Here is a 144,179-nt window from a genome sequence, read left to right as displayed (position 1 = left end):
TGGGAGGAGCGAGTTGAGATATTAGTTTTCCGCCCCCCTCTTTGTCCAAGAGTTGATAGAAACAACAATTCTCTGTCAATTGACAAAGGCAATGTTTCCCTGTCAATTATTCGAACAGAACCTAATGGATTTTAAGAAATCGGTCATTTTAATTACTTACTCTATTACAGTCGGCATTTTAAAATGCTTGTAAAGGAAGCCGTATTTTTTCCTTCTTGAAAGTTCTTCCCTGAATTTGGTTTGATTGCTCTTTGATGAAACAGATTATGAGAGGGTATTTTCTTTACTTGTGTGGGATTCGATTTTATCTTGCCGGCTCACTCAACATAAAAGTTCACGCTGGCCAATTTTTCAAATACTGAATAAACATTTTCTAATACCTTAAATCTTTCCAATAACTTATACTTACCTTAATCACATGCCTTAAACAATCACGAACCATTACAATCGTTCTATTGAGATAATTACGCATCCGTTATACCTATTATGTGTAGAAACATCCTATATCGGACCTCTGTTTCACAAACATGACCCAATAGTTATCAGAAAGTTATATCTTAATCACCTGAATATAAAAATATTTAAAGCGATATCAAACGCAGATGGAGAGTTTTTCTCTCTTTACTACCTTCCGCAATTATTTCATTATGAGTTCTTTTTTTCATTCGTTTGACCTACAAACTATGAGCTTGTTGGCGTGGGAATTGTGGAAAAATAATGGTCTATAAGAGATGACATCAACAAAATAGCCTGCATGCCAGGAAAATTCTCGAAGAATCTTTTAAGGAAAAGTGAATTTTTCCTAATCCTCTATTTGGTTAGTTCTTGCTGCATTGCTAAAATGCTTAGGTTTCATCGACTAATGTAACTTTTTAATGATGAATTTAACTCGTAATTTCAACGTCAATACTTAGAATGACTAAAAAATGAATGGCCGAGGGAATCCCTCTCGGACACTCCCGGATGCAAATAACCTCGAAGCGTATTTCGGCACAGAGAAAGCATAAGTGCAAGCCATCTATGGCTGAGGCGTACCCAAGAAGGTTTACACCTAGTGGTAGCTTGCTCCGATAGAAATCGTCATGGAAAGTTCCTCGCTGTCTCACCGAAGCCATACCTTAATTATCCTTCCGAAATTAAAAAGATGGGATTGAAAATATCTTCCTTTCTCAGCTGAAAATCCTCCCGTGGACGAACTTAATATCAATATTCACATGTTTTTAAGGCCAAAACTTTAGTATTAATTAAATTAAGTATAGGAAACAACTATAAACCTTGGCTCTCTAGCAAATATGCCGTAAATATCACAATCAAGTTGTGATGAATCGGAAAAGACGATAACCCGAGAGACTCGAAAAGAAAGGTAATTCCTCAGAGCGGAGAAGAGGGCGTGCGCACTAAAGCACAACTTGGGAGTCTGCCGACGCACTAATGGGCCACACACACAGGGAAAGTGTAATGCGTATGTCGCACAAAGGAGAGAATTTTTGGAGCAATCAGAAATTTTGGTTGGAATTTTAATAATGTTCATAGAAATTTTATATCTGTTTACAGTAATTTATATATGTATTGTAAAGTTATGATGATAAATGAATGTTAAAAGTTGAGAGTAATGCCATGAACGAGGTCGCTGGTTTTACACGCAATCCATCGCTTTCCCAGAGTAGGTTGTTTCATTAGCTCAATAAGACAGGGGTGTAGCTAAGAATTAAGGCTAGGGGAGGTTTAGGAGCCCCTAATACTTACGGGTGTGGGGGTATTGCATACCAGAGAGGGTAAGCAGGAGTTGCAGGGGCCCTTACGTATCCCAACCGCCTCCCCACTCCATTCCCCCATCCTTTACCCCCCAACCCCTCTCCCACTTCCACCAACTCATAACCATACCCCCTCCTTTCCGCGTGTACATATATAAGACTTCTTGACGTAAACCATGCATTTGTACCTGATGATAGCGATGAGTCGCTGAAACGCGTCGTACTTGAATAAATACTGTGGACATTCACAAAGTTTTTTCACTTTCATTTATAACTGCAATATGTTCCACAACATCTCGCCAAACACCGTTGAATACATCTTTCTGAGGGATATTTGATTAATCCTAACACTAGTCTATAAGTAATACTGTTCCAAATAAGTAAAATGGATTGAACTTAAAAATTCTTCTGAGCTCTTGGGGGCTTCCCCCCCCCCCCCCCCCCCCCCCATCGCTGCGTCACTGCAATAAGACATTGCAATATTTCCTCTGAATTTCAGTGTGAATTCAGAGAATGCATTACATTGCCATATTTAACTAATATTAATAAATTCCACCACATCGTGCCACATCCCATGCACTGTAATTGAATGCCTAGGGCAGCGTGAGAAGGATTGCATTTGAGATTGGTGCACACACAGCACGTCGATGCCGCACGGATGGACTACTGAGGAAGTAGCGAGAAGACACGGCGCGCAACAGCTTCGCGGAGTTCAGCTCCTTGTGGGGTGTTGGGGTGGGGGTCAGAAAGGGTAATGGGCCGTTAGGGAAGAGGCCTGCTGACGCCCACACACGATCACGGCTGCGGAAGGGATGTGGGGGGCCCGCTGCCATACACCGTGTTCTGTCCTCGCCCCCCTCCCTTACACTCGTTCCTCCGCCGAACAAGAACGTCTGGTTTTACGGAGGTAGGGGGGGGGGAGGTGGGGGAGACAAAAAGGGGTAATTTATCGCTTTTAGAGCGGCCGTTAAACATCCTACTGATTCACCGCGCGCACACATTTCGGGAGCCATAACCGCCGCGGGCGAGGGATAAACAGAGCACGGGAAGAATCCGGCATTTGTTTCCAAGGGCGACGGTGGAGGGGCGGTGAAGGAGTGAGGGAGAGCTGAAGACGATTCCCTCGTCCTGCAACCCTTCAGCCTTCACGAGTCGAACTTTCCCCCAACACGGTTCTCCCATGAACAGGCAACCATCTTACGACACAACCCGAGCTGTTAATGCTCTTCTCGACATGTATTTCCGCAACTGAAACCGCTACTCCGATCCAAAATTGTCACAACACCTTAGGGGCTCCTGCCTCTGTATCGTGTTTTCTTTTTTGAGGAATCATCAGCCACTCGAGTCGTAATTACATGATCCATTTGTTTTATTTTAAAATTATTGTAAATGAATGAATAATTTTAAAAATCTTGGGTTTATGAGGTCCCTGTGGTGAGTTTACGAAGATAGGATGGGAACAAGTGCCCTATTCGTATGGGTTTCGCTGTGCAGCCGCAACGGTGTTGGCCTTTAGCAATATAGTAACTTATTGTTAGTGCACGCAGTAGCTCAGATATCAGTTCCGTTACTGAATCCGGATCAGAAGAAATAAAGTGGCCGTTGAAGTCATTGGCGTAGCTCAGCACTCTTGCAGTGGGGAAATATTTATACCGAGCTTGGTAGCACCGAGCAGGGAAAGTCAGATAAAGAGACACAGCAACAACTCAGTTTATGAAATGGGTCTGATTACTAAAGAAAATATTGGCGGCAAACTTCTCCCCTGTACGCATTATTCATCAACAAATGCTCACCATCTTTTTCACTGATAAAAGTTGTTCAAAAATAAAATAATCTTTCCAAGTACATCTGTGGACCATAGGCGCGGTCTTCCCGAAAAGATTAATAGATAGGTATTAAGGTTGCATACGAAAATATATCTACGCCTTCTGGGAAAAGTAATATGCTCACTCTTCAGGTACTTCGTAATCGCATGATTGCAGAACACAAGGTTTCGTTAACATTAATTCGAGTTTCAATACTGTAAATCCCTGCATTTTGTGGCATCAAAAATTTGATGAAAAGGCAACATTTTAAAATTCTATCAGAATAATTTCAGAAATTACTAAAAACCAAGGGCTTTCGCGCGAAGTTCCAGAGGAAAAATGGGATGGGACACTAGGCTTTTTAAAAAATCATTTCCTCCGAACTAGAATTACGTTACAAATGATAGGAACTCAGTCTAAGAAAAGTAAACGAAGTGAAGGTAGATATCCTGAGGCTGGATGGATTAAGGGTGGCGGGTGCTAGCAGAGTTGCCTCGTGATGCCGCGCCGGCAATTGCCTGGCCCACGAGGGGGTCCTCTGCGGGAGACTCTTCGCTCCCAGCCCTCGCATCCAACGCCCACGCCGCCTAAATTCCTCCAGACCCAACCCACCCTCCCTCTCCCCACGACCCACCAGCGACCAATCGCTTTTGAGTGAGGGGGCGTGGTCGGGGTTGGTGGGCGCGGCTTCTGGTCTCGCCCCTCCTCGCTCCCCCACCGCCCCGCTCCGTGCAGCGGGGCCGCGCGCCGTGCGCCTCGTCTATTCCTCCCTGGCCTCCGATTTGTTTGGACAAGCGCCGCAGACGCCGCCGCCATCTCCCTCCCTCTCTTCCTCAAGCAGCGCCCTCTGTTTACCTCCTTTGCGGTCGCGTCCTGTCCCGGCCGCCCACCGGCAGAACAGATGAAGAGCGACGACGCGGAGTCGGCCTTCGCGCTGCACCACTACCACCCGCCCGCCACCTCGCAGCACCAGCAACACCAACAGCAGCAACTGCAGCACGTCTCCTCATCGCGGCTGGTGCCCTCGCCTTCCCTCAGGCACCAAGGGGTGCTGCATCACGCCTCGTCCTGCCCGCCGCCCCCGCCTCGCCTGCCGCCGCCCTCTCCGCCGCCGCGCCTCGCCACCGACGCCGCCGCGCTCTTCCACCTGCACGCCGCGCTCAACCACGCCGAGGGGACGCCCCCGACGCCTCCGCTGACCACCTCGGCCCTCCGCTTCGCCCCCCCGCAGCCCCATTCCTCCTCTTCCCCCGCGCTCCTGCCCCAACTGCGACGGCCGCCTCTGCCCTCGCCGCCGCCGCCGCAGACTCCAGCCCCCGCCGGAAGGGAACCTCCCGCGCCTCCTCAGGGCGATGAGCGCCGCGTGCCTCTGCCCGGGGACCAACATGCGGGGACGGCGACGCCGGGCCGGGATTCAGTGGTGGACGACGGCGGAGGGGGCGCCGGTCCAGAGTCGACGGCGGGAGGCGCGAGGGCGCCGCCGGGCGGGAAGAAAGTGGCGGGGCCTGGCGGCGGGGGTCGTCGGCAGGAGAAGCCGCCGTACTCGTACATCGCCCTCATCGTCATGGCCATCCAGAATTCTCCGCTGAAGAGGTTGACCCTCAGCGAGATCTACCAGTTCCTCCAACAGCGCTTCCCGTTCTTCAGGGGGGCTTACCAGGGCTGGAAGAACTCCGTGCGACACAACCTCAGCCTCAACGAGTGCTTCATCAAGCTGCCCAAGGGGCTCGGTAGGCCAGGCAAAGGCCACTACTGGACAATCGACCCAGCGTCCGAGTTCATGTTCGAGGAGGGATCGTTCCGGCGTCGACCCAGAGGCTTCCGGCGCAAGTGCCAGGCGCTCAAGCCGTACGCCTTCTTCGATAACGCGGCGGCCGCCATGATGGCCGGGCTGACCGCGGGCGGCGGAGGCAGCGGGGGCGGCCCCACGCCTTCCTCCGTGGCTGCCTCACAGGGCGCTCCGCCGGCCCCTCTGGACCTGCTGGGAGGGGCCTCGGGGCCAGGCGGGCCGCAGGGAAGCATCCACGACCAGATGCAAGAGTACGGCCGGCACCATATCGGGCACCAACAGCATCACGCCCAGCACCACCATCACCACCACCTCCCGCACCACCTGCAGCACCACAACCAGCACCACCAGGTCTCCCCGTACGGCCACCAGCAGGGTCACCATTCCTCCTCGATGGGCGGATCGCCGGAAGACCACATCCACCTGCACCACCAGTACATGCTGCACGGCGGAGCCCAGTTCAGCCTGGCAGCGGCGGCTGTCAGTGGAGGTGGTGGGGAGTACTCGTCTTCGACGCCGGGGCCTTCGATGCCGATGTCGCCCTCATCCTTCGGCGGATCACAGGCGATGGACCAGGGGCAGCGGGAAGAGGGAGCGTCGTCGGCGGGGATGCAGGGCTGGCCGCCAGCGTACCCGATGGACGAGGAGGGTGCGCAGCAGAGGGGCATGGTGGTGGTGAAGACTGCCCCACTGACCCCTCCGCCCCCAATGGAAGAAGACGACGAAGAGGACGTGGACAGGGGTGGGCATTCGCTCTCGCCGCCCCTGGCCGGGTACGCCCCCGCCTACGCTCCCTCCTACGGACACCAGATGACCACCGATCACCAGCAGCAGCACCAGCAGATTCACCACGGTGAGTGCCATCTTCCGGGTGCGTCATATGGAGGCTGCGGTGGTGCAGTAAAACTAGTAGTAGGTAGATGTAATGGTGTAAAGCATACTTAGGCCGGGTTTTACCCTAATTAACAAATCAAAGTTAACCACAATTATAACATCTCAAAAACGTTATCGTGCTACTGTTATCATCATGAGTTCCAAGTGGAAATAAGTGTTCGTGGTGACGAAAGTGGAGAAGCAGCATAAATGGTAATACGGAATTTTATAGAAAATGTTTTAATCACCTCTCGATTTGGAAGGTATATGCTTAAATTTTGGCTCATGAGCAATCTCATGTAGGGAATTAAAAATAGCAGGCTTTCACTACATTAATCGTTTGCGTAGATAAATCAACGTAGTCTCTTGCGATGAACTATTAACCATCGAGTCCTACTGCGTTCGAAGTTGAAAAGCTTCATAAGGTAAATATTAGAATGGTATAGCAATCATATTCGAAGCATGGACCCAATTATGCATGCAGTGAAATTGGAAGTTTTTCGACCAAGAGGAGCTACACTCCAAAGGCCAGGTCAACAAGCTATGGGATTTCATACCCTGAATCCTCTGAAGGGGATAGACTTTTATAAGAATTAAGAGAATCGGGGTGTCACCGTTATAGGCACGAGGATTAGGATATGTTTGGTAAGTCCTCACACCGTCATTGAAGTGTCACGAGCCACCACGATTGGGACCTCGAAGTAACTGTTTCGAAAGAGAAATGGAACCTATTCCTCTTTTAAAAAATTAGCATGGATTATTCTCTTTATCTACTGCGGAGCAGACGGAATGTAATGGGAAGGCTTCGAAAGGTGTTCACACACGTAGACCTTTCTTGATTTACTATGCTAACCCAATGTTTGACCTGCCTGCCCTTAGCAGAGTATCAGTCTGAAGGCATAAATGGATCCCAACTTCTCGGTTCTCATCCGTCCTAAGCCTGATATAGTTTAACTTCGGTCTTTCCACGGAAACCGATGGATCAAGTAGCGTACTTACATCATTTCGTGTTTCCAGCGAACTTGTAAGAGGAACAGATTGGCCTCCAATATCATCAGAGTATCAAAGTTATAGGATTTTGTGCCACCGAATATAATTTCTATGCTAAGCGGGAAGTTTCTTTCAATTCCTATTTTGTGACGGTTATTCCGCAGCTTATCCACCATAAGAATAGGTACGTATTTTGTTTTACGTATAATTTTTTTATAACTTGTGGACATCAATTCTCTGCGTATCGAAATCTTGCAGCAACAATAATAAATATAGCAGCAGGTAATTCAACTTGAGATAAGGTAACATGGGTTGAAATTCCTTTGGATAATCAGAGAGTGATTAGTCCATTTACCATTAAGACAATACTAGGTATTTCTGCGTCGAGAGAGGAATCACTATCAAAATATAAAAAATTTAAAATTCTCCACCGAAAAAAGACGATATTCATCAGTTTCGTATTTGCTGTTTATAGATCTATGCTTCTATCATTCGTTTGTCTGATTTCTTCAACTCCAATATTAATTCCCTGATACCATTCTCTCGGAGTATTTGATAATTTGCATTGATTACAAACGCGACGCTCTATCCGAATAAGGGGAGGGAGGAAACCGCAAATGGAGGTATTGCTTTACCAATGTACCATTAAAGGGCTTCCTTTGCTATGGAATATCGAGAAGAGCAAACGCAAAGGGCCTCAAAACAAAAAAAAACAATCGCTTTCATGAAAGAAAAGATTCAATAAATTGTAGCATTACGTAACACGGGGTCCAGGTAACTTAAAGAGTTATAGAAACAATAAGGCCGTCACTAAACAATGACCCTTCGAGGATATCGGTGAATGCATGGCGGCAGGCGTATCTCTCCCAAATCTCTCTGCTCCATTCTATCGGATTTTGAGCATATGCTTTGGACTATCGGCGATGAAGAGTGATAATAATCTAATTTCACTGTAAAAAGTAATTAATCTCGGAAATGAAATTTTTAAGATCAGTAAAAAGCTGCACAAGGTTGGATAAAATAAGGAACACTCAAATAAGAGATGAACTGGATGTCCAGGCAGTCGCTGACATACTACAAGACTACAAACATAGATGGAAGAAACATTTACTTCGAATGCCAAATGAAAGAATTATAAAACTAGCAATGGAATATCAACCATTTGGCAGGAGAAGTATAGGAAGACCAAGGAAAAGATGGTGATGTGGAGCCGGAACAGGCTTAGTAGCCTAACCCTGGAAGGAAGAAGAAGAAGTAATTAATTGTTCAACTCCCAACAGTTCTTTGACGCTCTAATTTTGAGCCAAAAATATAAATGGATATTTTGATATGTAAACCTTACCTGTCTTTACATTGAACGAGATAGTTCAAGGTATAATGTGTAATCTCGAGGTCGCTCCTCATCATTTATTTTCATTCTTCATTTTTGCGCACGCAAATACTTTTTAAACTAATTTTATTAATCCGCAAAACTTCGGCAAGCTTTGGGCATCTTTCTTCTTAATTCCGGTAAACAAACAAGCATTAATTTTGAAAATCATGGCCCATTGTAACGACGAAGTACTTGTGAGTAAGCTAATTTTTTCTCAACCGCATTAGCAGCCGCAACTTACTCCAGAAGCCTAAACATTATTTAGGATCAAGTATTACTTTTATTCCACATTCACAAAGTTGAATTGGCTTACAAGCAATAAATCAAAAGCGGAATATAGGCACTGCTGAGGAATTAAAAAAATACCTTCGGTGGGGTTGCCAACTAACAAATTTTATGTTACTGCTGACTGTTACAACAGCAGTGTCATATTATGAAAGTCATAAAATTTGCCTAGAATGGTGTGCTCAGTGCAAAAGTACCTCGTGAAACACACACGGATCTATCAGTTAAAAATACGAGGGCTGTTTCATTTCAACCTCCGATGGGTCGTGAACACAAGACGAAGTGAGTGATTAAAAATTATTTCATTACCTACTGAATACTTAGCACACTTGTGGTGTTCTTTAGACAAAATCGCCTCGGCGATTGAGGAATTGGTCGTGCCTGTGAACAAGCTTCACTATACATTCGATGTTTCTGCCAATGACTTCGAATGATTTTTGCCTTTGGCCTGAACCTCACTGCCCGTTTGAAAACACTTCCCTCCTAGCCACATCTTCATTTCAGCGTAAAGATGGAAATCACTCGGCACTAGGTCGGTATTGCACGGTGGGTGATCGAAAATGTCCCATTGACATTGCTCAAGAAGCAGCTGTGCTGCATCAGCGCTGATCCTTGTAATGGATCAGAGCTTTCAATATCAGAGCTATTAAAGATTAGAGTTTTCAACGTTTAACCAAATGCCCGGACATCTCTAAATTAAGTGCGAGAATAATTTCTCTCCGCTAAAAATTATGAGTGCTTACTGCAGCGATTTCCAGCTTAAGAAGAATTCGTGTGGAATTTATAATTTAAAGCTTTTTACTGATCAGACAAGTCCAACTCTAGATCTAAAATATGCGAATGTTTTCCGATGATTACGATTCCAACGTAAACCTCTTCATAAAAAGAGGTGTACCAAATATATTATCTTAATTACTCAAAAGATTCTTCTTTCCCCTAAAATTTATCAAAGAAATCCTTGACAGTTAAAAAATGATTTTTCCTTTCATAAATAATTTCCGATCTATTAGTAATTTTTAGTATGAGACAAAAAATTAAGTATTAAATATTTATTATTTCATGCAAACCTTTTCTTCGAATAATTCTTAATTTTACAAAGAAAAAGATGAGTCATCATTACTAAAACATGCACCAGGTCAACGCAGTTAATTTCCCTTTATCTTCCATGTTTACATTTCTTTATGGGCTTAATTGTGCCAAATTTCGTGGATGCGTCACTGAACACGCGAGTCAATCATGAAATCATTGTGCTCACTTCATTTTTACTACTTGAGCATAAGGGTATTTCTTAACAAAAATATAATTAAATATGCTGAAATCATGGAAATAAAAACCGCCCAATAATAATCTTTACTATTTAATCTGAAAACTCATAGTAGTGAATATATTAATAGATATACGCATACTTTACATCAGTGCGTAACGCACTGAACCGTGGAATAGTTACAAAAGACAAAAGGAACATTTTTCAAAATTGACGATATTTGTGAACCATTCAGTACAGGGTCGACATAAAACACGAAATTATTTACTTGTAAGGCACTGCATGAAACAAGTATCAATATCAAAGCCACGCAAATGGGCGCAAAGTCATGTATAAGTACCTAACGTGGACGGAATTCGCCATGAAAGCTGAGATTCACCTAGAAAAATTGCGTAAATAATAGAATACCTGTACGGCAATCGAGAGATATGGTTTCGAATCCCTAATGAACCAAATTATATTTTTCGTGGTGAATGTCATCTTTGATTATCTATATATATGAAGCTGGTAATTCCATTACAATTCCTATGCCAAAGAAATAGTATGCTTTTTGACTCTTGATTCAGTTATTCATCCGTAATTGAAGAATATTTAATGAGGAATTGAATTCTGAAATTAGTATTAATATATGTAGCTTGATGAAAGTAAAATGCTCTTCCGCATATGTAAATTGGTTTGCCGTTAATGATGCTAACACAACGCGCGACCTGGTTCAAAATAATATCAACTTCAGAACGGAAATTAAATGAGCGTGATCACAGCGAGGTAGCTCTATGGAATAAAATGAAAAGTAAAGACAACTTTGTAATTCCGCATGAATATTTATTGTACGACGTAGATTTCGACGTGGTACGTCACCGTCTGGTGATCATCAGGTCGTACATTAAAGACTTACGTGGAATTACAAAGTTTTATTTACTTTTCATTATGTTTAGTAGATACCATAAAGTCACGCCTGAAATAACTTACTATAACAAAATATGAGTTACTAAGTACGTCTCTTATTTTTTCCTTTCTGTCGGACATGGAAATATAGTGAGATTTTAATGTGATGTTTCGTATGTCACTCTGAATGATTCACTGTCCTTAATCTCTTAAGCTGCGTAGGAATTCCTAGCGCCTAGCCTCCGAGTCCCTTGCAGCTGCCATCCTAATTCTTGTGAAAGCGTTGTTCCGCCCTCTGGTGCCTGATGGCAGTTTTTTGACAAATCGCTCGATAGAATTGGAGACCATTATTGAGAATAAATCAAAGATTAAGTCAATTCGAGCATTGACGATCTCTCTGATCTTTATTCAAGGAGATCAGATGTGGAGGTTAGCGAAAAAGGAACTACAAGTGTGTCTCACTCTCTCGCACCAGCAAGCTTAAACTTTTTCGAGTTATTTAATCATTATTTACATTCAAGGAAGTACACACATACATAATTTTAATCGTCCTCTTTTATATCTGCGTCTAAATCTCGATACAAATCAATGACGTCATTCGGGTAGACTCTCGGCAAAAGAAAGTTCTCAACCTCATGGACGTATTATCATATTTTAAAAAATTATATGACGCTTTTTGCGGTTAAAAGCTACAGAAGAGTCATATTACAATACTAAAATAAAATGTTATCTGTCGCTGGTTTGGAACAATACTTTAAAATTATTTAATAGAGTGATATAACGTCAAAGGCAAATGGAATTAGGGACTAGATCACCCCGCAAGAGTATTACATCTCGTTAACATCCGTCTTAATCTCAATTGATCTTTACCGATTCCGCCGAGGATGGTATTGGATGGAGGAAGATGAATCCTCCAATATAGGAAAGGTATGGCCGCACTCTTATCAAAGGGTGACGCGGCTGCTTAAGGGAAACCGAATCCATCGCTTCTTGGGAAAAAGGACTCCATCTACGGCTTGACAATGGATATTTCTCCGAGATATAACAGCGGTCCGCTCCCCATACAATCCTTGGTGATATCACCGGTAGAGATTCTTCCGATGAGCGAGAGAGAGTTGAGGATGAAAGAAACTGCAAACGGGAAAACTCTCTCATAATTGAATTAATGGATGGCTCTCGATAATTCCGCGTGTTAATCATGGTAAATGGAACACTCTTTGTATTTCTTCATTCAAACTTTCGCGGGTAATCGTCAATGTTTGGGTGGCCCCAACGTTTCCACACCGATGCTGATCGCCGCCCCAATTTTCCAAGATTTCATCGAAAAATCGACCACGATTGGTCTGGAAACGTTGGGTACACTCTCCCTCACTCACTAGCATTGACGCGGCGAAATAGCCCTCATCACTAAAAGTTTTTAATTTCCACACAGCCTTACATATACTCCGACCAATTTCCACGACATTTACAACGAAAGTGGAGTCAACAAATCAAGGAAATCGGCTCCACCTTGAAAATGACGCTAATTCACTGCAATCCATCGGGGCTTAAACATGGTGGAGAAAAATCGTGTCTCGAAATTTTAACCCTGGATAGTTGATGCCAACGGGAACGTGTACCCAGGGTAGGGCTCGCGGGGCTACTACCTGAGGGTCGAGTCTGTAAGTCCGAGACTTTTCACCCGCACACCTCCGGGAAAGGACAGGGGAAGGAAAAAAGGATGGGAAGCGACGCCGAGATGAAAGACCGGCGATGCCTTCAGGGAAAGCATAGGAATGGAAGAGAAATGATAGGGAAATCCCAACGCCGTCATTGAAGCAACGTGAACCACTATTAGCGAGACCATGATTTAATGTTTCTACAGAAGGGAAGGAAATCCTACGATTTTCCGTAGATGACAGTTGATGCCAGTAGGGCCCAAAATTTCTGATGATATTTAGGTCGAAAAAGCACAATTTTTAAACTGCAGAAATTTTGAGCCAAGAGCTCCGATTGGCCGTGAATTTGCCTTGGATATATGGGCGGATCCAGGATTTCTTTTTGAGGGGGGGGGGGGGCACAAGTAAGGCCGTATCAAGGATTTAGTTCTGGGAGGGCCACAAGGATACCTCGTAATACCAAACGAACGCAATGATAATGGGACCGTAATAAAAATCTTGCATATTTTTAAGGGTCTGGGAGGAGGCACGTGAACCCGTGTCCCCCCCCCCCCCTTAGATCCGCCCATGCTTGGATACATCGCGATATCCGACAGGCAAAGCATTCGAAGACATGAGTTGCCCAGAGCATCCGGCACACAGGGCAAACTCGCGACGAATCGGAGTATTTGGCTGAAAGTTTCTGTAGTTTAAAAATGTTGCGTTTTCGACATAAACAACATCAGTAATTTTGATTCCTGCTAGCATCAGCTAGCCTGAGTCTAAATTTTGTGGGAAAATCGTTCTCCACTTCGTATAAAGCTGTGTGGAGAGTAGGAAGTTCGCTTCATTTACCATGTGAGTGGATTGGAAGCCTAGGGGTACAAGTGATTTCTCTCTTCTATACAGAGTTAAGTAAAGAAAATTAGGTACAGAAAACAAACGAGATCGACTAGGTATTTAGTAGTGCATTTGATTTTCCTCTGGATGACAGCACTGAACAGATATTCACTCGTTTCCCTTGGCAACCAGGTTTTTATGAATTCATTCTAACAATTAACTTTACCTGACTCTGTTGAGAAAAAAATCACTTGTACCCCTTGGCTTCCAACCCACTCATGTTTAATCTCTGATTATTGTTGCTATAATCGAATCCTCCCCCCTCTACAATGCACAAGCAATCCAGGAAATTCGCGAGAACTTCCTCACCCAACCTCTTTGCCACCCCCTCCCCTCTTCCCACTCCCCCTCCTCCCTTGCCATCCGCCTTCACCAGTTTGCTCTGTTTCAATCGACAGACCCGCGAGAGCGGAGCAAACATGGCGGACGGCGATTTACGACGCGCCAAACCCACCCCCAATATTCCGAATCAGCGGCCGGGAACCCCGCCCCCCCCCCCTCCAGTTTACCCATCCTCCCAAAACTCCCAACTTCGCGCCAAGGAAGGGAGGGAACGGCGAGAAGGAAGGGTATCTCCGCGCTGCTGGCGATCTCGCATGTAGGGATCGAGGGGTGAGGGAGATCGGTGAAGAGCAGCTCCATTTCTGCGCCGTTGAAAAAAGAACGCCGAGGAAGAATGCGGGAAGAGATGCGTGAGAGAGAGAGGGAGAGAGCGGTGCACGCCGGGATACGTTGGTGGCGTGCGGTTTTGCTCCGCCGCCGCCAGTCTTCGACCGCCCACGCCGAGAAAAAAAATCCGCTCTTCAAAAGGAGTCTCCGAAGTCAGCCGAAGCATGATCGACTCAGCAGGATAAAACTCACCCCAACGGATAAAATATATCTTCAAAATAAATTGAGGCCCTTGATTTTCGATGCTGAAATGTCTGACGTTAAAAACAGTGCGTTTTAAATTTCATCGCACAAAATTTCACCCCGTAAAAAAGGTTTGCCTCTTTGTCTACGCGTTAGGGAATTTTTAGACGAGGAGCAAGTATACATCTATAGCACTATTACATTTGGCTTACAACTTGTGAAAGAGCTTCAAATGGTTGCCGAGGAAACTATTGTCATGAAGAAGAAAACACCATCCGGAAAGGCAGTGCCACTAATTCATGTTTTAGTCCGAAATAAACTTTTACAGAAAAGGATTGAGAGAGTCGAGTATTATTACATGGACGTTTTCCAAAGCACTGCATCAAACGAGTAATTTTGTTCGCAGTCACGCTCACGGGTGCAAACAAATATACACCAAGGGTGAAATTGGCCGGGATCCCGGCTAACTGTGAGTCAAATGATTTTTCATGGCAAATTTCATGAAAATAATTCATCGCCTAGGCGTATATATAACATGGAGTTTTTAAATGATAGAAAGCGGTCCTAGCCAACTAGAAGATTTGAAACACACATACAAATCCACTAATTTTTATCTTCAATTAAGATGTTTTACTGGCGCGGGGCTAAAAACACAATTGTTCAATGAATACATACAACCTTTTTAAAAAATTTCACAGATTTTTATTAGGTACGACGCGTTTCGACGCTAAGACACTAGAAAATGACGCCTTGGCGTAGAAACGCGTCATACCAACTTCAAATCTGCGAAACTTTTACAATGATTGTACATCTTCATTCAGCATGAATTTTCACTACGTGAAAGCCGAATCGATCGATTCCTGGGTTGAGAATCAAATCAGGGGCGTTTCGAAACCTCGATTGAAGCGCATTTCTTAGCGAAGATCTGAATTTAGGCTTCTGAAAATTATCCTTTTATTACAAACCTGTTCAATTTGATCTATTCAAATCACCGACAAGTGTTTAATAACTTATTTTCAGTTTCATATCAGTTCACAGCTCCATACTCTAATGAGAGATTCATTTGCGCTTAAAATATCTTAGCGCACTCGTTTTGGAACAAAGCTCCCATGGCTTTATTTCCCTTGTTTCCAAATCCACTTAGCTTAAATAATCTGATCGACGATGAAATTGAGATAAGCAATTTGACTTTATTCATTCCCGCCGTGTAATAATTAGCTCGAGTGAGTTTCACTGACAAGTAATTTATATCGACTATAGAGCATAGAAATTTATCATCAAAGGTTTTTATACTTTTCCATCGCTTTCGTAATTTTAATTTTCTAAATAACTCAGTCATACAAATCTACGGATAGAGTGACGGATATGGGGAAAGAGGTGTATAGGATACAATTTCCTTCGGCCTCTCCTTCCCACTCCTGTCTCGAGACAAAATATACCATAGAATATTATCTAACTTGAGAACATATTTTTTTCCACAACTCTCCATGGTCTTACTTTGTCGAGCCTCCACTACCTCATCTGAATCGTTTCCTCCCTTTTCCACTGAAATGAACTTTTATGGACTTAAATGCAACACAATCAATTACGCTCTCTCATTTGTGTCGACTTCTCCAACATCCACAGTTGGCCTCACGGCGATATAACATTTTTATGTGCTCCGAGCCAATTCTCAAATTCATTGAACCCAAATGTCAACTCATTTAACTCTTTTAGGGTAATTCTCACTCACGGCTTCATGCCTATTTGAACAGAAGAGGATGAAGAACCCACTAGCTTTTTCCCGGCTGGGAGAACTTGAGCCGCTTCCGGAGCGTCCAAAGGCATTACAAGATAAAAAGCGACATTACTCATTAATTATCCCACTTTTCATCCATAATCGCCAGGAAATGGGCCATAGATCGATGCGCGTGAGGGTGAATTATATTTATTTATTGTTAGATTTACCCTTCATCCCTCGGAAACATTATCAAAAGATTGTTCGTTCACGATCTAAATTTCCGATCTCCGTCAACAAAACCCTCATCAAAAGCCATTCAAGTGTTTTCAATTATTAATAGAATGAAATGCATTAAAGTTAACCGTAACGAACAGGAAAATCAATGAAAATATATCCCGGAATCGTAAAATCTCTTGTATCAACCGTAATTCAATTTGTGGCATGCACGAATGATATTTCCTTAAAAATTGGATTTCGAAGAAAAGAAATGATAGAGACAGGAGAGTATGTGTACCATACAGCGACTCCCGATCTCTATCTATAGCAGTAGCATATGACTTCTTCCCAAATAACTGTTTAGGCTATCACGAAGTTGTAAGCGAAGAATATTCTGAAAGAGTAGCTCTTGAGAGGCATGTAAGTGTTTCGGATGTAATCTTAGTTAATCACGAACGCGCTGCCACGGTTCAATAAACGCATAGAGCTTTTTCTCAAAGCTGTGTTTCGATCAGTTTACCTTCAGTAGCAATACGTTTTCAACTTCAAGAACCGCATCTTCAGAGCACGAGCTCCCCCACAAACGCTGGTCCGTTGATTGAATCGCGACTTCCTTCTTAGAGCGTAACCAACGCACAAGAGGAAATCGACCAACCGATTCACACGCTCTCAGCCCAGACGAAAACACGGCAAATTAATTGTTTTGAGAAGAAAGGTGAGTGCGGTTCAACCGATCAGAAGTGATAAACTCGGCAACATTAGTGTTTGTTTGTCGGCGGCGATAGAAGAGTGGGAGGGTTGTTTGGGGATTAGATGGGGCGGGGGGAGGGGAGAGCGACAGGTGGTGCGGGGGTGGGGGAAATGCATCGGGGGAGAGTTACGTCATCACGCTCATGAACGGCATTTTCTGTTCGCTCGGGTCGCAGCTGAACATGTGGGCTTTTAAGGCGTCTTTGAGATGGCGTGAATGACGAGGCCGCCCTATGAGACGGGCGGGCCGCTCCGGAGGGTTGTGTCCTCACTCGCCGATGACTCGACCCCGCCGGTTGAGGGCGCGATCACTACCACTCCACCGATCCTATTTTGTCTTTTTACGTTGCGCACTCACGAGCATAACACGGGGCACGGAATTGCGCAGGTTAGAACTGTATTGATTTCTAAAATGGCGTGGAATTGCGCGAATGCATGAATGAAATTAGAAAAGGGGCCATTTTGCCATCTCACGTCCACGCGTTCTAGCATGTGTTCTAGCATTTCACCGCTTTACACGACGCAATTTTGACTGCGCCTTCGCACACACGTCAGATTGTGCGAGTATGTGCCCCGTGTGAAACGGCTTTAACAAAAGAGGATTCTCCACTGGGTCACTGAATCCGTTTTCACCCACCGCGCATTTAAATGGGTTCAATGAAGACGACATTCGCGTATCAGACGGGAGAAGATCCATTTCATCCAAGATATTTCACGGGACATAATCTATAATGAGGGCCGTTGATCGAAATTTATATTCGTGATGAAATAATCTATCTCAACCATAACTTTCCAGTCAAAATGCAAATACTCGAGAGTGCAAATACTTTACTGCATATACTGAGAATAAATTGATCGCTGTGCCATTATCGCAGCGCTGTAGATGTTTCTTTTTACAGATAACCAGGCGCCGGGACTGGCAGCATTCATGAAGCTGCTATGGGATGATTTGTGGTTCTGTGCGCAGCCTCTTGCGCTTACCGCTCGTTTTTAAATCACGCCATCATCTGTAAATTTTCAGGTCGAGTGGATTCTTGTTTCCCAAAACCTCAAGCATAGAAAATTTCATATTAGGAAATATTGGGGCCAATTTTAAATTTGAGAGGCTTACGAATGTTATCCAGAGTCTTCATATCCTGAAATCCCATGAACATATCAAGAGGATAGCGACAGTTTTAGAGAAATAACGCATGACTTAAAAAGACGCTGGAGTGATGATGAATTCTTCTCGGGTTCTCAGCCTGGTTAATTCTTTCATATAATTATAATTTATAATTACAGTCACATTCTACTTAAGTTCGATGACGCCATATCTGTCATCAGTGAGGGAAATTGATATCCTGTGGTAGTCATTAACTTAATAAGATGGCGAAATCGTCACAGACCGATTGGCATAATAAATAAAACTAGAGAAAAAGAGGCTTTCATTTTTCGCGAGATGGGCAGTGGTAATCTAAAATTTCAACTAAAATTTTGGATTTAGTATCTTAATTTTGGTTGAGTCCCAGATATCGGCCTCTTTTCTCCATGCTCCATCCACATTTCAGTTCGCTAGTCCTCCACGGCATTTAAGCTCAATATCGAGCTTTGGAAATTAATTTGAGTGAGGTCAATCAAGTTTCCAAGTTTCTTCCCACAATTTCGCTGACACTATTATATTATATGTCATTCCACTTCGCAAAGTCCAATGTGTATGTGAATTATGTTGATTCCCTGTTTAACTTTCAAAGCACCATTTATAAACAACGAATGCCCATAGAATTACGCCCTAAAATGTTGAGTTTACTTAGTCTATTGATAAGGATGTTAACACAAGTAGTGGTTTTTAAATTCAGATCATAAAAGATGAACCATTTTTCTAGGAACATAAAATTTGAGCGAGAGGATAAAATATTAGCTATAAGCGCCAGTTGATATTCCGACGGTCTCCCAGCTATTAAGGGTCATTCTCCCCAGACTACTTCATGATCTCCCCTCCTCGGGAGAAACGAGGAAAAATACAAATTCACGAGAAGTTATACTGGAAGTTGAATTTTACACTGGTGGGTGATATATTGATGGCGAAACCGGTTTCCTTGCTAAGTAAATTGAAATAATATATTCTCCTAAATAATCGCATGAATTCGCAAATCATTCGCCATACCATGTTAACTCGAGATCCATCCAAAACCTGCCAAGCGAATGAAAGATATGTCAGCACAACAGAGCCGCAGCGAGCGAGGAAGCGCATAATTGCACACTCTCCTCAATGATTTGGAGATAGAACCTCCATTCCTCCAGATAACCCCCACCCCCATACTTACTCCCTATCTAAATGACACCTCCCCTTCCTAATTCTCTTCTGACTGCGCCACCGAAAGTGTCGGTGGTGACGTATCAGTCACGGGTCAATCCGAGTGGGGCCAGAAAGTGGGTTTATTTCCTCTAAGAATGATTTTCGTCTAAATGTCATTAACAAGAAAGAATAGCTCTCGTCGGAAACCAAACAGGCACAAGTGAATAACTGATAAATGGCCCTCTGCTTGTACACAACGGTAGTTTTTCAGGCCGCAGAACCGCGGAAATTTTGGCTGACGGAAATTTTCTAAACAAATGCAAACAGCAGGAGCGATATTCATAGTTCTCCATTTCACACTTATCTCGTCTTTTTTTCGATGGGATGATTTTTTCCATAATGATAATATGTACTCAAAATTAATCGAGTGTCACACACAGTGGATGTAAAGACAACGTAAGACATCATTTCTAAAGTGTTCTTCATGTTTTATTGGGTCTGCTTTACTCATCTCCGCTTATGGAACATATTTGAACACTTAAACCCATTTCCCATTTTATATCTAGGTCAGGCTCACATCCCCATAGCTTCTAGATAGAATTTCCGCTACCTCAGTCGGCCTCTGTCTCCAGTTCAGAACCGTCCGTGATTATCTGACCGAAATCTATGTCCCCAACCTCCGGCCTCACTGCAGCCTGAGCTATCTCCCACTAAGTATCTTCTATTCGGCTGCATTTTTCGTCCTCGTATCAGAGCATCATCCTCGGAGATAATATCCTTAGCCTCTCGGACCTTGCCTCCCAAGCAACAACAGCAGAACACTCTCCGTATTAGACTAGGTCAGGATTCTTTATTGAAGATGCCACGACTCTTAACGCCCTAAGCAAACTCAATTGCAATATTTAAGACCTGGGTACGATGAGAATATATTTGAAGCTATCTCGACATAAATATTCTGTCATTCTGCAACCTTTTGCTAGATTTTTCCATTCACTTGTGCATTTTTTCATTGAAGAAATTTTGATTTTTTTCTTTGTAGATTGACGAACCATTAGGATTCCTGATATGTTTCTGTTGATAACACTGCTCTTACTAATTTCGCATCCTCTTCTGACGAGCATTCTCATGTTTCACATTCCTTGCATTCCATGAAAAAGTCACGATTAATCCTTTTGCTTCCAATTCTCTCAATTTTCTCAGGCAGTTGGCACACATACCGAGAGTGTAAGTTACAAAACAACTGCGCGTGTTAATGCATGCTTTATGGATTGCTTATTATTATTTTACCAGGCATCTCCTGCTCGTGCTTAGTCGAAATATGCATTGATGGAGATACCCAGGCACGTAGGCAGAAATTAGTTTCGGGGAAGGGGTTAGTTCACAATAGTTCATTCTGCCAGATGCTTTTAAGGAGATCCTTCCTGAGGAAGTAAAAGCCTTGCCCTTACGGCAACAAAATTTAACGGATCCAATTTCCACATGCTTAGATCACTTTATTGCACGGATGTGGTCCAATACGAAACAAAACGTTTTTTTTCGGAATGCCTCGGTGTATATAGTCGTTTGCGTTAATAATGGCTGTATTGAGCCATGCATTTAATTTTTACGTTGTTCCAAAATAACGAGAAATATCAAGAACAGGATTCAGATTCAGGGGCATTTTCTGAACCATACGTAAGTTACCAATCTGAAAAAGATGTGTATAACTCTTTTTGGCATAATAACCTGATCCCAAAGTAATGTGTGCTTTTTCTTTCGGCAGCGTTAAATGCTAAAACGAGCATGTCTACGAGTGGAGTGAGCAAAATTTATTCGATATCTCACAGCGGTCCCCATTTTCGTTCTGCGACAACGCTCTTATCTATGCAATGGGATTAGCTGCCATCGTATTTTTTGCATAAAAGTAAGAGCAAGAGAATTTTTTTTAAACATTATTCACTCCAAATTTCATCATTAGCCTATATTTTTTTAATTTTACCACGTTAGGCGACGCAACCCAAATTTTGTAGCCGAATCTCACGAGAAATAACGTAGTTATTTCTTGTTTACGATGAAATAGTGAATGGAAATTCTCCGAGAGTTTTATGAGACGAATCCCTCAATGTGAGGCAAACTTCTTTCGGCATACGCTGACGAAGGCGAGGTCTTTGCGGAGGAGCGCGACGGGTGTTTGCTAATGCCGCGATCCACAGATAGTTCTCCGATGATTGAATAGTTGAACGCCATCGCAACGCTTTCTCCAGAGGCTTCCGGTACTTCCGACGGAGGTCGGGCGTATTTTAGGCATGGGAACGGAGGTAATCGGAGGATACGAAAATTTACGAAGCGGTGGGACAAACATGACAGCCTAGGCCGAGTCCAAAGATCGCGCTATTATGTTGATGCGTCGTGTTTCCAGCGAACTGTAAATGGACATGAAATACTTTTGTGCGCTTACCTTTGTATGTATTCAGAAAATATAAAAATATACATTTACATGCTAGAATAATTCTTCAAAAATACGGCTCCTGAAACCTCAGCTCCGTTCCCAGCATAGGGGTGCCGACGCGCAAAAAATATTGGGGGGCGGGCCCAACCCGGGATCTTGCCCCGGGAAATTTTGTAAATAGTGAGTTTTAAGCTTTTTAAGTATTTTATAACAGTCATATGATCAACATTAGAATCCTGATAACTCGAATCTCGATATCTGGACACTCCGGGGAAAATCTAAAAGCCTGACACATTTTTTTTCATGCCTATAACGAATTTTTGAGGGGGCTCGGGCCCCCTCAGGCTCCATGGAGTCGGCGCCACTGGCCCAGCAGTAGTGTCTGCTCGGCGGCTTCTTCGGCGGCGACCGGGCGCGTAGTGTTGCGACCATCTTAACTTCCCGAGTCCCGGTATCAGTGAGCAGAGGAGAGGATGGTGACAGCCAGACAGATAGTTCAGAGTGAGAGCGCCGTGGAAGAAACGGGAGCCAGTCATGCGCAAATGTTGAAAGGCACTTTCCAAAAATAAGTGACAATAGCCAAAGAGCGTGGAATAAAATGATGTGATTTTATCAGGGGAATTCCATAAGAAAAGCAAGCCCTATCGTCTCTATGCGTTTCTATCATCGCTGAATTATGACTCTTGATGATCCCAGGGGCAGTCACGTAGGGGTTAAGGAGAGTGCGGCCCCTACAGAAAGATTTCACATCATTACGACTGCCGAGGAAATCGTTAGCCAAGGCGCACCCCTTTCTCTGACTCTCCGATCGGTTTTTCGATACAGTTACATTTCATACTGTCCGCCTTCGAATCATATTTTAGGAACAAAACCATAGTTCAATGTCCCATGCAACAGGACAATATTTAGTGATAAATACAGAGAAATATTCAGAGCATTCTAAAAGAACACACATACACTTTTCTTGCAGACGAAGATTTGCTCCACTCATCAACAAACAACTAATACCAAGCGCAATCTCTCATAAATTCCTCGGCGTATATTTAGACAATACATTAACGTTCCTGAACCATTTATATGTTGCAACTCCAAATAAGTTACAGTAAAGCAAGTGATTTCTTCACTCTCCTCCCCGACCTCTACACTTTACCACAGTCCCCGAGTTAACTTATACCCCTGCCTAGTCAGACCAACACTCCTCTATGGCTACGAGATTTTTTCCCACAGTAAACTTATTCGAAAAAAGCTATAAATATTCCTAAACAAATCCCACCGTATGATACTGAACCTCTCAAAGTTACTCCGAATTTCCGATGACCTTTCCGCCAATTAACTCCCCACAGTTTATCAATTCTTTACCCAACTAGTCCATAAATTTAATTCCAGGCCCGGGGCAATCAATAATTCACTAATTACACTCATTTGGAATTATTATCCCACAGTTCCGACAACATTAGATCCTCATCAAGTTACTCTTCTATAAGTCTTTCCTATGCCTTTCCTTCTTCTAGTTTCAATATTTTCATTTTTATTGCATATTTGTTTGAAATATTAAAAATAGAATTAATTATGAAATGTTAAAATGTGAAATGAAAAAATATGAAATGATAAAATCAGTTACTTGAGACAATTATAAAGAGAACAAATAGCAAGAAATAATAAGGAAGATAAAATTATTGCAATTAAAAATGTATTTACCTTTAAATTAACAGCTGTATGAAATTGTATGAAAAATGTTTCGATTCGTGTTCTTAATGCTTCGTTATTAAACTTCTGCAAAAACAACACAATACTCACACAACACCGACAAGCATCAAAATTAATGCGTTGTCAACTGCCTGGTTGGTGTGTACATGGTTTACCGGGACAGGTTATGAATGCGCCTGCAACGCGACAAATCATGATAAAGGGAGCATGACACTGAGGGCAGGTAGAGTGATTGCAGGCTGTCCCTTCTGTAAAAACTAAATATGTCTATAAATAAAATATCAGCAAATTGCAAACGAAATTTACATCTTATTGAACGAAACTAATGTTTTTCCGGTGCGATTCGATTCGATTCTGATCCTTCGATTTAGGATAAAACATACAACATTTACTCAATAAACATCACAACGACCTGTTGCAACCTAATTTGATTGCAACGTATTGCTCAACAGAACCTCCCACAGCGACCGAAATTCAGTGACAGCAAGAACTGGAGGAAAGAAAGGGATAATGATGTTCATTGACTGAAATAGTACAATGCAATGTTTTCCGATTATTAATTGCTATTTATATGCCTCTTGACCTGAGCTTCTGATTAAACATCCACCATCCAATAAATACTTACGAATACCCGTGACCATGCCGACGGAAAAAAGGTATGATATGTTATGAATGTGATCGAACTCACAAGAATCAAAGCACAATATTGGAGGATGCGGGTGTTGGAGTTAATAAAAAAAGTTGGAATGAAGTACTTAATCTCAGTAATTTACTTTTTGATTCCATTGAGTGGTTATCTCACGGTACCAGTCTAATGTAAAGCCCCGCAGAGATGATATTCCCCAGAGGTTGCGAAGACGGATCAGAAAAAGATCATTCATTCAAAGAAGTAGCACGCCGCCATCAATATAATGACATGGTTTTCATGGTAGGACCATTTTCTACACCATAAAAGAAGTGAACATTAAATTTCGTAATTATTTAATCTCTTATTGAGTGGGTTGGAAGCCAATGGGTACAAGTTATTTCTTTTTTCTATACAGAGTTGGGCACAGAAATTAGGTGCATAAAACAAACGAGATCGACTAGATATTTAGTAGTGCATTTGATTTTCCACTCGATGTCAGCACAGAACAGAGACTCACTCGTATCCCTTGGCAACCAATTTTTTGTATTTCTTCTAACAATTTACTTTACCTAACTCTGTCGAGAAAAAAAATAACTTGTATGCCTTGACTTCTCACGCCTTCAATTTTGATGGAGGACTTTTGCAGGGTCAAATCAGCGAGGAATATTAACCCTTAGAGTGCCGGGGAGCACTATCCCGCTCCTCCTATCTCTCGCGAAAAGTGCCAGGTGCACTATCGCGCTCCTCATGCAATGTCACTCTAAGATGCTGATAATTAACTCATCCTACAATTGTCAATATTCATTTTATTTTAACATTAACTATTTTCTTCAAATTATAAAAATCAACTCAAATTACCAAAAATTCGTCAAATAATATAATAAAAAGGTGAAACCACATGTAATAAAGGTTTCCTAAAGTTTTTGAACATATACCTTTACTTTTTTAGACCTAATTTTTTTCCCTAACCTACTGCAAAATCAGCTAAAATAACTCGGCACTTTAGTACCTAGAAAATCGGTTGGCACTCGAAGGGCTAATGTTCTGATAATTGTGTGTTGCTATAAAGGAAAGAAAAGGTATCGGCAAAGTAAATTTGCTCTTGTCAACTCAAGCCATTCTCCAGCCTTCACGCTTCAGCTCGGACGAATGACTTCTAGGGGAGCATTTTTTTATAAATATGCACCTGTTATCCAGACAAGTTTTGGGTTTTCTCTCAATGGCCAGGGAAGCATGCGGATATCGGCGGATAAAGGTATTGTAGTTTCAATTTTGCTTTGAATAACAGTCAATTACTGTGGCTTGGTCATCTCACGATAACATCCAAACGCAAAGCTCCGCTGCGAAGTTCTCCAGAGGCTGTTGACACGGATCAGGAGAAGTCTTCCGAAGAATTAGCACAGCATTTCCATCTGCCTATTTATATTTAAAATAGCTGCAAGAAAATCTGTCTGGCTCAATCTTAACCATCTTGCATCTTTCCAATCGAAAACGAGTGTTCTTGGAATGTTTGTTGTCACTCTCTTTCATTGGAATAAAGGGTATATTATCGGAAATATCTGTAGCCTCTAATAATTAAAATCAAATGAAATCATATTGCAGCGCTGAAAGTGAGTTGACGGCTACCCAGCAATGAATAAGAAGAGACAACGCAATCATCTACAAGTTCGACAAGGAACGTGAAATAAAACGTCAGAATATTAACCAATATTATTTATTTTTTGCAAAGGTGAGAAATTATGTGAAAAACTTTTTTGAACATCGTCAAATGAGATACCTTTGTAAAAAGTACTAGTTTTATCTCTAGATGTCATCCGAGTTGTCTGAATGAAAACTGATCTCTTTTCCAACAATATAAATCCCGATTTTGTTAATTGTGATTGAAAACAATCCATCTTCCATGAAAAGTATAAAATTTCAGGTATCAATGCGCATTTGTCATGATTTCATTAGTTTTCACGCACAAAATAGCTTACAACGAGAGTTTAGATGTTAGGAAGGTGTAAATTTTTGTACTTCGTTTTATTAATTTTTATTGCTCATGGATATTTAAATGCAATGATGATACCAAACGAATTCCAGTTTCTCCATATCATTAAATGTTTTTTGACACCGCGATTATGTTGTATTGTTAAAAGAGTAGCAGCAAGTTTAGGGCTGAATTTTTCAGACTAAGCTTACTTCATGTTAGCCTGAAGCTGAGTGAAATTGTTACTTTGTTAATAATAAAATAATAATTGCAGAGATCACGGATAATTCCATATTTTATATCCCCTCTATTATAAAAACTATAAGTATTTACAGCTGAGCCGTAGACTCATGAATGCTGTTGCTTTATACATGGGCTTACCCAGCGGGGGACAGGGGGGGCTGCTGCCCCACCCTAGAAGCGAAAATAAATTTAGTTCAAAACAAAAGTTATGAACAAAATTTCCTTTTGAAGAATAATGGAAGTATTAGTATAAGACATGGAACTTAAATAAAAATCATTATTTTCAAGCAAATAATTATAAAAACTAATAAATTTCTTTCATAATTTCCTTAAAATTTTTGTTTTTATTAATCTTTTCTGTGCAAATAAGTTACAACTTGAACGACTACGGCTAGTTTTGTCCCCTCCCCTCCCCCCCCCGTCCTAGTTTTGATTCTGAGTACGTCCGTGGCTTTATTAGTATGAGTATGTTACTTTGAATTGTTCTCAGTTTCTATATTACCTTAATCACGTATGATACTTCGATCAATTTCGGAGTGTTATAATTTAGTAAAGCCCATGGAGCTGAGGATATACATGTTCATAAAGCTAACCCCTAATTCTGGAAAGGAAATAAATCTCAAACTTGACTATAACCAATTTAATTTAATTCTCAATACCTTGAGGCCGATGCAGAAATTCAAGGATGTCAAGTTTTATTATACAGAAAAGGAGTATCTGATATCCTTACGTGGAGGTAAATCTGACTTCATGGCTGATGAAAAGTCTGCTACAAAATATTTTTTTTTAATAGATCTCATCCTTTCATATCCTTTTGGATCTTAAGTATGAGGGTTACGGTATACATTATTGGAGCATCAAATGTTTACAAGGACTGCATTTTTAGGCATTATGATTTCATACTTATCAGAAAAAACGTTATTTTTGGTCACCCCTTTACGAAAGTAGAATAACTTCCTTAAGTCCGATGACATTTTATATGACTTCGAATATATGATCGTGAAATAAATTAAAATGGATCATGTCAATCCAATGGATAAAGTTGAAATGAAATTTTCACTAAGTCAATACGCTAATAACTGGAAACCCTTGTCGAAAAATAACGTGCCCTTAATGTATTTGCTTTGTATTATTAAGGGCATTGGGATAAGGAGATTGAATACTACATTTGGTTTTACGATAGTGAACATTCAAAAATTTGCCTAAATCGCCTCACACACACCTAGATATAATCCATCCGAATCCTATCGTTTTGTTTCGCTCATATAACAAAACAGCTCCTAATAAACCTCTGAGGCGCAACGCTCGTATACTACTCGGCCTAAGATCTTGTGTATAGTTACGAAACGGAATTATCACGATAATTCTATTGAAATATCTTCATTATATTAATTAGATTGCTCTGTAAATTATGCCCTGGGTGTAATTTTCGACCCCAAACCCTCTTTTGTTCCGCGCCTCAATAAAATAAAGACCGTGTCAGTCGTGAGAGTTCTTCACAGATTCATTAGTGTCACTGACCCTATTGCCATGGAAGCAATATACTCTGGCTGCGTTCTCCCAGTCCTCTAAAACTGCCCCATTATCTACTCCACTGCCTGTCCATCCAACTTGAAATTTTTTAAATGCCCTATTAATTTCTCCACTTCAGTTGTGCGACACCAAGTTCCTAGCCTCCGTAATTCTTCTCACTCTGAAATATTATGCTTGCCCTTTCATTGACCCCCCACTATCCACACGTTGGAATATTTATGATATGTTACTTATAATATTTCCTGGAGTTTAGGTCAAACCTAAACTTCAGGAAATATTTTAACATATATTAAACAAGATTAAGATAAGAAGAGAAAAAAATAGTTATCTAATCAATCAATAAATATTTATGATCTTTTTTTCAATGGCTCTTTCTTAAATGAAAAGTACCGATCCTAAGAAATACTCCAATTCCTTTAACTTCACATTCCCATCCGCGCCTTTCGTAGCAACCACCTACTAAATCAACCGAAATTCCGTCTTTCTCTCTCCCAGAAATCACTTTTTATTCACAGACTCCCTACCGTTTTCAACACCACTTCGCCCACCTACCTTTCCTAGGATCTCTCAACGTCCTTCAGTGTATTCAAGAGGCATGTTCTAAAAGCCTTTTGCCCCTGAATCATATTTTTTTCGTTGGTTTTTTAAATGATACTTGCTAAAGCTGCAGGTTTAAATTTTAATGTCCAATAGGGTAGTTTCCTTCATCAAAGAAAACGAAAGGCATTGATTGCGATTCGTTACCCACCATTAGTGTATTCATAATACACAAATTATTTGGTTTTTGAAATACCGGTTTAGACGAATGGCAAGGGTCAAATTTTATCCTCATTTGAAAAAGGCCAGATTGGCGCCCATGCGATTCCACTCCGCATGACGTCACAGGGACCTAGTTTCTACACGAGAGGATAGGAGTTATGCATCGTCTGAGGTTACCAATGCAAGCATGAGGCACAGAGCTCAGGGAAACATGTCTTAATAATCACCTATTAAAACTGGCTAATGTCGGAAAGTTTTCTTCGTTTGATAAGGTATTAATAAACCTTTTTTAAGCCAAGCGCTACCGTTCAGCAAGGTACTCAGCTATCCGCTAGCATCCTGCGACGTATCAGAGCTAAGCCTCGCCTCAAGGTCATCTCACCGGGCGGGAGGGGGAACCAGAAATACGACGTACGGAGATATTTCCCGACATTCATACTTAAGCGTCGCGTTTTCGCGCGCTTGAAAATTTTCACTTTTCATTTAATCGCGAAAAATAGATGTTGTCATTTAAAAATCTAAAAGCGCGAAATACGTAGTCCAGGAGTAATAATCTTTCGATTAAGGCAATAAAAAAATAATAGGAAACCACCCTATTAAAGGCCAAATCAGCTTTTCGGAACAATCTAATAAATGTCGTTGTCGGAATTCCGCGATCATTGTTCATCATCATTAGTCAACAATCCTAAGATTGGGTTGACGCAGATCTCCATTCCACTCTCTTATCCTCTACACTTTTTATAGTTCTGTATTTCTTCTCTTTTATACTAATCCTTTATGACGTGTCCTATGTGACTCATTCGAGGCCGTCCCTTGCCCTTCTTGCTTTCCACCTGTCCTTCTACGGTTGCTTTCATCGGGCCATCATGCCTCATAATGTGACCAACTTAGTTGCCATGTCTTCCCCCGTCTATGCTTTTAGGAGAATCCTCTTTTCTCCCACTCTTCTAAGCACTACCTCATTACTAACTCGGTGGATCCATTCAATCTTCATCATTCTGCCGGAGGTAAACTAGTCCCCCACTCGGATCTCCAGGAGGCGGGGACTACCCGAAAGGGAACATCGGTCAACTGTGATGAAAGCGATCTTTGTTATCATCGCAATAACGTGATTGCAATGTGTGCGCCACATTGCCACGATATAGTTGTATTAAAATCATTATTCCACTACGTCCAATTTGAGAAATCGCCCAGGTCCGGGAAGAATCGCCGGCCGGAATGCGTTGAGGAGAGAGCGTGGCTTTGGAGGCAGCGGCTTGAGGGGGAGGAGGCCCCCGCGCCGAGGGAGACGCGCTCCCTCCCGACCGTCCGTCGGCCCCTCCGCCGCTCTTCCGACCACCCAGAATAGCCGATCGCGATTGCGATGCCCCCCGCCCCCCCGAGGAAGTACAAGCCGTCATCCAGAATCCCCGCAAAGATACATCGCATCAAGTTTTTCGCAGCTTCGCGTATTTTACATAATATTATTAGCCATTTTGTATCTCCCAACCAACAGTACTCATATAACATTGTTCCGAATTAACCCTTTATAACCCATTGTTGCTTCTAAGCAACATCAAAAATGTTTAAACTTTCAGCTCTATTTAGGAGATATCTAAACTAAATATTATTTTGTGGTGTAAAATTTAATGACGAAATATTTAGCTGCCAGGATAATTATCATTGAGTGTAAAATTTTCAAGTTTTCAAAATGAAAAATCTTGGAATTTGATATCTCCCAGAAACAGCTCTGGGTTAAGGGTTAGAGGGGTTAAAGGGTTAAAGGCGTTCGTATATTTTCCCAAACCCTTAAATAATTGCGTGTGCATTGCCTTCAAATTAAAGATGACCACGTCATAAAGGGAAGCTGTATATTCTTCACAACATTTGTTAATTGTGCGACTCATCATGTGTGTAAAGTGTCGGAAAAAATTACGCAAGGCTCATTGGTATCTTAATGTGGCGAGCTCTGGAACTGTCATAAGAAGTCCGTCTTCCAATTATTTTCCCACTCATACATCCGGTAATGTTCGCACAATATACCCATTGTACCGGTGAAATTCGATCAATTAATAGTAATATTGCAACGCGTACTTGACCCAACTACAGTTTCTCCCTCCATTTTTGTTTGCAAAAGTATGCTTCCGCCCACGTTTCAACTGTGATGGGGTTTAACTGCTGTTGGTGTACCTGTGAACGTGGCTTACTTGCTAATCGCTGAAACAGCCAGAACTACATGTCGTTTCAGGAGTGTCTTATTTGTTTTGAAAAACTGCTATTGTGAGTCAGTAGTGTCAAGCGAAACATGATGGAACTTCTACATTACAGTTCATAAAGTAAAGGCAATGGCAGGTTTCACGTATATTTATTGAAGCGACCGTTTCGATATGAAGTACATATCATCAGGCACGCGTTATTAGATATCATTTACATATATTTAGTATGAGTCGGACGAAGTGTTAGGACCCTCCTTAACTCTTAACCTTTTGACTCTCGCTATGTAACCTTTTATCATAGATATCATCCCATGTATAGCTCATACTTTGTATCGAAACCGGTCGCATTAATAAATAATTGTAGAATCTGCCATTGCAGTTTCCTATCTACGCCATAAGGATTTTTCTCGAGGAAAGCCTTCAGCTCCGCACTCTTGCTTAACAGTTATTCAGAGAGATTCTGCATACGAAAGCGCCCGATATTTTATCTCACAAAGCAGGGGAAGAAATAGGAAGCTAATAATATTTAGCGTCCAGATAAGAGTGAGTGTGCGGTTTTTCCATCACTCGAGGCGATTTCAGCTCCAAGAGGCCGGTGGAAGGCAAAGAGGAGGAGTTGAAAGAAGGCGAGTGGGACGCGAAAGATTGGATGAGGGAAGATTTCTCCCCACCAATTGTTTGAACCTCGCCGTCGCCAAAAACACCCCAATTTTGAAAGGAAAGGAAAAACTTATCAAAAATATCACATTTCATCCCGAGCAATTTTATTTTCTTTGGTCCCGTAATAAAAAAATAATGAGATAATAACTTTTTAGAACTGTAATTTTCACCTTCTAACTTAATCCTCATTTTGACCAACTTTTGAGCAAGTTCAAATGACCAATTTTTGCTTTTTAATATTGAAATGAGCAACCAATGGGCCTTCATTCCTTACTTTCGAAGTTTTAGTGTGTTTCCAATTCCAAGCCCAAGACAAAGCTGATTGAGTTATTTTATTGTATTAATTAAATATGAGGCCCCTCAACGATTCAAGTAATGATAGGTATAGGAATTATACTCGCATTCTTCACTTCCATTCATATGTGGTGTCACTGTAACTATTCCCGATTTTCTAATTTTCAATTGTTTTAGCAAGTATAGATGACACACATTTTCACCACAATAATTGTCTCAAGTTTTCTCCTGCCGATGCTCATGATGCTTTCCCATTCAGGAATTGAACGTGCTACGTGTATATAGATGTATATAGAGAGAGTTATGTAGATAGATGTAGATGTGACTTGGTACTACTCGATAAACCCCTAAGGAAGATCCTCATCCTCGAAGTTTAGTAAGAGGTTTAAAAAATACATTGTAATTCATTTCCATCCACAATCCTAAGATTGGTTTGACGCATCTCTCCAATCAATTCTCCTTACAGCTAATCTTTCAATGCCTACACACGTTCTGCTTCATTTATTGCTCTATATATTGTATTTCATCCGAGGCCTACCTCTGCCGTTCTCCCCTTCCACCTGCCTTTCAACTACAATTTTCATTAATCTATTGTTCCTGATGATGTAGCCTATTAAATGTTCCCGTCATCTCCAGAAGACTTCTCTTTCCCCCTACTCTTCTTAGAACTTCCGCACCATTCTCATGATCCATCTATTTGATCTTCATTCTTTTACAGCATCACATTTCGAAGGTGCCAGCTTTGATTTCTCCGCTGCTGCCACCGTCCATGACTCGCTAAGATAAAGGAGCATGCTACAGACGTGAGTCCTAATAAATTGCTTCCCAAATTAAACGCTTATATTTTCAGCTGTAATAAGACTCATCTTATGAAGACTCATCTTTTTGAGGGATGCCCTCTTCGCTTGTGCAATTCTACTGTTTCCTTTTCGCTTCGTCTGTTGTTGGTCTCTCGGCTACTCAAGTAGTAGCATAACTCTTTCACCTTCTCCAGTTTATGGTTTCCTAGTCACAGTTTTGTCTCTTCCCGTTATCTTCCGCTGTAGATCAACAACTTTGTTTTCTTTGCGGTGATAATCAGATTGTATAAAGTCATTTACAGTCACTAATCATAATAATCACTCTTGAATCAAGGTCATTTGCTCATCCTGCAGCTTCAAAAAGTCATTATTTATTCTGCTGCAGTTCGGCTACATATTAAGTTAACAGAAACTTTCCAATGGGCGACTGATTCATAACTCATTGATAGTGAAACTTATGTTTGTTTTCGTCGCGGAAGAAGGAGACCACAACACTCACAGAGGTTTACGCTTTCGCCGTACTTCTTTTCCCGCCTTTGTTTATTTCTTCCAGGGTCAGTTTAGCTCGTTCCAAATAGATTCATTCAAGCAATGGTGACGTCTCAATAGAGCATCTCATCCTGCTCCGTATCCACAGGTTTCATTAATGAAAAAAAATCTTGCTCTATTCCGGACAAAAGCACACAATAACTTCAAGCTAACTTGAATGATTCAAATTTGCGCCGTCTCATTCTAAAGCAGTTTCGAAATTGAATAGGTAAAACTCGTGGCATTAATCCCGTTGTAGCTCAACAATACATGTTCCCGTTGTGCTACTATTTCCAATGCCGGGATAGGTGCAGCGGAGTCACGCTAATCTGAACACTATTCATACGAAATTATGCTTAACCCGAACACCTCCGAGACGAAATATTTTGCGCGCTGTGACAACTAATGATACCTATACTAATCGGGAGTGACAACTACCGAACGAGCCAGGCGAGCGTGTGAGTCAGCAGTGTGGTGCGTCCAAGAAGGGTACAATCTTGTCCAGTTACGCGATCCTATGCACTGCGCATGGGCGTACCCAGCGGGGGGCAACTACACCCCCCCTAGAAGCGAAAATAAATTTAGCTCAAAACAAAAGTAATGAACAAATTTTCCTTTTGAAGAAAAATGATATTAGTATAAGACATGGAACTAAAATAAAAATCATTATTTTTTCAAGCAAATAATTATAAAAAGTAAAAGATTGCTGTCATAATTTCCTTAAAATTTTGATTTCATTAGCCTATTCTGTGCAAAAAAGTTACAACTGGAACGACCACGGCTAATTACCCCTCCCCCCCTAGTTTTGATTTTTTTATGGGTCAGGGAAAATGTGCAATTTAATTGACATAAGTCATATATAACAAAAAAATTCTATTACGTGGGTGAATTAAAAATTTATCTCTTGACGTGTTTTGTTATGAACCTTTCCCGTGGAATTGGGGAAAAATTGGAAAGATTTTAGACTAGAATGACAAGTTTTAGATCTTTTTGTGAAATCAAGTTAAAACTATTGAGATCTAAAATAGATACATACATATGTTGTGATCATCATCATCATCACTGGTCAACAATCCTAGGATTGGTTTGACGCAGCTCTCCACTCAGTTCTCCTATCAGCTAATTTCTTTTTCAAAACCACGGCACATAGTGTAATCTGTAATAAATATTTTAAAATAATAATAATCAATTCAAAATGACAATTTTTTACGCGCGTTTCATATGCTCAAAATGATGAACAACCTTAACCTAGCCATTTCATTAAAAAAATTCGCCAATATCGAAAATTCATTCCCTTCGTCACTAAATATTTTTCTTCGAATAAATTTCGTATGCAATAAGATAAAATTTTGTCAATAACAATGATGATACATTAAAAGCATGCTCAGAGTTTCTCACTGATGCAACGTAGCTAAACTTTCTTCGCCGAAAGCTCAAGCGCTTCCATTCAGTGGGCCTTGACGCAAGGGTCATAGGCATTCAATGTACCCAATCTTGCGAGTTACTCGAATCCAAAAGGCTCAATGAGTATTTTTACGGCTCCTGCCTGTTTCCCGAAATTTTGGCATTCAAGGCTATTTGGACTTGTATTAGTCTCATTTTTCTGGACACATCTTATTTACAGCATCTCATCCACTAGGATTGAAAATAGAACCTATACTGAAAGCAGTTGGTCTTGCTATACCTACTCCTAGAAGTTTTCCTTAATTCCCATCTTATAACATCGTATAAATAATATTGCCATCAGCTTATTTATTGCAAGATAAATCAGTAATTGTTGACAGTAATTGCAAATATAACAGTCATTGTCACATGAAATTCAAAACGAGTAGAAGGAAAGGAAAATAATTTTCTCACACGGCCATATATGGTTCATTAATGATCGATCGATTCACTTGTCAAATCTCCAAATTACAATTTCGGCTAAAATATTTCTCGCATGATCGATACGATATTTTCAATTTTGAAAGCAGAGAGTGAGAGTTCGATGTCTAAGTGATGGCAACCATTGAATAGGGCGGTTTCTTTTTATTTTTTTATTGCCTTAATCGAAAGATTATTACTCCTGGAGTACGTATTTCGCGCTTTTAGATTTTTAAATGACAACATCTATTTTTCGTGATTAAATGAAAAGTGAAAATTTTCAAGCGCGCGAAAACGCGACGCTTAAGTATGAATGTCGGGAAATATCTCCTTACGTCGTATTTCTGGTTCCTCCTCCTGCCCGGTGAGGTGACCTTGAGGCGAGGCTTAGCTCTGATACGTCGCAGGATGCTAGCGGATAGCTGAGTACCTTGCTGAATGGTAGCGCTTGGCTTAAAAAAGGTTTATTAATCCCTTATCAAACGAAGAAAACTTTCCGACATTAGCCAGTTTTAATAGGTGATTATTAAGACATGTTTCCCTGAGCTCTGTGCCTCATGCATGCATTGGTAACCTCAGACGATGCATAACTCCTATCCCCTCGTGTAGAAACTAGGTCCCTGTGACGTCATGCGGAGTGGAATCGCATGGGCGCCAATCTGGCCTTTTTCAAATGAGGATAAAATTTGACCCTTGCCATTCGTCTAAACCGGTATTTCAAAAACCAAATAATTTGTGTATTATGAATACACTAATGGTGGGTAACGAATCGTAATCAATGCCTTTCGTTTTCTTTGATGAAGGAAACTACCCTATTGCAATATGAATCGTTTCACCATTCAAACTTTTTTTCATTTTTGTTCCCGACGTTATTCTGAGACAGACTGGAGAGCAATCGTATGTATTTTTTTTTAAAGATATTCACGTTAACTGCTCAAAGGCGATAGAATAAAAACCTTTCAAAAAAATTACAAAAACCAGGTATCGCACAAACTAATTAATCCAAACTCGAACTGTCTAAATTGATTTACTGCGAGATATATATCCTACTTATCCATTCCTATATTCGTTGAGTGTTTTCTCAATTTTCTGATTTTCACGCATACGATCGCTTAAGGGATTGTAACGTCTGATTTTTTGAAGTTGTTATTTTGGTTGTGAAGGGTTTGTTTGGGGAGGGGGGATTGTTGACAGAGATGTGAAAAGGAGAGGTTTTGTGGAGTATTGTGGAGAGAATTGAAGTAAATAAAAGAGGTTATGAAAATTAATCGTCTTACGTTACAGTATTTAAAAATCGCCTTGCCATAGAAAACCTCGACTTCGGCAGCAATTAACATAAAATCCAGACTTCAGATAATCAGGTTTCTCGATCCTTAGACTGAATATCAGCTCTTATTTGCGTCATTTCATCACTAAAATCAATATTCGGGCATACGACTTCTTATACAACATGATATCGGGCTAAAATTTCGAGGCTCGGCTCCCAGATAGAGAGGCATCTATCGAGATTTTTCCCTTCGCATCAGGACGGACGTCGACGGTCAACGTAATTAACCCTCCGAGTGCCCCGACCCTTGACCGCCGCGTCACTGGCAAGCCCTATTAGTGGGAGGCGCGCGACCAGAGAGGGGCTTTTTGACAAACTCGTGAACGGGTTGATTTAAAAGTGGGAAGAGCTGGACACAACGAGGGAGGCGACCACGCAGGCATCCGAGCAGTGCAGCGGCGTGGGAGGAGGGCGTCTGCTTATCGTCAGAGGGAGGGTCGGGGGACGGGGGCTCCCCCCTTCCCCTCCCCCGTCCCCTTCCTCCTCATCATCGCTCCTCTCGCCGCCAGAAGAGTAACGAAACGGCCGGCGGAGATGAGGAGGGGGTGGGGGAGGGGGGCCGGGGCAGAGGCGAGGATCGAAGGCGATGGACGAAAGAAGAAAACAGTGCGTTACGCTCTCTCGGAATCTGCTCCACGCATGCGCTATTTCGTCGTGGTGCGTGGAAGGTATTCATAATAGATTCCCTGAGAATAAATGAGAGAGCAGTAATGGGATTCAAAAGAATCCCATGAGCGTAGGCGATAAGAGCCAGGATAAACCAGTAGTTACGTTCCATGCAAATATTCATTGTCCTTTGTAACTGATTTCAAATTTTTCTCCACAAAATAACGTTTCGGGAAAACTTTAGTTATACCGTATGGTTCGCAGAAAGCGTTTCTAATCCATATTAGCTACCACTCATAAAAAACGCATTATTTTATGCATGAAATGATACATCTGAAAAGGGAAAATTTCCGTAAATGGCAAATATCCAAAAACCTTTTTTATATGAATATTATATTCCCCATTACAGGCAGGTTGTCCATTACAGTCCTTTTTCTTAGATAAAACTCGATTTTCCGCACTCTTTCTTCTGTTGGCGATCAATTAAGAAACACAATTATGATCGCATCTCCTTTTGGAAGACTTGCTTGTGCCCATCATTAAATGGCATTATTAATTAAAATCGTCAAACAAACTAATTTCTATGGAAATAAGTTCCAAATTTATAACTCCCTGATATCGAAATTTTGATTCGCATTCTGCGTAGAATGTTTTATTGCTCGAATCTCGAAAAACTAAATATTTATCTCAAAAATAATTTTCATTCGGCACTACATTTTAACAAGAAATCTCTATGTACACAAATCATTATTATTAAAGTATTCTACCGATTAAGGTAGATTTCCATGGAGTATTTGATAAGTATTCTGGCAGTCTATACTCTCTTCATGGACTTCCCTCTTCAATTCAATATGAGTCCAACTCCCTTTCACATCAAACCATTGTGCCACAATTTTATACCCTAAAATATATTCTTAATACTTTAAGATGAAGCTATCAATTAAAATTTACAACATGTATTTGCTTTCAAGCTGCCATAATTCCATTTAGTGGCATTATCGTTTCGCATTCCAAAGGAAGTATCAAATGTTATTCCGAGATATATCCATTGGCTTTAGTTCTTTTCTCCCCAAAATTGGTAATAAAGTATTTTTTGCGAGGCTATGCCAAAACGATAATTACTTCGAAACAGTCAGGGTCATTACAGACTAGATCTCATTAACTAAATTTCATCTTCAATACCTCCTTCCTTTCTAAGCTATTCTTACCTCCCGCGGCCATTTGAAGTTATCACTGTTGACAGTGGTGACGACTGAATATTTCTCAAAAGGTCGATACAGGCGATTTTGATTTGTTACCATGAATAAAGTTATCGCGACAGAAACTAAACTAGCTTGGGTATTATACTTACTTAGCAATCGATCGAGGTAGTGTATCACTATTTAAGGAATTGGTTGATTTATATCATCACCGCGGTAAAATTGTATTTTTAGTAGAAACTATGCTAGCACTAATTTTAAGAGAAAGATCCTGTGTTGAAAAAGATAATGAAGTACTCTTGCCATTAGTGACTGCAAAGCCATCTCAATCGCTTAATCTATTTCGCTCTTCTTTTTTTTCTTTATTACCGCTAGCCAAGTCGATGGAGTTTCGTTTCCTGGAAATCAAGAATACGCGATTCCGTGCATCTAATCCATATACATTTGAGATAACGAATATAGCATAGTTGATAACTTTTGTGAGTTGGCTCAGATCGAAATCCCCCGCAAAATTTGTTGTTGAGGAAACTCCCTTTGCCGCTGTCATGCCATGTGCAGTACTCAATGGTAGTCACATACAAAGAGTATACAGAGTTTCCAACGGTCAGCATGCAGCAATGTCATACCTACGTTTTGCTTTCTCGTGAGAACTCTTAATCAATTCTATTATTTTAGACTCGAATTTTAATAAAATTAATTAATGATTTGATTAAAATTAAACTATGAGAAAAATTGGATTATACGGAGAAAAAAATTTTTATGAAGCCAAAAACTGATTTTTTATCAAGATTTGCCAGCTTTATTTACGATCTCATTAAAATCATATATCCTGAGTTCTACCCTTCCATGAATCAAAAAAATCAGCGAGTAGGTATCGTCATTCTCCTCCGCAAATAATAAATGAAAAGACTTGTCACCGTCGCAATTCGTGCCCCCAGAATAGGGTCAAAAGACGGAACACTGCTGTTGGCAGAACTTCTTTGCCGAGAATGAGAGATCTGTTTTGTAGTTTATTTTATTTATTTTTATTGTATTCCCAAACCTCCGAATACAGCTCTCGTAGGCCATTTTAAATCGGGGTATTCAACAAATTCAACAATGAAACGTACACGAACAACCATAGTTGTTATAAAATTAAAATATCCGCAGATGATCCAAGAAAAGGAAGCGCCCCCGAATTCTGCTGCTTGCTGCGTAGGGTGCGGCTTTTGTTTAGAAAATTTTGAAAAGCAAATACGTACTTCCACCACCGAAATGATTCTTCTGATGAGAAAGCGCTGTTATTTTTTTGCGGCGCTATGACATCAACTTGCGCGGCATTGAATCAAAAATACCATAATTTGAAAATTGCATCGGAATAAATTGACTTGAAAAATGCACATGAGTATTGAACTAGATTATTTCTAGAACTAGAATTAACTAGAAGCTAGAATGAACTAGAATTTTTCTATGATCCGAAAATACACGATTTTTATGTAGTATAGATTGTATATGGGCATTTTAAAAAATACGACGGAGCGAACGAATGCTGCGTTGCCACGTCTTGCGCACGAAACTTTGCTACCTGATAACCGGCACTGGCCCGGCTAAGCCTCGTTTGGCAGCATGTCATTAATAGAAATTATTAAAATTCACAAATATCTATATTTTTATAGATTATGGATCATCAAAAAAATTGCAAATAAATTAAGAAGTGTTTCTATCAATTTTATTTTTTCTTTCTGGGTAAACTGTAGAACTGTATAGTATTTAAACATTTTCGTTATTTTACGACAAAATATGCGTTACAAAAATACGCAAAAGCAATTCTATTAATATACATTAATGCTTGCAACTTATTATGAAAGATGAATTTTGTAGACGTAGTAGTTTTCCCGAGGTTGAGTTACAAAGTTCATGAAGTTGACAAAACGGCTAATTTTATGGTGCGCGGAGTCATTTATTGCACTCATGTGTTTACATTTTTGAATTTTTGATAAAACAAAAAATAAATCAGAATTAAGAATAAAATTTCCATTAAAATTACGTATTACTTATTTTTATGGCATGCACTGAAGTCCAGATATAAATTTGCAAAGTACAGCGGCACATCATTTTGACGCCAACAGTAGAGCCAGCCTCGCCCCCCCCTCTCTCCCTCTCATCGGCGACCAACGGAATGCTTCACACCCCACCTTTGGAATTGCCTCCTTATCATGTTATCCAACTAACTCCGCAGAAATGATTTAACGGTTCATGATTAATAAAGTGATTTTTAATCTTCCTTTGCTTAATCTCAATCGGTCATGAAGATTTTAAAAACATGTCACAGTTGAAATCCAATTATCCGAATTCTAACTAACCGAATCGGTTATAAAATAAATTTCGTAAACCGATAAATAATAAGATTCGTTAAAGGGAATGGAGCGTCAGCCTGAGTGTGGCCACTTGCAGCATCTCACGGTGCGCGACCTGGCGGCACGAAAACGGATCAAGACAGTAAAACAGCTTACCTTGACCGCGATGTCCAGCAAAGTAACGGCTTTTACTTTTATGCAACATACTTGGGCACTTGGGACACATCTGAGCTGATAATAGTCGCGAGATGTTGTTCTTTAGCGACTGCTTAGGCAGTTTACTTAAACGCGTTAACCTGGCTTATTGTTAGTGGTGGGTAGGAAAGCGTTTACATTTCTCTCGTCACAGTAAATTCATTTCCGCCGGAACGATCGCGCTGCTCACGTGTCCTCCCCACCAACCTATCCGTTTCGAACTCGTTATCGCATTATTCGAGATTCGCATTGCTGACTCACTCCATTGCTTTTATGAGGTTCTAACTTCGACCACTTTATGGATTCGAGAAAAACGATTTTGACCTATACCGCGCTTTTATTGATACTGTAGTCAAGCCAAATTCACTGTTAGGTACTGCTCTTTTCCTCAAAAGTGGAGCAAACGTCAGTTTTTCATTCAGGTAATGATGCCTAAAGGAGTGTTGCTCGGTGATGTCGTTATCGGCCAAAATGTCAATTAGAGCCCTGCTAAGCCAATTCAAGGATATCCCTTGGCGAGAACTCCTTCAAGACGGTCGCGGCGTGCACAAGAACTCGTTAGCTGGTAAAACGCCAGCCACGGACGTGAACCCATGCAGACCTCGCTTTCTTCCACTCTTCCACTTACGGCTTTTAAGACTACGTTTTAAGCCTACGTTTAATGCTTACTTACCTACAGAAGGGCTCGATTCATGCATTTACAAATGAATGATACATTTATCTACTAAATGCAAAGTAAAATTACATTTACTGTGCTCATAAACCACAGCCTACAAGTTACGAGTGTTTTAAAAGTTAAATCCTGGTTTTTTTTTATCCTGATATATTTTTGTATCACACAGCTCTATATATTTCATACCCACTTTATTTATTTTGTTCAGTATCAAGTGACAACTTTTTTTCTGTTTTTTGTATATACTGAGGTTTTCGGAGGCCAAAATTCTTCTTTATTGTAATTTATGTTTTGCCACAAGGACGATGACCTGATTATGATAAATATAAATTCTACCATATTCTCCCGATCGTATTCTACTCCCGATCGTTTTTTTTACTCCCGAATCGTCTAAAAACGCGCAGGGTGCCGGGTGATAGTGAGGAGAGAGAAAGGAGCAGGAATAATGGCCCAGCTCAGCACATATTATTATCCAGAGGAGAAGGGGCGGGTGGGTAGAGGGGAGGGGAGTGGTTGGGATGAGGGGGGGGGGGGGGAGAGGGAGCGAGTATCGCACCCCTCGATGGGTGGTCCCCGTGCATCTGCACGCCCCCGCCCCCGCTGCCACTTCACCTCACACCCGAGGAAAAAGGAGGAAACAAAAAAAAAACTCCCCCTCTTGCCGCCACAACCCTTTAAAACCCAGAAGGATGGATAGAGCGCCCTAAAGACCTTTCGACGCCTCCAGTGCCTCTCTCACTCTCGGAGACCCCGGAGGGGGGAGGGGAAGTGTGAAGCGGGAGGGTTGGACGCATGCAGCGAGTAGCCTTCGAGATGTACGGGCCTGAAATCTCTACTTTCATTTACGCGGTCTACGTGAAGCGCGGAAAGTGCGCTTCTTACGGCATAGTTCAAGAAAGTTTAACTTTCACATCGTCTCGCAAACCTCATTATATGGGCTACTTCAGTTTCATTTAAATACTTACCCACAAGGGAAAGCATTAGAAATATTTAACACAGAATTTTAGGCATTTATTATCAGGAAACAATAAATAATTTCTTCGCTACCTTCTGAATTCTTATGGCAGAATCCGAGGAACATGAACAATTATATACGGAAACCCAGGGCGGAACGGGTAGGCGGGGTGGAACGGGGTAAGCGATTTTTTAAAGTGCGAAAGTAGGTGCTTCGCAACCGGCAACAGCTATATATAATGTCCAGATTGGTGTTGTTAATGAGTTAAGCATTTTAGAATCGCTTATCCCTTTCCACCCCGCCACCCCGTTCCGCCCCGGATTCACCTATACTGGCGCGGCTTATTTTAAGGGCCGCCTTTCTTTCATTTAAAACACCAATGCATTATTATATCCCAGGAAAAAATCAGACAAATGGTAAATAAAAAGCATTCCGATCGAAGTGTTTCTTTGGAGAAACCTGCTATTATATATTGGACAAAAAGACATAAAACCCCTCATGAATCATCAGTAACAAATGCTTTATAACTATGATTATTTAATTGAAATTTAATTTGAAATCTAACCAAATATAAACTGTTCAAATAATGTTAGATGATAAATTTTCCATACTATTCACAAGGACAATAACAAAAAAGGCTACTAATTTTAAACATATGACAATCGAAATTCGGGTGTTCCGGCCTGAACATCTCGCACAATGCAGAGAATGGACCGGATGGGAGGGGAGATATTTTGAGTGTGTGTGCTTCGACCACATTGCGCTCCCGTAATTCACAGCGCTCTTTTCCCCATCGCCTCTCGTCGCTCACTTGTTCCCCCGAGCGTGCTTTCGAGTTTTCTATGGGAACGCCTAAGAAATCGATCCCCAATTGGAGGGGAGGGGGTTGCCCCAGCGACCGAAAACAAGGAAAATGGACTGACAGTGGCTAACTGACTGACGCCACTATAGTAATCACGAAAATGCGATCGCACATTATGTAAGCTTAAATTATTATCTTTCATAGCATAGAATAATCGCCGAATTAACATCTACGGAGTTCACATTGTCATATAATTACATCCTGTTGAGAATAATGGAAATTATATCGTGATAAAAAAAATAAGGAAATTTCTTCCTCAGTACAAAATGATTCAGGTTTCCCATTGAATTTTCACTGTGTATTTTTCTAAAACTTTCCACGAGAATTATAAATATCTCCTCAAAGCTCATCCTTGAACGGAGCTCAAGACTTGAAATCGTTCTAGAATATAAAAATTGAGTAAATATATAATATACTCCCACACAAAAAAATTGATTGCCAATTTTTATCGTAGCATGAAAAATGAAAAGACTCGTATTTTCCTTACTTTTTATCCATTGCCTTGCTTTCAAGTTGTTGGCTATAAATATTGAACTTTTTCACCTTTTTCGCTGAGAGGCAAAGTTTGTGGCGTCACTCGCAATCAAAATGAGCGCTACGCATCACCCCCCCCCCTCTCTCTCTCTTTCTGACTACGTCACAAGCGTTTCGAGGTGGTGTGAGTCAAGTAGTTGCACCGCGTGGCTTATGTTTTTTGCTTACGATTCATAGGCCAATGTAGGAAAATTCTCAGTTATCCAGGAATCTTTCTCTTCACATTGCCATGGATGCGGTGAATTAAATTCCTAATGGGTCAAAGTTAATCGAACAGGGATCCAATAAAGGGCGTACCAAGGATCATAACTAGGGGGGGGGGGGCAAGCCATGGTCTAGGGGGGGCAAGACAAGTAGTGACATTTGAAAAAAATAGCTTTATTTTAGTTACATATCTTATACTAATACATATAATTTTTCGTGGGTTTAAAGAAAACTTGTTGAATACTTTCATTTCAATTCAGTACCTACTGATTTTGCTTAAAGACTTTTGCGATTTTTGCTTCTAGAGGAGGGGGCAGCTGCCCCTCACTGGGTACGCCCATGGGTCCAATCACAATATTCCGTGTTCATCATCAACGTTCAGTGTTTCCTTTGAATTGCAGCTATATTTTTGTTTTATAAAAAATAATTAGCATCCAAATATGGATGGGTGAATTTACCTACATTTGTGATAATAGACCAACCAGCAAGGGCCACACGAGCATGAATATGCCATCTCTCACTTTAATTAAATAATTAGCTTCTATGTTTGAAAATTATGGTTTTCAAATATGTTCACCACCTTTGTGCCATTATTATATTTGACAATGCGGCCCATCGTAAAACATAGGAATCGATTACTGCAGAGTTATTTCGTCTCCAATTCAATCGGCTTTTCCGCCGCATCCATCGCGCTAGTACCCTGCCTGCGCCCCTGAGTGTGTCATCGGCGGTGGTGCCTTTTCACTCGAACCAGGGGCAGAGAGGGGGCAGGGAGGAGGCAGGGGGGGTTCGATAAGGAGCCCTACTTTGGGCTGGAGTGGTTTCTGAGAAGGAGGCAAGGTGCGTCGATCGTCAGGCCAAGTGAAAAAAATATCCCGAGTTATTCTGGATACACTTGAAAAAAACATGCGAGCAGCGGCAAAGGCGTCAGAAAATGCGGTGCGTGATTTTTCAAGACGGGGAGAGAATTTTTCGAGAGAGAATCGGCTTCCGCATTTTTTTATAAATAATGCTGCCTCCTCTTGCAAGTGCGTCAACATGCGTCACATAGCAACAGCAATAATCAAATGGAAAATATTCTCCTGGATAAAATAGATTTGATTGGACGAAACTAGAAACAGGACACCGTATACCTACTATCGTAAACAATCCACTGAAGTACAAACGAGAGTTACAAATTGGATCTGGAGATCAAATTCCAATCGTTACAATACGTTTCGGCGTTCGACGAAAATTTTCAAATCAGATCAAATATCAAAAGAAACATTAATGTCAATTTACTAAATTCCTCAAACGGTAATTCTCAAAACCTTCTACGAATATTTTTCTTAATTTCCTGACCTCAACATTTAATATTTAATCAGTCATTATTATCAAAACCTACTCGACAAAATACTTATTTAATAATACCTCCTCCCCATCAGAAACGAAATTACGGCAGTGAGAAACTATCACAAGTGATAATTAACTTTGCTAAAATTATAAAACGAATTTTTGGTGTTTCAACCTATCACCGAAACCATCTAACATACCAGAATATTTCTCATAATAATCATCACTGTAACAGGAACAGCCTAAATTCCGTATGTTTTTATAAGGCATTTTTCGTCATAGCTTCCTACCTCTCGGCTTGGCCACTTGGGTCGTGGTCACGCGAAACTGCTGCCGGTCGAACCGAAATTTAAGAAATATTTTTATAAACCTAGAGGATCCCTTACCAGAAAATCCCGAGAAATAACATATCTACGCCTTTTAGGTTGTTAAGTTGCAAAATCACCCGATTGGCAAGCTTAAAATTCACGATCACATTTACGCATGATGCACTGCAAGTGGCTGATTGCTGACCACTTGCCCCATCCTGGAGTTATCCCTTTGGTGACCATCGGAACCAATTCGTTACGTAATCATTTGATTTATTCTCGTCCTTCACCGAAAATGGATCTCAATTTCACTTTTGCTGGTGATTTAGGAGGAAGATCGAAAACAGATCTCATTTCCCTAGATGAAGAAAGGCCAAATTCCAATCCACTTACGGGAATAATAGGGGTACTTCAATTTTCCCCAGTTTCCGAAAGTGACGTCACTTTTTTCCACTTTAAGGAAACTTCTGTACCAAAACAATAAACTATACTTTTAGGTTGAAAAAGGTTTTTAAACGCAATTCACTTATTTTTAAAAGCCTCATATAGGAAACCTTACTTTTGCCCCGTATGTTACCTGGGTTGTGAGTTAGCTTCCAACATTTTTTGCTAGATGTATGATCCCCAGTAGCCACCCAATATTGGCTATTAATTGGCACCCCAGATTGGCTATATGTTGACAATGAGATGAGAACCTATGAATAGGCCGTAGGTAGCCAACGTGGGCCCAATATGAGCTACGCCACATTGGCTACCCTATAAAACCCCAGGTTGACATACCTGTAGCCCTCACGTCCCATAAGCTACCCTATGAAACCCTAGCAAATGCAATGCATATGCACTTGCCAAGTATGACCTGAAAAAATATTGTGATATCTGAAATTAAATTTCGATTGCAGGGTGTACTTCATTCGATCTTAACAAGGAGGAGAGCAGACACCGTTTTGGTTAATTTCAAATTTGTCGCGTAAACGACGATGAAATTCACATGAATTGCCATGAGAAAAAATTACCCTGGACCGGGAATCGACCCACAGGCCGTTTTGAACGATTCGTTCATGAACGACACAGCTCCTGTGGCCAACGATAAGATGTATACTCGTCATTAAAAAAACAGATACGCTCTTCTTTGTGTACTTAAACGTCCGTCATTCACTGACAATGAGTTGGGCTGTCCATGCTATTGTTTTTGGAAATTACATTTAAAAATCCACAATTTGTATAGGCCCTTGTGACGATGCTCCTATATGCGTCGTAAAACATAAAATCAGAAATAAAGTATGCTTCGTTCGAGCAGAAAGAGCTGCTTCAAAGCGCGTCCATCATAATATCAGAGACACGATAAAATGAAACTAATACACCTCACCGCACTCTTTTATGAATTACTAAAAAAAATCCTAAACCAAAGGAAAAATATGGTAGTTGAAGGAAAATAATTTTATACTCGGTTCAAACGGATTAGGAAACCTTAAGCTTCAACAGCCTCTCTGACTGCTCAATACGCAATCAGCGCTCAAAATGCAAAGTTTCTCGCTTGTGAAGCGTGTATTTTTTCAAACAATATCCGTGATGTTGTAGAATGGAGTATTTGTTTAGAGGCAATCGAGCTGGAATACCTGAGAACTGCAAAGTGCGTTCCTCCCTCCACTTCCGCGATCACAGCGCAGACGAGCTATCGGTGAGGTGATTCGATCGCATTATATTCGGGAGCATTCCGAGATTAGCCCCCGATGACCCCACCCCCTCCATCTCTCTTCCTTTTCCTCGCTCGTTTGTTTACAAGGCAGTCGGATGGCAGTGGCGCCTGTTCGGCCCATCTCCCCCCACCCCAATCCACGACTGTGGATGGGGAACTGAAAAGCCCCCCCACCCGGAGGCGACGGCCCGGCCGCGATGCGCCATTCCGCCTCAGGGACCATCCGCGGCCGTTGGCCGTGGCGAGAACCGACTCCCCCGAAGCTGACGGAATGAAATCGACTTTAAAACATAAAAATGATCCTTTCACTCTAAAATTAGACCCAATCATCGCCTACTTATTTACCAACGAGTCAGTAAATACTTCTATCAAAGTGTTCAAATCCAAGAGATCAATTTTCTTTCAATCATGTTCCTGAAGGAAAGAATGTAAAAACTAAATGTAATGTTCATGTGTTCCGGAGTAGAAAAAATGTGATAGTTCCACTAAATATAACTTAAATATTCCGATATTCATACACGCGTATTTGAAATTCGTCCACGGAGCCAAAACTATACTCAACATCAGCCGGTTGCTTAATTTGACTATGACCTCAGTCATAGTCAAATTAAAGATGACTAATGAAATAAATCCACTTCCATAAAAAAAAACAGGCAACGTATTTTAACCTTCTTAGTGATATCCTTCTTCCTGGGGTACTGGCGAGAAATGCGGAGAGTATTTTCATAAAATGTGGCAACTAGGAAAAAAACAATACAAAGATATATTACTACATTTCTAGAAGCGGTTTTTTATTATTGCGGTTTAACTTGTTAATAATGACAAAATATTTTTACGTTCACTGAATTAAAACATATCAATGTGATACGTTATAGCAAATTAAATAATGTACTACGTAAGAGCCGATACATTGGCGCGCCGCACTTTCGCCCGAGCGGCAAAAGACGATACTTATATCGGTCCGCCGCATTAAAAGGGTTAAACAAAGACCGTAGCTTGCGGGGGTGTCAGGAGTAAGCGGGTTCAAACCTTCACCGAAATATTTTCGGCAAACGGTCGTAAGTGCACCCCATACCCCGAAATGTAATCCCTCTCCAAGTGAACCCCTCCCCAAAAAACACTTCTCTGGCAATTTTCTCTGTTTCAATCATAAAACTATGAGTCACCCTCATTATCATTAAAAAATAATTTGACTTTAAATGCGCTCTCATCGAAATTACTCTTTTACTAAAGCATCGTACAAAAACGACAAGGCATTCAGGATTCCTCATAAGAGAACTAAAAACAATAAGATGAATCGCATACCTTAAAACTATGTTTAAATAAGCTGCAAGGTAAAAATAGTCCGAAACTTACTGATACCTTTTATGTATCTTCCTCTCCGCGTAAGTGGATGAAAGGGTGAGGCTAGGTTTTCCAGATGACCTCGAAAGCCGGGCCAGCAGAGGAGACTTCTCCTGATAGATTCGCTCGTTGTGCAGGTTATTACGTAGAGAACAGGCAAAGAGCAAGTCCATGTGCGTTTGAAATTTAGTTTCGGTGTTGTAATAAAAAAAAACAAAAGAGGTGGATTCACTGAGTCGGATTCTTACTCTTATTACGCGGAAAGTATGGAACATCCATAAAAAATAGACGACTGCAAAAAGCCTCAACCAAATAGACCTCTAAAATCCAGTAGAACAGGTCCAGCTTTTCGCTAATACACCAACCGTCTGACTCGACGATAGCACGATAGACTCGGACCCAGATAACGAGCAGCAACCGCGAACGACTCGTCTACGATTTGCCACGGTCATCCAAGCGGAAGTGGTTTTAGTCGAATTTAACCTTTGTACTATCTTCGGTTTAATTGAATTATTTGCTAGCTTTGTCTTTTCCACGCACTTTATTTGGTACACCTCGACCGGTTCCCAGACTCCCGTATCATTTTCAAAGGAAATTCGGTAAGCCTAGGGGTACCAGATAATGTGAATGGAAAAGGCTAAACCTATCAACTTATTTAATTAACGATGAGCAAATTCCATAGAGTCAACTCGCATGTAATTGAAGATACATCTCTGGTTTTCCATTCAACTAAGGAATTTTTGTAGTAGGAGTGGCAAGATTTCTCGAATTATGTAGTCAGTTTTTAATATCATATTCGAGTTATGAAACATTAATTTTTATCTTACAGCTTAATCGTAATTCAAATAAGAAATTTCATGGTTTGAAATGGTGTTTTTTCGAAATTTTCCACCCTTCGAAGGAGCCGCACATTTCATTTTTTCAGTCGTAGCGACGGAGAATCGGGAGGTTGCCGGCTCGAATAGCCTCTTCTACGTATTTATTGATAAATATGACAGCTGTCTGACTAATTAAAAAGTGTAAACATGAGTTTGAATTAACAAAGGTCAGCATTTCTGATTTTTGTACGAATTGCGTGCCCTAATGCTTCGTTTTCAACGCCGAACACTGAGTAAACATGTGGTGAATTATACCTTGAGAAAACATTGTTTGGAATTTTTCAAGCTAGTGCCCGGAGCAAAAATGGACTGGCATCCGATTGAGGGAAAGATGTCGATGGATAAGTGGCTAAAAATGAATATCCTGTGCTATTCTCTCCCTTAATCAAACATTCTGGGGTGATCTCTACCCTCACCCATCCAAACCCCCGTTGAATTACTGAGAAAGTGAACCAAGCATGAATGAGGTGGAACAGAGAAAATTGCACGACTTCTTGCACAAGAAAAGATTGCGGACAATAATGAGAGAGAATATCATGCTTTTGGCCGGAAATTTTGTGAGCGATCTAGATTTCTAAGAACTGATGGAGAAACCGATAGATGTTGTTAACTAAGTCTGGGCGTGCTCCACTGATTTCTGTGTCGAGATTTTCTGGCGAACGTGATATCTACGTGCCTTGGGGCGGATATGCGCCTTTCAGGAAGGAGACCTCGGCTATCACGCATCAGCAGCTAAGACGGGCACCTGCACTAACACCGAGGATAAAGAGAATGGGAGAGGAGAATGTAAAAGCCGTTTTGATCCAAAATATGTTTTAGTTTCTCAAGCTTAATTTTGATATTGACATGCAATTATTTCTGATGCTCATGGAGCACATTAGTTTTCAGTATTATTCAATTTTCAACACTTTCATCCCAGGGAAATAAAAAAGAGACATTTTTGAGAATGGTATCTAATTATTACACAAGAAACCATTTCTTTGATCACCTCAAATAAATGAGTGCAATAAAGCTTATTCTAGTCACAGTAAAAATAAAGTTTCGAGGATATATATAATGCATTGATAATACGGATATATTTTCATATAACTACTAAGTATCTACATCCCACGGTTTCATTCATATGAGTATGGAAATCCCCAGAATAATTATGTCAATTAGAGTGAACAGTGTAGAATACGATAGTTTTTTACATATCTCTACACTCTGCTTGTAAATCCTTTATAGTAAAATGTTCACCACACTTGCGGCAATTTTCGCGGTTTTTAATTATTTTTTACTGAACCGTTTTACTATAGAATTAACCTGCATTCTTCAATGAATTTCTCCCCTGAACTCCTCTTGTCAGAGCTCACCCAAGGTGACGTTCATGAATTGTGTAACGAATGGGACTCCAAGCCGTCATATGGCCAAGGGAGACCTGACAACAACGATTGTGAATCTGGACCCTATGTATCTAACTCTCGAGCTCGCAGATATCGTGCCAAAGTTTCTCGTGTCGAATGGAGTGTTGCATACCTTGTAGGATAACTCACCCGCCTATTAGGCATTTATTTTTGTTATGATTAGCAAAACTCTACCGAGCCTGTGAAGGCCGCTTTACACGGTGAATGATCATTCGAAAGATCTTTCGAATGAAATTCACTCGCCGGTATCGCTATACACGGTGAATGATTTCGGCGAATTTTTCGCGCAGAAATGATGCGCACTGGCGCGACTATCGATAATGCATTTCGATTCTAACGATATTTCCGACCATTTCTGACCACATGATTTGTTTTGGAAATCGCAGACGACGGAACGCTTCGTTTACATGTGCGCTTCAATATACTTTTGTATTGCTTTGACTTTCGGTGGAGTATGACATACTAAGTAATTCGAAAGATCTTTCGAATGATCATTCACCGTGTAAAGCGGCCTTATGAATGCGCTTGCGCAAAGACGTTCAGCAGAGGGAGAGATTCGCTTACGGAAAAATTGTGAAGGAAACGCTAAAGAAGCGTCAAGTGAAAAGAGTGTCATGTTACATGGTGCAAATTAATGATAATATAAAAGAGGAAGGTTGAAACGGAATGAATGCTTCACTCAGCTGACGAGATAAAGATATTTTACGAGAAATAAAAAGACAGAATAAATGGCAGGAGGAGTTAAGCGGGGATTTTATTGTCGAGAAAATGGTCCTAGAACGTCCAGTTAGCACAATGTAAAACGATCTATTATGATTTGAGGAGGGATTTTGATTAATGTTTGACTATATTTCATGGATTTTGCACGGAAAATTTATAAAAATACATCAGAATTTTAATGATGCATGTTCGAATCTGATGAATATCACCTGTACTAATTTTGGATGATTAGCCATTTATGAATCAAGAACGATAACGATTTTTTGGAGGGAGGGAAGCGATTAAGCGATCTTCTTCAGTTTGCTGAGCAAATGCATTTTATTTACCAAACATTAAGTCATCTAAGAAAATTACTTAAGGGTAGTAAATCGTCCTCAATATTTAGGAGAAAATTGACCTAGAATCGTAATTTTTATAGCTATTCTCTCATATGAATGTAGTTTTCCGCATGTTGTAAATTATGAATTAAATTTTATGGAAGAAATTGAAAGTTGACTCATTGCCGACTTTTAGCAAGAAAACACCAGTTCTATTTCAATATCATTTTAGATAATAATTTAGCCTCCGTAATAATCATTTTAGATACTTATTAGATATATAGATATTAATTGCGCTATGATATTATACGCAGTAATTATTAATACTGCATCTGCGTAGGGAAGCAATAAACTCTGGGGATAGTAAACTATCGATCAATCAGGAGTCTTTAGGAAATAGTGCGCGCCTGCACATTTAATAGATTCCTCGTGAAGTCATGCTAAGGTATTGGATTTCTTTCGACATATGTTGCGTATTAATGTCCTCCGGATTAGCAATCTCCAGCAGAAACTTAGTGAGATTTCAGGTATTCTACGAAAATTTTCTTATAAATTCCAATACCTATCACTTGCTTATTTTTCTCAGTCCGATATGCGTGGCGCCACTTACATCGGGGATGGGATATCGCAATGGCAAATGCTCAACAAAAATTTGGCAAAATGGGGGAAAATGTATTTTTTCCATTCAGAGAAGTCGATTGATCTACATCTACGCACTAACAAGCCTCTTACATTTGCCCATAGCAGGAATTGCTAAGGAACCAGGCTTAAAGTTCCATATTTTTGTAAAAAAAAAAATAACATATGCGTTGGTAAGGTGATATGACGTTGCATCCATTGAAGTCCCTTATTGCTGGAGGAGAAAACGATATTTTACACATATCCATTCAGCAGATTATCTCTCTTTCTTATCGTTTCTATCAGACATGGATATAGAAGGCGGTTCTAGGATGTCCTTCGGTAGATAGATGAGGGCTAGGCAAGCAAAAGCCAAGGCTAGAAGGATGTTAAGTGAACGAGAGGAAGTTGTTGAAATAGAGACGTTCTTTGAATGGCAAGTTAATGCTAAACGTGAGGAATATCCCGTACTGAAGAATTTAGGAAAGGCCGGGAGGAAAAGGCTTGGAGATAAAGGATCTATGAGGAAGGGACTTGGCCGGAGGATCACGTGTTGACAATTCTAATTCCAATAACCAGCAACAGAACGGCGTAGAATGTAGTGACTAAAGCAATATTAGAGCAATGGCGACAATGGCAATTAATATCATGAATGGACAAATGGAGGCGAAGGCAAACGGCTACTTTGGCAACGATCAAGTCGGATTCAGGAAGAATATGTCCACCTGAGTGGGGATTGCGATAATAAGGGAGAGGAACCTAGGTTGTAACCAGGACATTCACACTTGCTTTATTTGATTTTGGAAAGGATTTGGCGAGGTGAATTGGTTAAATCAAATGAGTGTTCTCAAAAAAATAGGCGTAGATTGGAGGAATAGGCAACTTATTCTTAATTTTCTCCTACTGCACAAGGGAGGACAGCTGACGGAGAATCGGGTTGGGAAAGAATATGCCAAAACGTAAGACTAGGCGGTCCACTGTCACCTATACTGGTTTGATTAGTTAACAGGGGAGATTGTGAGGGAAGCGTGGGAAATTTAAAGTAATAGAGGGCGGATTGATGTTTAAATCAGAGAGATCTGCGGATGACTAGGCATCGATTAGCCAGTCGGTGAAAGATTTCCAGGCACGTGCAAATGCAATGGAATAACAGTGCGAGGAATAGTTTTCTCATGAAGAGTATTCATGAGAAGAGTCAAATGATGTGGTATTACGAATCCGAGAGATAATTCTTAAATAAGTTAAGTATTACACAGGCCAACAAAAAAAAAATTTTATTTTGGTGCCGGGAGTTTTTGAGCTGATATTAACAATATGTGTGGTGCTGAATCCAAATATGATATCGGTTTTTATGTTACAGCTCTACTTTTTTAGATACGGCACATTTTATGATTAGATTCTTTTAAATAATTTATATATTTCAGAAAATATTTTTCAACTTTAAATCAATCCATAAATAAACTAATTCATAACCACTCTGCAGTATTTACTTTGAAAATCACCGTTATACCTTTGAGAAAGGGCTTGGGGAGGATTTGGCGTGTTTGAAGAAGGGGGAGAAAGGCGTACAGAGTGGAGACAGAGGGAAAAGATACAACTTAAGGAAGTGGGAAACCCACGGTGGGAAAGGACCCTAGTCATAACTGTAGAATAACGACACGTGGGAAGAATCACAGAAAAGTGGAGAAGAGTAAAAAAGGGGGGATAGGCTAAAAAGAGAGCGTGTCTTTGAAAATGGAGAGGCGGGAGTCAGTAATGAGTAAGAGGATTTCCGGAAACAAATGTTCAAATTCTCAAAGTTTTTGTAAAGCAACCTCTAAAAATGAGCCCAATTCGAAGAAGCTGTGTAAATCATTGTAATGTGTTTATTTACATTTGTGGGGAATATGCTTTAAAAGAAAATAGGAAAAGCATTACAGACTTTGTGAAACGTGCATACCTAGGATATTTTGGTGTTCAGCTTGGTGACCAAGGTAAAAAGTGGGAACCGCATGTTGTGTGTAAAACATGTACAGAACATCAGCGGTAGTGGACTACAGGAAAAAGGAAAAGTTTAAAGTTTGGTGTGACAATGGTTTGGAGAGAACCTACAAACCATATTGATGGCTGTTATTTTTGCATGGTAAATGTTTCCGGAATTAATCGAAACAATCGCCACAAGTAGAAATATCCAGATTTCCCTTCAGCTAGACGGCCGGTACCCCATTCAGAAGAAATCCCGATTCTAATATTTCAGACATTACCAGATGTATGTGAGGATGAATATGAGCTATGTGAACACATTCATGATTCTATTGACGATAGTGACAGTGACTACGAGGCAGTATCAACAAATCCTCAACTATTTAATCAAGATGAACTAAGCGACCTTGTTAGAGAATTGAACTTATCGAATACTAGCTTCAAGGATGCATGAAAAGATTTTAATGGAACAAGGTACAAAAATTAATTTTTATCGCACAAGGGAAAAGGATCTGCTACCCTTCTTTACTCAAGAAGACAATGTTATATTTTGTTAGACGTCTTCTGAAAGGAATGGGACTACCGCAATATGAAGCTAGTGATTGGCGTTTGTTCATTGATAGCTCCAAGCGTAGTTTAAAATGTGTTCTTCACAATGTTAACAAGTTTGGCTCAATACAAATCGCTCATTCAACTGAAATGAAAGAAGAATATAATACAATAGTATTGGTCTTACAGAAGATAAAATACCACGGACATCGCTAGGTGATTTGTGTAGATTTAAAAATGGTGAAATTTCTTCTTGGGCAGCAATTTAGCAACACAAAATATCCTTGTTTCTTGTGCCTCTGTGCTAGCAGGGACAGACAAACCACTGGATTAAGAAGGAGTGGTCAAAGAGAGAAAACTTAGTTGTTGGGTAAAAACATTATTGCTGAGTCTTTAGTTGAACGGGAGAAAATCACCTTACCACTCCTTCATGTTAAACTAGGCCTAATGAAGCAATTTGTAAAGGCTCTTGACAAGTATGGACCATGCTTCGGCTACATAACAATAAAAATGCCGCAGATAAGTATAGAAAAACTTAAAGCTGGTATTTTTGATGGGCCACAAATCAGACAGCTTACAAAGGATCCTGCTTTTGTCAAGTCAATGAATGAGATTGAAAAAAACAGTTGGCTTTAATTTGTAATAAAAAAATTTCTGGGAAATCACAAACGAGAGAATTATCTCGAGCTGGTAAACAATGTGCACACTAACTTTAAATCACTTGGATGTCATATGAGCAAAGAAGTTCACTACCTACACAGTCACTTAGACTGTTTTCCTGAAAATTTAGGCGACACAAGTGAAAAACAAGGTGAAAGATTTCAACAGGAAATCAAAACAATGGAAGATCGCTACCAAGGAAGATGGGATAACCATCTGATGGCAGATTACTGCTGGTGCTTAAAACGAGACTTTTAACAAAGTGCATGCAAGAAAATCGCGAAAAAGAAGCTTCCTAAGTGTTGAGTGACGTTTTTACGTCTTTTTTTTCTTTAAAGTGTTTTATTTCAGTAAAAAATGTTACTATTTGTATTTAATTGTATTGTAAAACTGTTGTAAATTTACAACATTACAACAACAATATTACATTCCTATAAATAAATCAAGTCTTTATATTTTGCGGGTTTTATCATTTATGTAATTATCCCATATCATCATATTGAACATTTTTTTACGTAAGTAACAACATATCTGTATCTTGAAAACAAGAGCTGATAGGAAAAAACTAATATCATATTTGGATTCAGCACCCCAATTATACTTGAAATCAGCTTTAAAAGCTCCGGCACCAAAACCACTGTTGACCTGTGTTATCATAAAATTAGGTCACATACTTCATTGCGAATACGAGAGAGGATAAATAAATTAAGGATTGGCACAACATAAGAACACATGCTTAAATAAGTGAAATAATTAAAATATTTGGAGTATAGTGAAGAAAAGTGGACGTGGAATCAAGGGTATTATGGGAAGCGTTTATGAATCGAGAAGGGTCAATGCGAGGGTCTTGAGTAAAATCGTAAAGAATACGTAAGGTGTACAAGAGAGTGTGAAGCATAACGCCCGACGGTGTAAAAACGTAAATGCTGAAAAAGTAGGATAAGAAGAGGCTGGAGTCAAGGGCGGTTTGGCCAGGTCGCCTGATCGTCAATCGCCGAGGGCCCCGAGCTTAGGGAACCCCCACAAGGCTTGCGTATATCGTGAAATGCGTTGTAAAAAAGAGTCGGATTACTTGAACCAAAGCCTGTCTGCTATTGTAAAAGTCTACGTTTTCATTAGTTGCATTATATACAACATACTAATAGTAAGTGTAAAAAAATGGCATAAAAAATGAATAAAATTACTGTCAGAAGGTTAAAGAGAACCTTATGTTTTTGAAAGGGATTTTGAAAAAGTTTCATAGTTTTTTTTACACTTCTGCGCAGTTTCAAGGAACGATTTCCCTAAATAGATAATATAACCATAATACATCACTAAATTTTATTAGATGTAAAATTCTCACTATTTATAGTATTTTTTCTTACGAAATTACTACTCTTTACTAACTTTTATCTAATTTTTAAGTGCTAGAATAGCGTCGAAAACAATTTTTGGGCATGCAATTTCCTAAAACTTTCCGAGGGAGGACCCGCATTCCCCGGTCAGGAGGGCCCCTATCCATAGCCCCAGCCGAGGGCCCCCTATCACCCCAGACCTCCCCTGGATGGAGTCGATCGAGATGCGAAAAGGAAAGGAATGAAACTGATGAATGGAGGGAGTAAAAGTGAAGGGAAGAAATTTAGAATTGGTGGGGGCGGAAATCAAATAAATCTCTTGGACAAAATGAGTAAGAAGATCTATGTAAGATTTTACACTTTCCCGGCGAACAACTCGTAAAAACTCTTCTCGAGATACCGGTAAGATTATATAAGAGCGCCGACGTTTCGGGAACCGAATCGTGACCCATTCTCACGGCTACTCAGAATAGGTAGCCGTGAGAATGGGTAGCGAGTCTGTACCCGAAACGTCGGCGCTCTTGTATAATCTTACGCGCGCCGTATCCCGAGAAGAGTTTTTACAGTAAGAAGATCGGTCGGTTGGGGGATGATGGGAGGGTTAGCGAGGTTAGGGAAGGAAGAGCACACGGCTCATGGATAGAATGGAGAATTAGAGGACCTACGCCCTTCTCAAAAAAACCTTTTGAATGCGGGAATGGGAACAGGGGTAAATATTTTCAATTAAACCCGCCCTAACCGTTATTTACAGAAAAAATAAAATCTTTAAAGGCATCTCGGGACCCCTAGATAATAACCCCAATATGCAATCCATTAAAATACCATGTTTCCTATTTCTCTCCTTCACACCCCAATTTAAATAGCTCATAACTAACAAGAGTCAATCGCAGTGAATTCTTATATATGCAATTAAAAAGTTTCATTGCGACACTGATTCCGTACAGTATGTATAGTAATCATTCTTTCTCTCTCCACGCAGGTCTGCGGGGCATGCAGTTCGGGGTCCATCTGCCAGGGGGCGGGGGCAAGGCCTACACCCCTCCCCCCTCCTCCTCGTCGGCGCCCCTCGCCCCCTCCCCGCCCTCGCTCTGCCCCCCACAGCCCCCAACCCACGCCCCCGCCTACTACGAGAACGGAGTGAAATACTCGGCCTGAGGAGACAGCGGCGGAGGGCGCGCAAGGGATGCGAGGCACGCCAGGGAGGCCACCCCAGCGTGCCAAAGAAATACATGTACATACATACACATATTGAAGACCCTTCGGAGAAACCTCCCCACCCTCCCCTGTTTCTCCTTCACACGTTTCGGACCAAGGCTTCTTTTTTTTCCCCTACCCCAAGCAGGGGTGTGTTCACTGGAAGAATGAAAAGGGGACTAAGTAAGCGATCCCTTTTTGGGGTGTTTTATTCTTTATCGTCATTTTTCCCAACTACCGTGACCCAGCATGTGTGCCAGTGTTTGTGTATACTTGTGATTTTAACTTTCGCCACGAGCAAAGACGCGGCGTGGTAAGCTGTGGGGGGGGGGGGGGAGGGAGACTCCTCGGGGAACGAGGACGGACGGATGGACCTGTGGAAGAGGCGTGCTGTGCCTTCTGCTTTGTGTTCGGCTGTTTCCCTCAAATGAACGGATCGCCACACGACATTCAAAAGCCGCTCCTTGAACGATTTCTCCCGCGGGTTAACCCCGCTTGAGCCCTGGGAGTGTTTTTTACTCTGGGCTCATAAAATGTAACCAAAGACGATTATAACCATGGATCCAATGAAACTGTTTCTGTCCGTGATGTTAAATATAACATCGCATGTCCATTAACCAACAGCTAGCTGTCCACCAACATTACCGATGATTGTCATTATGCCTCGGCCTTCGAATTTAATAAATTTGAGTCGAGGAAGTCAAGGACGAGAAATAAACAAAATATCACCATAATAACTTTCTATTTAATCGAAAAATATTTTCAATGCTCCTGAAAAAACTACCTGTTCATGAATAAAAATACTCCATGATTATTTAAAATGCATTTGTGCGATCACAAAATTTCTCGAAATTCTACTCGATGTAACAATGTACGGCATAATAGTCCAGATAAGAGTTTATAAAGTTGGCGAGGATGCGAACAAATAAATATTTGAAAAGACTTTGAAACAGAATCTATCTCTCCTCTATATATAAAAAGATGGTATCTGTTTGTCTGTCCGCTATGCATTTTCATACGTCAGCACGGATGGCAACCAAAGTTTGTACAAACATTGGTTGCCATCCGAATTTTGTTTGGTTACGTAGGATCATCTCATGCTCCCAAAGCCCGTAGTGATGCTTCTGGCTCTGTCCGATGCGTCCTTTGCGTCGCTTTCTCATTACCGTTTGTCACGTCACGTCTTACAACTTTTATGATTGGGCATCCTGCCGGGTACACACTCCTCTTGACACGCTTTAAGGGAAAACACCCTTTTTGCTGGGGTATACATTTAAGCCACGTTTTTGGTCTACACATTCGGACGGATGGTACGGACATATAAAACGATCAATTTTGTGTAGCGGTGTATAATCTGATCCCGTACGCGGTATAAGGAAATCATTTTTTTTTCCATTGTTTGGTGTTACATTTGCAAATCATCGTCATCACACCTGCTTTGTATTTTAGCTAAAACCCCTGCCTTGTGACCATGAATTCCAAGTTTCCCACTTCTCTGGGCACTATCCTCCCCGAGCAACGCAGGGTGGCCTGCTAGTATGATATAATATTTTAATTTTATTGATAATTTCAGATTACGATAAACCATAACTTGATTGATTGACTTGTGGACACCAAGTGCTGGAATTTGGGATTTTAAGAGTTGGCTGGACACTGGGACATTTTATGGCGCCAAGGTAATTGATCTCATCTAATCTGGATGCTTCTCTAATTACGTAAATGCAATAAATTTATTTGACTGTCTACAAGTCCACCCACAGTCTATTTCCTTCTTTGGAAGACAGCGGAAATTGTTTCAAATTTTATACTGATGCAAATCAATGCAAAAAAATGGTTTAATGACACGAAGTTGGGTTTCAGCACACTTTAAGCGTCATTTCCAAGGTTTGAGGTGTCGGGCGGTGATGCATATTGGTATGGGTTCGGCCGATAGAGTTTGGAAGGGAATGAAGTGGAAAGAGAGGGGAACATTCTATTTTTGCGATTCTCAACGCAGGTTTCACCATCTTCCATCGTCACATTTTATCACTTACAGATCAGGAAGAGAAAGCATAATTTTATTAAAAGGCGTAGATTTCAATTTTTCACTTTGGGCGCTGAAATTCGAATTAACTTAAGAAGATCGAATTATAGCCAGAAACTTAGGTATTGTTAGCCAAAAATTTGCTCTGGGGGATTGTTGGATTTGCGGGTTGCCTATACTATTATTTTGATTTCGTTTCGCGCGCATCGGAAAATTATAACTTATTTCATTTGCATAACGTTGAAAGCTAAATTCATCGTTAATTATCGGCAGACATTGTGAAATTTAATTAATTACATCGAAAAATGGATTGACACAGTGCTCTTGGGCCGGTATTCTACCCAGTAGATGTATTGTATCACGAGTAGTTTCCGCGAGGGAAATAATTTTTCCCCTCCAAGCTATATGCCTGGCTCAACCGGGAAACAACGAACCTTCTTCCTCGCACAACTTCACCAACATAGGCTCCATTCCAGATGATCTCTCTCCACATTGGAGCACTTCACCGTCATTTGCGTAAATATGTTTTAATTGAAGGCCAGGCCCATACGCAAAGTTTACCCAAGACCTGCATTGAGACTTGAATTCATTTTTCAGTAAAGTTTTCACCAAAGTAAAAGGCACATTGTACGAAGTATAACCTATGTAATGTGGGATAATGCATGCCTTCAACTCCACCCATTCGACAAGTGTAAGAGACTGTTGGGCGTTTGTAAATTCCAGTCATCGTTCCAAAACGATTGCAATTTTCACAAAACATACTCTCATTGATTCGAGGGAAAAATCCATATTAGATGTTGATTTTGGGTGAAGTGAGCAAGGCGATTGTGGATTAGCCCACAATCAAACGCTCTGGGCAACATTAAAACGCATAAATTCAATAATTTAATATGAACTTGAAAGAATTAGCGGACTTTCTAAAAATACTATTACTTAATCATCTCCTTGAATAATACATTCGATGGAAATGAAATTTCCGACAGTAATAAAGCAAACTCTATTGTCGGAATCAGCCAGTCAGACCCATCACGTGATCTTGGACTTTGTTTGAATGTTGGTCAAATGCGCCTAAAGCTTAAAATCGCTCCTCTCCGTATTAACACTTTGAGTGCCCCACGTGATGCGCGCGAGGCCATCTTGGACCCTACTCGCGGTGTACGATCGGGCGGCTAGCCTGTCGACCGGAAAACTCTGGCGGACACGTTTTTCCGATATTCCGCTGCGAGCGGTGAATCCTTTTCTCTGGAATCCTAAATAAAACAATTCCCCTTGGCCCTGCCATACTTAGCATCGCCCTCGCCCGCTCACCAAAAATAAACGCTTCCGAAGCGTGGACTCCCCCACCCTCCCGTCCCCACCTCTCCCCCCCCCCCCTTTCCCCAGAGACCCTAATTGCCTCATCCCCGTGAAGGGAGCAAATGGGAGGTGCCCGCCCCCATTGTTACTCGCTCCCCCCGCGTCCGACTCACCCTCCCGCGGCGGAACGCTAGTACCGCAGCGACCCTCTCGAGCTATTCGCAATGACGCATGGCCAGAGCGCACTACACGCGGTGTTTTATGAGGGCACTCGCTCCGCGTGGGGTCTGACTAACTGCCACCGTTTTATCCCTGAAGCACCACCGCGCTGATGCAACCGCGAACATGACACGCCATCACCCAAAAGATTGGATTTCATTTTTTTTTTGTTTTCCCAAAATTAAAAATAAAAATAAAATAACCTAGCGAATTCAACAGCAAAAAAAACGTATGTAATTAAAAATGAAAAATGAATTTGAAAATCATCACCATCAACAGCATGGTACCACGACTTTTTTTTACATCGTTTCCCTGTTTTTTCCCCTGCCAGTTTTTTTCCGTAATGTCCTAAGTATAGGCTTTCAATAATTCCCGAATGTTAACTAAATAAATTTTGGTGAGTGGGGGTAGAAATCAACACACTTCACTCATGATATTAGATTTACATTTTTATGAAAAATATACTATAGTAATTAACACATTTCTGATAATACTAGAATTATATTTTAATCAAAATATGCCCTGATGAAAATTAAAAATTTTAAAAATGAGAGAACATCTCATTTCAAATTCTTGGGGTCTGTATGCTTTGCAGGGAGCATGGCAGCTGGGTGCATAAGTATACCACTTGGTATATTATTCCTTATGGCATCAATTTCCTTTTCAAAGAGAGTGGCATAGGGGGCGGCTATATCGACATACATCTCTTCTTTGTCGCACTGGACGAGGAGAACGTAGAATGAGAGCACCAACAGCAGACTGTGCTGCACTTTATATGGTGCAGACTAATTACTATAAATCTCCACATTTCGGAAAAGATCCAGCGATCCCAGGTGTCTCCCTGTCTTTTCCCTGTCCAATAGGGTAGTTTCCTTCATCAAAGAAAACGAAAGGCATTGATTGCGATTCGTTACCCACCATTAGTGTATTCATAATACACAAATTATTTGGTCTTAGAAATCCCAGTTTAGACGAATGTTAATGGTCAATTTTAAACTCATTTGAAAAAGATCGGATTGGCGCCCATGCGATGCCACTCCACGTGATATCACAGGGACCCAGATGCTATACGAGTAGTCAGGATTTTTACATCGTATGAGATTAACAATGCATGCATAAGGCACAGAGCTAAGGGAAACATTTCTTAATAATCACCTATTAAAACTGCCTATGGTCGGAAAGTTTCCTTCGTTTGATAGGGTGTTAATAATCCTTATTTAAGCCAAGCCCTACCTGCAAACAGGGTACTCTGGTAACTGCTACCAGCCTGCGTCGTATAGAGGCTCAGAGCCTCGCACTAAGGTGGCCTCACTCAGCGGCAGCCGGAACCAGAATGACGTCACACGGGCTTTTCTCAGCATTCATACTTAGCCGTCGCGTTTTCGCGCGCTTGAAATTTTTCACTTTTCATTTAATCGCGAAAAATAGATGTCGTCATTTAAAAATCTAAAAGCGTGAAATACGTACTCCAAGATTAATAATCTTTCGATTTAGGCAATTTAAAAAAATTGGAAACAACCCTATTGTTGTACGTAGTTTTTTATTTCAAATATGAGAAGACCGTTTGCCTTTCTGACCCTTGTGCCCCCCTCAGAAAAAATCCTGGATCCGTCCTTGATGAGATACACGTTAAAATTTTATTTATTATAGTTATCAGCTGTTGCTCTATTTGTTTAGACAATGTTCATACTGCTATTCCGCTGAAATCACCCTATTCCGCTGCATTTGATTTCCCTCTCTCTTCCCTGTTTTCTCGGTTTGCGCACTCGCTGAACAGTCATCAATCCCAAGGCTGGATTGACGCAGCTCTCCTCTCATTCCTCCCACCAGCTAATCTTTTAACCACTACATAATTCTTCTGCTTTACATCCTTCATCACCCGCTCCCTGTATCTCATCCGTGGCCTATCCCTGCCCCTCTTCCCTTCCACCTGTCCTGAAACAATAATTTTCAATAGACACATGATGTGGCCGATTAAAACGTTCCGTCTTTAACCCAAGGTTTTCAAAAGACTTCCCTATTTTTGTTAGAACTTCCGCGTTACCCATAAGAACTATCGATATTATCTTCATCATTCTACTACATTACATTTCGGAAGCTTCCAACCTTGAGTTCTACGCTGCTGTTATCGCCCATAATCCATACAATAAAGAAGCAAACTACGCATGTAAGTAATGATGAATTGCTTCCTAACTTCAGAGTTTATATTTTTAGCTATAATAAGAATACTCTTCTACTTGAGGGATGCCCTCTTCACTTGGGTTACTCTACAGATTATTTCCTGCTTACTTCGTCGATTGTTGGTCACTGGGCTACCCAAGTATCAGAACTCCTTCACCTCCACTATTTTATGATTTATCGTTTGGAATATATCAAAATTTTAATCCCAAAACTTAATCGCAAGTAAAGACATGAATTTTTGCATGCAGAAAGGCTTCTCGGGATTCCAACGATGTTCCATTATTATGTCACGTCGCGACGTTTCGAAGGGCTTCTTGTACTAGAGATAGTAACAGGTGCCTGGAAATGCACTAATCGACACTGGCCAGCCTGGAAGCGAGCGCACTTGAGACGGCCAGCGAATATGTGCAGCTTAATAAGCCTCGGCTTCATAAGGCTTAGTCATCACTATTTATTTATTATTCCAATAGGGTTCGGGAAACTGAAAATAGAAGTAATCAGAAATTGTTTTTTTATTTGATGTGAAAAAACGCGTAATCTTGGTGTTTAATATTTTTTTACGATAGAATGAGATAGTGCATTACCGAAGGTGAAATGTAATCAGTTGAGAAGAAGTGCGATACAATTTTACCAACATCTTCCTTTGCAATAAAAACTAATAAAAATTATTCTCCTAAGTTTAAGCTTTAAAATGCATTGGATCGATACAGTGCAGAAATTTGCATTCACGAAAGTTATGCTTGAAAAATGAAGGCAACCTGCTCCTGCTTAAAATTATTACAAGTAACTTGAAACGCGGAGTTTATGAGGTTATAGCTGGTATCTTCTTTTCAGGAATTAATTAATACCGTGCTTGATGTTCATCAAGTATCATACATTGTCACTACTAAAATTTATTGAACAAATTTTCAAAACAGGCTATACTTTCTAGGTGATAATATTTCGAGAATACCCGAAGACGATTTCTGATTAATAGGGATATTTTTTAAATCCGAGGTCAAATTCGCGATAAGCCACCTCAAAAGCCTGTAAATATTTTGATTTCGATGGATGCCACTTTTTTCAGCATCCTGGACCACTGTGCGGCGCTGGAAGTCCCCATGCATGTCCCACCCACACTCGATCCCTTCAATAGCTTTGATTATTATTATCAATATTCGCGATTTCCCCAATTATTACGATGTTTTACTGCACATCGATACATATTCCACGCCTTCTCGCGTGATCCGCGATGGGTCCCAACGAAGTGATGTCCTCGCCGAGATGCAACCTAGACATTTCCGGAGACGAACACTCGTGGCGACAATTCTTTTTAAAAGCGCTCTGAGAAGTACTCGATGGCTGGATGCACTGGCATAAAATTTATCAGGAAAAAATGCCAATCAGTTGTAAGCGGTACACTCAGCAGGCTGGAAGCAAGCTAAGTTGAATTGTTAATAATTGAAAAACTTGCGATGCATTTATTTCTACGAAATCACAAGTCTTGCGAAGATGTTGTCAGCATTTCCTACGGCCTGCTAAAGGGCGGTTGAGAGAGTTCCTCTCCTTTCGAAGCCTAACCAAATGAAAATTTCTCGTTACACATAAGTTACGCCATATCATATTTAAAAAAGTATAGCAAAATAAAATATCGAGATTGGAATAAATTGATAATTAACATTTATACATTGGAAATGGGAAGGAGATAAGAGGGCTTGTGGTGCCTGTATCCTTCCCTGCAATCTGTTTCTACAGAACAATTGACATTTGCTTTCAATGGTTTCACCTAATTGCTATTTGCCATATTCAGCACGTAGATTTCCCTGTACATTTTTTGCTGAATCGAAATTTTCTAGCCATAACATACATGAAATGCACTCGGGAGAGATAACTCTTGTAAAGAGAGCCCTGGCCCAGAGGAAGAAGAGATCGGATTGCGGCCTCATCTGAGTAAAACTAACAAACAAATCAAATCAAATGCACTTGGGATCAAATCAAGTGAACAATATATGTATTTTGGAAATGAATTTCGTTGAATCCATCGCGGATTGTGATCTGGTACTTAATCATCATGAACAGTCGTCAATCCTAAGATTGGTTTGACGCAGTCCTCCACTCAGGCCCGTGCTGGGCCGCCGGGACGTATCCCTCCAGCCTGGAAATCTTTGGCGCCCTCCCTTTCCGAAACTGACAAATTTTACAGTCAAAATACCAACATTGATCAGTTAACTTGATTATAATGACGTCTCATTTAACAGCATATTTAACACCATCTTGAATAAAGAAAATAATGATTAAAATTAATATAATTCAATCTCGCAAGAATCAATTCAATCTCCAGATGGTAAGGATAACAATTTCAAAACTTATTTATTATATTCCACACCCCCAGAACCTCCTAAGGTCCTTCCCCTGCATAGTGCGGGCGCCCACTGGCCATGGCCGTCCACCGCCCCAAGAAGGGGTTCAGCTCGGGCATGCCTCCACTCAGTTCTCCTGTCGGCTAATCTTTCAACGCCTAAATTATTCTACAGATCAACATCCGTCATCACCTGCTCTACGCATCTCATACGAGGCCTACCTTGGACGTTCTACTCTTCTACTGGTCTTTCAACGATAATTTTCGTTTACTACTGACTCAGTTCCAAATTACCCAATCATCTCGTACCCTTTTAAAAATAGTCAATATTTAATCCTATGAGCTGTAAAATATGAAAAAACTTAGTCAACATAATGATTTGATGTCATTTCCCAAAACTTTTTGTGTCCTTCTCGAAGTGCACTGCATGAAGGCTTCTAATCCGGTGGGGACTTCACAAGGCAAATATTGAGGGGCAGAAATTTTGCAGCTGCGACAATACATTCTCACGCTCTGCATTGATTTTTACGAACTCAGCATGCATGAGAAAAAATATCGGTAAATTGTATTAAAGCTTGCACGACCATCTGAATGGATGATAGGAGCATAGAAATCGATGTTCAGACGAGTAGGTAGATACAAAATTTTATATTCGCTCTTCTGCACGAAAATTTGCTCAGCAAGAGAACTAAAAAGGGTGAATAAAAAAAAGCACCTTTAGAGTCAGGATTCATGGCAAAGAACCTCATTTGATTACAAGCCTTTGGTAAGGATGATGGTAGGTCGTTTGCTTCCCGGGGTATCCGATCCAATGTAAACTGGAGCGATTCTCGGCTGTATTTCCACGTACGCGGTCAGTTTGAAACGGTAAAATCCCGTACCACGTGATTCCTGGTGACATTCCTGATTGGCAGACTCCGACAATTGTGTTTGTTTACATACTATTAACCTCGATAGGAAATACCATTTTCATTAAAATCGGGGCTCGTGAAGAGGGAGAAATATTAGGAAATCCATCAAAATTTTCATTATTTTATTCGGAAACTTTTCCCATTTTTGTAAATAGCATTATTGAAGCTGGGGGTTAAAACGTGGGACTAGGTTTTTTATTGGTGTGCTGCGCAGCCACCTTTAGCGCTATTTTTTATATTTAGTCTGTGGTTTCACCACATAACACGCTCTCCTTTTCCACCATCCTTTCCTTGAAATCGCTGCACTTCTTTCGCCGACCTTTACGCTCGCGACAACCCTCATCATTACGCACTGACTGTAACACGGTACGTCAGCTGTGAATTGTTAAGATCAGTACAATCCTGGCCAGGGGCGCAGCTAGGAATTAAGGCTGGGGGGGGGGGGGGGTTTAGGCGCAATTAATAATTGGGGGTCTGAGGGTGTGCTATATCCGCCAGGGTAAGCGGGAGGTGCGGAGGCCCTTCCCCAGAAAATTTTTCAAATAAATGATTCAAAATGGTGAGTTTTACGACTTTCTGAGGGATATTTTATTATTCCTTACACTATTCTCTAAGTAATATTAATCCAATTAAGTGAAATGGGTCAAAATTAAAAATTACTCAAAGGTCTGGGGGGGGTTTTATCCCACAAACCCCCCCCCCCCCCTCGCTGCGCCGCTGATCCTGGCTATGAGCTTACCCTCCACTATTTCAGGATTGCCTTACCTCAAAAACAGACTTAAACACCGAGAATACCCTCTCATCAGTTTCCAAATAAACAACCATCCGAAGAGACCTCAGCCATACAGCCTTATTGGAGTTAGTAATTTTCCCACTGCCGCCCGATACACTCGGCTCCCCTCTTTGAGTGGCGCGAGGCTTAGGTTCCAACGGATATATATTCAACGCAAGGACGGTCATTCCACTGATGAGGGAGGAGGCTCGCAACAGATCAGAGTAGCGGGTTTAAACCCTAAGAGGGCGCTTCAGGTTAAAAATAAATACGAATCAGGGAAATGGATATAACATTAACTGGAGCGGGCTGCTCAGGAGTTGCCCATCCATCCCACAGTCGAAAATGAAGCTGAAAGACAAACGGCGATAAATTCTACCCCATTTTCTTATCATTCGATCACTCACATGGCTGATGGACTCGAGATCCCTTCCATGGTCCGTACATAAGGACCATGATCCCTTCCATCGTGTATGCTAACTCAGTGGCGGATACAGATGGGGGGCGAAGGGGGCGCGCGCCCCCCCCCCCTTGCGGGTCCGCCTGTATTGCCGAACATTGCAAAACCACAATTGTAACTTTTTTATATCATAAGATGGCATTGTCTTTTACATGTTTATAATCACTTTAAATAAAATTTTCATGTACTTTGCCTGTGACTTGATCATCTTTTTTATTACGATAAAAGTAATGACAACTCAAAATATGTTGCGCCCCCCCCCCCCCTTGAGTTTTTTCTGTATCCGCCACTGTGCTAACTACGCCAATGCCGAATTAAATTTTCAGTTGTTAATGACTTTTTTCGGCCTCATCCGCATTAATTGGATTTATCCCACCATTTCTAAAAATTAACTCCTAAATTCTGTAAAAAAAATAGTGGGTTTGTGAACAAATGGAACGCCAAAAATAAAAAATAATAATAATTTTAACACTATTGCTTAGATTAAATGCTTTTAGTGAGTACATATTTTTTTATTGAGGGGCGTATGAATAAACAATGATTAATTTACACAATGACATTTCCTACAGTCACGACCACTCTTTATCGTCTTCTTCATTGAGTCTCGAATTTTCTTCACACGACGTTGGATAAAATGAGAAAAAAATGTTACTAAGAAATTTCCAAGGTTAGAAATACAGGCGGTTTAGAGGGATTACAATTTTTTTGATCGACCCGGAAATAATTTTATATTGATTTGGAACCTCTGTGGGATTTTTAAATATTTTTGTATGTGAAAATGTAGTAAAAAAATTGTTACAACCGTCCAGTGGCGGATCCAGGATACGGACAATGGGGACAGGGGCTGAGCGGGAGTTAAAATTCCAACAGAAGTGGGAGTCGGAAAAAATTACCATTCTATCTAGTGTAAATTGGATACACAAGTGGGGGGGGAGCATAGATCCGCCACTGCAACCGTCCATCCCGTTGAAAACCATTGAGTGAGTTTAAAGTTGCGTTTGTCAAACGATATCGAAGTCAGTTCGGCCTACATATTCATTGTCGACACAGTAGAGGACTCGGGGGAAGGGATGGAAGAAATTCTCCCACCCCGAACCAAACAGAAAATAATTTTTGATGGTGCTAATAATTTAACACAATGAATCCCAGCTACACCGGATTTTCTCCATATCCGAGCATCATAAATAGGTGAAGAACAGATAGCTAAACATTAATGCAATCCGAGGGACACTTTCTAAAGAAGAATCATAATAATACAATTAGATTTCCAAGATATGTTTCACAAGCAATATATTACGTCTAAGGTTTCTAAAAAAATGATATCGGAATCCTCGTGCGATAACACGTGGGGTCGCCATGCATTGTTTTTACCTGAAAAGATTAATGGCGGTAGCATTCGATTGTACAATAGCAAAATTGACCCCAGAAATAAATAAAAGAGCAAGCTAAGAATTTCTTAACTCTTTAGCATAGTCCGAAACCTTACTCGATATTTCGGGTTTCTGAGCATCAATAATACCACGTGAATTTTTTTAAATTACATTTTCCAGGGGATTAATAGTCTTAACGATACAAAATTTAACTTCCGAATAGACAAGTGAATCGATTTTAAGCGAACTCCAAAATGTTTAGGTGAACCATTTGCGCAAGCGGAAGTCCCTCAAAGCAAACCCAAAGGCATTTCCCTCCTCCACTGAGAGAGGACTCGCTCATCGACCCCATTCACCGAAATAATAATAATTCTTGCAGTAGTACGTACGATATAAAGCACAAATGTACGAACGAACTGAGGAGACAACAGAGCCGTGGAGGGCGCGCACGAATAATACAAGAAATGAGACCTCAACTAAATGTAAGCGCGGACGTCAGACTTGGGCAGGTTCTGTATGCCTCAACCCTTATTTCCCATCGCCGCAGAGAGAAAGCTGTTTATGTGTACTTTACGGACGGAATTTTCACGGATATACGTACCATTAGATCAATTGGAAGATTTTTTATTTTTTATAAAATATTTATTTCTAAGTTTCCTGATTTTCAAGTTTCCTCCATGACAGGGGTTATGATCCTCGTGACCTTATTTCAGCCACTGCCTCCCGACTTTCGAAGTCTTACGGTGGCAAGCAGAACAAAACACAAGAATATAGTAAGCAACGAGGAAGTGCAATGTTTGAGAAAAATGAACCCGCGAGGGTAACGGCTAAAATTACCAGCCGCATCGATAGGTATTTGCTAATTCTCCGTTCGCGTCGCTCCCTTTCACCCGTTTTCGAGTCGATGGCAGGGATAGAGCAGAGGCGGTGGAGGCCGACTGACGGTGGAGGGCGTGGGAGGAGGTGCGGAATGAATGAAGTCCCCACATAAACAAGCGAAGGGAGAAGTTACGTGTTTATTTTCGCTCCCTTTTACAGCAGCCACTCCGAGGCTTGGGCCCACGAGCGATGCCACACACGACGACGGAGCGGCGCGGCGCGAGAAGAGAAGATGCCGTCCGAAAGAAGGGACCGGGGATCCCGGGGGGGGGGGAGTTGAGAAGGGATCCCCTTCCCCCTGCTTGTTGGGGCGAGCGCAACTTGTGTGTGCGTGCGGACACAGGCCACAACGACCCCTGCTTCCCGAAGACCTGGCATGAGCAGCGGCGTCCACGGATCCCGCACAACCCAAAAAGCCTTCGCCGGAGGCGGAAAATCAAGGGTCTCGGCCGCACATGCCCTTCCCCCTTTGGCCCAACAGCACTACGTGGGCGGCTCTCCCCCTTCTCCGGGTCAGGCATTCCTGGTTCAATTCGACCAACAGACTTCCATGATGTAGAATTTCAGCTTTTCCCGGCGTATTGTCTGCGTGAATAATTCACCTAAAACAATAACCAATGGAAAACCCGAGAATTATTCATGCAGACTTCTCTGATGTTTAACCCTCAAAGCGGAATACTGCCTTACTATTCTACTTAATCCGCTCAGAGTGACAGATATTCGCAACCAAAGTGAGAAGTGAAAAATATATAAAATAAAATACTTTTAAAAAAACCAAGCTTACATTCAAGTGCACAGATAAGTAAAAAATAATTTTTATCTCTCTTCAAAAATAAGGTGGGGGTTGTGGCAGTTTGCAGAATAGAAAATTGTTGGCATTTACGGCGATTACTGAATTTTGAAACAGGAAAAGACTTCAAGATTTTATTCTCCACAGGGTAAATAGTTTTCTTATTTTTAGTGCACTTCAGCACAGGTATTTACTAAAGTGCATTCATAAATAGGGTGGTTTCCTGTATTTTTTATTGCCTAAATCGAAAGATTAATACTCCTGGAGTACGTATTTCACGCTTTTAGATTTTTAAATGATATCTAGTTTTCGCAATTAAATGAAAAGTGAAAATGTTCAAGCGTGCGAAAACCTGACGGCTAAGTATGAATGCTGGGAAAACCCCATGTGACATCATTCTTGTTCCCGCTGTCGCTGTGTGAGGTGACCTTGGGGTGAGAACATGTGCGCCGCTGCGATGCACGCTGGTAGCAGGTAGCAGAGTACCCTGCCAGCAGGTAGCACTTGGCTTAAATAAGGATTATTAATACCTTATCAAACGAAGGAAACTTTCCGACCATAGGCAGTTTTAATAGGTGATTATTAAGACATGTTTCAAACGCTGTTAAAATTGACCATTGCCATTCATCTAAACTGGAATTTGTAAAACCAAATAATTTGTATATTATGAATACATTAATGGTAGGTAACGAATCCCATTCAATGCCTTTCATTTTCTTTTATGAAAGAAACTACCCTATTCTTATACGTATACATATTTTAGTCTTGTATAAATTGTAACCTTTTGCACAGCATTCTTTTAATATCGCCATCCACCTGAGGAGGAAAACTATCTCCCAGTATACATTATAGTAATGACTTATTTTCAGCAAGGTCATAGTGAGCAAGTGGGGTTAGGAGACTCAAACTTCCACCCCAAAATGTTCCCAGGACAAATACGATGATCTTACGTGTTCCCCATCAAAATGGCTCGACCAAAATATGTTTCTGGCTTCAACCCTGATTTTCTCTGTTCAGTGAATTTAATGGTTTATTCAGGTGTTCTCCAATAACGGGTCAATGAGAATAAATAAGGAGCAACAGCTTATTGTTCATTCAATTGGATATTAGGCAGTGGATTATGTTTTGATCATAAAATTACATCCACCCAAAAAGTCAAACAAAATATGAATTTTAAATAAGAGCTATGATGATGATTACCACAGTGAAAACATTGAAAGGAAAACTTTGAATAAAATCTAGCATGAAAAAAGGTGAAATCTCGTGAAACCTCCCAATGGTGTACAATTACCAAGTTTTGCTAACTGCCAGTTCATGTAATACTGGATTAAGGTTCTACTTTCTATGTAGAAAAATAAATTTAAAATATTTACTGAAATTTTTCTGGTAGCCCATTGATCTTCATCATTATTACTAGTAAACAGTGGCGGCTGGTGGTAATTTATCTAGGGTGTGCATTAGAGCAGATATATAGGATGATTTAATTATACTATGTTAATCCTAATCCATGAGCATCATATTTCGTCGTAATAGAATACATAGCAAGCAAAACATATCACTGGTACATTCTACCCTTAAAATTGCATGAACAGAAATAATATTAGCATGCATGAAAATAACTATTCTCAACACACCTTTACAAGTGACGGTAGTTGAAATTCATTCTCTTTTCCTTACACCCTATGAGGAAGTAGTGTAGAAAACGGCCATACAGATGGCTCTGTAGACGGACTAGGATCCTGGGCGCAGATAGTGTAGGTGGCGACTACACCACTACACTACCTGCTAGTCGGTCACCAAAAATATGCGCGTGCGCACTCGCATCGTTTTGAGCCTGCTCCCATCGCCCCTTTGAACAGCACATACCCCCTGCTTACCTCGTCCCGCCAGAGCACCCTCAAGCGATCGCACAGACCGAAAATGCACCCGGCATGATGCCACTGGATCGCACACTTGTAGAGCGGTGAATTCGAAAAGGAGATAGCTGTAGCGTTCGGAGGCTCATGTTTCTTGCATATGCAGACAGTACTTTTATCCTTCTCGTTGCAAAGGAATAGTTTTCTTTTATAATTTATTCATCTTTGGGTGTGCACTTGCTAACATGCGTATACGCACGCGCCGCCACTGCTAGTAAACATTACTTAGACAACTTAGATGCTAATCTCAACTAAGTTATCCTTAGCTAATCTTTTCACACTAGCACCATCATTAACAGTCAGCAATTAGAAGATTGGTTTAAAACAGCTTCCCACTCAATTCACCCATCATCCAATCTTTTAGCACTGGCTTAATTCTCTTTTTTACATTCTTCATCGCCTACTCAATATATCTCATCCAAGGCCTTCCTTTCCACTTGTCCTGGACAATTATTTTCATCTGAGTCTCTTGTTTTGACCAATTAAATTATCCCATCCCATCAATTTTCTTATCAAGATTTTCAATAGACTTCTTTCCTGGTTTCATAGATGGCAGTCACTATAAATGAAGAATAGGTAATATCAACATGATCTTTTGGACACGAGAACACCATGTTGTGGATAGCTAACTCCTACACTTAATGTTATGTTTCTATCACATTATGAGATGTAAATATAACAATTTAATACAGATTTTGTTTGAATTGAAGTGTTTTGTATCACCAGCAATCATACTGGCACACTAGTGCCTGAGAAGAAGATCTCATCTGTACCCGTAAGGTGCTTTTCTCAAGGTATATTTGTCGTGGTTTGTATTGAATTTTAGAACTTTCCATGGCCTACCATAAATTCTATACCATTTCAAATTTATTTATCGCTATCACACATTAGATAGAGAGAGAAATAATTTAATGATAGGAAAAATGAAAATACAGCAAAACATCAATTGTGGCTGCATTAAAGTGATGTTTAACTGCCTTTAAAGTTTGAATCACAAATTGCTAAATTACTCAGAGCGACAGATATTCGCAACGAAAATGAGAGGGGAAAAATATGTAAATGAAATTACTTTAAAAAAATCTTATACTCATATAAGTATTCATTCAGATAAGTAGGAAACATTTTTACCTGTCTTCCAATTTAAGGAGGAGTTGTGGCAGTTTGCAGAACAGAAAGTTATTGAAATTTACGGTAATTACTGAATTTTGAATCAGGAAAAGTCCCAAGATTTTATTCTACGCAGTATAATAAGTTTTCTTATTTTTAGCAAACTTAAGCACTTTGAATAAATTCAAGCAACAAGGGTTTTAATCAGGGTGTGGTAAAAATTATGAGCAATGAAGAACCACAGCAAACCACAACAGCCAAACATTCATTGCATTATTGCTATTTTTAAAACTTCAATGACTCTCATGGAAAGATATCCACCCATACACATCCAAATAATGCCAAAGCACTGAATGAGAGCTTCGGAATGAACTTGAGGTTTAAATTTCAACAGACAGAAAAATCATGAAATGATATTTCCCATTTCAGGAGGCCCAGTGAAAAGATTTTCTCTTTGCAATATTTTCAGAGGATTTCTTCTGGAGTTATGCCACACTTTTCTGATAGGATGGGGTAATAGATGCATCATCAAAGAACAAGCAAAACAAACACTCTATACAAGATCACTAAAAAGTCGTGATAAATTTATAAAATCACTGTATTATCAATCACATTAGCAGCAATACCAAGATACAACAATATTTTAAGTAAATCCCAAATAATTTCTTTCTGTTTCTAACAAACCTAGAAATCCTTGGTTTCTTTTTTCTTCTTTTATGCAAAACTATGGCTCAATTTCCAATGTTTCAACATTTTTTATGTTGCCTTTTTAATGAATACTTTAAAATTCCAATTTTATTCAATAAATGAGTCCTATAGAATGAAATTTCGTATACAATCAGGTACTCTAAGCATGTTGACTTCAAAATTTCTTTTGTAGTCAAAGAGATTATTTTCATATTCTTGTTTTCAAAGATTCAAATCTGCAGTATCCAATTTCAATTATGCGAAATGACGAATGGAATATAAAAATTTTCTCAGCATTTGGAGAATTTAATATGAATATGCTATAAAGAGATGGTGGACAACCTTACACCAACTTCAGATGAATTACAACCAACTATAAAAGCTTGGAATGTTCTGTAACTACAGATGAATAAAAAAACATAAGCCAAAATAGTCTAATGATGCAAAATATTCAACTACCTACAACCTCATCTGCATTGGCACTGGTACCCAAGATGACAAAATTTGCCACCGTGACAACAATAATCTCAAAGACCAATAATTAAAATTTTTCACCAAAACCATCCATTAATTTAATAACAACAAAATCCATGCTTAACGGTATAAAAATAAATCACAGTAATCATTTTTTTTCATAAATTAAAAACAATTCTTTAAATGATGATGCATCACTTTTCAAAACAAATCAATAGCATCCATAATAAAATTTTCACTAAAATTTCATGCAAGAAGAGTGAAAGTGAGCCTTAAGCAATAAAATCTAAACTGATAATTATCTCACGGAAAAAGTTCACATGTTCACTTCTACTGCACAGATGCTACTCAACAATCGACTTCATAATTTTATTACATTAAATTACAAGAATAATTATAAAACAAATATTAATAATTAAATAACAACATCTCAACCCTGCTGCACCATCACAAAGTCACTGGGATAGAGTGTAACAAAGCACAAAGCCTTAAAACCCAGCAGTAGCAGTACAGGAAATGCTGAAACCAATACTAGCTGAAGTCAACTCATGTTCTGTTCGAGAGCAAATCTTTAATATCTTTTCCCTTAATGTTTCACTTCACCATACTCCTATGAAGGGCAAAATGGAAACAAATTATCTGTGCAATCAATTTACAGCACTCAGGTGTTGAAACTATGTGAGAGACCGCAACCAGGATAACTAAAAGTGACAATGGAGGTACTAAGACAGTGTTTTGTGAAGGGTTGGTGAGAAGGGATACTTATTCATACGTCATCAAAAAGGCCACGCGCACTTCGGAGACCCCCCCTCCCACCCATTGTCTGGATGCTATCATCGTCCACGCCCTCAGCCTCCATCTGCTGATAAAGGCCCCAACTCCTTGGTCCCCCACGAGCACTCGGTGCCTCCGCACCCTCAGCCCCTGGCTCCCCAACTGCACCCCTCAACCCAAACGTGCCACCACTCACATAGTCCACAGGTTCAACATCCTGCAGCAGAACAGCGCGCGCAGATTCTGTAGAATCCTCACGGCGAATCGGACGAACTGGAGGGCAAAAACAAAATGAGAAATCCATTAAACTACAAGAGTCTCTGTTATAGTGTATTCAAATTCATGGTCATTCACGGCGAGAAGAAGGAGGCCATTGATCAATGTTACACCACTCAAATGTGTGATATTTTGGAAAGGTACAAAAACAGTTATGATAATTTAACCCAAGTTAATGAAAGAGGAGCCAGAAACTAAAGTCAACAAACATGAATAATAAACTCAGCATCACTTTTATTTAAAAAAAAGATTAAACACCGCAGTTTCCAGGGCATGCTTCCTCCACATCTCAAATGCATATTCCGTTCAAGAGATTGTTGTGTACACATTATTACCAGGATTTTGCATTTGGTAAAATTTTAAGCACATTTTTCATTTTCACACATGAATAATCAAATAATCCTGAGGAACCTAATAAATCCTGAGGATTCTTTCCTGTGGCATGTTTAAATATTAAAAATATACGAATGCACGAGAGGATGTGGAAAAATTACCACTTGAATTTTACAGGAAATCAAATTTTTTCCTATTTTTTTACCCTTCCCCCTGACATTTCATAAATTTTCAGACAAAATCATTTTCACCAACTTAAAAAGTTTTCCTGAAGGTATGTCACACTGTTTTGTAATAAAAAAGTGTAGCTATAATGACAAGTGTATGTATCATATATTATACCTTTAACAAAATGAATATAAAATGACTGAAGACAAACTTAAAAAATAATATATTAAGTTTACAAAGAAAAAGGATGATATCCAAATCTTTACTACCTGAAATAATTTAAAATTTTCCCTTACCACGGTCCTCTGGCTTCTGCTTTGCCAGGCGGTAACGAGAGGCTGGACCAGGCGGCAATCCTCCAGAAGCTCCAAACCTTTCACCAAATTCTCTCCGGCGGCTGACGGTATCCTCTGTCCTCTGTCTCCGTCTTTTCTCTGCAATATAATCATAAAAAAAAACACCATATTTACATAAGCTTTTCACCTAAAGAGGCAAAGAATTCTTATTTTGAGTATCACAGGCATTAACCACGCATGGATTACAAAAAAAAACAAAAGCAACAACATGATCAAATTATATTTTCAATATTTGAATGAATTTTTAGTATCTCCATGGGGAAGATTAATGATCACTAACTTAGAGAAAGAATGAATTAGGTAGATGACATAAAAATTCTTTTCATCTTCACGGAATTTGCATTGAAAATTTTACAACTGAAATGCCTTCCTTACCTCTGCGCACAAGCTCACGTCCCTCATCAACAAGCTCTGCGGTGAGATCATCATCACCATCACTGCCAGCATTGCCCTCCATAAACTGTTGAAATCCGAGCAACGTGAGCAGGCGTGAGCCGAGAGAAAAGTAGGTGGCAAGGCAAAGTGCCACTATCCCCATGGGGAAATAGATGTTGAAGCCATCAGATACAATGGATATGACATCCATGTGACCCATGACCTGAAATGGAAGAGATCACCCATCACACATGGCAACACACGCAAAGAATATACTGTGAATTCAAAATAGAATGTAATTTTGGAGAGGCACACAGAGGGCCTGATTTTTTTAACTCTTTCATTTCCAGGGATGTGAATTTATTGAAATAAAGAAAGCATAAATTGAAATCAAACGAAATGAATAACCACCATCGCTGATGAACTTAATTTATAGGTTATTTTGCTGGAAATCAGGGTTTATGATCACACAATAAATTCACTATTAAAAATATACATGACTTTACAAAATATGGATCACAAACATGAGTAAAAAGATACAAATATGAGAATTGCTAGCACACAAAAGTATTTTTGGCATCTCAAATTAAGGTCAAAACCACTGTTTACTTAATCCTTCTAATTACAACTATTTCTCCTAACAAACCATATCTCTTGGAGCAATTAAAGGTGGGTAGGGAAGGATTGGCAGAGAGATTCATTGCGAGAAAAAAACTCCAGCACCCGGATGCCCTGTTCACACTACCATCATTGTCAACCAGAGTACAGATGACGTCAGAACCAGCATGTGTTCACACATACCATGGTTAGACAGTGGCAACATCTGATGAGTGGTAAAGTAAGTCCAAGTGAAAAATGAATTGACAAGAGCAAATAACCTGTTGGAAGGAATTAGATAATGTGCAGGAAAAAGTTTTGTGCAATGATTTTCAACATTTATGCATATTATGAGCTGCTTATGAATTAAATAATTGCATTCCAGCATCGTCGAGCATTGCTCCTAGCTACACAGAAGTTAATTCAGATGTGTTTGTCCAACTAATCATTTCATTGATAGTGTGGTTTGCATTTTTCTACCCCTCTATTGAATTCGAATTAAAGTGACAATTAGTAATAATTTGGTTAGTAAAACAACATATACATACTACTGCTTGCCCTTGATTTGGATGTGTTGACAAATCATTGATGTAGGTGAAGAAAAGAGGAGCTAATCTTGAGCCTTAAGCGTCAATTGAGGCACACTTTTGGTGATTTGGATTTGAGATACACTTGTTGCAACAAAGAACATGACCCAATCTGATGCTATACCATAAATTAAAACTATTTTACTTCAATTCAATGGTGGATGAATAACTTGCAGAAATGTGGCTTTAATATTTTTGAAATTAAACTTATGAAATAAGAGAGAGAATGTGGTATTTTTTGTGATATTTAGTATCACACGGTGTTTCTAACTTTATCTTCTACTATTACTAACTTTAAATCCACTAATTTCCGTACTTCTGTAAATTGAAGAAGTCGACAATCTTAAGCCTTGGTTATTCATTTATTTACTTTATTATTTGATAAACATGTTTAATGATAGGTAGGAAAAATTGGGTTTAAACAGAATGGAAAAAATTTTGTCTGAAGCAAACTTGATGACAATTATTGCACATCAGCAGTAAAAAATTTTTCTTCCTGTTTTACCACCAGAGCACAATATTAAAGCCAATAACAACAAAAATTACCATTATTATTGGATTTAATATGCTTACAAACCATTTCAGAGTAACCCACACAATCCCCTCATCATTGCAACTAACAATTCAAAAAGTTTACCTCATTCTCATACTTGACTTCCAGCCATGTGCAACTCAATACATACTTGGAAAATGTCATCGAAATCATTAAAAAGTGCAAAGAAAAAGAAGCTCGATTGAAAAGATTCAAATTTACTCTCACAAGTAGTAGTTGCCGCGACACACGCACACCACAGCTGTGACTGCAGTCTGAAAAGGTCATCTTTGTAGCAATAATTTGAGTTTCAGCCATGTGAAATCTTTTCATAATTAGGAAACATAATTGTGGGAAGACTTCAGGAATGCTAGATGACTTTGAGCATGGATAAAACAGTAACAAATAGAAATGCATCCACTGGTGCTCCCCAAGTATACCACCAAGGTTACCTCTCATGAGTTAAGCATCGAAGCAAAAGGAGTAGTATACATACATGACAGCTCCTAAGTACACATAATCTTCACACTTTCTCACCTGAGTGTACTGAGTTTCACTGAATCGTCTCTTGATGATATGACTGTCCATGTGGATGAGGCCAAGGAAATTTAGGCACATAGGTGGAGTCAGCCTACAAAGCATCCTGAAAACAGTGCAAAAGCATCAAGTTACACCATTTCACTCATTGTTATAAAATATACATTACTAATTACTAAATAACACTCCTTGGAGGAAAAGAGAAATACTCACATCCCAGAAAATATGAGGCTGTGCTCATCGGTTTGATGGTGAGGAGCAAGGTAGTAAAAGTTAAGTACTCTGATCTTGAACAATGTTGAATAGGCACAGAAGCAAAGATACGCAATCACCAAAGTGGAGATAATCTGCAGTAAAAACGAAGATTAATATGAAAAACATGGAACCACGTACACGGAAATCATTTCAATACATAAAATAAAAAAAGATGCTTCACTTCTGGAATACTTTATTAATGTTTTCCGATTTATAAAAAAACATTCAAATTTTTTGCAACAACTCAAGCATTAAGTTTGTACTCATCCACCAGGAACGCAATTAGCATTTTTAATGTTGCAGGAGTTTACCAGGCACACTTTAACTATGATTCAATTGAGAATTTAAAATGAAGGAATAACAGGTAAGATTCCTTGGATTTTTAACAATAACAACCTGAGTATCTATTTCAAAGCATTACTCTATTGGGCAATATTGCCCCCTTTTACATTCACTCCAACATATCAGCATCATATTTCTTTCGAAAACTGGATTTAGGTAACAATTTTTAACCACAGAAACATAAGAGCTTAACGGTCGCCACGCTCGAAGACACTAGGCTGATGATTTGAGTTGTGCCACCAGCGATGACGAAGCATTCTTAGAATCGGATGCAGTACAGAAATCCTACAGAAGCACAACTGGGCATCGCTTAGAGCCGGTTTTATAATGCCTGGTTAGCCTTAACCGCAATATGATGAATCTGAAACCCTGCCATGAGAATATTTGAAAGCTACACAAAAGCAAAGTACAGTGGAACCTCGGTAAAGCGAGTACGGGCTATTGCGACACCCCCGCTATTACGAGAGTTCGTGGATGCACCGTCAACTGACCCTGTGATTAGCATGTAAAAGAAATCCGCTTTTACGAGGCCCCTTTGGTGTTGGCTCTCGCCATAGCGAGGGTTTCGCCACCGGAAAAACTTCTCCTTAATCTCTGTAATTGCTAGCGATCTGTTAGAAATGAAGTTAATGGAGTGCTCCGACTCAAATTTATCTGGTAAACTATCGTTCGATAAAGAAGTAGTTAATTTTGGTGAAAATATTTTGGCCATGCCCCTTATATACTGGTTGCTATCTCCGGCTCGGGATTTTTGCGTGAGGTTCCGCTTTTACCCCTCAAACCCCTCCCCTCAAACACAACTTTGGGCACAGTGCGAAAGCATATACCGCCGCCGACAGCGCAGTGAGTTCCATATTTCCCCTAGTGAGTGCACTGTGCCCAGAGTTGTGTTTGAGGGTCGGCGTTTGAGGGGTGAAAGCGGAATCTCTTATAACGACCATGATTTTGGCGGGTAGGAGGCAGTCGACATCACACCCGCACGTCAGTGAGTCGCGTAAGGAGAGAGGATTTGAAAGGCAGACACCATGGCTCAAACGCGGAAAACACTTAATCTAAGTGATAAAATCAAAATAATAGATCAGTGCGAGAGTGGCGCGCTGTCCAAAAGTGAAGTGGCCAGGAGAAATAATTTATCTTCCTCTTCGCTGTTCACCATTTTAAAAAACAAAGATAAGATTAGGTCTGCCGTATTGCGGGAGGGCAAACCATTGCACCAGAAGCGCTTGAGGAATGGTGACCATAAAGTGTTGGAAGACGCTTTGTTTGAATGGTTTTGCCATATTCGATCTTCAGGAACTCCCGTGAATGGGCCTATGCTTAAGGCTAAGGCGGAGTATTTTAGCGACAGATTAAGAATAGAAAACTTCAAGTGCTCGGAAGGTTGGCTGAGCCGATTTAAAGCGCGAAAGGGTATATCTCTTCATAAAATTAGTGGCGAAGCATGCGCTGTGAATCCCGAAGCCATGGAAGACTGGACTCCAATACTAGTGGAATATCTCAAGAAGTATTCCCCGCGAGATGTATACAACGCCGATGAAACTGCACTGTTTTATAATCTACTCCCTGACAAAACCCTTGCAGTAAGGGGTGATTCTTGCAAAGGTGGCAAGAGGAGCAAGGAGCGATTAACAGTTCTTCTGTGTACTAATATGGACGGATCAGATAAAATTAAACCAATGGTTATTGGGAAGTGGGGTCGGCCTCGTTGTTTTAGAGGGATCAAGAATCTTCCATGCACATATGAGAATAATTCCAAAGCATGGATGACTTCCGGACTTTTTGCTCAGTGGCTAAGGGCGTTCGACGCAAGAATAGGAGGTAAAAATAGGAAGGTCGTCTTATTTGTGGATAACTGCCCGGCCCACCCAAAAATCGACCTTAGGAATACAGAACTTGTTTTTTTGCCACCTAATGCAACTAGCGTACTGCAGCCACTCGACCAAGGAATAATAAAATTGTTGAAGCATCATTATAGAACTTTGCTTGTGAATTTTGTAGTCAGGCAACTGGAACTAAAAAACTTCAAAAGGATGAAGTGGAATATTTTGGATGCGATGCGTGCTGTTGTTTGTAGCTGGGATAAAATATCAGCTGATGCAATAGCCTCGTGCTTTAAACATGCTGGTTTTTCAGCTCATCAAGACGATGAAATCGAGCTTGATAATAATTTGGAGGACCCTGAAGGTTGGGAATCGATAGAAACTCATTTCGGTTCGTGTAATTATAGTAGTTTTGTAGAAGCTGATGACTCTGCCCCCACTCGTGAGGAAATGACTGACGATGCCATATTAAATACCGTGCGCAATGACGATGTACATGTTGAATCGAGCTCTGATTCAGAGGATCTGGAGGACAGTGCTGTTGCTCTTCCACCAAAATATGATGTATTAAAGGCCCTTGACGTAATCAATGACGTGTACAGGGCAAGCAGTGCCTCAGCAGACGATCTTGGTTCGTTTACTGCTGTTGAGAAGTATGTAATGCGTGCAACGGAAAGAAAATTGAAGCAAGCAACGCTTCCCAGTGAGAAATGGGTGGTGGAATCCACGTGGAACCCACGTGGAGAATTAATGTGGATACCACGTGTTTTTGGTCGTGGAATCAACGTGGAACCCACGTGGAAATTTGGTGGAAAAATTAAAACAGCAGTTGGTGCTGTCCTAAAACCATTAAAACCTCAACCACTCTATATCTAAACCTTCTATATATGTGTCTACGATTTTTCATGTGCTCTCATGGCTGCCTTTCCACGAATTATATAAAAATAGAATGTGCGATACATTTTCACATAACTAGCGTGGTTTCAGGATGATAAATTACGCAATGTCACCAGAGAGTTAAGTTCCACAAATTAGAAATTCTGTTTAACATTTTATGATAATCACCACAAATCCACTTGAAATCAACGTGGATTCCACGTGGGTCCAACCACTCAATATCCACCACCACCAAATATCCACCACTGAACGTGGATTCCACGTGGGTTCCACGTTGATTCCACCACCCATTTCTCACTGGGTTGACTCTTTTTTAAATTAATTTTCGTTGAAATCAAATGTTTAATTACTATTTTATTTTGTGATTGAGTCTAAGTGAGTTCCCAAGCCGTGGGGGATTGAAATAACGGCATATTTATTGTCTCACACAAGTTTATTTGAATAATATATTTTGTTTATTAATGTTGTACATTTTCTTAAGTTAATTTTATAATTTATGAGGAATTTTGCAAATTATACTTCGTTACCTATTCTAGATGCAGGTAATGTGCTGTTGGCAAGGGCGTCTGTAAAAAGTTAATGGTGCGCTTTAATTTTATTTCAAAACTTCTACATCCTTTTTAATATTTCACAGTCATGAGAGAATTGAGAATTTTAAAGTAACAAATTGATACTTATTAGATTTGTTGTCCATAGGGTTCATCAAATAAATATGCTTTTCATTTCATATATGAAATGAAAAGCATACAATATATTGTTACATATTATTTCCCATGCGTCTTATATTACCTGCTGTGTCTTGCAGCTTACTTATATATTACTGAATTGACATCTGCATATTTGCATAATATATTTCGCGAAGAACTTTCAAGTTAATATCTTTTGTACCATAGCTAATTTTGATTGAAATCGTTCATACTGCAGTGCATGCACTCAATACATTATAGCAATAACATCGCGGGCAGAACATTCCAATTACCGTATATCTCCGAATATAGTCCCCCTCTGAATATAGTCCCCCCCCTAGTTTTGAGACCCCAGTTTTGGGAAAAATTTTAAAATGCAAAGGAAGGCAGTTTTTCTGAGGTTAGCAAGTTATATATAAGATTCTAGAGTCAATAAAAACTATTTTTTTCTGTGAATAATAAGAACAAATCTGTTCACACATTTTCCATCACAACAAAATAACTATTCCTAAAATATGTTGTTATCCATTGCATGTATCAGTAATTTATAGTTCCTTAACCAGATGTAATGAAGTAATGAGAAAATTTTTCAAGTATCCAAGGCTATTGTATTTTTTTAAACACTCGCAAATTATTAATATTTTTGATTTCCAAATGACTACAGACAATGTAAATATATAAGCTTTAACATAAAGCCCATAAAGAGTATTGTATTTGGCCCTGAAACTTCCTTAGACCCAGTGTAACACACCCATCGCAAGTCATGTCAAATCCAAGTGACTAGAAGAATTTAGGAAATCTAAATAAAATTGTGTTAAATAAATTATAAATATTATAAAAATATTGCCATCTAATGCCTGCTAAGCAAAATAATTAAACTACAGGACTTACAAATATCAAAGTAATAAAATTAAGAAATAAACTTTTTCCACCAAACATAAACACTGACAAAATATGTTATCAATTTTCAATGCATCGTTGCGAATCATTGCATAAGTTACACAAAGAGTTTCTGCTCTGCATTTGCGCACAAATTCGACGATATTTTCCTCTAATTCTATGAATCTGCCGCATCGAGACCCCCGAAATGACTTCCGCGATGTATTAGCGCTTTGCAATCTTTCCAAAGACTTTCTTTCCACGCCAAATTTTTCAGCCGTCATATGAATACTATGATTTACGGCGCATTCTGCAACGGCTATGTTTAAATTGGCATCGAAACTCCGTCTTTGATGGCTTCTAATCTGCCGCAGGATTGATCCTCATCTTTCTACTTGATCCATCACCTCACTGTTGAACGTAAAATTATTTTTAATAAAGAAAATATCGCGAAAATAATTGCGAAATATTATGTGACGTAATTTATCGATCCTACTTACCCTGGCGAATTGAAGATACTCCTCCATATATTGATCGCACTTTCGATGCTGAGTCGCTGGATTTCGATCAAATGCAGTAATGCCGGCGCTTCTGGTTTAAAGCCATTGATTATTGCGCCTTTTCAGAAACAAATGCATTACCATTGCGCATTCTTGTTCTGTGATGGCGGTAAAGGCAGTGGTTGTAAACACGAACCGCACGGGCACATGGACATATAGTAGCTACGGCCGCAATGAAATGCGAAATCGTCACGAAAGGTTTACTTTATCTGTTTATTTTTCGCAATGATTTAAATCGTGTTACTATTAAATGAGCGACGGGTACATATACTATTGATTCAATTCTAGTGTTCGATTAGTGTGATAGTGTGTGTTTAGTTTTGATTTTAATTATTTATTGTTTTGCGTCATAAAGTGATCAGTGTCGATTGAATTATTCCAACAATACTTTTCCAAGAAAAATTAACGGCTACCCCATGGATTCCGTGAAAACGCGTATTCGATATGCTATTTGAATCGGAAGAATCGTATCTTTACAACATTTGTGGCAAAAATTGTCTTAATTTCCGGTAAAACGTGGCAGTATATAGTCATATCTTCGATTATAATCCTCATAAATATACTCAAATAGAAAGACTACGAGAACATTAGCCATTATGCCGTTATTTATAACTTGATGGTCACCTTTAGTATGCTAAGTTGGATTACACTCGATTATAGTCCCCCCCCCTTACTTTTCCTCGGCCATTTTTGAAAAAAAGGGGGGACTATATTCGGAGATATACGGTATTACTTTATTATTGTGAAACAACAGCTGTTATTATAACATTATTTTGCATGATTAGCAAATTTTTTACATCAATAATGCAGATAAATGCACTTGATAAAAGAGAAAGTTTCCCGAGGCAAGGTCATTCCGCCACCTTCTACTATTTTCGTCTGCGGAAACAAATGCGATACGATTTATCGCCTACCTTCAACGAAACGAACAGGTAACAATTACCATAACCAAACAAAAACCAATGGAAACATTGGATGAAGGATACAACCGCGATACAGCATTATCAATAATTCTTGGAATTTTCAGTAAACAAATACCGTATTAATGGATTGATCACGAAAGTGCTGTCAGTGCGAAGAAAAGTGTGGCTTGGTCAGTTGTGCATCGGAAAAATGATTGACAATGCAATGATTTTCATTCAGTACGGGGCTTATAATTTGAACGGCTAGTTTGCTTTTACGGTAAGAATATTTAGTGATGCAAAAAATATCGCCTTCTATCTGAATTCATGCTTCAGTTTCTCAGATAAAATTATCTTCGTCCCCAAACAAATCTTGTTCATATATAAGTGTTGACAATAGGATAAAGTTTACTTGTAATTAAGTTTGTTATTACGGTAAGGAAATAATATGATGCAATAAACATCGCCTTCCATCAGGATTTATGCATACGCTTATTGTACAGGAAATATCTCAGTCGCCACACCAACCCTGTTCGTATATAAGTGTTGACAATAGGTTCATTGGCTATTATTTGATCCACCTCCGGTAAAGCGACAATTCGCTATAGCGAGTGTTTATTGGAGCACCATGGGGTGTCGTTTTACCGAGGTTCCACTGTAGTTCGGAACAACATTCAGCTAAACTAGCAAACTTACATGAAAGCACACATAAATTGCCGTTTTTACGCTACAAAAATTTTTAACTAGACACCATAAAACCGGCCCTTAGAAAGCACAGAGTTACAAGAGGTGGCAGCACGGATGTGACAAATGGAAGCACCACAAAGTGGCTTCGTGTGAAGGAGTCTTTGAGCAGTAGTGGATAACTTACCTCAATTGAAAGGTAGTCATATTCTTCTTTGGCTACATTCAGAAATATAGCAAAGAGAGAGAGGGGAGGGTCCTTGTTGAAGAAAGTCACTTCGGACCAAACAACGGCAGCTGACAGCAATCCAGCAATGATGGCAAGTAGCTTTCGAAATTTGGCCTTCATAACGCATTCCCAATACCACTCTAGAGTTACAAATGAAAAAAAGGATGACTGAATCAACTTCAATTGTAAAATTTTGTCTTACCATTACTGTCATATAGATCATCTGTAGTGAACACATTTAACTCCAAAGAATAAGATTCATGTCACATCAAAAATTCTCTGATATCAATTTTCAAGAATCTCTTACATGCATTACCTTGTAATTGAATGCACCAATATCACCAGGAATGATAAAATGAAAAACTAGGTGAACATACAATTATTTTCTAAGCAACAGTCATGATTATGCAAGAATGAAGTACCCCATTTAGGTATACCTACTTTCTGCTTAAAGGAAAAATTAACGGAAACCAGAATATATTCACACAATTAAAAGGAAATAAATTATGCTTCAGCGCAGAAAACCTTTGAAGACTTAACCAACAGGAAAGAATCGTTACAAAACAAAAATCAAGAGTTTAAGTATCACAAAAATATAGTCCAATGGCAATGCGGTCAATGCAATTGTCATTGAAGGTGATATTTCTATTATTGGTTATTGATAAGTATTTTGAGTATTAATTTATCCCATTGGTTAAGCAATCATAATTTTCATCTGCCAAGAAGCACTGACTGCATGCATAAGCAAATGATCAAAAGTTGTTCAACATTTGAAAGTATGTTAACCATTCAACATGCAACACTAAATCTTATTGGGAAGAAAAGACTTAAACCTTTTTCATATTTACGGGGCAAAAGTTCAACATTTAACCACATACTATGCTTATCATGCATTATCAATAGAAACCCAACGTAAAATTAAATACAGTTTTAAGGCACTCACCAACTTTTGGAGTATAAATAAGTCGGATGGGTAGTGGATAACCAGGATCAAAGGAATGCACAAAATTCCTGCCACCATTTAGTGAGTATCCTGCAGCCAGGTTTTGAGCCACATCTTCCAGCTTGACAACACGCTCCACTTGCATCATCCATTGTGCTTCGGTGCGATGCTGAGTCTGAAGGGCTTTAATCACCTGATAGAAAGGTTTTCCATTAATATCCTATCGAGATTCACTTGCAGATGGTGAGAAGATGAAGACCATGTCAATAAATACATTCAGCGGTCTACATACTAAACTCAAGAGAAATTTTAAAGAAATCACATACTTCATAAGAATAAAATAAAATTAAACTAGTGAATGCCACTTATAAGTTTTTACTGAGACAAGGACATTTTCATATCTGGAGGGTGGGCCAGAAAAATGCATTTTTTTCTAGGATCAAATTTGCTGTGTGCGGGAAAGTTGTCCACCTATAAAAGGATCTCAGATCCAAAATATTTTTAAAATTTGATGATATATAACAATTATGCCTTAGCCATAAAGTTTAAAATTTTGCACAAATTAAGACTAAGTTTGGTGACACCTATGGAAAAGAAATTACAGAAACTAAGCCCATGTAGGTAATAACCAATTATTAATAAAGCTTTCAGGATTATATGAATGCAGTTTATTTAAATGATTTTATGGTTTTGCAATGCATGAGAATGATCAAGAAATTTCAGGTTCAGGCAACTTGCATACCACCTGAAGTGTGTTGCTGCTTCTGGCATCACTTCAGTATTTGCCTTTTGGAAGCCAAATTTGCGGTAAATTAAATACTTTTCAAATATTGTTCCTTTGTAAATGTCTCAATAATCCTTTAAAAAGAAACGATTCCCACAATGTAGCTATAAAATCGTTTATTTTGAAATTATTTGATAAGGTACTAAGCTCAAAATTCCATTCTCCAGAAAATATTTCAAGGATTGAAATTCCTGTTGAACTGCATCCCAAAAGGCTGGTAGCATAGCATAGTTTTATTCTATATTTAGAAATCAAATGGTTATTTAGTAGGACAGTAGGTAAAATTGTAGAGACAGCAATAATGATAATGATTGTGTCCCAAGCAAAGAGCAACTACGTGCTTGAAGGTGACAAAAATCTCAAGTGACACTCGCTTCCTAATTCAGGCTTGCCTTCAAATTTTTACTCTCATTTCAAAAGATCAAAAAAATAAAACTATCAGACATCATACAATCAGAGGTCGTGTATGGGTCAGCAGTGTCAACATTGTCTGAACAAATAGAACAACAGCTGATAACTATGATAAATAAAATTTTAACGTGTATCTCATCAACTGCGTCCTCCCAAAATTGGGTTCATGAGTGTTTTCGAAAACGACCTTCTTCGTTTTCTTCCCACCTACAACAACGTTGTGATAACTGAAGATTTTAACTCTGATCTCCTTCAAGTCAAATCTGATAGTCAGTATGTTAGGAATTTTACCTTGTGTAACAATCTTCATTTAGTTCCGTTTACTGCAACTCATCATACAGCAACCAGTCATACTTTACTCGATCTGTTTATTGTTGATGACCCTGATAAGGTGATCTCATACTCTCAAATGCCTGTCCCCTTTTTGTCAGCTCATGATCTCATTCACATCTCCTATCGATTTAAACTCTATACTACACCCCCAAAGCCTTTTAAATTCCGTAAACTTAAAAACTTTGACGAATGTATTTTCCAGAATGAACTTGCGGCTTTGGATTGGAGCGATATCTTTAAGTCCGACAGTATTGACCTTAAGGTCGATTGCTTTAATGCTCATTTACTGAAATGTATCAATGCTCTGGCACCTCTAGTGACGTGCTATCCTAAGCACGTTCACGCACCTTGGTTTAATGAAGAAATCCGTAATCTAATAAGCGAACGTAATCATCTTCATAGATTATATATTCGCACCCAAAAGCCTGCAGACTTCCAATCATTTAAGGATTATCGCAATATGGTCAAAGCCTGCATAACGGAAGTCAAACACCATTACTATACATCAAAACTCTCGAAACTCGGTGACCAAAAGTCCATATGGCATGAATTGAGGAACTTCGGATTAGTACGTACGCGTTCCAATGCCCTGCCAGGTCATATTGACATTGATAAAATAAATCAATTTTTTACCTCTCTGTCGAGTATTACCAGCGACACTGCAACAGATGCACCGACCATTGACGACCTTCATGTTCCGTTTGATGCCAATAATTTCTTTTTTCAACACATCACTCCGGATGTTGCCCTGAAGTACCTTAAGAAGACGAAATCTAATTCCCCAGGTCACGATAATATTTCTATTATGTTTGTTCATAAAGCCACTCAGTTCCTACTTCCATTTATCCTTGAAATCTTTAATTATTCCTTATCCTACGCAAGATTTCCAGCTGCCTGGAAAAAAGGACTTATCACGCCCGTCAGAAAGGTCAAGAAGCCCGAAAATCCATCTGATTTCAGGCCCATTTCTATTCTTTGTGCCCTCTCTAAAACACTGGAGAGGATTGTGCACTCTCAAGTCATGGAATTTCTAACATCATCTGGTAAACTAGACCCTTTCCAATCTGGCTTCCGCAAGGGTTTTAGCACACAGACTGCCCTGCTTAAAGTCACTAACGATATTCGTCTCGCCACCGACAAGAAATTGGTAACCATTATGGTTCTATTCGATTTTAGTAAGGCCTTTGATCGAGTCAACCACGTAGTTCTCTTACGCAAATTAAAGTCCCTCGATTTTTCCAGCTCTGCCCTAAACTGGTTTAACTCCTACTTGACGGGCAGAAGTCAAGCTGTCAAGGGCTCAGGTGACGAGTTATCCCCATGGCTCCCGATTTCATGCGGCGTACCTCAAGGATCCGTCCTTGGACCTCTCCTCTTTACTTTGTACACCCTGGACCTGGCTAAGTCCATTAGTCACGCCAACTATATGCTCTATGCAGATGATCTGCAAATCTATATTCACTGCTCTCGTGACGAACTTCCGTTTTTTATCGAAACTATTAACAGTGATATTAGCTCCATCATCTCTTGGGCCAATACCAACTGCCTACAATTAAACCCCTTAAAAACTCAAGCAATCATTTTCGGAAATTCAAGACTTTTAAATAGCATCCATCATGATAGTCTTCCACCTAGGTATTCGTGTTCACACGAGCATTGTTAAACTCAAAAAAACTGTTCGATACCTTGGCATCACTCTTTCCACTACTTTAAATTGGGATCAGCATGTATTGGAAATGTGCAATAAGGGAAATAAAATTCTCTATGTATTGAAACTTCAAAAGAAAAATTTACCTGTCCACACGAGAATACATAGCACTTGTAACCTCTTTGATTTTTCCAATTATGGATTATTGTATACTAGTGTATTGTGATTTAACAAATGTTCTTGAAATACGTGTCCAGCGACTAATTAACAGCTGCATTAGATTTATATTCGACCTTCGTAGAGACGATCATGTTTCTGAGCACTTTGTTGCCTTGAAATGGCTGCCTATTGGCTCCCGAAGGAAGTACTTCCTGGGGTCTCTTCTGTTCTCCCTATTTCGTACTCAAACGCCTGAACACCTGTATAACTTATTCACTTACAGGACTAGTGTTTCCCTCCGGTGAACCCGGTCAGACCTTAACCTTCTCCATATACCCCAAGCCCGTACCAACCTATACCTAACTTCCTTCCAGATCACTGCTTCTAAATTTTGGAATTCATTACCCCCCTTAATAAAACGCTCCTCCACCCCGGAATCTTTCAAGAGTAAACTGTATGAATATTTAAAACCGTAAATGTATTGTTTTGAGTTGTACAAATCATTGAGTTGATTAATTTTGCTTATGTTGTGCTATTTCATAATTATTGTATTTTTGAGCAGAATGTTTAATTGTATTTAGGTTTTTTGCTCTTATGGGTTTCCCAGAGCATCAAATAAAGCATTCATTCATTCATCAAGAACGGGTCCAGGATTTATTCTGAGGGGGCACAAGGGTCTGAAAGGCAAATGGTCTTCTCATATTTGAAATAAAAAACAACATACGACAATAGGGTGGTTTCCTATTTTTTTGCCTAAATCGGAAAAAATTTTTTTACTCCAGGAGTACGTATTTCATGCTTTTAGATTTTTAAATGACGACATCTATTTTTCGCTATTAAATGAAAAGTGAAAATTTTCAAGCGTGCGAAAACGCGACGGCTAAGTATGAATGCTGGGAAAAGCCCGTGTGACGACTTTCTGGTTCCGGCTCCCGCCATGTGAGGCCACCTTTGTGCAAGGCTTTGAGTGCTGCTACAACGCAGGCTGGTAGCAGGTAGCAGAGTACCCTGCTAGCAGATAGTGCTTGGCTTAAATAAGGATTATTAATACCCTATCAAATGAAGGAAAATTTCCAACCATACACTATTTTTATAAGTGATTATTAAGAGATGTTTTCCACATGGAGTGACATCACATGGGTGCCAATCTGGCCTTATTCAAATGAGATTAAAATTAACCATCAACATTCATCTAACCTGGGATTTCTAAAACCAAATAATTTTTATATTATGAATACACTAATAATGGGAAGTGAATGGCAATCAATGCCTTTCGTTTTCTTTGATGGAGGAAACTTCCATATTACTGTACAAAATGTTTTCTTTACTTTAATATGAAAATTATAATATGTCACAAATATAATAACGATAGTTTTCGAGCCCCTATACCACTAGGGCGATGCTTTCTTCGAGCGCTGACTAGCAAATGACCAAAGGCCGACAAATCTGTCTTCTTGACTTGGGCTCAAGGCTCAAATGATTGAGGCTCCTTAAAGCATAAAAGAAAACGAACATCATGGTAGCTATATTACAATTCTTGTCTACTCTTTAAGCATCTGGAGGGGGAAGGCCACATGCCCCCTAAATCTGCCTCCGTATCTAATAAACAAAGATGGAATGTGGAGAATCCAAACCAACAATGAGCAAAGGGAGCTATAAAAGGACCCACATATGATTGAACAAGCCCATAGCAGAAGACTTAAGAGGGTAGGTGAGTGGAGAAGAGGAGAAATTCATAAAATTAAGAGTGCAGTCAGAACACCTACCAAGAGGGCTTTGCGATGACCATGATAATACTGGAAAGATGAGATCATAAGGGGCATGAGGAGAATGCAAGCAGAGGATGACTGGATGGAAGATCGAAAGAAATGGAGAGGAGTCATTGGTGAGGCTAAAAACCTTCTGAGGTTTTCTAAGTCCAATAGGTAAGGTAAGGTAGGCCATTTTTTCAAGAAATATCAGATCCACAAAACCATCAAAATTCCACAACACTAACAACTAATGAAGGGCATACTAAGCCCAAATTCAAATCCAAGCATACCGCATACTACCTCAAGTACACCATGAGGGCATACAACCAAACCAAAACATATCAACAAACGATGAAAGCGCTTGTACAATGTTGCAGTCAGCTACAAACTATAAACCAAAAAAATCGCTTAATGCTTAGCTAAAATGTTGAGCTGAGGGATATGCATAAAATTTATGAATAAAAATAATGACTTGTGTATAACTGAGCGACTTAGTATATTTAAGCGTTACTTAGAGAATCAATGCATCAATTGGAGGAATTGATTAGGCAGCAGGATGGAAGATGAAATGCATCGATGAAGAGCTTCAATTTTGATTTAGTTTATTGTGTACCATTAATTACTGATGCCACTTTTAAGAATTACATACGAAAAGAGACCCAAGTATACCCCAAATTGTACTGGATTTTGGCCAGTAGATGCAGTAGTAATGTCATATTTATACACGCACCTGCCTGTGGAGGCGGACAAGAGCCTTTTCTGAAGGCACGGCTCCAGGAGCAGAGTCGTCATCTACAGCAGTGACTCTCAGTGACTTCCTCACATTCCTCCGTCCCCCTCCTTCCCAGCTGCCCCTCTCCTCCCTCCCCTCCTGCTGTGGCCCTCTGCGGCCCACTCTCTCCCTCAGGGATGGAGGCAATTTATTCAGGATAGTCTCTAGACACGGGTAGAGAGGGTGATAAGGCCCTATACAGGCACACGCCCCTTGCAGAGACTGAAAAATGCAACGAACACGCATGAACATTAAATGCATCAAATATTTGAATGTGGTACATATTATCAGGTGATTTTAATTCAAACACATAGTATACACATTTATGGAAATATAAGCACAGAAAACTTCTCAATGAGAAACCAAAGAGCACCCTTACCAAAAAGTGGCCTTACGACACTGCTAGAATCAACTTGTCCATGGATGCTCACGTTTTCAAATACAAGCATAAGCCTGTTATATGATCCTTACTTAGTTCATAATATTACCTAGCCTGTTCAATATCATAAATATCGTGAGAAAAATTATATAAAGTTGGAATTTTATGTTTTATTATAAATTTATTTAGTACAACAATAAAGTCAATTCCGTAATTATGTTCCCGAAATATATTCAAATATTATTTACCGACATTATTTTACAATATTTCAGAGAAAATGATTGAATATCTCCTCTACCATTAGGTAATTTGTACACCAACCAATCTGGCAGCATTGCAGTACGAAATTACTTGTTGCCATCACTTCCATGTCACTCATTGTTATTGATTGTGTAGAATGAGCTATGTTACCGGAGGGTGCATTCTTATTATAAAACATACAACAGATCGCTTTTTACTCAAATCAAATAAATACAACATGCATAGACAGAAATCTGCAAATGGGAGGTTTGCCAAATCTAAAATTGACTGCCTCACCACTTACAACCGACTAATCTATTATGTCTGCAATAAGTGCGAATATTGGTTAATATCTCAAAAAAATGGGTTGAGGTATATTTTTGCATAATTTTCTCACTGGTGAAATTGCAAATCATATGTCAGCTTGCCATGTAATACCTCGATTCATACAAAACCTTACACACAATGCCTTTCCCGGACTGGAGGCCCTTTATCGTCCCCACATATAAAATCTCCTGCTTAATCTTATTTAAAATAAATCATGAGGTGGGATGATAAAAAGTTTATATGCATGTGATATACTGTGTGTATGTGGTATACTATGTGAAGTTCTCGTTATTAAGAAGCAATTTGTTGGTCCCAACGAAAAGGCCTATCCAATCTATAATAAAAGAAACGTTATAACGAAATTTTCGCTATTACGAAATTACAAACCTCAGTCCCGGTCCCGGCAATTAAAAAATGAATTTTATTACTAAGTTCCGCGAAAAAGCAACAGCATTTAGGTGGATATACGCTACGTTATCTTCATTGATCTACGTTTAAGTTCTCTACTGAATTTGTCTCACTTCCTCTGCACTTTCAGTAAATGGCTTCATCATTTTATTCCCAAGCATCACTTTGGCATTGTCTCCATGGAAGTAATGTGATGATACATAATTCTTGCTAGCTTTTTACATGATATCAATGCATGTACCTTATATGATGAGCTGTTGTTTTCTCTATAATTTTGTAACCAATGGGTAGAATAAGAGCTAAAATGATTTTTGACAAATATTTATAAGCGTAAGAAAAACAAACAGACATTTTGTTCCTCGAGTCTTCAACTAACTTGTATTGTAACTAACCATACATTTATTTTTGCTATCACTATAGTCAAATGTTTTAACAAATGTCCATACTCACTTCAATCACATCCTCCACTGTATCTTCAGCTTCACTGTGCTCAGTACTAAGTTTGGCAGCCTTGAAATATGCATAACGTAGCATGTATTCATTGCGGCTGGAGTTCCAAATGGATCGTGGAACTTCCACTAAAGCATATCCAAGAAGAAGAACCAGCAAGGTTAGACCCCATGTATTACTCGCTGAGGATGCAATTGCTTTCAACTTCTGGCTGAAAAATGAACAGTGTACCATAAAAATCATCGTATCCATTCTTTTAAACCAAAAAACATCTCAACCCATTAACATCTAGCAGTAATATTTAGTGTCACCAGATAATGTAATCGAAAAATTAACTTTCTGTAAATGTATCAATATAAACTGTGGATTGTGAGTTTCACACCAATAAACCAAAATGGAAGTACATAATACATAAAGGTTTTTAAGTTACTACCAAGTTTAATGTGATTACAACGAGATTTTTAAAAAAATTTTAATGGATGCAAAAAAATTGGAATTTTTGGTGCAAGCCATGATACTTTTTTCTTACTTTACTCTGAATCCAGACAAACTCTGCTGGATAATTAAATATCAAGTTCTACGCTGCTTTTAAATAAAGCTTAGCTTGCTGATGTGGACCACATCTTTGGGAAGCTATAATGCTCAACATTTTCCTGGAACCAAAAGGTACCAATGGGAATTTCTACTGCTGTGAAGGAATTCTTTGAAGGCAGTGAGTTCTGCAGCATAAATTGGAATATCATTGGCTCCAATTAACAGAAGAAGATCATTTATCTGGAATTCTATAAAAAGGCATATCTTTTTTGGGCAGTCCTGCAGACCTTGGATGACAAAACCACTTGAATAGTGCAGATTCCAGTGAGGATGTTCCCCTTGCCACAAATATTTTTGGCTGCTAGGTGTTCTGAGTTTGGTCACTGCTGCACGAATTTTATCTTTGTTCTTTAATATTGTGAACAACGTAAATGATGTGACACCAAACAACCAACCGATAAATATAAGTCTTTGAAATCCAGCTGCTTCCGCCCTCGTCTATAATTTTAGTTTTAAGGTCCAAAGATTTATCTATCCTGATGCACTCATGCAATCCACCTGGCACTACTATGCCCCAGAGACTGAGTAACACGGTGCATCCACTGATAGGCGAGGGGTGTCCGATAGCTCGGTGCAGGGGGTACTAACTTTAATCGGCTGCAGTCGAAGGCACCAAGCTTTCATGTGTGTCATGCTAAGCCTGGAATACATTGTTGACGAGCCAATCACAACTGGCTTTAGGTGTAGTAGATCTGACACCCATTTTGTATTTTTAGTTTAATAAACAGATAATACAAAACATGATAGTTAATGCTTGCTCTGTGGTGCATCTCCCTCGAGAATATTTGTTGTAATACCTAGTGTACACAGTCGAAGGAAATTTTTGACCTCGTTCACACCCGATATATTTTACACATAAAACATAGGCTGTTTGGCAGTACAAAGGCTATCACTCGCTAAAAGGTGATTCTCATAAAATGCCGTACTTGCTCAACCGGGCTTCCACTGTATAATGTTTAATGTTTAAGCAAAAAAAACAAACTTACTTTCAATTTTCAATTACATTAAATCAAGTTTTCTTTATTTTTGCATCCGGTGGGAGAAGATAGACATTCTGTCCATAATTACCATATTTCTCCGAATATAGTCCCCCCCTAATTTTGAGGCTTCAGTTTTGGGAAAAATTAAAAAAAATGCATCTGAATATAGTCAGCTTAAGGTTGGAAGGCGATATTTGGTGGAACTTGTTGACAGGAAACATAATGAAGATACACTTTTGTATGTTCCACAAGAGTTTTTAATACCGACCCAGGTTTCGGCAGTACACACTGTCACCTGTACACCTTGATAATGACAGTGTGTACTGCCGAAACCTGGGTCGGTATTAAAAACTCTTGTGGAACACACAAAAGTGTATCTTCATTATGTTTCCTGAATATAGTCCCCCATAACTATAACTTTTAACCATGGGACTTTTTGGAAAAAAGGGGGGACTATATTCAGATGAATACGGTAACTATAGTTCACCAATTTTCATACTTCATCCCTTAATTGTCTGTTAGATCTTTGTTTTGTCTCATTTTCTTCTCATTATGTCAATTTAATGCCCAATGCTCTCAATTACTTGCATGCATGCAAAACTGTGAATTTGAATTTAATGATGAAGGTCATTTGGTACCACCCAGAAGCCGAGAGGTAGGGAATTTCCAAACCCTGCACCCAATCTGTCTCACCAAGAGTACGTATTCACTCTTGTCTGACCAATCAATTTCATTCTGACACCCATCTGACCCCCACTACCCCTCCCCCCACCCCCCAATCACACATGGGACTTTGTGGGCCCCCATTTTTTTCATATTTTTTTCTTCTAATTACATATTTGTTTTTTAAAAACAAAGTGCTGAAATTTCAAGTATATACATGAATATTCGTGGATCATTACCCATCAAGGTCCAATCCTGGTTTTACAGCTAAATAAATCAGCAGAATGCCAGCAATGAAGAGGTATGATCCGTAGTAAATAGCATTATCTACAAGGGCAGCTTTCAACTTTCCACTCACAGTGAAGTCACCTGCCTGGGTATAAGACTGCATAACAGGCAAAATCAACCTTAAAGAGAAAAAAAGCAGTCATTCTTTAGCCATTCAAGTTAAAAGGAAAACAAGCAAAATATTTCTTGATGCACTAATAAATACAGAGAACCCTCCAGAGAATTAATACCTATGATAAAATTTTCCATCTTTAAGATTAGTCATAAATTCATCCAAAAAATATAATCCAATACACTATCACATGATGAAATAATCCTTCAGGTTTGACACATGCGGAGTTGCACTGGAGTTGACCATCCACGATCCAATATCAAGAGCTTAAATTCTTGATGACAACGGCATATGCATGTCCCTAGGCTTCCACAGGGAAAACACTGCATTAGACAGGGAAAATCATGTGAGAACGAACCCGGTTCCTTAAATTTGTGGTATCTAAAGAAACACTTGCAGTCTGATGAAGATTTCATCAGCCATTGTCAATCCTTTCGGGCTTCCCTCTGATTTGACAAGTTCTTAACCAAAAGACAATAATTATTTTCAGTCTCTTTTCTCAGAAATCAAATTTCTATCAAAGAAAGTCTTCTTGTTAAACTATTCAAGAACACACCAAGGAGCTTTTAAATTCTAAGTAGGGGGGAGGAAGCATTGACATTATTCATCCCAGTAGAATTAACTCAGGACAGAAAAGTTATTATTCAATCCCAAATTAAATTCATGTTGGAGACTAGTCAAATGATTTACCATACCTTCAGATCCAATCTTCTGGTGAAAAAAATAGAATTTAATAAGTTCATCAACACTTTCATAGGAACTCTGCTCATATGTTAAGATTCATTTCTTCCAAATTAATTTTCATTCAGGATTAAAGTTACTGGGATGATACCCAATACCTTCTGATTTTTCATTACCAGCTACATCTGCCATTTCCATTTCAACCAATTATTCAGTCATTTAATTCTTCGATTAGTGCCTTGAAATAATACGCTCGAACTTCTGCTGAGCACAAAATACTCAGGTTACCCAAAAATTTTGCTGCATGGGGGTTAATTACATAAAGGTTTCACAGTATGTAGTGCTGCTGTGCAAAGGTGACTGACCAACAATGGCAGAGCGAATCGGAGTTTCCGACTGTGTTACATTTACCATGAAAACAGGCAATTTGAATCTTACCTAATTTCAATCCAAATTAGTGGTATGCAACATTAATTCGGATTTCTTTTTACAATTAACACACACAATTATTGCTATTTTTCCATTTATCCAATTAAAAATTAAAAAACTCATTGAGAAAATTTATAACCGTTAGTGGCTAAGTTCCGAGCATCTCTGGGTATGGTCAGAAAACTGTTCAATGTGATTTTGTAGACTAAAACACAGTTGCTGTCTGGGAACAGAAGCGCTAGCTGTTGGGGGAAGGAACAGAAAGGATAAGAGGAGAAGGGGTGCTACTTATTAGCGGACGGATCGTCGGATAGTCCACTCAGCTTCAATGCAAAAAAAATCATTAGGACACACCCCCAGTTCAAGTTTCTTTGTTTAAGATTGTGTTTCGCTACACTTGTTTCTTTCGCTGCCTTTCTTGTCCGAATAGCAACAGTTGCAATCAGTACTAAGCAATTTTGTTGAATCTACCTGCTACCTTCCCTCCCTCGGCACCTGGGCATCAACGGGGAGCTCACCTCAAGAAACACTTTGGCCAAAATGTAAATTAGGTTTAGTGGAACCTCGATCTAATGTTTTACAAGGGGGAGGTTGAAAACAACGATCAATGAGGAATGTTTGGCTAGGTTGCATATGTCCCAGGAAACACTGGATTTTGGCACGTAATTATGATATTCATTGAGGGATCCAAACAAGATTTTAGCTTATTACAGGAATATTAGTGCTAATCGAAACACTTAGGTCATATTGTTGACTCGACATATCTATGCAAACATCCAAAGGGAACAAGCCACCTAGCTAAAAAAAGTTTTGCACTCCACTCGGCATTTGCACCGCTATTATGGATTTCAGTCTGAAGTAAAAAGTCTTATCCATCAAATGCCATCTCAAGTGCACATATTTATGAGAGCAATGTGCATGTTATGCCTAAAACAACCGTTCTCACCGACGCAGTGATTGGATGTGTGATGGATCACAGCGGCCAAAAATAGTTTATTATTTAAAATGTTCCTTTCTAACAATTTTTTTTTATTTTTAATATAATTGAGGCAATGTGTCAAGCGTGAACAATGTTGGCTTAATTGTCAGCGGCACGCCCATCTGATCCTCGGCTGCATCCCACTTCTTGTTTTCACCAGGTATCTCGCTCTGCCCCCACCCCTGTCGTCATGTGCTAGCGGACAACCCGAGGCGTTGCAACACTCACGTGCTACTAGACCGGATTCTTTTCTTCTTCTTCAATTATTTTCAGTCCATCTTTTAAAGTTCTCACTTGTTTCTTCGGAGGGCCATGGTCAGAAGACGAATAAAAATAAAACTAATAAAAATGAAACCGGACTTTATTGAACCCACACGGAAAAAACTCGCTGGTTTGAAGGTTTAGGAGGTGAGGTTCGGCACTAATGCTATTGCTTACAGCGTAAGCAGAGCATACTGCAGAGGGTGAAGCATGACCATATGACTGTGGAATTAAAATTCTTGTCCTATAGAAAAAGCAACTTACCCGCTCATTTCTAACAATAAGTAGCGCAGCTCTAGATGAGCAGATGAATTCAGATTGCTAGTAGGTAGAAACAAAATATCCTGAGAAGATATCGCTTCGTTAGCTACTCTGACAAGTGAGGCCTGTAGCATAATTCGTAAATTGTAACCTGATGTCCTGTTTTCGAAAAAAATGCTGCATCAACTGCCGAGAAGCTCAGCTGCGAGGATATTGAGATTCGCCAGAAATCACCATCATATTATTCCAACTATTTCCTGGCTTAAAATGCTTAAATAACATTAGAAATACATCATGTTTGGTATCATTCTCTTTTGAATTAGGTGCACATTAATAATATTTCAATCTAATAAAAGTATACAGGTACCTGTACCTGTAATACCAATTGCCAAAAATCATTTTTAGACAACTTATGGGCTAATTGGTGATTCATGCAGTCTTCATGGAATTTTATTTGGGACCAGGAATGGCAAACGATGAATGTGGGAACGATAGATCGGGGTTCCACTGTATATGTTGCTGATGGTTATATCCTAGCTGCCCAACACTCTGCTTGAGAACTCCATAGTGAGTGGTCGTGTTTCGCATTTGGACTGCTTTGTTATGGTGGTTACAGCTTTGAATATCAAACGAAGGAAGGAAATGTTAAAATGCCCAAACCTAGTGTTACCATTCATACAAGGGCAGGTGAATTTGGCTCGAGGGGTTTTATTTAAACGGCAAGGTATTACTGTGCAAATTTTGAGATAAAAGACTTGAATTTGAAAGATGAGACGTTGTAAAAGGACATTGATAGCAATATGCATGTGCTAAAAAGGGGCCCCACAAAAAGACAACTATCATTTGAACAGACAGTTACTCAGTCAAAGAAAGTGAAGGACAAGAAAGAGGAGTTTGGTGTCGCTTCTACTGAAGCTTTTTTAAGTGCTGGAATTAGTGCAGAGAAACTCGATAATCCGAAAATTCGGGAATGACTCTCAAAGTACATGAAAGGAAGTGGAGATTTGCCATCTGCCTATCGTATTCGCCAACACTACATCCCAATTATGTACAGGGAAAAAGAAGGAGGAAGATCTTAAATGTTCTGTTAAGGACAAAAAGCTGTTCGTTTTTTGTGATGAAACAACAGATAAATCAGGAAATTGCGTGTTTCACGTGTTATATCATTTACTGGAAAGTAGCTGCTGCCAGAGCATTTATTTAGTTGCAAGTGTAGTTTTAGATGCTGCAAATGGTGCTGCCTGCTCACAAGCTATTGTAGATACTTTAAACCGATATGAGGTCCATTACCACAATGTTGTTGGTGTTGTTACAGATTTTGCATGTTCAATGAGTGCATGTGTTAATACTTTAAGGGGGCTTATTGGGGACAATCCTGCACATGTGCAATGTTGGGCACACAAAGTTAACTTACAATTAGTGGGACAAATTTGGCAGTACCATTTGCATGAAAGGAACTCAGTAGTTGCAAAACAAAAGCAGCATTTCTGAATGCAAGAAAAAGGAAACATCTTGGAATTTTTACATGGGAAGTATGAAAAAAGTAAAAGTAAAATGTTTTCCTATGCCATTGCAAACTAGATAGAATACATGGTTTCTGGCTGTGCTTTATATTCATGAGCATCTAGATGACATAGTAGAATTTATGGAAAAAAATGAAAGATGAAAACAGAGGTGTACATTTCCTAAAAAACTTAAATTCAAGTGCTTTAGATGTCATAAGAATCCAAGCGCAGTTCGCTGCAGACAACTGTGACCGCTTTGTCCTGTATTCCAAATAGCTCCAATAGCTCATGTCCTGTATTCCAAACTAAAGGTTCTGCAGAGTATGCTGGATATAGTCACAAAGAAGGTCTTTTCTTCAAAGCTCAATGCCAAATTAAAAATATTGAAAGCCCTTAACAGAGCTGAAGTTGTAAATGCCTTGACGATGACTGCTCAGAAGAATCTCGTGAAACTCAACCAACTGATGGCTGTGGACCCTTCAAAGTTGATTTTCGAAGCACTTAATAATGTTTGATCCGAAAAGTATGTGTTCCCCAGTCCAAAGGATTGATAGCATTGTAGGCAAGTTGCAGAAGTTGTCATATGCTGCCCCTATTAGTCCTCAAAAGTTCATTGAAGGCCACACCATGCTGCAGAAAATGGCCAAGCAACAGTTGTTGCAGCCTGATAGTGCTCCCCTTGATGTTTGCAGGCTTTTGTGTTCCATGCAAGAAGACTATATCAGTGGTGGATACATATGGGGGTGCAGGAGGTGCGCGGGCCCGCCCATATTGCCAAACATAGCAGAACCACAATTATAACTTTTCAATGTCATGAGATGGCATTGTCTTGTGTGTGTGTTTAATAAATTTAATTAAAATTTTCTTAAACTCTGCATGTGACTTGATTATTTTTTATTAGGATAAAAGTAAAGGTAACTCAAGATATCTTTTGCACCCCCCTAGAGTTTTTTTCTGTATCTGCTACTGGATTACATGGAATTCACAATGACTGCTCTGCAAGCTGTTTGGTACCCTATGTCCAATGTAGATGCAGAACAATCAATATATCAGTATTGTGTGGTGGTATTTGATCACAGGAGAACACTGAAGCCAGAGAATGCTGAAATCCTCACCATGATTGCATTTTCCTGGTACATATTTTATTACTATTTTACACTAGTCTGGATTCACAGAATTCTCTGTGTTTTTTCACTTGAATAAGTCTAACTTTGGTTTTTTAACTTGTTTTGAAGATCTGCCCCTGGCAAGCTTTTACTTGAGATGACAGATTACTGAAAAGCATTTCTCCTTTCACATTGGTCTATATTAATAAAATGAAATTGAAAACACATATATGTAGCATTTGATTAATATTTGCTTTTGTCTCCCTCACACAGACAATAGAGTATGTGCACCCGGGAGGAATACGATTGAAATGCAGTTTATTCGATAAAGTGTATCGTAAATATAATTACTTTCGATTTACAGCTTTAATTGTTGCTTAGTTTGTTTAATAATTAATATTTAATATGCATTGTTTTCGCAACGATATTGGGCAGACGAAAACGCTCATCTATTGGCTCCTCGGTATGTGACGTCATTCTGTTCTATCTCATCAGCGTGCAAGATGTTTATCGTGTTATGATCGTGTTTATGATTCAATAAACTACGTGTGCATTGGAAAAAGTTGGTGGATCTGATCTGTGTAAAGGGAAATACGTTTAAGTGCTTATCATGGAATTAGGTTTCGTGAAGGTTTCTTCAAATAATATCCCGGAGGTGGATGCTTCAATGATTGACCGTGCTGATTATGTTGGACTATACCTACATGCCTCGGCACGAAGTTTTAATGTTGAACTGGAGCTTTTTTATGTGTTGCCTCATTCATAATAAAGAGTAATCGACGGGAAACCTCATCAGTAATTAGGTCTAACATAAGTGAATTAAGTAAGATTGTTTACAGTAGGTAATTGGCCAAAAGTTTGTTAGCACGAAAGTTAGTTTACGGAAGTAAAAGTGCCGGTACGTAGATAACTATCGATATTTGTATTATTATCATTTCAAATACCGATCATAATTTAATTTATCTATTTAACTATTTTCTATTCTATTATTATTTAACCTACTAACTCGAGAAAAATAATTTTTCATATTCAGTCATGGCCCGTGGTGACTGGATGAATACCCATAGTTCATAATTTAATGCCGCTACTAGCTGGGTTCTTCTTCTTCTGGGCTATATAAGGTTTGAAACGTAAGCACAAATAACTGAAGTTACATTTTGGTCCAGTCTAAGCAGTAATCTGATCTTAATTTCTTAAAAAAAACGCACTTTTTATCGACGCATTTGTTCTTTCGTAGAATTAATGTATTCAAAAACAGAGTTCTGATTATCTCAATGTTTCAACAAGTTATTTTCATTTCGCTAACAGAGATATGTCAGTCAGATATACATTTGCTTGGTTGAGGTTTATGAATAGCATTTGTGAGGTATATCTAAAAATTGGTTATTGAAAACTTCGTCCGGATGAATGATGGAAATCTCTCGGGCTGGAAATCAAATGTTTGGTAGTTAGATCAGACGATTACTTTTCATTCATTCGGTTTCAATGTGCTTCTCGAAGCATTTGTTAGCACAATTTAAAAATTGGTTCATTTTACATTTCTTCACAGCATAAGTTTATTGGTTTTCAAGGTACAAGTGTCTTGTTATGACTATCCATTAAGCGAGGAATCCCTGCACGTGGTGCATTTCCAAAAAGTAGTCCCAACTTGTGATACGTAATAATGAGCTTATTTCACATCCGATTTGGAAAATATTAGCATCACTGTGTTTGGAATTAAATTACAAACATTTTGAATACCCAAACTATCACTTTTTATCGAAAATTAATTTTCCGTTTTTAGTTAGTAGTACGGGTACTGTTACTAAGTTAGTTAATAATTAGTGACTTAGTTTTCACGGATTAAGTCGTACTATTTTCAAGGATCATCACTGTTTAAGTGTCTCTTAATTTCAATGTCACTATAAATCTGCAATCGAACGCAAATGCGAGAACCAAGGAGTAAGAAATACGATTAGGTACTTCAAGGTAAAAAAGTTGATAGAGTCTTGTCGTCAGCGTAACCGAGAAATAAATGAATTAAAAGATGTAGATGATGGCATGTACACACTTTTAATCTTGTTCATAAGCCATTTCATGGCTTCTTTCCAAACTCAGTATACGCTGTAGAGGGGCTCACCCTAAAGAACAAGGTATGCCTGAGAACACATCCAACAAAACGACGTCACAGCCTTGAGAATATGGCCGACTGGTGTTTCAACGCATCATTAATTTTGCAAATTTTAATAATAATATCTCACTTAAAAAGTACCTCTCCATTCTCAGACTCGGAATTTAGCCTAATTGAGGTGTAAATTTTTTTTTAAGATCACTTCCCAAAAATGTGCACATACTCTATATACACTATACCAAAAATGTGCACATACTCTACATACACTATACCGAAATTGTATTAAATGTTATGTTAATTGCTTAATTAAAGTAAAAGCATTAACAAAACGTGAACCAAAAAATAATAAAATGTCCAGAAATGCACAAAAATCGTAACAGGACAACACCACCAAGATTTTCTATAACACCGAAATCACACAGTTTTAAAACAAATTTTAGCAAAAAATAAAACCATTTTCATGGACCTCTAGTCATTGCTTGACAAGTGATGTGGGAGCAGATGATGCTTTGAATGTATCTTCCCTGGTTAGCATGTTTTCCTGGATAACACGTTCATTTTTTTTGGGTCCCTTCAGAAACAAACTAAAAGAGTTCTACTGTAATCTGAAAGTGTGACTTTCTGTAAATTGAAAAATTATCATGAATATGATTATCCCCCCCCCCCCACATTTTCAAATGGTATATCATATTCCTTCCTAGTTGGCAATCTGTGTGGCATAGTGAGAAGATGAAATAATGAGCCAGACATTCAACCTACCAATGTTTGTCACTTTTTCTCTATTTCATTTTTCCTATAAATATGTAAAAGAGCATAAGACCTCATGATTTTAAAAGTTTTTTATCCTTGCAGTTCAAGTTTCACAAAACAAAGGGGACCCAGGAAAAACAGACCCCCAACCACTCTTGTGATAACCAAGCTTGAATGTCACCCTTTCCCACTGATTATGGTGTTTCTACACACGTAAACAATCATGATGCTTCTAGGGATAATTAAGTGCAACACAATAATGGCACGTTCAATATAAAGTTTACTCCATAATGGTTGAAAACAACCATAGGGTTTGGGAAGAAATCAAAGAAAACTTGAGTCAATAAGTTACGACAAGGGTTTTGGCTGTGGATTACCCATGACATTGAGCAATGCCGGAGGCAATGATACTTAGAATACAAACACAGAAAATAAGAATAAATATTAATAATTAAGTAATGAATGAATTTTTATGGATACTAATTGTTAATATTGACTTCATAATAATTATTGGGGTTGGCCAATGAGTTTACCAAGTCAGGCATTGTGATGTCCAATACACAACCCTCCATAAATTTGGAAAAACTCCCTCTGGAACACTTCCCCAAGGCTGCTCACAAGTATGGTTAATGGGAGGTGTTATGTTGCTATCAATCACTCCACCACTTGGAATGAGATTTTCCAAAATAGTGACATTTCCATCGATGGTTTCATGTATGCACTGTCGAAACACAGTCTGAAAAATACATAAAACACTGTATAAATGCGTATGCAACCAAAATAGTAAATTTGCTGACTTTAGTTTCAGAAAAAAATTTCAAAGTATAAACGGTATCATTGTTAATGTAGCATTTGGGGAGCTAGAAGAGCACCATTACATAACAGGCAGAATCACTGTCCCATTACATAACCTTCACTTTATCAGCATTAAAAAATCTTCTCAGCAGTTAATGGCCAAACAAAATTCGCTGAGAAAATAATAGGTTGCCCGACTGATAGTCACATATCTTTTGAGTACGAGAGCACCAGTGATTAATGAATGCTTGCAATATTTACGCTTCGGTTTCTTTGTATCTATTAATTTGCCGCTCTTAGTCGTCAATTTATTTTGAGGAATAAATATGCCTCATCTGCATATGGTATTAGCGCATAGAACAAATATTGGGATTCATGAGATCCATCATCTATGAAAAGTGCTTACCAATACAACACAAAAATCAAAGACAATTGAGAATGAGAGTTAGAAATGAAAAACTGGACGGAGTTGTGAAGAATTTGCAGTCCATTTTCATGAAGAAGTGTGTATGTACTTACCGATGCAACATCGAGGGGCAGCACAAATATGATTAAAAATGAGAAGTACCAAGCGATCAACACAGAAATTGTAACTATAACGTGATGCTTGAACCAGTCTCCATACTTATAAAGCAAGCTAGCAGCAACAACGAAAGTCACAATAACCTCAGTCAGTAATGGTCCTAGTGACATTTTGACAGTTAATACAGTTCAGCTCTAGTCTATAGAAACATACACATTTGCACATTAAAAAGGCGCAGCACGAGTTTCTTCGGCTTTAGCCTTCCTCTGAGCTTCCCTCTGCATCTGCTCCAATTTCCTCAAAGTTATGGGCTTCAAAGGAATCAACATGGGCCTGCTAAGCACGAAATGAGGCGAATCCTGGTATTGTATAATTCCACGAGGAACAGGTAAATACTCCCGGTTGATGTCGCTTCCACTAGACATAGTGAAATCCGTTAAACCAGTGTAATAGACTCTCGATTGGTATTCCTGACTGCACGCCTACGCATGAAGTTATGATTCTCATAAAAGTCGTATAACTCACATATTTCACTACATTATCACCATGACACATCTCATATTAGTAAGAACATGTTTCACTTCTTGTTTTTGTCGCCATTTCCCCTCAACACAAAACTTTATCGCGTACAAGGCAAAATATAAGACAAAAATTGCATAAAATATTGACAACCTGACGTAACGTCCTCAATCTTAGGTATTGATCCAAGTGATGGAATATCATACGGCTACTGTTTTCAAAACTTATGCAACCGTAGATGGCACGACACGAACACAGCCCTTTGAAAGTGCTATAAAATGCCGTAGTGGAGCTACTGTATAACCCTCCACCAAAACCTTGATTTCCTTTTGTATATATGACAAATTTGGAAGGAAATAATTATTATACTGTGTCATAAAATTATTTAATTCCAACTTTCCTTATAAATCAAGCATTTAAACAGCCCACTGAAGCGACAACACTCCTCTTTTTCCTGAATGGAATTGGACCTCACTTGCTCTTATATGATCAATGACAAGGAAACAGGTGAAGCCCTACATCCGAAATCTTAAACCAACAAACTGTGAAAGAAGGTTATTCGAAGGCTGAAAGAATATTTGTACATTCCTCTTTCGAAGTTTATTGTGAAGCCGTCTTTTAATGCAGTGAGAAATTTCCGGTTGTTTCTACTTGTGTCTAGCAATTTTTCAGCCCGCAACTTTTTGAGGAAGCGGAATGGGTCGTCGCAAGAGCAACCGCAAACCTCCGCCAAAAAGGAAAGCCATCGAGCCTTTGGATACGCAATTCAATTGTCCGTTCTGTAACCACGAAAAATCGTGTGAAGTGAAGATGTTAGTAGTAAAAAACTATGGGTATATAAGATATTCTAATATTTTCCGACTGTGGGACTTACTCTAATTTCGTTTTATTTTTCTGTGTTTTCAGGGACAAGTGTCGGAACACTGCGAGAGTTACTTGCCGAGTTTGTCTAGAAGACTTCCAAACTACCATTAACATTCTCAGCGAGCCCGTTGACGTTTACAACGATTGGATTGACGCGTGCGAGAACGCCAATTAATTACCAAGACTGACTGAAGGAAGCTGGCCCACTTACCGTGATGAGCGGTAATATCTATAAAAATAATGTCTGTATGCCATGAGAATGTATATTTATAAATATATTTTTATTTTAATAATCGTGTCCGTTAGTCCGACAAAGAAGAGACCCCAAAGGATACTTGAATGTATGTCTGAAAATATGCACACAAAAACAGTTGTTATTTTTTCTAATTTTCGCACAGACATACATGGAATAATTGGACAAGCAGTTCCATAAGCACTGAGTATAACAGCATGTTCATCAACACACTAACTGTTTCTTGAGCTGAGATGCACATTCTTTCAATTTGGGTGGTTTTGCTTCTTCAGAGATTACACCCAACATTTTTGCCATTGATGATCGAGTTTCTTCATTTCGAAGACATGTGGGAGTAGAAACATAGGTGGAGATCAGAGTACCAAAAGCCACTATTGCTCGAAATTGTGCTTCAGAATCTTTCACTCTGGAAACAACTTCTATAGATACTTCAAGGAGCTTTTCTCGCTGCTGAGAGAATTCCACTGAACTTCCTAATTTTCCACTAAATGCCACAGACAGGTTAAGTAGAAGTGTGGATAAAGCAACCTGAAAGATAAAATGAGACCTTGAACTACGGCATACTTGAAGGATATTTTTACAGGATTACAATGAAACTCCTTAAACCCACTCAACCACCCAAAACCAAACAGTGTCGATTCTTTTACTTTCTTGCTCGTTAGTCTGGCTTTGGAAACATAACTGCTGCAGAGAAAAACATGTTGACTCTTGAACCATCACACAAAATCAATACACAAGGTAAAAAAAATGTGACACTAACTTTGCATTACTTGCAAAGTTAGTGTCACAAGTTATGCCACTCAATCTCCACTGAAAACAAGAAATTCTAACTTGATTGACACTAGTCAGTCTTCTGTAATCACAAACTCAAAATTGAGAAGTTTCAGAGCTTGCCTACTTAATTAGCCACTCTTTAAGTTGATTAACAATGGTACAGTTAGCAGCAGTGTGTATTTGACAGGATCATGTGAAGCAATTCTTCAATGACATGTCATTGAAATATGAATGCGCAAAACAACATGTTTGAAACATGAAATCATTAGCTATCCAGAGCTGTTCATTCAAGCCTCTGGTAAGTGGCAGTTCTGGCGGGACTCTAAGGCTATATTCTGGTCAGTCCCCATCATCCTAGTGTTAAGGAAGGAAGCCTATGGTTGCCAACACCATATCCTATTTACTTCTGCAGTGCTCCCATCAAGGAATTCCAACATGTGCATCACCAATGGGTCAGGGAGGAGCAGTAGCCCCCAAATAAATATGGATGCAGAGGAAGCATTACATTCCCAATCTGCAGTGCAGGGCAGGACCAGTGAGGTTCTTGAAAAGAGTATTATGTATTTACAGAGCAGTGTATTGAAATAAACATGTTCAGAAAAACGGAGTTATATTTTGGTATTTTCATTAGCTGCAAGCTTTTAAAATATTTCCATCTTTGCTATGCTTATGATTGCAATTAACTTTAATTAAGAGCCACAAACTATGCATTTAAGCAAATTATGTACCAGGAACTAATAAAATGAAAGATATAAACTACTCATTGCTGCTGAACTATCATTGCTAAATTTTCCCCATTTGAATACATTAACATCGACTCATACACAGTAAATCAATAAAATTATTGAGAGCATAAGTGTGATAAAATATACTAGAAGAGTGAAAATGTTCACTTCCCATGAATAGAAGCTCTTATAATGAGTTTATAAAGAATATGAGTCACTTACTCTAAAAATAAACGATGCAATTAAGTATTAATATACTAACAAGATCATTAACCAGAAGAATTTCCAGCAGGAAAAGGTTGGAGCTTTATTAAATCCAAGCAAAGATACTTACTTGGACAGGACCAGATCTGAGCAAAGACTGCACTCCATTGGTGTCCTCAACATCGTTTATTCCAATAGAATCTGGAGAAAGGGCGAGCAATGAAGACAAAAAGAAGGACCAGTGGTCAATGGCTAATTTCTCACCATAAACATGGGCAAACATGTTCACAGTAAGACGTAAAGCAAAAGCTAGAAGAGGAGCAGTCGTGGCTGGAGATACATCCAACACCTTCTGGAGGACACCAATTACAAATTCGCTATCTTGAGGAGAGTCAAAAAGGGCCTGGTTGATGGTCTTATTCCTTACTGCCAGTCTAGTCAAATCCAGAACAGGATGCAGCTTGTCTGAATAAAATAAATGAAGAGCAAATGGAAATTTTAGTCTTCAGGAAATATCATCAAAGTGATGTTTGGGAATCAATGAAATAGTCATTTTCCAAAAGTATAGAGAAAGTGAAGAAGAAGTATCATGGCTTTCTCCCCCATATGCTTGAGCTCAAGAGAAAAACACAAGTACATAAAGATTCGGTACAGCATCATTCCGGTTCAATACTATTTCCCTTCATCAATCTACCGCAAGTGCATAGGAGCCTGGCATCTGACACTTTAGTCATGGGGGTCGTGGGCATCCTCGGTTCAAGTCCCATTAGTGATAATTTCATTTTCCTGTCTTTTATTTTACAGAATCATGATTAAATGTCTGAACTCAAACAGATAAGTCCCTTAGAATAATATTTTTCTATTTTCAGCCTATTTTATGGATTTACAAGGTACCTCCAAATAGAGACTTACGACATGGAATCAGGGATTTCATTTTCACATCACAGACTTCATTGCCACCCGACCTGTTAGGTTTGGATTTCATAAATCCGTGAATGCTTCTATGAATATGAAGGGCTTTGATTGTTTGCTAGACTCCCGTAAAATATTATGAAATGAAAGGATTGTTAAATGAGCTGCAACATGTGCCCCAGGAATTTCTTCACAACCACCCTGGAATTTTGAAATAGACAGTGACTGTTACTGAGGGTACGTGATAAATATTTATGTAGTGATTTTCCGAAGTAGCAATGCATTTCATGGAAGCGAAGGGAAAATGATAGATAACAGCACAAATATATATCATGCATGTACTGATTATGCTAACTATCATGCCACCTTACGTTTTCTTTGGAAGAGCTAGGATGAACAAACTCCATCCCAGCTCTAAAAACGGTGCTTCGAACCAGTATTATATGACTCCTACCTTCTTTTCCTCAAAATATCTATTCAACCAGGTTTTCCCAGCATCAGATTCTCTCCACAGACCACCTACTCTCTTTTTAACAGATTTTCCCCTCTCTTTATCACAGATGTTCCTTGCTGTTGCCTGCAGCAAAAGTGACAATTGCTATGCGGCAAGCTCCTTCGTGCATGGCCACAACAGATTGATGAACGGAGACAGCACTGAATGAGAGTGATGCTGCACCAGATCTTAACTTGCATTTTTCACTCAAACCCCAGCATTTGGGGAAGAAAATTGTAACACTTTTTCTCAGTACTTTCAAAAAATAACTTCGTCATTTGATTCCAAAGCGCTTTGGCTATATATCCTTGTAAGAATACAGAAATAGAAAACTTAAATATATCATCATACAAAATGCCAATATTCAATTTATATCATTTATGCTAGGCATTAAATACACAGAGCAGTAGAATATATTAATGCAAAGCTCATTGGTATTTGGAAGCCAAGAGCATGAGAACTACTAGCAGAAATCTATCTCCGAAAAATTAGTCTTGAGGATCTCCTGCAACCAGGAATTTTTAAGCATGCCACCCTTCATGAAATTCATTAATGCATTGCAATATGATGAAAAATTCGATTAAAATTAATATATCATTACTCTAGAACCAAGGGACTCAACTACAAACCTAAAACTATGCATGGAAAAAAATGTCCCATTGCCAATTTCAGATGTTCCTTGTATTGCTCTACATGTTTACCACTAGGTATAAAATTTTATAAGTGAGGATGAGATTTTTGTAAAAGCTCAAAACATTTTAACTGATTTTTATTTATTTATTACGTGTTAAAATTGTAAATAATTACATTTTTCCTCACTAGTATTAAATAAAATAATTCTTCTTCTTGCATATAGCATGTAAATCCTCTTTTGGGTGCATTGGTTAATAACTTGAGATAACAGTGCTTTTATGGTGGTGAATATGGATTTAAGTAACGCTCATTAACTTTTAGAGTGCCAGGGAGCAATATCGCACTCCCATCCTTGCCCTGACGAAAACTGCCAGGAGTGAGATAGCGCTCCTCCTAGAAGTCAGTATGTACTGATTTCTTTCAACATTATATACGTTTGAATTATTACCGAACTCATATCTTGTAAAAAAAATTCATCAAATAATATAATCCTTGTAAAAGTTTTCCTTGAGTTTTTGAAAATTTACCTTCCCTTGCATTTGAGACCTAAGTAATATGTATTTTGCCTCAACTACTTCAAAATCAGTAAACATGCCAAGGCAATTTTAATATAGTACCTAGAAAATTGGTTGGCACTCAAAAGGGTTAAGAAAAGTCCAATTATGTGTAAGAGGGAATACAGCAGTATTTTCAGACCAATTAGAGAAAAGTAATGGCGAGGATCAAGGTGAGAGATAGTGGTAAAGTTATAGGTGCTCAGCATTTACATATGTAGTAAGCCAAATATTTAAAACAGTTACCTTAAAATACAGGCATCCCCCGAGTTACGTATGCCTCGACTTACGTAAATCCGTACTTGCGTAAGCGAGAACTGTATTTCAAATGATTACGTTAATTTTCGAATTCGAGCGCGAAGAAGTAGATATTCGCTCGTACAAGCTATGGTAGAAAAAATATCGAATAGTTATCGAGTTTTTTACGTGCTAAAAATAACAAAGTGACCCATTTTTGTCATTCCTCGAAGGAATTTTCATTAATTTCTGTAGAAAAATCGCTTATAAATCCCAAGTCAGCAATAAACGTGAAAATTTGCAGTTCTAGCGATGGATGTGGTTGCGCTCATTCCTGTACGATACAACTTGTTATACAGCTTGCACACCCGATCTCCGACTTTCAATTATTTAAAAATTGTATCCTTAAGTTTGGACATTTCCATCTGTGGAATTAAAAGAAAATGAAGTTCAAGCAGAAATCTTTATTGCGGAAAAGAATTGATTAGTACCCACGTACCGGCATTGAAATTTTGAGTGTTGGCAATGAACGCCGCGAAAAAGTTAAGAAAAAGTTGGCACACGATATTAATTGCGTAATTGCTTACATGTTTCTGGCGGAAAATTTTATTAAGCTGCATTTTCTCGTCATCTCATATTGTGTGCAACTGTAAATGAATATTGTGTCATTGAAAGCTTTCCGCACTAACTTTGTTGCACGTTAATGACGGAGTTGGCTGAATAAAAGCTCACTTTTAATTAGCTTCGTGCTTTGGAAATACTCTTCGATGTTTCCAGCGAAGTAAATATTCAAATGATGATATTTTCACGTCATTTTACTGATATATGAGAGAATGAAAGTATGTTTCCGTGCGTGAAAGATGTGTATGTGCGTGTGAATGTATCAAAGAATATAGTAATTTACTGGTATTTTTTGTGTGTTATTTGCTCGTAATCCTAGACACTCCTACGTGTATTAACTGTGACAGTGAAACCACCAGATTCATCGATCAACGTAATATATAAAAGGCAGAAGATATAATGATTATAAGTAGGTAGACGATGCATTCTTTGAGCCCTTAGATCGCAGTATAACATAATGAATCAATTTAAGTATTCAGTTCAGTAATGTAGCGTTTAGATACCGTACTTTCCCGAATCCACGCGATCGGTCAACTCTGGGAATAATATTACGCATTTTGATTGGCAATGCTCGAGATGCAACTCACTATATTAATGTTTATCGCTTTTGTATCTAATAACGTAAGAATACGCGGTAGAGTTCATGAGTATCGCAGTGAATTGAATGAAACTTCACTGAGAATTTACCGCGCATTTCTCCGCTGAGAATTCACCGCACCGATCGAAATTTCCGAAGCACTAACGCAGAATGTTCGACTTACGTAAATTTCGACTTACGCAGAGTCTGTCGGAACGCATCTCTTACGTAACTCGAGGGATGCCTGTATGTTCTTTACAAAAATTTCCTTTGTGCATGAAGCTATTACTAGTGACCATTTAAGAAATGGTGATCTCTTCTGGATGCCTTAAATCACACTTCCTGAATAAAAATTCACTGATTAAGTATAATGTAGTGATGATAAAACAGCGTGGGCTCCCATAAAACACTATTTTACAGCAGCTGACATCAATGTCAATATTTCAATGTCAGAAATCTCATAACCATTTGCAGAGATAAGTGAAAGCAATAAACACAGGTGAAAATTGTCTCTCTATTGTGGAATGCATTATCAAACTTTCCAGAAAAGGTGTGTAAAGGCCATTTTACACGGGGCACAGAGTTGCGCAGGTTTTGAGCTGCATTAATTTCTAAAATGGCGTGGAATTGCGCGAATGCATGAACGAAACTAGAACAGGGGCTATTTTGCCGCCTCACATTCTCGCATGTGTTCTAGCAATTCACCGCTTTACACAACGCAATTTTGATTGTGCCTTCGCACGTACGTCAGATTGCACAATTCCGTGTACCATGTAAAACGGCCTGAACAATTCTCCATGATGATTGTAGAAAACAATGGGAGTAAAATAATAATTCTTAATGACAACAAAAAAATAAACAAAAAGGGGTCATGTAATGGAAACAGTGGCATTCGGTATTACGCGTCGTCGCTCCCCATTTTTCGTTCCGAATATTTATCAAGTGTGTTTGAAATTCGTGTTAAATGGATTTGGGTTCTAGAGATAAATGTTTCAGGAGGAAAATTTAAGAATCACCTAAGCCAATTTTTACTAACTTACTTGTTAGTCACACGTTACACCTTGAACAGATATTCATACAAATAAATATACTAAATTTAATATTTATGCACCATTGAAGCTAGCTAAAAACTGAATTTTCAGCAATGTAAATCATCTACCTGACACTAAGTAAAAAAAATTTTCTTAATAATATTACAATGATCAAAGGACAAACTCACCCAACGGCCACCTCAGCATGCACTTGAGAGCCTCAACATGTTTATCAGAAGCAAGCGGAGCAGCTGAATCCAAAGCAGATATCTTCATGAGCTCATCAAGCACTTCATTTTGAATGCTTCCATACTCAGGACTAGGGCTTATATGGTGATTGAAATCATGAAGTTTTTCTACAAAAGAGGCAAATAACTGTATAATGTCATTCTGATGCCAAAACCACAATAGCCTAACTAATGCTGATTATAATATCCTCATGATTGATATACTGTGGTTAGGAAGGATATTTATATTTTGATTGTCACAAAAGACAAAAAACAATTCATAATTCTAAGTACATATGGTGAAACTAGTACAATGGGATATACCAAAGATAAATCAAATGAGCTGTAAGTCCATTTGTTGCTTTTTGGTGTTAACATACAACATTTATGTGAAATACAAACTATGTCAGGAGAGCATGGAACATTTCATTAGAAGATATAAGATACTGTACACATTAAACTTTTATTCGACCCTCTGTTGGTCCAATTAGTTAGACCTTTGGAGCCCAATTTTTCATGTGGCATCACACAATGTTAAACGTTTAATGGCTAAAGAAAATGCACACAAGCCAAAATAATGGTTTCGATTGCAAAACTTAATTAATTTGAAATGGTGCTTAACTGTGCTTGAATTCAAAGGACACAAAAAGTAAGAAATTTGTCATTGTTAAGCTAGATTTTTTCACCAAACTGTCTATGATTTGATAGTTTGTAAAGTATATTTCAATGAAGCCGACAGATTTCATAAACATTGTAATCATTCTTCTTATTAATTCGTTAATTGCCAATATGGACTAGAATTTACAGTTAATATAACCTTAAAATATCTTCATTAAAAACACCACCACAGCAGACTTTCAAGCCATGACAGTACACTTCAATTCATTTGATGGTGCCCACAAGGATCACAGATAAGCCATGGCACCATGTTACTCAATAATTCTAACTATTCAAAAGTGGCCTAACTCCATTGCACTCCAAACACTCACAGTGAAGCTCATGCATTTGACTTGAATTACCTGATAAATCTTTCAATTATTAATGGAACATATTTTCAAGAATGGATAGCCATCTGAGGCCTTAAGGAGGTAAAATAACAAATACACAGCACATAGACAACATACAACGAGAAACTTACCACGTATGGCATTGGTGTTTGCCTGGTCAAATTGTATGTACGTTTTCTGCGGATAATATGCTGTTGGCTGTACAAGGAAAGAAGCTGTTTTGGGATCTCCAGCATGCGGGCCTCCAGCAACTGCACCACCTCCCGGAATGTACCGATTCTCTCCTGAAATAGTGTTAAAGTCAACCATTATAAACAGAAGGTCATAATTCTCCAAAAATCCAACAAAACATAATGAACTTTCACAAAGCGATAACAGAGAATAATAATGGAAAGCAGAAAAGAGCCATTGGCATCAGTGTGTGGTAGCTCAACTCAGAAATAGTATGAAAAAATTGCAGTCTGCAATAAGGCACAACTTGGAAGAACTCAGTAACTCCCAATTATCTGTATGTACATGGATCATCGTGTAAGTAATGAGAGAGTGCTTAGAAGAGTGGGAGAAAAGAGGATTCTTCTAAAAACATTAAGTAGAAGATGGGGCAACTAAGATGGTCGCATTATGAGGCACGATGGCCTGATGAAAGCACCCATAGAAGGACAGGTGGAAAGGAAGAAGGGCAAGGGATGGCCCCGAATGAGTTACATAGGACAGGTCGTAAAGGATGTTAAAGAGAAGAAATACGTCGCTATGAAAAGGCTAGCGGATAAGAGAGAAGAATGGAAAGCTGCATCAAACCAATCTTAATCAAAACTATTCTGTGACGATTCATACATTGAGATTAAGATCACATATCTTTAGCCTCGTATCACCATAAAGCACTTTACAATGGAAATCCAAATCAATGCAGCAAATCATACAGTTGAACCTTTACCCCGGTTTCACATTGGTATCCACATTCTGGGAAGGATTCAAACAAAATTCACATCTTCAACAGGACAGCCACCAGTAAAATATGAAATTCATGCGTAGGTTTCCGCGGCGTTGTTCACGATGACTGCTAGTTTTTGGGTTCTCCAGTTGCATCTGTCGTTTATGGCTGACAACAGTTACGAAAGCCATCCTGCTTTCATCTTCCGGTCGAAGGTGAGAGGTTTTCATTTTTTGCCGTCTTACATAGCACTGGCTGATCTCCCCCTGTGCGCTGATTGGTCAGCACTCTCTTCCACACGTTGCTGATTGGGCAGCCGTTGTCCCTGTTAATATTTTATGTTTTGTGAATTTCAATTGCCTCTCTGATTTGCCTTGGGTAGTAGCGACTCTCTTTTGCCACTATCTTTACTTTTTCAAAATCAATTTTATTTCCGGTCGTAGCCATTCCTGATTAGTGCTGTGGTCAGGTGCTTCTTCTCTGAATCTAATGATTCGGCGTCGGAAATGGTGAAGGCTCGGTGGAGTAGAGAGGTTACCACCGAGGCCTTCTGGGTGGGATGGTGGTGTGATGCTGAGTTCAGGTATCGGTCCGTGTGCGTTTCCTTTCTATACACCATATGTCCAGGACTGCCATCGTCTTTCCTCTTAATCATCAAGTCCAAGAAGGGCAACTTGCCTACGCATTCCTTTTCCATTCATACAGTAATTCATACAGTACTCCACGTAAAAATTCAATAAAATCATCAATTTAATTTTTAATCTTATTAACGTAGAACTATCAATAACTGATCAGGTGATTGATTAATTTATTACAAATTTCAACTTAATACTGGTCCCAATCTTCAGCATTGTGGCATTTTTTAGTGTCCCCCCCGCCCAAAATTTCTGAAACCCCCCCCCCAGAAATTTCTCCGTACTTCCTCCGAACTTATCCGCAGAACTTCTCCCGCTAAGGACTTTTTGCGCTAAGGTTTTTCGCGCAAAGGCCCTTCCTCAAAGGCCCTAACTCGCAAAATCCTGTCTCCGGAAAATCCTGCCTCCGGAAAACCTGCATCCGGAAACCAGCATCCGAAACAAGCACCTGAAACCAACCCCGAACCCAGCCTACCTGCAATCCAAGACTTATATAGGACTACTGCGGAGGAATACTTACTCCTTGGCAAGCAAGGGGAAATGGGTGATGAGTCTCTGTATGCAGTTTGGAGTGAGAAGTATTACCATAGTCCTATCACAACTATCTCTCCCTCCAACTCCTCATCCCACTATGTCTCTCCCCTCCTTGTGTTCCAATGAATATCCCTCTGATTCGACTGATGTCTCCAACCCAGAAGTTTGAGGGGAAAATTCTGGCTGGTATGCTGTTCACTCCAACCCAGGGATGATGTTTTGTGGAGCAGCCTGTCAACAGGGGCAGTGACGCAGCGGATAGAAACTTGGGCTGACTACCCCTCCGCTCCTTGGAAAAACCCCTCCCCTCAATCCTGTCTCGTCCTGCAATACCCAAGTCTCTCTTCTGCTCGGGCCCTGGTCGTGGACGCATGGCTAGTGGGACATGGCCAATTTAGAAAAATTATACTGCTGGTATTTAGCTGGTAATGTTTCCTACGGGATAATTAATTACTATCATTGTTTTCTGTAATACTTCTGATTTAGAATACTCCACTTGGAATAGATTTTGAACTAAAATACTCGTAAATTTTTTGGCAATTTTTTTTCATGTGAGCTGATTTCTTGTTTGTGGAGTCTTTCCCTGATCCAGCTTGTGACCGACGGTTGGAGTTTTCCCTATGTCTGGGCTTACGTGAACAATCGACCAGATTTAGCGGGCTAATGCCACAGCATGTAGATCAATATGTTTGGAAAAGGTGTTATGCCCTCTTATAAAAAAATGCTGAATTACACATTATAAAACAGGAGGAGAGTGTAAAGAATTGACTCCATGCAAAATTCAATAGAAAGATTTGAATGCTTTTTTAATTTTATGTTACATAATGAATGATAAGGAAACATGAATATTTTTGCTTCTCAGGAGATTCTTACTGGCCTGTGATGCCCATGGATGAATCATACAAAGCATATTTGTGTTCAAGTTTTCTAGAGACCAGACCAAAAGAACTTTAAACGCTATGTGAGGTGAAAACCCAATTAGACAATTACTGAACCCATGACATCAACATTAGCAGGAGATTACCCACCGCCACCAAGGTCAGCAAATGCTTCTAAATTTAAACCATGCAGAAAAGATGACGGAAGATATCTAACCTGTAAAAGGATCCATGAAGCTGGAGCCTTGTTCCATAACTGTAGGAGTTGGATTTGAGTTTTGCACAATGAAATTTGCTACTTGATCCAAGAAATACTGGCTAAGGTTGTTGTCCTCGATGAATTTCTGTGCAGCCATCCATGGGTCATCAGATTTGTTGTATGGGAGTTTGAGGGGAGGTTTGCCATCTTCAACATCAACATTAAATACATAATCGTACTCCTAGAAAAGGGACAATCTGTTAAAATTTTATCCAATTAAATTAAGGTGGTCTTGATAATAGTACAAGTGAGTTTCTTTTGCATATGAGTGAGAAATCTTACATTCACAATTAAATCGCACTCAACATTATCCATTTTAGAAAATATCTCAAGTATTAAGTAGGGATTACCAGTCCTTGGCAATCTTACACAGTAGCCTCTCATTTATACAAACAAATACCTATTTACTAAGTCAGGGTTCCCACTCTAAATTATAAAATTCACGGTTTTTTCCAGGTTTTCACGGTCTAAATTGCGTGAAATTGCGCGGTCTGTTTGATAAGCCATTTTAGGAATAAATATTGATCTCATAAAAATCACTGGCCGTACGTTAACTAAAAATATAGCAAACGCGATAAACGCCGGGAATGCAAAACGCAGCAATGAAAGTGCTCTTTTGACGTCGCCTCTTGTTAGCAACATTTTGGGCCGGCTAAAGGTTGTGAGTGAGAAAATGGAGGGTGACAGGGAAGTGAAGAGGTGTCTGATTTCTCGCCAGGGTTAATGATCACTTTGGTTAAAGGTCGTCCAATCACAGCTTTAACGTCTGTGTCGTCATGACACACGGACCAATATATGCGTTACGAATATACATGTGCAGATAAATTCGTGTACAGTATCTGCGAGTGACTGACCTATTTTTCTTTTGATCCGTCAATCGTAGATCTAAAATCAAGTTTGAGACGTTTTAAAGGTTTCATGACGAATTTCACGGCTATTTCCCGGTTTTTTCGCGGTAGACGAAATTCACGGCTTATTCACGGTTCTAAGGTTTTCACGGTTGAGTGGGAACCCTGTAAGTAAAGTCATGGTCCCAACCAAAGGCTTATGTTAACATTTGGTAAAAGAAACAATTATACAAAATAGGAGTAACTTTTGATGAAAGATTCACTTTCATACCACAAGTTGAAAACTTGGTGAAAACTGTATATAGGACATTGGGCTTTATCATAAGAAGTACAATTAGTTTTCAGAATAGTAAAGCAATGTTAATATTAGGTATATAATACCCTAATAAGATCGCAAATTGAATATGGTGCTATTGTGTGGGCACCTTTTGTAAAGAAATACATGGACTTGATGGAACGGATACAAAAGAGATTTCTTATGAGTTATTTTCTATAGGGAGTATAAAGTATACCCAAAATACAAAAATCATATATCATATAAAAATTTTCTAAATTTTTATGCACTTATGTCACTTAATGCAAGATGGATGAGTATAGGACTTAAGTTTTTACACAAAATAGTAAAATATGGAAAAGACGGAGCTATTCTCCAGATATTAAATTTTTATGTTCTGCAATATCAGCAAACCTTCCTCATTCTGTTTACAAAATCAAAATATTGTTGCAACTCTCCCCTAATATGAATATGTAAGGATACAATACTGTATGCAAAAAGTTAGATTTATCATGGGATAAAAATGCATTTGTATCTCAGATAAATATCATAATTAAGAATAATAGTTTCCAGTCCATCTTGTCTTGTTTGAATGCGCTCAGGCTACGCTCAGTTTCTTCCTAAATTGTGCTGTTTGGACTACTTTGAATATTAGAAGCCTTGTTGTAACTATAAATCTTTGTGCCAATCAATTAGAGCTTAAAAAACTTAAATTCTGTCAGATATGCATCGCGTTAGATCTTTCTTTTTTTGAACCTCGTGCATGTCATACAATTATTGAAAGCTATTGAGATATCTTCTGGCTCAGCAGGTGACTCACCTAGCATTTGGCCTCCAGAAACTGGGAGATCAATCAAGGTCAGTTGGTGAGACGGGGAAGGAATGAAACAAGTTTCGATTGATCCTGCGTAACTTGATATTTTCCTTTGAGGCAAGTGATTTATGGTCTGTGGGGTCTCGGAAAGGAAAAAAAATGTCATAGGCATGGGCTGATGGAGGGCTGTTGTGGATGGGCCTCATATTTTGTGAAATCTACACCGTGGTTATTTTGTAACGGCGCTGAGATTCCCCGATTGTTGTCCAATCTCTTGGGAAGATTCACGCTATGTGCCTGTCATGTTTTGATTTAAAATTTTCCACAACTGAAATTCTATTGCAATACTCCTACGACAGCTTTTTAAAAAAATTTCCTGAGTAGGACAAGCATCGTAGCGCAACGGCGTATGCAAAGAGAGGATCAGAACTCTTTCTACTCCCTCTTATGGGACGTTGCATTCATGAAAGCAATGATTGAAAATTTTGGATTGAGATTCAATTTCTTCGACGAATTTGGATCCCAAGTACATTAAGGTGAAGGGCATTATTCGTGGATATTTGGATCTGAGGTATCCGATCCGACCGTCCCTAGTAAGCATCATAAGGTTAAGGTAACAAGTGAATACCTACTAATCTCCAAGCGCCATACATATCATGTATATTTAGCTGAAAAACACCACATGAATTATTAGTATTGAAAGTGGAAAATTTGATGACTGTCAAAAGTCCAGGCTTAAGTCTGCAACACCGCACAATAGAATAAAAAGTTTTTTTCTTTAGCTATGATGCTCAAAATAGGCGTGGGCCTCTTACACGTGTGCGCCTCTTACACGTGTGCGCCTCTTACACACCCATATATGGTAATGTTGTTCCGTAGGGAAAGAATGCTCTCACTCATGATCATGACAGGGGAAAGACTTCCTCGGTTCTTTCGCTGTTCCTCCGTGGAAACTGACCTTGGAATGGATTATAGAAAGAATCTTCTAGTGAACTGCACAAATGATATTGGACCTCCTCTTTTGAAAAGAGAAAGTAGCCCACTGGAAAAATATTGCGCTAACAATGGACTGCCTGTATAGAGTAGAGTTGAAAGGGGCATAAGCCATCAATTGAAAACATTACGAGAAAACCATCATTGTAACGGACCTCGGAGGGTAACTCGTGTCTTCAGTCGTCACGTATCATCGAAGTCAAGTTGCTCAACCACCAAGCACATGATCTAGCTTTGAGAGCAAATTGAGGGAAAGAACTTTTCAGATTATACTTCTAAAAGTCCAATGGAATCATTTACGTATTTGATATATTTAAATGAATAAAAGATCGTAGCACTTTTCCACAAGAATTTTTAATGCGTACAATGCATTTCGTCTCACTGAGCCATCATCTGGTACAAGACACTTCAAACCATTTGAAAATCCTACTCATTTTGCATACTTGCTGGATTTTCAAATGTTTTGAAGTTTCTTGTACAAGATGATGGCTCAGTGAGCCGAAACGCGTTGTACGCATTAAAAATTCTTGTGGAAAAGTGCTACGATATTTTATTTATTTAAATATGTCTAACTTCCACCAATTGAAGACTGAATCTGTTGAACTTACGTATTTGATCTTGCAATTATGTAATTACCTTGCCTTCATACAGAGTCTTCCCGGATGTGTCCTGCGACCCACCACTGCCACCAATAACTTCACCCAGAGACTCCCAAGAGCCTGTAGATGCCACCCACTGGTAGCAATTCACCACCTTACCCTCTCGAACCAATTTAGTCTGTCCATCTCTTGATCCATCCTGAAGGAGGACTTCTCTTCCTGGTAACCTTTAAATAAATTAGAACAAGGGAAGGCATATCAATGATTTTTTAAATGATAGAATTCAATTAATGTGAGGTCAACCCCTGAGAAAGCATGAACAGAGCTCTCAATGTGGCTGCACAGTAGATAAACGCTGAAGATCACATTGAAAGCGCATATTGTGGGAAAAATATAGATATGAGTAAGGGAACTAGAATAAGTTAATATATTGAAGGCTCCAACTAGGCAATCGCTTACTTAAATGAAAATAAAATTTTCTTTTAAAAAAATTTAACTTAGGCTGTACCTGATGAATTGAAGATCTTGGGTGCAACCCACTTCCACATTAATATGGGGACTCGTGTTTACTCAACCACTCCTCTAAGTAAACAACCCCATGTCTGATATGCTGAGTTATGTATTGCCCATATATAGCCCATTGTATATGGGAGTATGAGTGTGCTCATGATTATGAGTATTGACAAGATTTACGAAAAATTCAAATCTTCAGAGCTATTATGATCCCAATGTACCTAATTCAGTATTAAGAATTGAGTGATCACAGCTGAAATTCCAGTGGAAGTTGTAATTCTCAAGATTTTCTGTAATGCGGACACTATCTGCTATTCCAAACACATTGAAATGAGAAAGCTGGTAAAATTTAAACTTTGAAATTCAAATTTGAAATTTGGTTTTTGCACTTGAATAAGTTTCTGACGTCATGGATGATCTCGCAGCCATGGATGAGTGGTTTTCAGAAACCAGGTACATATTATATGGAGCAGTAGGAATACAACTACAATCACATTATCGCCGCTAAAGAGATTGGGGTCGGGAAAAGAAAGCTCTTATTGATTCAGAAAAGCTATGTAAATTAATAGACAATTTGAGTAAATAATAATAGATTGCTTGACTTACGTCATTTATGAAACTTACAAGAAATGAAAGTGAATTTTGGATTACTACGAATTAAAGAGAAAGTTTGGATTATTAAAGTTTTATAATTATCCATTGTGCCTCTCCCCATCATTAGCCCTGATAATCGGGAGCTTGCTGTAATTGAAAAACAAATTTTAGCAAAACACTAAACCACTTTAACAGACCTCTAGTTATTGCATTAACAGACCTCTAGCTATTTCATTCTTGCATTGACCTTTGTTAGCTAACTTGCTGTCTAAGAGTTAAAAATCATTCCTAGAATGAATTAGGAATTATTTTATTGCATTAAAAATTATAAACCAGTGATCAATATATGTATGAGTAGAAATAAAATTTATTTTTTTTTCCTTGAAATGAAATTCTGTGTGTGAAGTTTGAAAGTAAAATTTCTTTTCATCCATAGAATGCGTACACAATACTTGCAAACTTACTGTTTGAGGGAGAATTAAATTGCTTGGTATTTTCAACAAAGGTATTGCACAAATCAGCATTTTTATCCCTAAATTCCAAATTTGGGAGATCAAACATCGGGAAGTAGTTCAATTGTGACTTACACTACATTTGATTCCACCATAGAAATAGGTAACACATGGTGTCATAGGGAAAATTTCATCAAAAAGCAATTTTTTTGAATGTTAGGTCAGGATATTTGGCAATCATTTACTTTTAAAAAGGAAATGCACACAATTTGATAAGCAAGTTCATATGCAATGGAATCGGTTAAAGTAACAGAACAACTTAAAATATATGGAAAAGACCAAATTAGACGTTAAACTGCAAATAAAAGCACAAAAGAACACAAAGACATCTTTAAATTACACACTGATCTTAAAGATTTCAGTATAGATAGCATGCAAGTGCGTTAAATGTGAAAAATGGCAACATACTCGCTTATTTTGACTCCACCAATCTCCTCTTCCTTCACAGAATGACTGGCTGCTATTTCCTGCTGGTATACTTCTTGAATAACATCAGATGCATGACGACTTATTTCACGACTGAAAACTCTTATCACTCCATCACTAGAGAGGAAAAAATACCACATGAATAAAAAATAATGAAAATGACAGTGATATCTACCATCTACTATGAGCATTAAATGGTGCATGGTGCAAAAAATATAAGCCACATAAGGGGTTCATCGCATTTTTAACAAATTATCCACAGAAGTTAATACATACTCAGACATTTTACAAAGTGAAACATAAAAAAGTTGGATCCAGATTCAATGTCAATGCATTTAACATTTTTCTTCATTATGTTTATTTTCAAGATCCCAATAAATTCCCTATTAAAACAATGTAAAAATAAACACTATTTATAGACCAGACGAATCCTACACTAAACAGGGAAAATAGTTGAGTAGTAATTAGTCATCAAATATGCCACAGCAGGCCAAATTGTGCACTTTCATTTTTTTGGACCATCCTACTCTACTTGCGGCCTCGGTGGCGGCGGGGTAAAGTCCTTGCCTGCCAAACCAAAGGTCGCGGGTTCGAGTCCCGCCTGGGTAAGTTACCCTTATCCAGGGTATGGATGTTTGTGCACGCTTGATTGTTAAATGTTATCAACCCCGATGTACAGCGCCGAATAGTGCTGTTTTCAGTGGTGTGTAAAATAAATATAGTAAAACCTTTGTAATAGAGTGGACCAAAATTTGGGCAATTTGATGCATTGAGGTTCACTACAGAGAGGTTTCAGTGATAGGCACCATTTTTTCATATCCTTCGAAAATGAAAGCACTACTGTCTTATAAACCATTATATTTATGTATTTAAACAAACATGCATGCATTCATGAGCATGTATTTATTATTTAATAATAACAGAAAGCAAGCACTATCGCGTGATTTTTACCATGATTTGAGAGAGAACAATGTGAGCTCTCTTAATTCAACAGTCATTTAAAATGATTAGGATAGTTGGATACCTTATTTCTTATTTACTGTTCGGTATGCTCTCATATGGAATAAAATGGCCACAACTAATGATTAACGTGAAAATACAGCACATTAAAGGTGTTTAAGAAAAAAAATAAGGCTGAAACATTTATTGCAGAAAAGGTCATTTCATGTACGTAATCGTGGCTGCATTAATGCTCTATAGTTGTCTCGGTACAATTTGCGGAGGTAGTTTGGCCATCTCGGGGGTGTCTCCTTGGTATGATAAGTGGAGGTTTTATGAGACGAAGAGGTTTGCCTATAAATTTACACATAAATCTGACAGGACCGTAGGGGTTATATGAAGTTTGGAGGTTTATGATGTAAAGAGGTTCACTACATAGAGGTTTACTGTAAATAAATACTCACTCTCCTTTCCACCCTCCAACTCCTTTGAGGATATTTTGTGCCCACACCGACCCCTCCACACCTTTCCCTTCTCCCCTTTATCCTCCACCAACCCTCTCCTCACATTCTCACCCCAACCCTTCCAAGCCTTCCTGTACAAACTTGTGTGCAAATGACATAGTACCTGAGGATACTAGAGAAACCAAAACTGGTTGTATTGAATATTTATTTAATGAAAGTTACCTATCTATGTTTTTTTCAAAAGCTGTCATGCATCGCTTGCACACCTTCTTGGATAGTCTTAAATGATGTCTTAAAATGAATTCTTAAAAGTCACATAAGTGTCTCTGTAATGCAATACTTTGCATGAGTTCCAAATGCAAGCAGTTAATTAATTACCTGCTCCCCGTAACCAAGTCTCCATTGGGGAGATATGCAACAGACCAGACAGTCTGTGAGGGAAGCTGAATGACTTGCTGGCATTCTACACTGCTGGTGCCCTCGGAGGTTGTACCCCATACCCGAACAGATCCATCCTCAGCTGAAGTTGCAAACTCTCCAGAAGGACCAGCCGCAACACTGCAAATCACATATTTAAGATATGTTGAGAATACAATTGTGGTAAACCATCAAAGTTACTGAGAAAACAAATCACATTGTAAATTTTGGTTTATTTCATTAACATTATTATCTGCATGAAAGAATTTAAAAAATATAATTCCATCAAAATATAACATAAGAGCAGAATTATAAAAATCGTTTCTAATTTTCTGATTAAACTCATAAATTAGATTCAGTTGAATTACATATTACTTTTCTTACAACTACAGAACGTACCATTAGGGGCAGATTGGGATGATCATGAAGTCAAATTATAAATATTATCTGGATAATTCAATATTTGGTTACAATCCAGAGCAAAATGAAGAACAAAAAAATTGGGTTCAATTCACTCCACAATCAAGGGTCTCACTTTATAAAATCACAAATTATGAAAATAGAGATTTCACTATTAGAAATACATGTTTGCCAGTTTTCCAGGGACATAGCAGTCAGGTAGATTGACTTTCTACTAGGGATGGACGGATCCAGGAATTTTTCAGACCCTGATCTGGATCGGATCCTTGATTTTTGGAGCCAGATCTTTGGATATTTTCTGATCCAATACATTTTCAAATTCCTACCATTAAATTAAGTAATTATTCAAGTTTCTTAAGGGTACATCCGATCAAAGGAATTCTTTTCAGATTTACATACACATTTTAATATTTTTACTGATTAAAAATCATTATTATAAGCTTTCAAATAATTTAAAAAAAAAACGATCAAATCTTTACACACTCAGGATCTAAACTGTTACGCTTGAGTTTGGAAATTAAAATAGGTTTCAATCTTTGGATAAACCATTGACTAAATTTTAATATTCCTCACATAAGTTTCCCCCAAATTTTTTCACTTTCTCATCGCATACTGACTTGTGTTTCACCCGCAAATGCTTCAGTTGTGGTGAGGTGGATTTTGCACTTCCTCGCGATGGTTTCACGTCACAGTGCATGCACATGGTTCTCTTCATGTCAATAATAATGCTTCTACACAATGAAAGACATTTCCATAGTTCTATCATTAAATTAAATTGTAACTGCGCAATCTGCAACACAATTAACAATGTTTAGAACAACATTAGCATCATGTCATCATCAGCAGCATTGCCAGCCTCGGTGGCGTAGGGGTAACGTTCTAGCCTGCCAAACAAGAGGGCACGGGTTCGAGTCCCGCCTGGGTAGGTCTCCCCGGTCCAGGGCATGGTCGTTTGTGTACGTTTACTTGTTACATTTGTTGAACACCCCGGTGTAAAATGGCCAATAAGAGCTGTACCCGGTGGTTTGAGAATAAAATAAAAAATAAATAAAAATAAAAATGTGCGACGAGTTGCAGGAACAGAACGAGACAACTGCTCAGCTAGAGGATGGGGTGGGCAGCAGAAGCGTGTTAAGGATAGGAGGAGGGGAAGCAGCGCACTCCCCTGTCTTTCAAGCAATGAGGCCATGAATGAGGGAGTCAAGGACATACATGACAGATCTTTGCTATTTTGTGACGTCATCACCTTCAAAGCGAAGTCAGGCAAACTATATGAAGCATACAGTTGACGTTTCCGGGCCATATCTTCTTGCTTGACGATACTAATGCCACGCCCGTTTCTTTGAAAATTGTGCTTTTTGGACAATGTTGAATATTAGTATAGTCTTGTTATAACGAAAAAAGCTTTGCTTCCATCAATTTGAGCTCAAAAAAATCTAAATATGTTAGAAATGCACCCCATATGGTCTCATTCTTTTTTGAATCTCGTGAAGGTCACCCAATTGCTGTAAACTATCGAGACATCTTTGGGTCCAGTAAGTCACTCACCTAGAAGTTTGTTCTCCAGAAATGGAGAACTGAAGCAGGTAAGATGAAAAAGGTCAGTGGGTGAGATGGGGTAGGGATGAAATACGCTGCTACCATTGCTCTCGTTTAACTTCATATTTTCCTTCGAAGATAATGATTTATGGACTGTGGGGAAAAAAATGTTAGAGCCATGGGGTGATGGAGGACCGAGATGTTTTTTTAAAATCTGCTACGTGGTCACTTTTGATATGGTTTTAATTAGAGATGGGTCGAATAGCAGATTTCTCGAATTCGAATATCGAATTCGAATATTAAATCATAGCTCGAATATTCGAATACCTCGAATTTCGAATACCTCGAATACTAAATGATGAATGCTGGAATGTTTGACTCGGTTGCCTATGCAGCAGGCAACACAAGATTTTGGGGAGTAATTTTGATTTCCTTAAAATGATTCGAACAGGAATTTAGCTGATTAATGAATAATTTAATTTTATGGAAACAATTGGGCATATAATTAATTCAACTAACATCGCTTTACCCCCACTCCTGCTGCCAAGTGCTAGCTGACAATCTGAGGCATTTTGCAAAATACAAGCTCTTTTCCACCGGATTTTCTTCAATTATTTTCAGTCCATCTTTGGGAGTTCTCACAAGATAAGAAGATGAATTGGAATTGCTATCAGGGAGAAACCAAATATTCTGAGAAAATATCCTTTTGTCTGTGACTGTAACAATAAAGATTTATAGCACCACTCATAAATTGTAACTTGATATATGTTTTTGGAAAAAAATACCGCATCAACTTCGGAGAAGCTCTGCTGCTCATATCGAGTTTCGCCAGAATGCTAAGTCTCTGTCGTGTTTTGACATTTATTTCTTTGCGTAAAATGCTTAAATAAACTCAGAAATACGTCGTGTTTGGTCTTATTCTTTTTGAAATTACGCGCACATTACTAATATTTCAATTCAATAAAGGTGTAACATCAATTGACGAAAGTCATTCTTAGACACCCTTTGTGCTAATAGATGACTCATGCAGCGGTTGACCTCCACAGAAATGGGGAACTTCGAAGCTGGTAGGAAAAAAAAAGGTCAGTGGGGGAGGAGAGGGAGGGCCCGAAACACATTTCTATTGTTCTCGCGTATTTTTTCGAAGCTAAGGTCTTCGCAATATGATCCCTGCGCGAGCTGTGACCTTTTTTTTATTTTGAAGAAGAGGAAAGCCTCAGAGGGGGGGCTAGTGCTGAATGGAGAGGGATACCGGACCTTGGAAAATGCGCTAATGTAAGTATCCCACGGTACTCACACAGCAGTTGACCTCCAGAAATGGGGAACTTCGAAGCAGGTAGCCAGAAAAAGGTCAGTGGGTGAGAAAAGGGGGGAGGGCGTGAAACACGTTTTTATTGTTCTCGTAACTCGATATTTTTTTCGAAGCAGGGGTCTTCGTAATGCGATCCCTGCGCGAGCTGGGACCTTTTGTTTGATTTCGGAGAAGAAGAAAGCGTCAGAGTGGTTGAGGCAGTGCTGAATGGAGGGGGATAGAGGATTGTGGGAAATGCCCTAAGGTTGCTATCCCACGGCACTGAGTTTCTCCTGGTGGGGGGAATCGGGGATTTTCGGATTTTTTCACCCGACTATTTTCGGTTCCCCTCGTCAAACACTTTTCACCGCTAAAATCCACGAATTTGATGCAATTCGTCAACTTGCGTAAAACGGCGCTGCGAGCACTAAATGATTACAGTTCTCTACATTTTTCCGAGTCACTACCAACGACGTGCGTGCGACAGTGTATGACGCGAAATTCAAAGTATTCGAGGTATTCGAGGCGGTACTTTTCGCATAACTATTCGATATCTCGAATATCGAATACTTTCTAGTATTCGAGGTATTCGAGTATTCGCGGATACTATTCGCACATCTCTAGTTTTAATGCAATGGCATTGAGGTTCTCCCGATGGTTGTTCAATCTCTTTGTAAGAATCGCACTATGTGCCTGTCGTATTTTGCGGTAAAAATGTCCGCGGCTGAAATTCTGCTGCATAGCCCTTACAAGAGCTTTTAAACAAAATACTTTACAATTAGGACAAGCATCGCAGTGCAACAGCAGGATCAGAACAATTCCAAATCCCTTGTATGGGACGCCGTATTCACGGAAGCATAAATTTAAAATTTCTGATCCAGATCCAATGCCTTCAGCAAATTTGGATCCAAGAAATGCGAAGAAGGGCACTATCCCCAGATATTTGAATCCAAGGTATCCGACCCGACCATCCCTACTTTCTACGCAGGAGATATCTATCCAGGGACTGAGACTCATGCATGCCCCAACATAAAAATCCTTTTCACTTCCTCCCATTTCAAAATGAGTGTTTTTATGTACTGTGGTTGTGAGACTCAGCTTCATTGCCTACTTGGCATCAAGTCAGGACTTGCAAAAATGTTGGCTTCAGGATTGTAAATTTTTTCCATCCAGAACTGTTTTTTTTTCTTTTTTTTTTTAGTTATATATTTCTCCGAGCAGGAAGAAAAGATCCAGATGAGTATACAGTAAAACTTCTGTGACAGCATAGGCCAAAGAAGACAAGGCACTCATATTCTTTCTGCAAGAGCTTACCTACTGCAAAAACTAACTTCCAGAAGACAGCAAGTGTTACACAAGGTTTGGAACTAACCCTGGACAGTGCAGTCAATATAATCTACAGGGCCTGACAACATGCAGCTGTGCAAATCCTCTGAAATCTTGCTAGTACATGTTTCATACCAATATATAAAATTTGAGTGCCCGTAGTATGTTCCTAAGCATTCGCCTTTGGCCGCACTCCACCAACGCACAGTAGCATCATTCGAACAGGAGAGGAAATCAGATGGTGAAAGCACAGCCAACCCTCGGACACAATCAGTGTGGCCTGAATTAAAAAAAAAGAAAGACCCAATAAAATATCTTGGAAAAGATAATTATGCACTGACAATAGAATGTAACATCTGCTTTAATGATAATGGAAAATTAAAGTGCTTCAAGAAATTTTAAACCCATGTTTCTCAATCTTAATACTGAATTTGATATGTAATCATTCATGAATGCTCTCCTACTTACACCACACAAATGCCATATTCATATACGAATTACATGCACTTCTGAAATACATACAAAATCATTTTTTTGCCAAATCTAATACTCTCACAATATGATACATAGCAATAAGACGATATATATGGATAAAATAATTAATATTGTTAATATGTGTCACATTATTACAGCACATAAAGCAACTCACAGTATAGTCAAAGGAATGTGTTTAAGAATTAAGGTATCTGCAAAAGCATGGAAAAAAAGCACTTACCCTTTTTATAACAGCCTTTAACTTTGACACATGATACACATTACACTTTTTGCATTCTAAGGTTTCTTTTCATAAAAATTTAGAAGGAAATATAAAATAACCTCACATCGTGAAAATAGTAGGCATTTTGCCATAATTATTGGGAAATGTCCACTTCATGATATTAATAAACTAAAATTTCTTAACTTTGTAAATCAGAAAGTTTGTAAAGGGAAAAATACCTTTCTGTACTGCAGGTTACCTGCATTACTTACACACGCCATGTATTTATTACACCAAACCTAGATCAGTCCGAAATCTGAGTTTGCCAATGTGTAAAAGTAATCATTTGGGAAGCAGGGTATCAATGAGAAAAACCATGTAGAGTGAAATCAGCTTCCTTGAACACTGCAGGAAGTTTCAATGTACTAACCAAAATTTATTACAAGAACCTCAACTTCTTGGTCTTGGTCTAAATCTTTATATATACAAATTTTTCAACAATTTCAATTTTTTTCTCACAAAAATCTAAAGACCAAAGATGAGCAAAAAATATAAGCTACCCCAAAACTTCTAAGACAAAACAACATTTTGACTGGAATGATAGGAAAAACAAAATTGACAAAATGACTATGGACACCAGGTCCAAAACAGCTAGAGGCATAAATTATCTGTCATGAAAAAATTTATTCAAGACCGAGACTTGAATCACATGCCTTCAGATTTATAGACCAAAACTTTATCTCAATAAAGTAATTCTCAAGTGATTCTGAAGAACATTTTCCATGCAAAGCATTGTGCCTTGCGATCTATTTAGCATTTCCCTATAGTGGAAATCAAACTACAGAACTTTGGCTTCCTGGGTAACTGCAACAAATTGTACAACCCAAGTTCCATAATTTCCCTGTCAATTTTTTAGAGATCCTAAGCACTGAATATTATTTCAATAACAGCTTAGTGAAAGAAAGACACCCAACAAGCTGTGGCCAAGGAAGAGTGAAATAGTAATTCTACATGATTTTGGGTAAAATATAAGAAGTAGCAAATTTTCAAGCCTGTTGAATAAGTACTAGAAATAAAATTATAGGTTGGACAAATAAAATACCTTTAAATGCCAAGTGAATAAATCTGAATAAATACAGTGGAAGCTTGGTTTAATGAAAGCTCATAATCCCAGAAAATCACTCACAATCACGGGCACTCATTATATCTGAAGGTGAAGATGAAGCCCCTAAATTCCTATATCTCCTTTACTTACAGCTTTTCCCTTGTATCAGTGCTACTACAGAGAGTAATAAGATCTGCATTAGCTTTGACTAGCATATTTCTACACAATTTTATTCATAAAATATCACAAAGCAATTATTGGCCTTGTTTCGAAAATCACTCATTTGTGGCTGTGTGTCAGTTGATGTGCCGTGATGTGATCACAGATTTGGGAATATCCTGGATTAGTAAGACGTATCAAATTGCTGTGCGCAGCCAAAACCATGTCCCAGACACCATGTCGAACAGTCCCATTCCACAAAGTGGCATGAAAGGCAACTGTAGATGGATGCAGTCCCGTGAGCATACGGCACAATCCTGCCATCTGCAACATTCTGAAATAATGAACATAAACCTTTGGCATGCCACCTTGGCAGGCTCTGGACACTGACCCCGATCAAAGATAGGCAACCTGCTGGCATGCAGAAAGGGTCTCATCACCACACAAAGCCACGCTCCCCTCAATGTTGCAGATCTTTCATAGATTCCGTGCCTGCAAGCCAGGATTTCATTCAATTGAAGTGTGCCTTGAGATTTAATTTTGCAGCACAGTTACCTGCATTGTACTCTTGATACTTAAATGTTTATCGGCTGGTGATATAAAAGTTTTGCTCCTCTTTTTGGAGTCACTTCTGCCAACACCAGTAAAATGAATAACCCCAATGACTTTGTAATTAAATAATTGTGTGCCACTCTGAAGAGACGTACCATGTAATATCAAATGCACAGCATGGCAGCACATAGCATAGACTTCTCAGCCTCACTATACGCATATTTTTTAATGTGTTAATCATATGCCTTTAGATGATACACTACAAGTCACTCATAATAACGCAATTATCGCTATATGCCATACTCATTAAAACGAGCCTCCACTGTACATACAAATATCTACAAAAAGACTTTTTCGAGGAAAAAATTGAGAAAGCCATCATTTTTTTCTCCGTTAAAATTAAATCTAATTTATTTTTAAACTGTGATTTTCAAGTTAAAATGTTACCTACCAGTGAGTCTTTTCTGAAGATCACCAGATCTTGACCAGACATAAATATTCTTATCAGCTGATCCAGTGATGACCAACTTGGACACTGGAAGATCGATAACACACCAAACAGCAGCTTGATGGCCAGAAAATGTGACTTTGGAATCTCCATTTTGCCATAATCGTGCAGTTGCATCCCAAGAAGCACTTAAGAACACTCCCTCTTCATTTAAACTGGCTGACAAACTGCATACTAAAATATAAAAAAATAGCAAAAACGATAAGATACAAAGAATTTATTAATGTAATTAAATACATGAACCTCACCCTCCCTCTTTCTACATTGAAATACAATTTTTTCATACATACCCTTTCATTGGCTATTTATTTTAGCTAAAATGAGTTAGTTAAATACATTTCACAGCTGAGCATTAACCATTGATTACATGACAAAAATCATATACTTAATGAAATAAGACATAACTAAAGAAGAGCCTCTTATTATTCATTTGATTAATCATTTGAAGGATTATCCACCTATGTATCACTTCCCTAAAACCCAGTCACTCCAAACACCCCTCTATTGTTCCTTACTTCCTCCTCTTTTCTACATTTCTATGCTTTACCACCTCAAAAAAACTAGCTGTGGTCATATACAAAGTTGTTGCAGAGAAAGCATGACACAGAAATCCAAGCAAATATTGCTAAGATTTTGAGAATATAATAAGAAAAAATGATTCAAAACATTAATGGTGGACTTGCACCTGAAAAAATGGCCACCATGCATCATCCCAGGCCTTTTCATCAACCGTCACCAAGGTCGCCAGGAGGCATGAAGCACTGGCGTAACTATGGGGAGGGGATAAGAGGATAGATCCCCCCCAAAGCCTCAGAGAAATAAAAAAATTATTTAGAACTATTGTCTAGTTTTAACAGGTAATAAATTTTAACCTAACCTTTTAATGAAACCCAAATTTTAAGTGCCAAAATGATGAAAAATGTATTTCCAGGCATGCCATTTTTCAAAAATTTTCCCGGACTGTGGAGGAGGGTCACCCCCCCAGGTCCCCTCATCACCACCCAAAGCATATTCCCAGTTACGCCACTGGTATGAAGCACTCTAAAACCTTCTTTACACATGGACTACAGCAGCATACGGCGAGGAGATGTTTTCATTGGGAGGGGCCACATGATGCAACATCACATGCACATAAAAAGACTGCGTGCTAACAATGTAGGAAAGTAGGTAGGTGTAATTTTGAAAAAGCATGTTTCATTGAAAGAAATGAATCAAAGAAAAGTACCATGAAGTCAGGTAGCAAGCAGCCCCAAGGATATCAAACACATAAGATTTTAAAATCATCGATTACAGCATCACGCAGCAATGTATAATTTGAGCTGGGAAAATCCACTGCTTGAGCTCTAGCCTCAAAATGAAGGCTTGCAAGTGAAGAGCAACAAAGAGGAAGAGACGGCTGACTTAATTTTAATGAGTTAAGTTTTGCATATTACCGGTACTGAGCTCCTTTGGGACATTCAAATCATGCTGGATGATGCCAACCAAGGACAACATGAAGACTTGAAAAATTGGCTATGCACTTATTGTTAGATACATTCAAGAGAAACCTTCAGAAGAGTGCAAATAGTGAGGAATTTGATAAAGGCCCTTTTAGTCAAACCTGACATGCAGAAGAGGTATTCTTTGAGAGCATGTAATCTCACTGAGGCTGACAGAACCTTGAACACCAGAACAATATGGTGGCAGTGAATATGAAAGCTGCATACCTAATTGTGGAGATGCAAGGGCATTCAAGTATGTATTCATGGGGTAGAATGGGCAGAACTTGTAAGTACTGAAGTTTATGTACTCAATACGACTGATAAATCTACAGTTTAAGGATACAGTCCATACGAGCTGTGGATTGGAGAAAAGCCAATAATAAAACACTTAAGCATCATCGGATTGACATGTTTTACTCACATTCCCATTCAGAAGAGGAAGAAGATGGATTTAAAAGCTGAAAAGGGCTACCTACAGCAGACTCCCGATTAACCGGCTGCGGTTTATCCGAGTTGCGGATTATCCGTGCATGGTTTTTCACTCTCGCTCCAAATTTTCCGCAATCTTTAATTTTAAAAATCGGACGCAAAATCATCGGAATACTGGCATTAATTCTAGGAAACACCGGGTTTATCATTTCCGTTAGAATCCCCTTCGTATAACGGAGGTGATCACGCGATAGCTGCATTCACGGGAGCACCGTATTCCTGTTTTCCAAGCCTCGTAGTGCGTGACCGCGCTCCTTGATCACGGATATACGTTGTGCAGCAGTTGCAACCTGGGCAACTTTTCAGAGACGCGACTACGTGGCGTGATACCTGACAGTGTAGTGTCCGACGTCGAGCAGTGGTTTTGAAGCATTCGTGCAAACCAGTTTTCTGTGTCCGTGATCATACAGCCACGGATGTGTGGTTTTCGAAACCAGGCCTTACACGGAGCAATAATAATACGAGTACAACCATGTTATCGCCGCCAAAAAGATCGCGAACTGGCAAATAAAGCTCCCAACGAGTCCGGGAAGCACTCTTAAATAACAGAATAAATGCATAAATAATAATACAATGTTTGTTTTACGTAAATTATAAACATTACAAGGCATTTAATTTAAAGTTTGGATTATCCGTGTTTTCCGATTATTCGTACCGTGTCTCCCCTTCATTAGCCCGGATAATCGGGAGTGTACTGTATTTGGTCACCTTGGAGAGACTACGCACCTGAAGAGCATAACACTATCCTTAAGAGGGATGTGAAATTTCAAATAACGTTCATAGAGAGGAGAGGGAGTGAATCTGCCACTTCAAGACGTCATGATGGATGATCAAGGAACAGAACAGGAGCAAGTTCAAGAACAGCAAATGAAACAAGACAGAGAGGAAGAAGATTTGGAGGAGCCTTCATCATACAAGAACCAGAACAAAAATACAGAGTCACAGTCAATTGAGGGGAGATCAAGGATTCATTTCACACTCAAAAAACCACTAACCTACAGCAAGGGTATCATAATTGGAGAACCAAGTGCCCACAAAACTTTTGATCCAGAAGCTTAAGATGAAGTGCCAAACAAAATCTATAGGATTCTATGGGGAAAGGCAATAGACAGTGAAATGGCCACTCAAGAAGAATCATACATGAGAGTTAACAACTTTACCAAAAAGGGCGAAACAAATTCCTGGTAAGAGGCTGTTTCATTGAATGATGAACCCAGATGGATGCATTTACAAATGTAAGCCAGGACTTATTGTCAAAGGCTACAGTTAACATCTTGAAGTCGACTATAGTCAAACTTACACTCTAGTAGCCAGCATGGGGACTATGAGATCGATTCTCAGCATTTCTGTTTGAAGATAGAATTAGCAAAATTCGATGTATCAACAACATTCTTGTACAGCGAACTAGAAGAGGAGATATTTATGCATAAATCAGAAGGATATGATGATAAAAGAGGAAAAGTACTGCCTCTACCCTTAAAGGCTCCTTCTCATTTGAAGAGGACCCTTTAAGGCTAGAGGCAGTCTCCAAGATGCTGAAATAAGCACCTTGAAGGTTCCCTAAAGAAACAGGTTTAACCTTTTCCCTACTACAGACGTAAATATGCGTCTGGACGTTTCTTGACCCGGGAGACGAAAGCTGTATATTTTTGTTGGAGATTTTCCTATGCAGGTGAATGAATGCCGAATATATAAGTTTCCTAGTTCTCCCCCTTTTAAGGCGGTCGCGGGGGTGCGATGTCTTTGCTTCAGGACCCAACACTGCAGGGCTTAAGCCATGCCCTCGAAATCCAGGAGCAGGTACCCGGACCCCTCGTCTTGTATTACCCCTATTAGTGGTAAGGGACCACGGTCATACCATTGTTTATCCAGTCATTTTGCAAAATAAATATTTGTCCCTTTCTCAAAAAATATTAACTAAAAATTGAACTTTTTGTCTTTTGAGCAGCGTTTACAATTTTTAAACAAAATTCTACGATAAATGTTACCTTATATCTTGATTTCAGTATATACATCAACATGTATATTGCTGCTGCATTAAATGCGTTAATATTGGCGGTAGAGCTTCGTTCAAAATTTGACAATTCTCAGAATGAAACGAGGAATTCGATTCGAAGTCTGCAATTCACATTCAAGAAACAAAATAGCTAATTCATATGAACAAAGCATGATTGACCTCTAACCAATGCTGCTTGTAGGGTTCTAAACCCCAAAAGGAAGGAGCCCAACTACCCTTTGAGTCCGAGATAATTCAGAGTCCCCACTAGGAAGGTTCGAAAAAGGTTGGTGCTGAGAGTGTGTGATTATCCGCGAGACCCTTCTTCACGAATGTCCTGCATAAATGCTCCATACGCAGGGGACTGAAGAATCTCTCAGGGCTCAGTACAGCAGTCACACTAGGGCGAGAACTTAACCGTCTCGAAAGGGTTAATGTGAGTGAAGCAGATTGGTGCTCATAAACTGAAGACAACCACAAGAGAAAATTCATCCCTGTTCTCTATGTCAACAACAGCTTGGTGACTGCCACACATAAAGAAGATTTAGACAGATTTCTGCCATTATTATAAGAAGAATTTGAGATCATATCAAAGACGGCTGAATATTTCTTGGGACTTCAGAACTAGCAATAAGAAGATTGTATTTAGATTGATCAGAAAGTGCAGGTGACGAAACTGCTGAAGAGATGCAACTTTGGCGAATGCAAGTCGATATTCACATCAATCTTGATGTGCCCAATGATTGCAGAATCAGAGAAAGAAGCAAAGGAGCAGACATTTCCTTACCAACACGAAATAGATGCATTGATGTACCTAATGATTGGAACAAGACCAGATTCAGCATACACTGTAGGATTTCTTTCAAGGTCACCAGAAAAATCCTTCATAAGGAGATTTAGGGACGGTCAAGAGAGAATTTTGCTACTTAGCTGGAACGATTGATAAGGGTACGAGCCATTGTTTAAATCCTTATAAAGGCATTTTACAATGCTTTCGCAATGCAGATTTTGGTGTTGGATTTGTAAAATAATTAGACATGTAAATCTAAATTTAGAAAAGACACAAGAATAATGAGCATCGTCGTGCGAGGTAACGTTCGTTGACAAAAGCCGGGGAAGATTCTCCATTGTTGATTTAAACAGCAAAACTGGTTATTAATGCATTTTATCTCAATAACCTAAATTAGATACTCGAGTTACCAACTAAAAAGAAAAAAACTCAAATGAATAAGCTGCATCATAGGATATATTGAGGACAATCATCTAAGGAAAAATGACTAGGAAGAATGGCAAAAGAATGCAAATAATTCATAACAAAGGACAAGTTATTAGGGGGAAAAAAATTATGCTTAAATTAAAAGGTTATATGATAGAATAGCTGTGCCAAACCAATATTTAGTTCGTTGATTTTTCATAGTGACAAAAAGTTATAATGCCAATGCAGTTAGAATTGCATATTAATTCTACAGCCGAGGCCCTAAACTTCAAACACTCATGTATAAATGAGAGTTTTTAAAAACTCATGGTTCCTAGTAACAAACTGAATGACTTATTGATGGCAAAAACCCTTCCCCCTGTCTTTCCAATGGACAAAATTTAGCAAGGTATTCATACATAGGATACATTCATAATAAAGATGGTTAATAAAAATCTTCATATCCATGGAAGAAATTCCATCGGATTTAATAGGATTTTTATTCAGTTTATCGTAGAATGTTATGAAGCCATGTTTTCAATTCTTGTTGAAAGTCAACGAATATCTTTCTCAGGTGTGCAGAAAATTTCTAGGAGTAATTGACAGCTGAAAAACATTAGTTTCGTGCCCCATCAGAACAGGATTTCCCTCACTGGGTCAGTCCTCAACAGAACTTCTTAACCTAATTTCCATGTAACTTAAAGATAAGCACCAATTGCATTGAACCTCAAGTACATAAAAGAAGCGTTGTATACAGGGTAAATTATGACATATGCGCTGTTAAGTCGTTATGGAAAACTTGATGAAAAGATCCATACATACCGGTATTGGTGTGTCCAGTAAGCTTGTTCACTAATGTCCATGATTCAGGCTCATATATGCAAATAAGGGAGTCATTTCCACCAGTTAATAACAATCCAGATTTGAACGGCGGGGAGGACTTAAGGAAACATACGCACGAGACGAAATTGGTATGGCCCTTTAAAGTCTGTACTTCAGAGAATTCAACATTTGGCCTGGGGAAAAAATCCAGCTTTAGATTGTGTAAAATTATAATACTTTTCAAGCAATAAGAAGCATACGTACTCATTTTTTCGCCACACACGAGAAGTTTTATCTCTCGAAGCTGAAAATATTGTTCCGTCACCTGTCACAGCTACTCCACGAACATCTGCAGTATGCCCAGTAAGTTGACAACTTATCTTGTACGTATTTGTCGTTGAAGTAGCCATTCTTATCCTAATTGATCTGTACAAATACCCCGGTCGGCAACGAGACCCAGGATTTTGGTCGGCTGTAATCAATTCAATAGGGAAATTTTGGACACAATAAACAAACACATACCGAAAAACATTTCCTCGGCGAATGGGCGCACTCGGCGCACAGTTCGACTTATTGTGTTCCCAGTTGCGGTGACATAGCATTTTTTAGAGAAGGAGGCATGGAAGGAGGTGTTCGTAGCGTTATTTGTCTACTCATGAGGCAAATATTTAATTTAGCCACAATTCGGGCTGATTTTCTGTTATCAGGACCGATGAAAGGTCTTAACGGGCCAAATATTTTAAGTGAAACTGACGCACGAGTTGAAGTTGTTGACATCTGAAAATGTATCAATGGGTTTTCAATTATTGAAATTTATGCATGGATTTACTGACGGTTGAAAGAAATGGATGTGAGTGATATCAAATCGGGAATACGGGATTTACTTACTTTCGGTGATTAATGTTATTCAGTTCCCTTGCCCTAACTGGATGTGATGCCTGAAGTTCGGAGAAGTGTGGTAAGCACTTGCTTTAGTATACATTTTCTATGACTCCTACTCAGAATACCCGGTAAATAATACAAATTACGAGGAAATTAAGTTAATGAAACTGAAGGACACTAGACTTGGTTTGAGTATTCATTGGCATAATTGTTTTGGCTCTTGCTTCTAATGCTCTCCAATTAGCATTTTTGAAGAGAGAGAAATGGGTGCTGCCTCCCTATCTCCCTGCTCCCATCCTTACTCTGAGATAATTGCCAACATTACATGAAAACTGATCCAGTGTATGCAAATTTCGTACCTTTAACACGCTATCACTAACGAAAATTTTATTTATCGCATGTACGTTCATCCTGTTGTCCTAATCTAGAAATCCCTTTCATCATGTCTCAAGTAAACAGAGATAACATCAAGTTTAAAAAGCAAACTCTATTAGTACGGCTAAAACTTTCTTAAATGCCCATTGTCACGCAAAATAAGGTGTTCACTTGCATGTTCTTTAGCCATTTGCGCGGAAGAACGACGGCGCTGTTGGAAAATGTGAATACGTCGACGTTTCGAGTAGTGCAGTGGTGTAAATTATTGATTGCAGTAATTGGAAAATTTTAATATAAGATAGTATGAATTTTTCACGATCAAAGATACTGAAACAACAAATGAAAGAATACTTTGAAAATAGCACCCTTCATGGTATCCATTACGCAGCAGATGGGAGCTTGCACATACTTGAAAGGTTTGCTTGTTTTCGTGGTTGGCATCAATTTTACTTATTCTCTCGTCATATATTTGATATTGTAGTAAATTGGCCTTTAAAGGTGGCTATATTTCACTGCAGTGAGTCAATTTGTTTATATTCTGCCAGTTGATTGACCCTTGTTTTAATAAAATTTTATGATCCCAAGATCAAATGTTTCAGTTTAGCAGAAGAGGGTATTGCTTAACCCTTGGAGTGCGGTAATTTTTTTATACGTTGTGCACGCTGACTGCGGCATGTACCCAAATTTTTATTGCTACCTGTATATTTTGCACTTGGGCCCTCACCATAAGGATCGCTAAGGGGCTTAATTCCACCAGACATGCCCTTGTGGTATGGGGTGCCTCCTGCACAGGGCCTCCTGCACAGTGCCTCTTCAGCACTGGCTGGCAGCTAAGATCATGAACCCCCACAGCCTGTGGGTTAATGGAAGCAATGCAACTTGAGAGTGACTGAAAAAAATAGCTCTTTGGGTTGTATCCCTTGTCCACTTAGGTGGGAAAAGGTCACAGTGCAGGCCTGTTTTATTCTGGTATGCAATTCATTGCTTGCACAAAACTATAAAATGGGCTATTTTGCTATCTCGCATTCATGCATTCTTGTAGTT

At 39.2% G+C, this 144,179-nt stretch overlaps 4 protein-coding genes across 5 annotated transcripts; 2 read left to right on the top strand and 2 right to left on the bottom strand.

Annotated features, from left to right (window-relative positions):
* The first annotated feature begins 4,335 nt into the window (after positions 1 to 4,335).
* LOC124157141 (forkhead box protein C2) lies at positions 4,336 to 58,914 on the top strand. The gene is made up of 2 exons (XM_046531644.1): positions 4,336 to 6,201; positions 57,969 to 58,914. Exons 1-2 carry the CDS (start codon positions 4,461 to 4,463, stop codon positions 58,142 to 58,144), a joined length of 1,917 nt encoding a protein of 638 aa, XP_046387600.1. The 5' UTR covers positions 4,336 to 4,460; the 3' UTR covers positions 58,145 to 58,914.
* Positions 58,915 to 75,025: 16,111 nt separating this feature from the next.
* LOC124157103 (LMBR1 domain-containing protein 2 homolog) lies at positions 75,026 to 108,301 on the bottom strand. Its single transcript, XM_046531599.1, has 12 exons — positions 108,034 to 108,301; positions 107,253 to 107,455; positions 98,477 to 98,644; positions 96,001 to 96,211; positions 94,155 to 94,418; positions 88,339 to 88,531; positions 87,354 to 87,535; positions 80,355 to 80,488; positions 80,142 to 80,247; positions 77,889 to 78,111; positions 77,454 to 77,591; positions 75,026 to 76,653 (listed from the first exon to the last, which is right to left on the bottom strand). Exons 1-12 carry the CDS (start codon positions 108,205 to 108,207, stop codon positions 76,373 to 76,375), a joined length of 2,277 nt encoding a protein of 758 aa, XP_046387555.1. The 5' UTR covers positions 108,208 to 108,301; the 3' UTR covers positions 75,026 to 76,372.
* A 746-nt stretch (positions 108,302 to 109,047) lies between these two features.
* On the top strand, positions 109,048 to 113,917 carry LOC124157116 (transcription elongation factor 1 homolog). 2 transcript variants are annotated; one of them, XM_046531630.1, is made up of 3 exons: positions 109,048 to 109,368; positions 109,463 to 109,642; positions 110,860 to 111,206. In XM_046531630.1, the coding sequence occupies exons 1-2, from the start codon at positions 109,253 to 109,255 to the stop codon at positions 109,593 to 109,595; spliced, it is 249 nt and encodes an 82-aa protein (XP_046387586.1). In that variant the 5' UTR covers positions 109,048 to 109,252; the 3' UTR covers positions 109,596 to 109,642; positions 110,860 to 111,206. The 2 variants fall into 2 exon arrangements, with proteins under 2 accessions (XP_046387586.1, XP_046387579.1); XM_046531623.1 differs by lacking the exon at positions 110,860 to 111,206 and adding an exon at positions 112,849 to 113,917 and having other exon boundaries at positions 109,051 to 109,368.
* LOC124157095 (phospholipase A-2-activating protein) lies at positions 109,683 to 142,645 on the bottom strand. Its single transcript, XM_046531587.1, has 12 exons — positions 142,143 to 142,645; positions 141,879 to 142,072; positions 135,839 to 136,069; positions 133,010 to 133,154; positions 128,260 to 128,439; positions 126,461 to 126,595; positions 124,471 to 124,660; positions 120,864 to 121,086; positions 117,800 to 117,952; positions 116,623 to 116,790; positions 111,507 to 111,841; positions 109,683 to 110,201 (listed from the first exon to the last, which is right to left on the bottom strand). The coding sequence occupies exons 1-12, from the start codon at positions 142,478 to 142,480 to the stop codon at positions 109,878 to 109,880; spliced, it is 2,616 nt and encodes an 871-aa protein (XP_046387543.1). The 5' UTR covers positions 142,481 to 142,645; the 3' UTR covers positions 109,683 to 109,877.
* Positions 142,646 to 144,179: the final 1,534 nt, after the last annotated feature.

The sequence above is a fragment of the Ischnura elegans genome, chromosome 1, assembly GCF_921293095.1.
Source record: "Ischnura elegans chromosome 1, ioIscEleg1.1, whole genome shotgun sequence".
NCBI classification, from domain to species: Eukaryota; Metazoa; Arthropoda; class Insecta; order Odonata; family Coenagrionidae; genus Ischnura; species Ischnura elegans.
Note: the sequence above shows the minus strand (reverse complement) of the source record. Positions and strands in the feature narration are given on the sequence as shown.

Coding starts and splice junctions, on each gene's coding strand:
- LOC124157103 (XM_046531599.1), bottom strand. CDS start 108,207: ATGTCACTAGGACCATTACTGACTGAGGTTATTGTGACTTTCGTTGTT. Junction 94,419..96,000: donor CAGTGGAGGATGTGATTGAA/GTGAGTATGGAC, acceptor TGCATTTTTCAG/TCTCTGCAAGGGGCGTGTGC. Junction 78,112..80,141: donor GTGAAACTCAGTACACTCAG/GTGAGAAAGTGT, acceptor CTTCCATTTCAG/GTCATGGGTCACATGGATGT.
- LOC124157141 (XM_046531644.1), top strand. CDS start 4,461: ATGAAGAGCGACGACGCGGAGTCGGCCTTCGCGCTGCACCACTACCAC. Junction 6,202..57,968: donor GCACCAGCAGATTCACCACG/GTGAGTGCCATC, acceptor CTCTCCACGCAG/GTCTGCGGGGCATGCAGTTC.
- LOC124157095 (XM_046531587.1), bottom strand. CDS start 142,480: ATGCTATGTCACCGCAACTGGGAACACAATAAGTCGAACTGTGCGCCG. Junction 124,661..126,460: donor GGTGGAGTCAAAATAAGCGA/GTATGTTGCCAT, acceptor ATTTATTTAAAG/GTTACCAGGAAGAGAAGTCC. Junction 111,842..116,622: donor CATGCTGAGGTGGCCGTTGG/GTGAGTTTGTCC, acceptor TATTTTATTCAG/ACAAGCTGCATCCTGTTCTG.
- LOC124157116 (XM_046531623.1), top strand. CDS start 109,253: ATGGGTCGTCGCAAGAGCAACCGCAAACCTCCGCCAAAAAGGAAAGCC. Junction 109,369..109,462: donor AAATCGTGTGAAGTGAAGAT/GTTAGTAGTAAA, acceptor CTGTGTTTTCAG/GGACAAGTGTCGGAACACTG.